Source organism: Amblyomma mixtum, chromosome 6, assembly GCF_055824585.1.
Source record: "Amblyomma mixtum isolate Tamu chromosome 6, ASM5582458v1, whole genome shotgun sequence".
NCBI classification, from domain to species: Eukaryota; Metazoa; Arthropoda; class Arachnida; order Ixodida; family Ixodidae; genus Amblyomma; species Amblyomma mixtum.
In genome coordinates, this window is record NC_143017.1 from 110012190 (window position 1) to 110156368 (window position 144179).

General features: G+C 48.4%; 1 protein-coding gene across 2 annotated transcripts; it reads left to right on the plus strand.

Annotated features, from left to right (window-relative positions):
* Window positions 1-6161: 6161 nt before the first annotated feature.
* On the plus strand, window positions 6162-98167 carry LOC149340019 (uncharacterized). 2 transcript variants are annotated; one of them, XM_089548761.1, is made up of 3 exons: window positions 6162-6603; window positions 78687-78722; window positions 96804-98167. In XM_089548761.1, exons 1-3 carry the CDS (start codon window positions 6210-6212, stop codon window positions 97136-97138), a joined length of 765 nt encoding a protein of 254 aa, XP_089404887.1. In that variant the 5' UTR covers window positions 6162-6209; the 3' UTR covers window positions 97139-98167. The 2 variants fall into 2 exon arrangements, with proteins under 2 accessions (XP_089404887.1, XP_089404888.1); XM_089548762.1 differs by lacking the exon at window positions 78687-78722.
* Window positions 98168-144179: the final 46012 nt, after the last annotated feature.

Consider the following 144179-nt stretch of genomic DNA (forward strand, 5'->3'; position numbering starts at 1 on the left):
ACGACCCGGAAACCAGATCCCAGTCGTCAGAGTGGAAGCATTCCACGTCACCAAGACTTAAGAAGGCCCGCCAATTGCTCAGCAATGTGAAAGTGATACTGACTGCTTTCTTTGACACCCTCTGTGTGGCAGACCACGAGTACGCACTCTACAGGGTCAAACAATGACCAAAGAGTACTACAGGGATGTCCTCCGTTGCCTACGTGATGCTGTGTGGCGCAAGAACCCGGAGCTGAGGTCAACAGGAAATTGGCGCACCCATCGCGCCAATGCTCCTGCACATTCCTCGCACTCGAATCAGATTTTTTGGTGAAAAACCAGACTCCTGTAGTTCAACAGACTCCTTACTGTCCTGATATGGCCCCTGCGATTTCTGGCTGGTTCCCAAAATCAAAAGGCCATTGAAAGGAGCGCGATTTCAGACAAGGAAGAACATTATGGCTGCAACGACAGCTGAGCTAAACTCCATTCCGAAAAGGGCCTTTTCGGAATACTTCCCACAATGGCAGCACCGCTGGGAGAAGTGTGTGGAGTCCCAAGTAGACTACTTTAAAGATGGCTAGGTTTGCAACGCTCCAGTTATGCAAGTTTTTTTTCAACGGCCAAAGGTCGGATACTTTTCTAACAGACCTCGTATAATGGAGATGATGATTCGTTGTCTGTATCAAAGTTCGTCCAGGTTATGGCCGCGTGTCCCGCCCTGAGTGGTTGCCAAATGTTCTCTCCATAACTCGCCTGGAGTCGTTCCCAAGCTCGAGATGGACCTCCCAAAAAAAGGGACAGACAGCCCATGTCAACCTCAAAAACGCTAATAAAAGTGATTTATACGGGGTACATCTTGCTAAACTATGGTAGCGCTATTTCCTTCACGTACCATTTTGAATGTCAGAGTATCTCACGCTGCTTTTGGACCTACAAACGAAGGTGTGTAAGTGCAGTGCCCAATCGCCTGTTCTACAACAAAGGAACTGTACCTTTTGTCGAACGCTGGGAGTACTACCAACAGTTCAAAAGAATAACGTGTCGTGCAAAAACACAATAGCACGAAAAGAATACCGCATGCGATTCCAACAGCACCGATATATACCAGGTGTCCCAGCTAAATGTAACCAAGCTTTTAAAAAACACGGGATGTCCTAGCCATCTGAAACCAAATGAGGGTTGTTTACAGTCGCATGACCTTGTCTGCAGTATTTTTTTCGTTCTTCAAGGTTCACTAATTAGATAAGCTTAATTAACTAACTTTTTAAGTATTGACTTGCGGAACAAAGTGTCAATGAAAAGTTGTAGATTGCTTTGAGAAACAGCTTACTGAGACATTTGCAGCAAAGTAATATTTACGTAAAGTAGTTTTTTCACCGGCTTTTAGCCATAACCCGCACAATAAGAAAAAGCTTCCACATGACAACTGTGCCACTTCAACGTTCCAAGACGCGCCTTAAAGAATAAAATCCGTTTTTTCTGAAGTCCTCTCCTCGATGAGACTTTGGGTGCACATTGGGGCAGAGAAGTGAGCGAGCAGCTGGTCACGTGACAACTTTCTTTTAAGGCCAATAAATGAAGCTACGTAAATCGTAACTTGACGGAAACAGCACTACTAGCGGTTTTTCGAGGTGATCTAAAACTTTTTCATTGACACTTTCTTTCTGAAGTCAATAATTAAAAAGTTAGCTAATTAAACTTAACTAATTAATTAACTTTGAAGAGCGAAAAAAAAACTCAAGACTAGGCCACGCGACTATAAACAACCCTGAGTTGGTTTCACTGGACTAGGACACTTCGCCTTTTTTAAAAGTTTGGTTACATTTAGCTGGGACACCCGGTATATATATACGAGGGCTTTTACTGCGCATGATGGAGAAAATGTAGACCAGTGACGCTGGGGGCGATGTCTGTGGTGTATTATATAGCAAGCGGCAGTGGCATCCAGCACGCTGAAAGTAATTGAAACGTGCTAAAGAGGATACACTCTGAAAAGCATTAGAGAGAAGCGAGCTGCTACAAAATGGCTCAAGGTATGTGTTCAAAATAAACAAAGCTGCCGTAAACCTCGACATATCCCGCCGTCCTATAATGGTCAAAATTTAAGGTTAGCAGGCGCAACGCGCTAAACGGTGACTGAAACTCGGTAAGTGGGTCGGCATTTCCTGTTCGCGACAGACTTCAGTTGAACTCACGTAAACAGTGCTTTCACGTGCCTATAGTTTTACCGCAGTGAACACCTTTCACACAATATAGCTCCCAGTGCTCTGAAGATGATTGATTTTATTAGAGATTACCTTTCAGCGCAGGTGGTCTTATAGTAATGTGACGAAGTCTCACGGTGCACTACAAGCATACTCATACCACCCCCCCCCCCACTCCCCCCCCCCCCCCCCCATGCGCCATGAGTGGAGATTTTTTTTTATATATAGAAGATCGTGAAACAATCTTCACCGCGCAGTCGGAGTACCCCGAGGGATGTTTTTTTTACCTTTACAGATCTTTATTTAAAAAAAAAAACAGTGAAAGATACATTGGTTAAAAACATGCATTCATGTGGATTTTACAGCACGGTGGACATTATACAGAGGACAGAACTCAATTGAATTGCGCTTCGTTAACTAAAAATAACTAATTAACTTTTTAATTCAGAGTTTTAGGGCCCAAGATTATATCACGAGATTGCAGGCCATAAAATTTGAAGGGGAGGCTTGTTTTTATATTTTCTGGATCGACATTATGGCCCGAAAAAGGGAGTCAAAAATGTGTATTTGAAAGTTCGTTGAGTTGGCTTTCCCGTGCTGCATATTTAAAAATGGCGTTGCCGCGTGCGGTATCGTCGTCGAAAACGCATTAAATTCCTCTACATCACAAAGTACACAAGCTACGTCTGTTGCTGCTACATTAGAAATGCAAGCGATGCCATTTCATCAGTGTGCTACAAGGGAAAGCCAACTTAACAAGCATTCAAAAGCGCAGTTTCCACATTGGATATTTGGAGCCACAATGTCCGCTCAGAACATGACGCCGGGTCTTGGCGCACCACCATCAACCTCTGGCGCTTATCTTAAAACCAACAACAACTCGAAGCTCTGTAGTGGGCAGTGCAAAAAGCGTGCATCGGGCAGTGCTTTAACAAGTCGCGTGACTATAAAAATAGGCGGTACCAAAAATCTACTAGCCGGTAATTTACATAACATTCACTTGGTTTCAATTCGGATGAATGCTCTGTATTTTTTTTAAAATCTTGATCCATTTCAGCGATAGGAAAGCCTGTATATGAATGATACGATGGCGTTTACTACTGTAAGCAGAAACTCAGTGTAAATGGAATACTGGTCGGTAGAAAAGGAGAACCGCGCTCTCACTCGTAAACGAACTTTCGAAGCCGCAAGACGGCAAAACTCTGAACATGCCTTTTCCTTGTAGTCTATAATAAAGGGAAACTTATATCTCGCAGTGCTGCTCAGAGGAAGCGGTGCATATCGCCATCACTTCACTTCCAGAATGGTGTGCGCCAGGATGCCTGTTCCGGAAGCCCAGCAGTAGATCATTCCCCAAAGGGATGGATTTTCTCCGCGATGTTCCTCGGAGCCTTCCCGTCATTGCGCAGCATGCAAGCCGCAGCAGCGCAGATCGCTTGAGGATCGATAGATTACCGATAACACCGGCACGGTGAGACATACCTTATAGAGAGGGCTGGAAAAAGAATGAAACATAGCAGATCCCTGCCCGCACCGCCTATTGGCACTACGGGCTATGTAGACAGACAGACAGTATAAGATGGAGATAACGAGGGGAACATTTTCTCGAGGCGACTTCATACCGTCGTGCAGTTAGGCAACGTGCCTTCAATGCAAAGTTTACTTTCGCTGAAGAAACACTTCCTGTGTGCACGCGTAGCAAAGGCGCTAGCCTCAGGTTGCACCGCGCATTAAAATAATGAAATGGGTATATAATTTGCAGTAACGTTACATGTTACATGCCGCATTGGAACGTTATGTTAATGTCAGAAATTAACTAATAACCTAATACGTTGTATCAAAAACCTTAGTTTAACATTCGGAGTAAACATTATGCAATGTCAGTGCACGTTAAAGAACCCCAGGTGGTCGAAATTTCCGGAGCCCTCCACTACGGCGTCTCTCATAGCCTGAGTCGCTTTGGGACGTTGAACCCCATAAACCAAACCTAAACATTATGCTGATGCCGTGTTTCGGAAGTATTACACTATCAAAAATTAACAAACCATTTTATACCTTGTATCTTAGGCGTTAATTTAACGTTCAAACTAAGCATTGGCCTTACATTGCGTTCTAAATTCGTTTTAATGTTTCTGTTCTAACTTACAGCACTTAGGAAATATATTAGCACTGTGTTCCAGAACTTTTCGCATTGTTCTTACACTAAAAGGATCTTCAGCTAGCTATACTTTGCAATTTGTCATGCACTGTGCCTGCCATAGATGGCATGTGCTCCCTCATTATTTTGCTAGAAAACTTTCCTTATCACACATCCACCACTGTCACTGATGGGACACCCTTTAATAAATGGCTATATTAGTTCGTCTCCATGGTATACCCGTTCGGAGGTGAGTGAGTTGAAAGTATTGGTTATAGTGTATTAGAACTCAAGTGAGGCCGTCGTTGTCAGTACTTGTAAAGCGTTGATTGAGCTGTGTACCTTCTCAACTGGCGGGACTGCATGTGCTCTCTCCATGCTGGTTTCGCATTTTAATGAAGTTTCCATCGATATTGTTAAAATGTTGGATTCAGGTAAGATTACGGTTATTCCAACGTTTATTCATAACGTTTCAAAAACGAGCGCTCGGCTACTGAGCCAGAGGACCCGGGTTCAGGACGGGCCGCGGAAGTCGATAAAGTGTTCTTCTCTGAAGACAGCTGGGTTTGGTGTGCCTGCCGAGCTTGCGCCGTCAGAAGCTGCCGCGGTGGCTGGAAAGTGTCGTGCATTTGAAGGTGAAATTAGGATAAGGTTGGTTAGTTTGGTTGGTTTATGGGGTTCAACGTCCCAAAGCGACTCAGGCTATGAGAGGCGCCGTAGTGAAGGGCTCCGGAAATTTCGACCACCTGGGGTTCTTTAATGTGCACTGACATCGCACAGTACACGGGCCTCTAGAATTTCTCCTCCAAAGAAATTCAACCGCTGCGGCCGGGATCGAACCCGCGTTTTTCGGGTCAGCAGCCGAGCACCATAACCACTGAGCCACCGCGGCGGCGAAATTAGGATAAGTCCTGCACAAAAATACGTATACTTATAAAGACATCGAGTAGCGAAGAGCTACGTAATTGCGCAAAATAGGAATTACCAGGCTCGTTCGAGCACACACATAACCCTGAAGCACCCTTGCGTCATTTGCAGCGGAAGCAGCACAACAACGGTGGAGGGGAGGAGAGTGGATAGGGTGGAGTCGTATGCACTGAAGCGTGCTCTAAGAGCACACCGCCGACCCTTGTCGCACGGGGGTCTGAAAATGACGTACGAGCTGGCTCCGGAATTAGCCTCCGCTAGGCCTCGCCGTCGGCTGAGCGGTGAAAGCAGGCAGCGCGACGCGGCCCTTTTTTCTCGGTGTTGCGAAAGCGGCGGCTTGATGCGCTCCTCGGGCGCTGCTTTCGAGGGGTCCCGAGCAGAAAAACTAACGAAAGCAGCTCGCTCCCCTTGCGCGATGCCTCGCGGCGGCGTCAAAGTGAGCAGGAATGCCGAGCGGAGGGATCCGCGCGGCCTGTGTCAACGGCGTGATCAATCCGCAAGGTCTCTATTATTATCTCCGGCTGGGCCTCCGTCCCGGCCGGAGCCGCTCTGGGACGCCTTGAGGGAACCGCGAATCACGGCGCAGCGGAGAGGGCGCTCTCTCGCCGCCGTGCCCACTAGTAGAGGGCGGACCCGCTTGCCAGAGTAGGCGTGGTCTCGACGTCGGTGGGCGGGGCAAGTGATGCTGCGTTAGTCGCGAAAAAGAAGAGCAGGCGCCGAGCAGCTTGTTTCGGAAACAATTTATCCAGAAAACAGGGAGCTGAAAGGGAAGCGGACGAGCAGGTAGGGGCCAGGGAGAGAGCGGGGAGTGCAGAAAAAAGAAGGAAGTGGCCACGTGTCCTCAGTGGGCGGGGCCTCGATGGTGGGCGTCTCTCAGGGGCGGTCGCGGCACTCGTGGCCGGGCTGGAGAGCGCAGTGGCGGCCGAGCGCGGCTGCTGTACGTGCTGCGGCGTGTCTGGATGCGCGCGCCCATGGCGCTGGACTTGGAGAAGCAGCGGGCTCCGAGCCCCGGCCGCCCGGGCTCGCCGGCTTCTTCGTCCGAGCGACGGCTCAAGGTGACGGCGGACGCGGCGGCGCAGCCACACCAGCAGCAGGGGGGTGCCGCCCAGCCTGCGCCGGCGGCCGGCTCGACGCCGCCGCTCAAGTTCTCCATCGAGCGCATCCTGTCGTCCGAGTTCGGACCGGCCAGCGGACGCAGCGCAGTCGCCAAGGAGCCGCCTCCGCCGTCGCGCAAGGAAGAGCGCGCCAAGACCGCCGCCGAACCCACGACGACGGCGTCGCCCCCCAACCAGCAAGGACTGATGTGGCCCGCGTGGGTCTACTGCACGCGCTACTCCGACCGGCCTTCCTCAGGTGAGCAGGCTCGATGCCCCGCATGTTCGCCAGATGCGAGTGAACACGGCTGCGCGAAACTGAAGTATCCACTGGTGAAAGAACACCTTTGTACAGGGAGCGACCGCCTGGGGGGCACTGCACTTCGCTCCGAAGGGTGCGCCTTTCTCAGCTTATACTATAGGCACTAAAAATCAAAGTTATCGAGATGTTTTGGACTAGTCAATTTGTCCGAGAGGCGAGAAAACGATGCGGTAACCTTCGTGAGCTACTACTTGCTCGTCCAGGCCGCGACGGCATTGGTGACCATAATGAGGCATCAACAGAAGGCAAGAAATGGCTTTTGCAGAAAAGAGCCCTTTTTCTTAGCAGCGCCGATTATTATACAGCGCTTCAGAGATTTCTTAGGGGAGCGTTCTTCGCGACTGACAATGGCACAAATCAAAACAGTGCAGCTAAAAAGAAAGATTCCATGATGTCTTCAGAAGGGCTTCTCAATAGCTGTGTCCTGCCCGTGATTAGCTGCTCCGGACAAAACTGTCTTTTCAAGACCAAGAATGCTTAAAATGGTCAGTTTAGTGTTTCCCCCTAGATCCTGCCCTCGCAAGTCGCAGTATAGAGCTGAGCCCTTCTTCCAACTTGTTGCCCTGTTCTTTTTCTTCATTGTACGGTGATGCTAAAATAGCCGAGATGATCGCTCCGTTGCTGGGCAGGCATGTGCGAACAGCGAGGCATTGACGAACGCTTCAATCCAGCTATAACTGCTCACAGGGCCCACCGTGCATGAAGTACTCGCTTTCATCTGCAGCATCAGTTCGTGCACGGAGCAAGCAGCGTCACTGCGTTGACTGTCGTTGAAATAGCGGAGCTTTCAACGGCAGCCTTTCGCGCCGACAGGTCACCCCATGACGTCAACAACCAGACCCGTCCGCTGTAAGGAGACCTGCCGAGAGATGCTCGCCCTTGGCGAGACGGCCGGGACACGGGCATGCATGCAGTCAACCGCCATCCACCGCGTGCTTAAAAGAAACCGCACAGCTTGACATACCGCGGCGCTGTACTCGGCATGAAAGCTCATGCTGAATAGGTCTCGCCCACGGAACCACCCAGTTTGCAAAACGCACCGCTGACTGTTACGCTGTGGTGGCCGCCGCTCTTCCCCTCGCTTGTCGCGCGCTGCCTGTTAGCGGAATGTGCGCTTTCTTATCTTATCTCGTCGGGACACGTCCGCACTTTGTACGCGTCACGGTACTCGAGCTTAAATGGACCCCACGGAGAGTAACGAAGAGGACTTGCACTCTCGCCACCGGAGATGAAAGAAGCAGCGCATGTGAAAGCACCGGCAGGAACACGAACTGCCCGCATTTTTGTCATCGCGATGCTGAGCGCAGCGCAGCTTCACTTCTATAAGTACGATTTGGTAGTGCATAGCGCCGTTGACGAAGGCGCGAGAACTGAGGCCGAATTCGAGAGGTTTGGTATAGCAGATCGACAGTTGCGAGCAGTGATTTAAAAAAAAGCGGCCAAGCGAGCGAGGAGTTATGAATTGAATGTTTGTTTGAATGTTTATTGTTTCACGGATTCTCTCCGTGTAGGGGGCAGATGTAAAGACAAAATGCCCGACAGAGCCTCTGCGCCCCCACAGTTCAAGGCAGCATGACGTATAATTCGCACACTTATTAGCCAAACATATCTAACACACAGCAGACAGCAACGAAAATTTCAATTATTCAGATCGCATGTCTTCAAAGCATAATTTTTTCTTGAATATGATAAATTTGATGATAAATATGATGTAAGTTTGATGTCTATAGAAGGAAGGCATGGACTATGAGGGACGCCGTAGTGGAGGGTTCGGGATTCATTTCCACCGTCTGGGGTTCTTTAACTCGTGCTGACATCGCACAGCACATTGATGCTTTTATATTTCGCTTGTATTGAAATGCGGCCACCGTTGTCGGGATTCGATCCCGAGACCTTGTGATCAATACCCGAACGCCAAAGCGCGGCGCGTGAGCGAGAAGGGCTTAGGAGGTTCAATATACAAGAAATGCCTCTTGGTGGAGAGGCACTGTTAGCCCCAGCGCCGATTCCATTTAGAAATGGTATGAGTATTCTTGTAGCGGCTTCTCGCAAACAACACTGCTATTCACCAAGTGCACTCAATGGACAAATTAGGCGCAGCAATGCGGCGGGGGCAGTGCGGCTCAATTTTTAACAGTGCACTCCCGAAAAGCTGCTTTACAAGCACTCACTGGTGAGGCGAGTTTCCCTCGGTGCCGAACATTCATTTTATACTTGCTCGCTCAGTATATATATTCTGGCGTAGTGCACAAGTGGTTCTGGCGTGTTCTCTTGTGGCAGTTTGCTTACGTATTCAAAAGCACTTCATCCTTAAAAGTAATCACAAAGAAAGTTTGACTGACGGTTGAACCTTTCAAAAATGCATCGGAAAGATCAGGCACATCTCACAGGAATAAGAAACGATAGAACGCGCGTGCTACAGTGGTCTTGCTTAGGTCGTTGTTCACGCGTAATGCTGCCAAGGCGCCTATACGGCGCCTCATACAAAAAAAAAAGCATGTATATAAATAATAATATCTAGCTGCTCACATGTTTATTGCCCCGAAAAGACAAAAGCCAGCAGATTCTCACATTTAGAATATTCGCTTTTGGATTTATTTGGGAGAAAAAGAAATGCGGAATGCAATTCTTTGTTTCGCTGTTCATGCATTTTTGTTACATTCTCCATGATCGCACTGATGAAAGTGGATTTTCGCTTGCTGCATGTTCTCCTGTAGGTATAGGCTTTGATTGCGCGCTCAACGGAGATCTGGGGCGTATACCATGGTACCCTGCACACGCCTACCCAGCGCTATACAACGCACTCGGTACCCATTGTTGGGATGTAAAAAAAAATCACACATTCTTAGTTGAAATTGCATGGCCCAAACAAATGCTTTAGCAGCTCATCCAAAACCGATAAAAAAGAAATAGCCACAATTTGTACAGAAAGAAGGTGAAACGACAGCGCAAGAGGGAACGCTCATAAAAATTTTCGTAATAAATTTCCTTTCCTCCGTATTCGTACAGCTGTTATTACATGAAACCTGCATGTCGCGGAGTGCTTTAATTCACAGAAGAAAATTTAGGGATAACGGCTGAAATCGTTCACCCCTCTTTCTATAGCCACTTCTTGGTTAGGGACCGAGAGGATTAAAAATCACGTATTTAATTTTGTACGGGGTATGGGAATAAATCATGGGATTACATTATATGCGTAGCATTTCATTCTCACGAATCACGAAAAGCTGGTTTTAAAGAGTTCATGATATTGGAACTGATCCGTTTTTTGAGCCCCAACGAAGAGCATGTAATTTTTCACGCTCCCTTCCTAACGAAGAGTTAAATTGTTTCTTTCAATAAACCAAGTTGCGTAAAACGGCAATAGTCTAAATCAGTTAGCTTCTACAGAATTTTGGTGCCGAAAATGCACCCCAGACCAGGACGAGTTTTCCTTGAACACTGCGAAGCACCTGCGAAAGCTTCTGTGTTATGTGGTGAGTAATTACTCCCTTAATTGACTTCCACTCGGGGAATTTCTTGAAATACATTGGGCTGACATACGCATATTTGGAGACTGAGGCGCAATACACGCCAACATATCTTCGCAAAGTGCCAATGAACAAATCAGCTTATCGAAGGAGCTGACATCGCGGGTATGTAGTGGCCGGGAAACGCCTGCTGCTTGCATCTCCATGCGCGTCGAGGCAGTCACACTGCTGCGTTTAGGTGAGTGTGCAAAAACAAAAACACACTTGCTTTCGCGTCGCTTTCCTTAGGTGTACGTGCACGATTCATGGTTAGTATGCCGTTGCAATGTGCCCATATCTGCGCGTCTCATCTGCCTTACTTCTGCCTCTTCTTGCAATATACGTAGTTCCTGTTAGGCATGTGTACAGGACGACGGCATTGTGGAGTGCAATTCGCGTCAGTCAGTTCAAATTAAACAACACGCAACTCCAATACACCTTGCACACTTCCCGCGTAAGCAGCAGAGATTTATTAGTTCTAACGTTGATGTACAGTCTTTGTCAAAAGTTTAGAGCCCAGTGGGTTCACTTTCAAGCTTTATATTGGGACTCCAGGAGTATTTATGGAAGTCCTACCTATTGCAGGAGGCAGTACCAGAAACCTTCTCATGTCCAGGAAATTTGGAGCGCTAGAGATCCATTAAGAACAACACAGTGTGGCTCAGAAGAAAACCCCCTGGGCTCTAAACTTTTGACAAAGGCTGTACGTAGTGCTCACTGCTCTCTGGGAGGAAAGAGCGTCGCTTCGCTAAAGGCGGCATATGCGCTGTGAGGGCCGTTGTACAGGGGAGGGCTCTGGATTAATTTAAACCACCTGGGGTCCTTTAACGTGCGCTGACATAGAGCACAGCACATGGGTGTCTTTTTTTGTTTGTTTTGCATTTCGCCTGCATCGAAATGCGGCCGCCGCGGCCGGGATTCGACCTTGGGACAAGGAGGCGCGAGCGCCAAAGCCACCGCGTCGGGTAGAGGCAAAACAATAAGCCGCGGAAAGCTAGAATCGTTACAGAATACGGCCTCGCTATGCAGCCTCGTTTAAACGGCGTGGAGGAACTGAATACGCGGTTTTCTAAGAGGCTGTTTACATTACATAACAACTGTGCATGCATACATGTATATACTGCATAGCAGTTGTCGTTTGATATATGACAGGACGCGATTCTGCCAGTGCGGCGACAGCTTTGAGGGCCGCGTCGAGGCAGCGCGGCGTTATAGTATCAGCCTTTGCCTCGCGTGGAGGATGCGCGAGATTTTTCGCGCTTTGCTTCGGTCGTTAGCGTGACTCATTTACCATTAGTGACACATAACTACCCTTGCACTGCATGCGGGAAGCAGAGCGCTAATAAATAATCGCGCAGCGTGATTGTTCATATTATATATACGCTCGCTATAATTGGAGCGCCGCTCGTGTGTCAGCGCGGTCCTTGCGCGAGTGTAAAATCGACTCGGCCGCGCGGCGATGACGTGAGACGAGCGAGCGGGGTCCATGAGCACACACACCGGCGGGCGAGGAGGGCCGCGTATATTTGATGACTGTGGACTCACACGCCCGGGAGGGTTATGAATCGATTGAGTGCACCTCCGTCCACAGCAAATACTCGCCTCATTCTCCCCGCGTATACAGTCCTCGCGTGCAAGCTTTTAGGGCTGTCCCCTTTTGTTTCCTCGTTTGCTTTTCGCCGGTGTGTGTAGAAATGGAGCGTGCGTTCTCCGGAGCACAGCAGTTGTGTATATCTTCGCCGTCTCCCCATTTCTGTCTACACGCGCACGCCCCCGTCGGTATCGCTGCAAAGTGGTCAAAGCAAGCCAATTAAAAGCACTTCGCAGTGATTCCCTGTTTACAAAGTTGATCCGGCTTTGTCAAGCTTCCCCGCACGGCAGCAAAGCTTACAGGGTGTTGTGTGCTTTTTTGCGCGGTATTGTGCTGTATTGTTTTCAGCTGTATTACATTGCGTTACATTGCAATGTACTGTATTGATTTCGATGACATAATAAACATGCGGTGACCATTTGGCAAGTGATAAGTTACACCAGAGCTGCTGGCTTTTGAAATATATTAGAGGGCCCTGCGTTTTTGTTCCTTTTTTTGTGTGCGTGTGGAATTAAGGGGTTGAAATTGGGCGATCTTTTTAAAACTCAAATTCGGGTACAAACTGGGTTGTTCAGAAAACAGTGTCATAACTGGGGGGTTTTTCTTGTCATATTTGGCAGAAAAAGAGAATTTCCTACGAGTGCTCGAATTTGTGCGGAACACGCAGTGCTGCATTTCTTGCTCATTATTTCCGCAAAAAAAAAAAGTGTACGGAAATGGCAGGACGATCTAAAAATCTTTAGAAAGCCAGGTAGCTTTTTCTTGTTCGTTACGATTATGTAATCGCGCGCATTGCCATCTTCGCCACCTCACACCCGCACCCGTGAAAGACACCTACCTCTACACACTGCGAAAACATTCATTCAACATCACAGCGACCACTTTAAACGCAAAAGAGCCAGCAAGGCGTCGTTAGCGTGGGAAGAGCTTGACGCATTGATGTCAACAAGATGTTCGCTCAGTATCCGACGTTTGGCCTTTAGCTTCTGAAACGGTCTTTTCGAATTTATACTCAAATTAAGGCGTGTTGTGAATAACAAGCATTAAAAGAGAGGTTTAAAATCGTCAGTTAACTGAAAGAACCCGACTGGAATAACCACAAGATTTCTAATAATTAAATGCGCGCTGTCCTCAGATTTGTACAATAGAAAACAGCGTTCGTTATAACTGAGGGAAATCTTCTGGTAAAAATCGAGTTTAGCCCGATTTTTTAAAGAAATTTACTCGGGGTCAAGAATTGGGTAAAAGCGGGCTTTACCCGGAAACGAGGGGACCTAATATGAAGTGCTCATGTGATATGTTCCAAGCATCTGTCGCTTAATTAAAAGGTGCACGCATCAACTGAACTCTCGACGTCGGGGTGGAGTAAATTAGTTTCCCGGTTTTATCCGTGACTTGCGGCAGATCTTGCTCTTATAAGGCGAGCACTATACAATATAAGCCACCGCGAACCGCGTGCATTGCGAAACTTCGTCAACGGTGTATGGCTTGTCCTGCAGCAGGCAGAATTAAATAACGCAAGCAATAGAAGGGGAGGGGGGGCTAACTGTGCTCAGATCTTTACTGGGCGCCACTCACTTGTTTGACCGGGAAAGACAAGCAGTCTCTGCAAAGGAAGAGAAATAAATTATAGTTCACAGAACCAGTGGGCAAACCAGAAAGTACGGCGAGCGTGTACATATCAAAGCACGCTTAAAACCTCAACGAGGCCGACGTCGTAGATTTACAAAGCAGCTGCTAAAGCGAGTTCCTTTCAAAGGAGAACTGATCATATTGACAACACACAGCTTATATCCATATCGTCAAATTATTGGCTCTTCTGCACTTATGCTGCATATATATATATATATAAGATCGGTCTTCCGATCGAAACGTCGAGTTTAATAAATATGTTTCCTTTAACGAAGCTTATACTTCGCTATATATATATATATATATATATATATATATCGAAGTATACGCTTAGTTAAAGGAAACATTTATTCGACTCGACTTTTCGATCGGAAGACCGATCTTCTTCAGGAGTGATTTTACTTTGTTAATGCATCCCCTTTTATAGGGGTGGGCACAGTACAGGTAAATGGGGATGCATTAAAAAGGGGATGCATTAACAAAGTAAAATCACTCCTGAAGAAGATCGGTCTTCCGATCGAAACGTCGAGTCGAATAAATATGTTTCCTTTAACGAAGCGTATACTTCGCTATATACTCTTGTAAGCAGTCAAGTACTTTATGATTTCGCAACCTATATATATATATATATATATATATATATATATATATATATATATATATATATATATATATATATATATATATATATATATATATATACTATATACCGCACTGTGGAAGGAATATGCTGTGTTTTGCGAACATGATTCGGAAACACGCCGCTAAGACCGCGGGTTGTCTAGTCGAAGTTGCTTTGTGTACAATTACATATTTTGCGCAAACTGACCAAACTTTAATTTACTCTTGCGTAAATCTGAATGGAGAGATCAAATAGAAAGTATTTTTCGGGTCAACAAGCAGAAAAATAAAGCTTCATTCTGGGGTGGCTCACCTTTTCACCGGACTTGCAGTTCAACGTGTGGCTGCATCATATTGTGTAATTCACGGTAGGACCACGAAATGAGACGCGTGGGATAACTCAGCATTTACTATGTTTTGCCAATTACGTAGCAGATACCGCGCGCTACCACAGTGAATTCCTATGATAGCAGGATATCCTGTCCTATTTTCTTTGTTTTCCTGTCACTGAAAGGCACAGGCGGATATCGCCGATTCGATTATTTCGAGGCGCTGGGCAATTGCGTGGCCACCATTTAGTCTATACACACGCGGCGACTAATAGGGCTGCAATCAGTTGCCTGAAAGAGTAATCACGCATTGTATACACAACTTCTTTGAGCGCTTGCATATGCGGCCGTGGGAGAACGACGCCCTTCATTTAAGCGATTACTGGGACGAGGAAGCTGAGGGCCATACTCCGCGCTGCAACCTGTTGCGTTGGTTACCAGGTGCTCGTATAGACCGATGTGAAGCAAAACCTCCAGCCTGGTGCGGGGAAACGATGCACAAGTATATCGCTCGCAAAGCGTACACTGTCATGCGAGTTTTGTAATGAGCATTACCATGCGACTAGATGACACTAAAATTCCAAAGTGCACAGTATTTCGCGAGGTTTGTACTTTTCCGCCCAGCCGACTCAGAGGCCGGGCACAGCTCGAGGCGAGACCAGATCGCAATAAGCGCGCGTCCATTTCTGCAGGGCTCGTCAGCGCGTCTTCGAAACCGCCGTGCAGACCTGATGGCTGCGCAAGACGCGCCGAGTCTTCGCTGCCGGCAAGAGCCGCGCGCGTGACATTCTTCGCGTGCCGAGCAGGAAAGTCGCACGAGGCACGTTAACGAGGGGAACGGCGTTCACTGAGAAATATGCGTCGGTTATGCGGACGATCCGATTCAGCCGCGTGCGCTTAACCAGCAGCCGATCGTTATACGGCGCAGATTTATGCGGCCGTCAACAGCTTTCTCGTCGCGGACTCCTTTTTCTTATTAGATTTTTTACTTAGAACTTATTCGGGCGCCAGCTGACCTCGGGCAGTAACGAGGAGCGTGACTGCAGGTATCGCCAGGCTTGCGCGAGGCCTGCTTTTCGCTTGCATGCATGTGTACTGTGCAGGCTTTTCTTTCTTTTTTTTTTAACGCGATAGCATTATAAGGGCTCCGTGCCGCAGAATGTCCGACGTCGTCGTCGGCGTCGTTGGCCGCGCATGAGAGAAAAATCCGCGAAAAATCTCCGCAGGAGCAACCTATGAGACAGGTGGGCCACCCGTAGGTCACGTGACCGTGTGGCGTCATCACAACCTGCCCACCGGATAGTGAGCAAACTGCCCGCCGTGGCAGGTGGCAGTTAGATTAATGTTTGTTCGCGAGAGGTTGCTCTACAAGAGCAACCTAGGTCGCACAAGCCGCACCGGTGGCGGCACCTGTCATCGCTGCAGGGCAGTGGCGCATCGCTTAACCGCTGCACCACTGCACCAGGAGTGGTATGAGGACTCCCACGGATCTGTGAATATGTAAAGTCGAGAATGACCAATTCCGTATATGTGGGTATTAAGCTTAAAGCGGAGCTTTCGTGTCCCCCCCAGCCTGTTCCATGCCGGCAATGTGCCTGTTTTCGGTCGATGGCGTGTAAATGCGAATGTTACACCTGACCTCTGCTGCTAGTACATATGTCAGTGTGCATACATATATAATTGACGAACATATAGCTGGGCGCCGTAGTGGGATTTTCTTGTATTAACGCAAAGTCATGCATTCTAAATTATCATTCAGGTCTCGGTTTCGTTACTTTCTTCGCGTTATGGGGCACACGCGATGCATATGCTCTCAGTGCCAAAGGCATCGCTTCGAATCTATATATCAATTAAACAAAAACCAGTCAGTGGTGACCTTATGCTATGCTGCACAATTAGTGGCCACGACAGGCTTACCACTGCGTAGGCTGTGTGAGGGACAACCAAAGGTAAAGATAACGTTGTGCGGCGGACGATACGTAGGCTGCGAAGATGAAATTTTCGATAGTACATAGCCGAAAATGTATGCATAACGACGTTCTGAGAATCGACGGCAGCAGATATGTCTAGACAGCGTCTAGAAGAACTATAAACAAAACATACAAGAATACAGATTTCACATAAACACATTTCGTTTTACATCCTTTCCATAGGAAATCTACGAATTGTATCCATTACGTTAAAACCTCGTTACCTCGATCAAAAGATTTTCCTAAGCAGACAGGGGCTAATTTCTTATGGAGACAAAATTTTGCTAAAGCTTGATTTGTTTTGTTAACTGAACCGGCAGGGCTGCATGCACTTAACGAATTTAAATCATTGTGGATGCTGTATATTTAGTTGCATTTCAGTGAGATCGTGTACTGGTATAATAGAACTCGAATGTCTATAGAGATCCCAACTTCGCCACGGCCTCCCTTCGAGGTCAGCAGTATCTCAAGAGATGAAAAAAAAAAAACACCCAAATATTGAAACTTGATGAAGATACAGCGCAGTGGCCGAGGGGTAACAGTTTTCATAAATGCATGCTGAGCACAAGGTATCAAGGTACACCTTGGAAAGAGAGACGTATACCGCCGTACACGTGTGCCGTTAACAGTGCGCTTTGGGAGCGTCAGAAAGAAACCTGGAGTCTTCGTACGCTCTTGAGCTGGGTTCCCAGGTCAGAGCCTTTGGATATGTGCTGGCGCCCCAGTCGTGTGAAGAGTAAATGAAACACGACTTCGTCGTCTAATTGCTTCAAGTCCTGAAAATTCCAAGGCGTATTTCCAAGCGCTGGAATGCAGACCCCATATTCTCATGCTTGTGCACGCATGTGCATCTAAAATTACACCAGATCGCACGTCAGAGTGCTTTCATTTCAAAGCCTGCAAGATCCGATTTCTGGTATAATATCACTTGCACTCAAATTATGCCAGCGGACATCGGAATCTCACCGCAGGGCACGTCCGCTTTTACTATTTGAACGGTATATACAGCGCAGCTCCACACTACGTCGCGCTGTTAATCGCAGTGAGCCACATATTGTTTAGGCTTTCCTTTAAGCCGTGACGAAATGTTTCTTTTATGTCAGCGTTTTCTTGTTGCTTTTCAGCAGAACATCAGCTACTTTGTAACCCTAGTGTGATTGTTTCGCTATGTTTAAATTTGTACCGGTTTCGCAACGCATGATACGTATGTATTATCTGCAACAAATGATACGCGAATAAAACAACTGAAACACGATCAGGAGGAAATGAGGAGACCTTAGCCGGGAGAAGCGCAAGCGCAGGTTTTCTTGCTCCCGTTTCATCTGTTGTTGATGGTACATTGTGAGATGCATATGCGAGCCGTGAGTAATCTTGGTGGGAACCTCACCAATAGCTGCATCGCAGGTGCCAGACAGCGTATTTCAACAAAATGAACCCAGAGTGGAGAGCCACTCAGAACCGACGAATGGGACATCGGCATATATAACTCTCGTGGCGTCACATGCACTATATATATACATTATCTGTAGCATATGCCAGCTGTAGGTATGCTGCATTATTCCGTAGAGTTTCACGCATAGAGGAGACTGTCGATGGAAACTGCCGTCAAATGTGTTCAAGTTTCACTCATGTATAGACCTTATGCGAAATGCACTGCCATCTAGCGGTCGCCGCGCGCGATCCGCCATGTTGGAGGATAGCCGCCGGATTCACAGCACGTACTGGTACACGCTCGTCGCGCGCGCTCGAGTTTCACCGCCCTCAGTATGCTCACATATTGCTCATTGCCTTGCTGTATGCAGAAGGGTCACAAAGAAGCCCAGGGAAAAAAAGGCAAGAGCGCATTTCTATTTTTGGACTGCGATCCCCGACATCCGCGGCACAAATGTTGCAGAACCGTCCCTACATGTCGAGACATCGCGCAACACATATCGTTATCGCCATGTAGCAAATGAAATCAGAAATAAAATTTGTAGGCACGAAGAAAATATCACACAAAAGTTGTTTTTCTGCTGCGATTGCCCGTGAAGTGCTGCGATTATCGGCCTCGCAAGAGAGTAATCGTGATCAGCTGTTCAGTGGTACGGGTCGCACTTTGTGAGAACCGTCGCTCCTAGCGTTATCCGCTGCAGCGGTTACACGCGTTAGTTTTTAGTGCGAATATTTGTTTCGCCGGAAACACTAGCAAGGGTCAAGTGCCCGTGGCACAGAACGTTTGCGCTCTGCAAGTCAGTCAATCGTTTCTGTTAGACCAGGGAAAGGTGCCTATTTTGTGGAGCGACGGCTTGTATATGCGTGTAGCGATTTCACTGAACCGGCCGGTTTCCACGAAACTGTGTGTTGTGTAAAGAAAAAAAAAAAAAAAGGAGGGCAGCCGCTAAAGCGGTACCATAGTTGCAAAGTAGCGGGAATGCATAAAGCGTGTAGAATCCTCCAAAAATATCAGTGCACAACTGCTTGCTCGTCGTGGTAAAACCATAGGCACTGCTGCATTCACGGGCTGCGTGTTTTTAACGGCGATAGTCCAAGAATGGTAAGCACTTGTGTAGTGGGGTCGTGCGACGACCCAGGGGTCTATATGCCCGGTAATAATAATAAAATGTTTCCTCTCTCGGTCTAGGGCACTAGGGCAAACTAGGGGCTCTAGAGCACTAGGGCAAACAAACAAATGCTGTATGAACTTTTCAAGGAAAATGAAAAGCGTCGCACACTACCAACATGAGCGTGAAGTTTACTATCGTTTGCTTTCGGCGCCGACACAACACACAGAAAACGCAACCACAACAACAGCAATTCAAGCAGCACGCCCGTCCGCAAAAAGTATGAAACAAAATAAAAACTGACTCAAACTAGACCGAAATGCGCACATTTTTAGCCGTAAACGAAAATTACACTTGCTTCGTACATTTCTTGGTGTTCAGCGTCGGCAAACTGACGTAGGACTCCGTGAAAAACTTGTAGCTCCGTACTCGGTGGCGTTCGGAAAGTGGTTTGGACGCGTAGTAATTGTCTGCGAAGTCACTTAGAAGCTTGGGCAGCAGAAACACGTAGACTGACCATTCAGTCATGTTTACAGGCTCAAGTGACAGTAAATAAGATTTTAGAGCCAGCACAGCAGTAAGGAAGCTGACACAGCAGAGGCGGACCGAGCATCTGTCATCCTCCAACATGGCGGATTTCCACTGGTTCTTCTTTTCTCCGATAGATGGCAGCAATTTCGCATAAGGTCTATACTTTCAAAGCTCCTGTGCGAAACGAAAGCAGGCAGAAAAGCTTGCCTTATTTGAAACAGGATGGCGTCTTTCACACATACACAAACGGAAAAGGGGCAAATAAATAAACGGTGCATAATAATGATCTCTAAATATTGTTATCGTGTGAGTAGTATTACGACTAAATTTAGGCTCATTGGCCTGCAGGTCAGGAACCGCAAAAGTTGTTAAAAATATTTTTTTTTTAACCAGCAGTAAACGGACGTGATGATTAAACACATGCACAGAACAGAATGCATATATCATCAGCGCAGTGACGAGAGCGCGCGTAAAATTCGGTTTGCAGTACACGCATGCTCGAAATCAACATATGCGTCAAGCGCCGGTGTCGTCTCATCATTCTATATACAGAGTCTTTAAAAATCCGCACCTCTTTCTCGACACCGGAGAAGTGAGTGTATTCCACATTCGGTCGTTTGTTCTGTAGGATAAGCGAAATAGGCTAAGCGAACGTGAGCGCACTTAGACTTATTCTAACCAGCCAATTAGATGATGACTGTATACCTCAGTCATTTTCAGAACAGTAAACTGTTGACAACAACGCAATTCCAGAGGTCGTCGCGGCAACAACTCGGAATTTCCTAACATAGTGCAGTGTAATAAGGGAGTAATTACTCATTGACGTCCACCCGAGCGCAGCCATACGGCTACAAAGGAAAGCTATACAGCTTTCTCAGAAACTTCGTAGTTAAAGAAAAATTCGTCCTGGTCCGGGGTTCGAACCCGGGACCACCGCTTCACCGGAGCAGTCGCTCTACCAACTGAGCTAACCGTGACGGTAAGCTCATGGTAGGGCGAGAGCGAATTGATCAATAACTCGAAGTGGGAACAGCGTTAAGCTCGCTCTCGCCATACCATAAGCTTGCCGTCACGGTTAGCTCAATTGGTAGAGCGACTGCTCCGGTGAAGTGGTGGTCCCGGGTTCGAACCCCGGACCAGGACGAATTTTTCTTTAACTACCAAGCTTCTGAGACAGCTGTATAGCTTTCCTTTGTAGCCGTATGGCTGCGCTCGGGTGGACGTCAATGAGTAATTACTCCCTTATTACAAAATCTACTCCACCTTGGGGGATTCCCCTAAACATTTGCTTAATAGTGCAGTGTACAGTGATCTTCGTTGTCGACATTACCAACATCGGAAATCAGCGAACGAAAAACAACAAAAACAAAACAATAGACTGTCGGGAAATGGGGAAACGGAACGACTCTCGCTTCCGCGGACAGCCGCTTGGCGAACATTCCCTCTCAGATCACCGCGCGGACCGTTGGACAGAACGGTCATCAAGGCTGGCTCCTTTGTATCCACACTGTGGCTCTGCCTCGCCCGCATCCCCGCCATGTGAACCCCGACCGTGACACGCGACCAGGCGAATTTGCTGCCCATTCCACACACTATTAATCGTATAATTGACACGACCGGGCGTCATGTACGGGAACGTCCCCCGAGAGGAGCGACCCTCTCTTTCTATGGACGCAGATTATGGCGACACTGTTGCTCTTCGGGGTTGCGTTCGCTTTGTTTCGCTTTTTTTGTATTTTCTTCGCTCTACCTCCCGATGCAGCTCGGCAGCCCTCTTCCCTACTGCAGATTTTCGCCGACGGACCGGCAAACACGGTCCCCTGTTTCTCACGCTCATCGGCACCGCTCACCGGGGGTGAATTAATAGCGGGCGCGATATGGTCGCTTCGCTTCTACAGCGGGCGGGGGAGTGCCTGTGCGGCGGCGATTACAGGCCGCCCCCGCCTTGGGTGCCCCCGACAGCGGCAGCACCCTCGTCGCGCCGGGGCACCCCTTGAGACGGCGCCCGCTGTTGTCCCTCGCCGGCGGGTGACTTTGCCGTGGCTTCCTTCCTTTTGTGCGACGCGCATTCCGTGCGGCCGCGGGTGGTGGCCGTTTAGCGGCCACTTGCGGTTAACGCGGCCCTCTTTTTCCCCGGAATCCTCGCTGCGGGCGACTCCACTGCGCGGAGGCGCCAATCGGCGAAAAAATCTCGACTCCCGGGAAGTGTCCGAGAGCCGCGGTCACGTCCCTACAAGCCGCGCTAACGGCCTGTTTACGACCGAGGGAGAGCTCGGCCCGTGGGAAGCTGCCTCCAGTGGTCGGAAGTGTGTACCGCTTAACACGGTGGCGCCAGTAGCGATGCGCATTTTTTTTTCGCGTAGCGTAGTGACACAGTGGGTATTATATTCCGTTACTCTGAACATCTTTATGTGTTGCGTGAAATGCCTCGGTGTATAACATCGCTGGGTCTTGCTGCATTTGCGAGCATGTACACGCAGAGGTGTATATGTACGACGGCATGCGTGGAAGCAGCTGTGCATGGCCCCTCACTACTTTCCCCTCACTGTTAATTGAACGGGGATGTCTGTAGAACAAAGCGATAATGGTGCCTCCATCCCAAGAAGGGGAAGGAGTTCGTCCCCAGAGGCAAGATGAGTACGGTTCTGCTGCTGTGCAGCTCAGCACCGTATGTGAACAAGTTGATGAAGACTGGCGATAAAGTGCACGCCGTGTGCTTCGCTTAATGTTACTTCGTAAGAAGCGTAGAACGACCGACATTACTTTGTGCTTTGAAAGAACCTTCATACTCGCGACTGATAAGCGTGGCTTCACCTTTCAACTATAACTGAACTATCTCTCTGAAGGGGAACCGCAGGGCATGTGCATGTATTCCTTCAACTTCCTTCAGCCGCTGGTTATCGGACGTGTTGCTGTCCCGGTGCATCGCTATAGAACTGACTCTGTTGAGGATGATCATTCTATATTGAATGCTGCCTAGTGCTTTATGAGACCGGTGGTTTTAATCGACCTTGTGACATCGTTAAGTATACACAGACATAATTTATTGTTTCGCATTGTTAACGATTTCTTTCTCGTGTATAGCCGTTTACAAAACAACCTGCTCGGCGGTTTAAACTTTCAAGACATGGTAGTTTAGAGAAATAAAACGATAAACTGTACTCTGCATCACGTGGAAAGCTTTATTTTGCCACACATGTCGTCTGCAGACGCGTCCTTTGACAATTATTTTCGTAATTCGAGCCCCCCGCCGAGAGATATACGACCGTCTCACTATGCTACAGGAACAGCTGCGAGCTCATGCATGCCACGTCCTTGATGGTGTTGCGTTTCGCAGCACTGCGCGGTGATGCACTTGTAACGTGTACGCAAATCTGATTGGGATTTATCTCAGGCATGAGCGAGACAACACATTTTGCCTCCCGTTTGCGACGCCGGGCCAGCCTCTCACGAGGATGCTTACTTGACTGTGCTGGCTGTGAACGGAGGTTCGGAAGAGATGGTTGTAAGGAAAAGAAAAGGCGCAGCAACTGTCGTACTCTTCGCGGACACTTCAACCGCATAAGCTATAAGCCTTTTTTTTTTCTTACAGAGGTTCGGCGGCTATACAGATATATACGTACCCAACTCCTCTCTAAATCGAAAGCCTCCAAGCGCACGTGCGTCAGTTTTATGTTATTGCGAAACCTGTTCGAACAGGTATATAGGGCTCTTCATGAATTCTCACGCGCTCCCGTCCCCGCTTGAAACGGAGCATTTTCTCTGCGCAATAGCCGAAAGCGCCCATTTGTACGCCGGGAAACGGAAAGCACGAGGGAGCCCCTTCCGGGCGAGTGGTGCTTAATTGAAACGTTGCCTGCATTGCCGAGTCGGCGATAATTCTCTCGGCGCCTTATTTACGACGCCCCGGGTGGCTCTCCGCGTACAGTCGGCCTGCGCGGGGATGTCCGGCGATAAGCCGACGCGAGGGGAGATAACCCTCGGGACGCCAGGTGCTCCAAATCACCGGCCGCCATGTTGTCGCCCTCCGCGATTTAGCCGTGTCGTCGATTATCCCCTCGGACGGCTGCCGCTGCTGCCACGAGAAGCTGCACGCAGCGATTCCCGCTTTTTCCTTGGCCAAGAGCAGACGACTGTGGGAGAGCTGAAAAGAGTGGTCCGCACGTTGTCAAATAAAGAGTGCCACTGAAGAACTATCGGCGCCACGAGCCAGTAGATATTCGCGTCTATCTTTCTCGTAAAGAGGTGCAGTTGTTCTTCGAAATGTCCGGAAGATGGATGAATGAATTTTTGTTCGCGTATTTGCAGCGTTCTCACCCTTTGTTACCTTTGTTTGGGAGAGTTAATGTTACGAGCTAATAACGATCTGGTAATACCCTCGCAATCTTTTTGGATGGCCGTGAATGCGTGTTGGAACGCTGGTTCGACTTAGCTGGTGTTATAGTGCGTACAATGCACAAGCAGAATATACATGGGCCACTGACGCCTGCAAAGGGAGCATCTGTGCTCGCCCTATTTGGCTGGATATACCTTGGGCATGTAGTACCGCTGAGGATATATAAAAGAGCCAATTTGTTGGCGTCTCGTATCGATAATATCATCTGTGGTGTATGGAGCATCTTGCATGGCAGCGGCTTGCTCCATCCAGCCTCAGAATCTGCATTTAGCTCACATTCTCACTCTTCACACGTGCGAAGCTTCTCAGCAAACAATAAATACATGCTTCTTAAAGCAAGTTCCATAGATGTTCTCGAAAGTTGAGATTTTCTCCGAAAATATAAAAAATAGCTTAACAGCGATAAGCTTAAGCTAAACCAGAATGAGCGAAGCACTTCACTCCTCTGCGATGTATCTGCGTATATTCAAGCGCCTCTATAGAACCCATGGAAAGCAGCGAATGTCTTACACTATTTATGTAGAAAAACGCCGCAGCCACCACCGTATATCCAGCGATTCTGGACAAAAGCATTTTTCAACGGGAAAAAGTTTATGAACGCAATTTTTTCATATATTGCAAGGCTTCACTATAACAACCAATATATCCGCAGATCTTCCGTGAGCAGTAATGCATTTTCTTGCTATTAACGTTTTTGCTTTCGTTAAAAACGTTCCAGGTTGGTTTTCTATGGCAGTGTTAACTGCTCGTTGCGAGCGATGGAAAAACTTTAAAAGATTTTGGTACGCATTGAAATAATGGTCCATTACTTTCAGTATTTAGATAACAGCACCTTATATTTTAATATTCAAAATTTTTGTTCATATATGCTGGACATGATAAACCGCAAACTCCTACTACGGCAGTAAATCGCCTTTGTGCAGTTCATCTTCAAAGAGGGAATCTTATGGAGTTTATATAAGAGCCACCACTTAAATGCCGCTAGGTGGCGGTAGTGGACAGGCGTCTATAAAATCGCTGGGTTAGCCGAGCTGTATATATACCGTTTTCCATACTGCCTTCCTTTCTTTCTCGCATGCTTGCTCGATGTATCGACGACCGCCTGTGGGCATCTGCGTTTCGAAGCCTTCTGCAGGAGAAGGAATGAGTGAGCTATAGAATGCCCCAACTCCAAGGAAGTAATGCGAACGTAACGAGAAGTACACAAGCCCACGGAGTTTACACTCAGTAAACAGTGATGACAGCTTTTAGTTTTGCACATTCATTTGCAGTCTGGGGAGAAGAAACTGCTTGACGGTGTGCATCGTTTTGCGATAAATCCACGTTAACTGCCTTTTGAAGCGAATTGGCGTAGGCACGGCACTTGTCCGTCTTAAACGCAACGAAGCTGCCTGGAATGTAATTTACAGTATATGCTGCTGCAACACCTTTAAAGAAGAGCGCATGTCATGTCATTCTAAATGAGAGCAGTAATTCTTCAGCAACCACGGGCCAAGTAATTCCGGTACCCTAGATTTCACCGACCCTTCGCTTTTGCTCAAAAACCTAGGCATATGGTATGCGTGCTTGGTATGTTTCAGCCAAAATGAGAACAGCTTTTGTAAAGATAACGTTGTCAGCAGAAGATCTATAAGCACCATGGTCACCATCCCGCTGAAGTCCATGCGAAATTCTGATGTATCAGAACGCTTCGCAGTAAAAGAAGCAAATCGTAAGCAACTGAAAGCTTAGAAAATAGAAAGAAATTGGAGTTTTTCTTTGTTTTTCCAAGCCGTCACAGTAGAATTAACATAAGCTCGAATGCACTTCAGTCGTGTCCAGACGGACCATGTGGCCGGAATATCTACCTGTAGATACCACAGCAGGAAACGACGCTTGAAGCGAGAAAGAGAATAAACTACTTGGTTTGGTTTGGTTTATGGGGTTTAACCTCCCCAAAACGACTCAGGCTATTAGGGACGCCGTAGTGAAGGGCTCCGGGAATTTCGACCACCTGGGAACGTTCTTTAACACCGCACAGTACATGAGTCTCTAGAATTTCGCCTCCATCGAAATTCGACCCCCGCGGCCGGGATCGCACCCACGTCTTTCGGGTCAGCAGCCGAGTGCCATAACCACTGAGCCACTGCGGCGGCTTAATTCAGCGCCCATTCTGACAGCTGCATACTGCCACATCAAGCGCATCTTGGTTGTGCATATAGTATAACTACAGGCGTGGAGAGCCCTCTCCCTCTCTCTTGCATAGAGGCCTATAGGTATAAAGTTTGGTGGACGGAGGACACTAGCTATAGCCTCTGTGGCATTAGAACTTTGGGAAAGTGGACGTTTGGTTGTTCAACTGCGTGATCTGTAGGTAGAGAGTGCGTCTGAATGCACGGAATAAGTGCAATATCGGAGAGTTCTCGGCATGGAAGGAGCCTGCGCAACGTTCGTTTCTTTTTCTGAGGCTGTAAAGCACCGGTTGTGCACCTGCCTATGCGACAATGGGGCTGAAATACTCAGGCCAAGAGTTAAACGTTGCCTTCGTGTTTAATAACAGCAACGTTGCTAACACACACCTGATTTCTATTGAGCAAGTCAATATAAACAGCGTCCTTTATTAGAATTTATTGAAAAAAAGAAGAGAGCCGCCCATAAGGTGGGTTTACGGTCATGTCTCTTGAGGAAAGGTTAGTCAGGAGGTCTTTACGTCAAATCCGATCTGTAATATTAGGCCTAGATTAAATATCGGGTGTTCCCTTTAAGGTATGCACGGTACTGCATCACACGAATATAAGCCCGCACAGTTGCTTTCAATGTGCCCCGCTGATGCCACAGAGGAGACGGAAGCGAGAAATGTGACCTAGCCTCATTCACCAGCCGCGCCTTCCTTTTTTCTTTGCGCGAGCGTACGGCAGCAGAGATTAAAGAGCGTGGTTTCGCTGCTCGCGCAAAAGCGGCGATGGAGCGCCTCGAGGGGCCGCTCATCGCGATGAGCGACGCGAGTCCGAAAGGCAACACGCCGCCGGGCAAGCTTCGCCGCGGGTGAAGTTGTCCGAGCAGCAGCCGCTGCTGGGAGCCGGTACATGCGTGTCCCGCGCGGCGCGTCCCGCATATCCGGCCGGCGACAGAGCGAGGAAGGAGTCTCTCCCGGCCGGCGTGTTGTCGGGGCGAGCGCGTATCTGGCTCGCATCGGCCGCCGCCGCCGCCGCCCGGGTGGTCCGGCCGTCAGGCGACGCACAAAGGACGGCGACGACAGCCGCCGCCGCAGCCACGACACCTGTGCCGCCGCCGCAGCGCGCGTACAAGCGACGCTGCGCCCTTCGGCCGGCGCTGCTCGGAAGCGCCTCGTGACGTGTGCACGGACCGGAGCACCGTCGGGTTGATTGGAAGTGGCAGGCAGCCCCCGTCTTTTGTTCGCCCCCGAATGCGTGAGCAGCGACAACCCGCGCGGCGCAGCGCGGAGCGAGAGGTCGCGCTGCAGGTAGCGCCGCTGAAGAGGCTGCATATACAGTTAGTGGGGCCACGGGAAATGCGAAAACGCCACCCCGTGGCGACATGACTGCTCACTGAAGGGAGTAATTAACGGCATTCCGATCGATTTTCCAAGTTCCAGATGCCGCATACAGACGCATAAGCGAGCAGTTTTGAACCCTTCCACTCGATGACCGAGGTTTGAAGCTCTGTCATCAAACCCTTTCTATACAGCTGAGTTCCCTCTTTCGCAGTGGCGGACGACCTCAATGCGTCTTCTGAATGATTGTAATAAAATTCTTGAACGGCGGAGATCTGACTCCAGTGCAGTATACGACCGCATTAACGCCCCAGTGCCGGAAGAAAACCTCCGCCATCGAGATTCGTGACGTAGCCATGCGGCTTGGGCGAACTATGTATAGGAGGAAGGAAGAGAATCTCTGCGCACCCTTCTTTTCCCACCAAGTCTATCACCACCACCCGGCTATACATTCTTCGGCGCATCCACACAAATAGACTCCTCAATCCTGCCTATTATATCCTTTTTTCATCCCTCCCCTGCGTGTCCCATTTCCCCGAATCTTTTGCTAATATAGAACATACCCTTTTGTTCTGCCTTGTTGTCGGTCAGCCGCCCACCATCCATGTCCGATACCATAACGTGATGGGCCTGACTAGCCTCTGACCAACTGAAGGTCTAGTTGGCGCAATAAATTTCTTTATCTCTCGTGGAAATCCCGCAGTCCTTTCCGTCCTTATTTGCTGTTCTTACAAAACTGTCAGTTCTTCGTACATTCTTCACTTTATCGAGCACTTTTCGTCTGTCCGCGAATCTATGATGGCTTGTAATAGACATTTAGCATAGTGCAATCGGCCACCGTGAACCGGTTCCTCGAAGCGCTATCTGAGCATGCGCAGATGGCTCCAAGGGGCACGTCTGCCACAGCAGCTCACTCATTCTTGGGCCGTGGGTTTGGAGACCGCGTGTGTGCGCGCGCTCCTTTGCTTCGTCGCGTGTCTCTTAGGGCGTCCTTTAATAGGGAACATGCTGGAACAAATCGCCTAAGCTGGTCCTCGGATTCATTATAGACTGTAAGATGACACGTGGTACTAAATATGAATTTGAAGCAGGTGAGCGACGAAATTTAGCTCACGGCCTCCGAGGCGTTTACGCATTTGGCGCAGAATCTGTGGAACAGAACACTGAGAGAGCGCTGTGGCCCCATTTGTCGCACCAGCCGCGTAAACAGCTCGGGGCCGCCACGGGATGCGGCCACGCTTGGACGTATTGCTCATAGCGGTATTTCTGAGAAGTTTTCGCGATGGCCTGTTTGCATAACCGTATTCAGTGAACTTTGGCCTTTCAGAAAGATTATGAAGCACATCGCGACGGCGGTGGCAAGCACCACGTCCACATGGCAAAGCAAATGGCTTGGGCAAGTGCACGGTATACCGAAAATACCGATGCTGTGGCTATTCTTGATTTAGACGGGCAAGAAATGTGTGATACACTAATTAAAGCCTTGCAATGAGCAAAATGTTGTAGCTCCGCGGAGTGACGTCTAGAAGATCTGGCACGATGCGCACTTCAAAAACTGTGAACATGAGGCGAATGCAAGAATGCAAAATAAGGCTCGCTGGTGACATATGAAACAAACATATTTTCAAAGTTTTTCAGCCTTCAATGCAAGTGCATATAGCTATTTCTTATATCTCACTTGCCAGAGTTTCATAGTTATGAGCGTTGGAACTTATATTCTGTAGCGGCGCCGCGACGCAGTGTACAGGTATTTAGATGTGAAGATAGAGATTTTCATCCCTTTTGCGTCAGAACCTGCTGATGAGCCGAACAGTTCAATAGGTTCAACCATTTACAACTTTGAATTACGCAGCCATGAAATGGATTTCGTATCGCAAGAAGTAACTTAGATTACGGGCCTTAATTACATGTCCCGGTATTCTTCTATATTTTTCCATTCCCGAAATACACTACCACGTACAGACGCTTGCTCTTGCGGCACTGAAATGCTAGCTCTTTTTGCACTATGCAGATCTTGAATACATTCCTGGCTGTGCCAAGGGCATAGAGCTTTGCGTTTCTGTTGGAATGCATATTTTTGACACAGTGTATATGTCCCACACTTCTGGCCTGCCAAGAATTATACGCACCAAGGCGGCGAGGTTTCTTAAAAGATGGCGCTGCATGCACTGTGGCTCTGGCTGGGCTGATCCAATGGTAATTATTTCTTCTGGCCCCAGATACCGAACAGACGCAGTGCAGCATGCCCATGTTTCTTTATTTGTGTGTGTGTGTGGGGGGGGGGGGGGGGGATGCGCACCCTGACAATTTTTCACCTGAGGAAAACCGTCGCCCACTTGAAAGTCGTTTATATGAAATAAGAATAGCCACAGTAGTACGTATACGTGTTGTGATTCTACCCCCCCTCCCCCTTGTGCATTCCTGTCATGGTCGTCTTCACTTGGGCCATTTCCAAAGGCAGTGCGGGGTTGTGCTACAGCAGTGCGTTCTCCGAGTACGCGCTCCCATACAATGCTTGCAAAGAACAGTGGCGCCCGACACGACGGACGGAGACCTATAGAGTCTAGACGACTCCTTTCTTCAAGTGTGGCGTCACTGCCACCCCGTTTTCTCGGCTTAAGCGGGTTTCCACAAGCCGTACCCAATGACATGGCAATGAACCTTGCACCCAAGAATGCACCACCACCAGGGAGACACCACGACGCCTGCCGCCACGCACCGTGACGAGGGGGCTGTCAATCTTCCGCGCCACTGCCTTTGTGGACGGCGCTCTGCCCGTATTCGCCTTCGGGCGCCCCCTTCGACCAAGACCTGGGACCCATGGCCGGCTTCCTGAAGGGTCATCAACTGCGCGTCCAACTGTGGGTGAGGAGGTGATCTGAGGAAAGGACACCTTCGGCAGTGACTCAGCCGAGGAAGACGCTGGAAAGGGGAGCCCCGTTAATGAGTGCCCGTTTTCGACGAAATGGATCCAAACGCGGTGCCTAAGACGGAGTCCCAGTGATTGGACGAAAACGGCGGGAAGTCAACTGGAGTGGCTATAAAAAGCGCTCGACACGTTCTTCGAGCAGCGATTCCCTCAGCGATTCCCTCAGCGATTTTCCTGAGGCTCTGCTCAGCTTTTACCTTGTTTGTAAATAATGTTGTAAATATGTTTTTCACGTATCTTGTAAATATGTGAATACAGTTTTTCCTCGTTTCCCCTTCTACTCCCCGTCTCCGGCCCACGTTCCTTTCCTGAATCGGCACAGCGGCGGTGTTCCTGGACCCGATGCCTGGTCAGACACACAGCTAGCCCGGCAAACATATCAGTAGTGGTTGTTTTATTAAAGGAAGGAAAGAGAAACGGCCATGGGCACCGCAGGTTACTGCCTCACTGAACAGTGGGCGCCTTAACTAGCCCGCGGCACCTCAGCGAAACTGGTCTTCACTCCTTTTAATTTCTGTCTCCCGCATTCAATTTCCCCTTTTTCAACAAATGCTTTATGGCACACTTCTCGAATAAGACAAAAAAAATAACGAGTCCGCGGCCGAGAATAGCCACAGCACCAGTATATTCACATAGAAAGTACCTTCGCATAGAAAGGTATACGAGTTGCGATCACTGCAGAGGTTTCCTTGCCTGCAAGCTTCTCGAAAGCGCATGCATTTTGGTGCAATGTAGTCAAAATTTGTTTGACCACAGCGCTGAGGGTAATCGCGTTTTCAAAATTCTAAAAACTTGTGTATATTACTTACCGTGGACTACACGGCTCGCAGTAATTAGGAAGCCTAACGGTAATAGTTAAAAAGTTAACCATTTATTATTAGTTAAACATCCCGCTAGTTAGCACGTCATAGCAGTATTCTGATGTACCACACCGCTGACTATGCTATGCCTGGAAAAAAAAAGCGCTCTTTAACTAGAAAGCATTAAAAAAAAAAAACTTAGAGTAACACCCTGTATAGTGGTCCTATCAAGTCAGACCAGCAGCGTCCGTTCTGTCGGCATGTGGTGTCGTCAGTGCTGTGCGAATGCTGCCTTCCGGTTTGCGCATGAACGGCGCTCTCTGTATCGTATGCATTTCCTAGGGATGTCGCTTTGGGGCTCTCATGGATGTGTAAGTCTTCTTCAGTCTGCTGCTATCTTTATTCGGTTCACGAACGTAACGCAGCAGCTTTTGTTCAAGGTGGCGAGCAGAAAACTATTGTTTTACAAGGCACAACCTACAAACCCTCCCGTAATTAAAGTCCCCATCTCACGGGGCGAACCACTCTCGTGTGGTGGGTGTTCAACCAAAGTGATCGTGAGCACTCTGCTCCCCGCTAAATACTTTCGTGTGTGTTGTTGAGTTCCGGTAATCCACCTGAGACCCGGTGTGTAATTCTGTCCCCAATTTTCATGGGACGCTTTGGATGTGATAATTAAGGTTCCAAAAGGTATCATTAAGATATATTTTGCTCAGTTTTGAACTTCTGGATGTACTTGTGACATTGCATAGGAGAAGTAGGAACCGTTTTTCGTTCCAATGTGTGCTTGCGTGTACTGGATGCACTGTCGCGAGTTCTCTTAAGTATAGTTACTGCATGGGACACACAGTTATCGCATAAATTTGTGCGGCAGGCGTAGCACAGGGATAGTTTAGCGAATCGCCCTTCCGATCTTTCCACTGGCAGCAGTAATGACCGACGGCTGCGCAATTCTGGCGACGCCCCCGGCACGGCCGCTGGGGCACACGTCAGCCACCACGGCAGCACGCGGCAGCAGTTACCGCTCCCGGCATTCGCGGCGCCGGGCGCGAACCCCTCCGACGTTTCGGGCTCCGCTGATTGGAGAGGTCCGCAGGGGAGCGCCGCAAACAATGCTTTCAGAGAAATTACGCGCCGTGTACACGGAGCAAAAGAAAAAAAAAGAGTAAGAGCCCATTGTGAACGAGGTGTGCCTCCACCTTGTAATGTGGTGCGCGGGAGTGGGCGCACATGCGAGCCCGCAGCGTCGCCGACGTAACCGTGGGCAACGACCGCCGATCGATTCCCCGGGAGCGATTAGGGTGTCCGAGGGGAGAGGGCGGAGGGCGCGGCGATCGCCATTGGTCCGGCGCGCGGGAGCCGATCTGAAGCTCGCGCTATACGGCAGCGCTTCAGCTGCAGTATGATGCACGTGAGCACGGTGTGAGCATGTCCGGGGGGAGAGGGGGGTGGCAGCATATGTGATCGCCCATTTTGCAAGATTCAGCGGGCCACCGCGCTTTTCTTCTCTTCCATGCATGCAACCCTGCACCAACTAATGTATATGAACTGCGAGAATGCATGGAACACCGAAAATGGGCCGTGAAGGTTCAGGAAGTAAGGGGATAGGAAGTAAACTAAGGGTGACTAGCACGACGCTCACACTTCGACAAGCTGAGCTACATTTCATGGTCAGATTAACAGTGGTTAGCCCGCCGAACGAAGCTCTTGAAACAGTGCATATCACATTCAGATCACGATAACAGCTCTTGTCGTCGTCGGAACGTTAGCAGCGTGCTGCTGCTATAGTCCCTTGTTCACTTTTAGCTAGAACTATGAGAAAACGTATCAAAACACGTTACTGGGAAGATATTAGTAAAATTATACCTGCACAAACGCGACAGACTCTAATCTCGTTGTGAATATCCTCTAGTTGGAATGTCACGTGTTCTCACGGCGCTCGAAATTGGAGTGATATATCTTAGCGATGGTCGTAGAATGCTTCTGAGTGAAATGAATTTGCTTCTATGACGGCGCAGTGCCTGGGGACCTGCATGTCGCCGAGCTACGCATTTTTTAATCGTTACGGATGACTGGAATGCGGTCTACTTTCGCAAGTGCATGAAAATAACTCTCCAGCCGGGATATAAAAAAAAATATGCACATGTGCGTTCGCCACCGTACAGGTGCCCAGAAAACAAGGACTTGCAACTCGAGGTATACATACGACGGGGAGAGGCCAACGGAAGCAAAGCTCCATGCATGGTGCCATATACCTACAGGACGATTTTTTCTGCCAATATTTTCAGATTCGTATTTTCCGAATAACAGCACGCGAAGTTGAAAATATCGCCGACAGTATGGAGTTTCCCGATTAGGTGTCCCTGTGTCGACATGAACAGCTATTTATTCACTGCGGTCCTGAAGCCTTTGAAGGAATTCTTCCCTCGTTTAGCGTCGCATAACAGCAGTGATATAAGTGTGTTGCGCGAAAAGGAAGAAAAAGAGACTTGCGAAAATTCAGTAGCAGTTACAAACTTCGCCTAACCTAAAATGATGAGTTTCCGTTGCCTGTATGCGGGTGCTTTGAGTGCCAAGGCTTACTATAGTATGCCTCAACCAGTGGCAATATTTATCCACGCTTGGATGATTTACCACTGCTGCGCGTCATCGTGTGTTGCTGCTTTTCAGACATGGAGGGTAAAAACACTACATAGGCGTACGTGTACCTGGCCCTGCGTGCTGTACTCCGCAGACATGAAGCAGGCGTGAAGGACTATTCAATAAGCAGACGTCGTCATAAGAAAAGCGCAGTTTTGCTTTCACAGTGCCTGTCCTTTTGCTACCTCACGTGCTGCTTTTCCTTCCCCGTTCGCACGCTAAATATTCACTCGGAGCCTTCGGTTAACCTCACTGTACACGTAAGTTCACTTCAATCAATCAATCAGTTTTTTCTGCACTGCAAAGGCACTTTACAGATTCAGGCCTGCCGAAGCCTCATTGGGCTTGTATGGCTTCCTTCTCTTTCTGCTGATAATGACTTCGTCGCCATTAATTACGTCTGCTCGGCTACATTTTGAAATGTATCGATGTCTGAAATGTATTCTTGTTTTCATTTCTTATCATTACATGTATGCAAACTTACAAATTAATGATGCGCAGCTCGGAATGAGGCAGCGCGCATTACTTTAAAGGGTCAGTCTACTCACCGAGATGAGTGTATAAATAATAGCATATTCTGGTAGTTGGCACCCTATAACATCAATAACGAGGGGTCTGCGCCCGGTTTAGGCAGGAATTTATATTTTATTTCGGCGTTAAAAGTCGCGTAAAAAACCATGGTGGCGACCCCAGGCGTTCATTTTGTTCAAGAAAGTGGTAGTCTTTTTTTGTAGAAGCATAAGTGAATATACTACGTACCATTTGTATGCCCCAATGTCAGAGAAACGCAAGTTTTTTTCTAGTAAACTGTAGAAGGCGTACCGCTCGCTTTTTCTGTAAATCACATGAATATTTATAGTTGCACGTACGCAAAACGCATGCACATTCCCACTTTTAGTTCAGCGTATGCTAGCAGAGACGCAAAAATAAACAGCCTATAGTGGCGCCATCTGGTCGTCAGGACGGGAACCATTGCTGTAAACAAACCGACTCTCCACTTAAGCCTAGGAGTGGCAGAATCGTCACTCTAATTATTAAAATAAAGCAAATTTATCTCTTATATGTTTTCTTATAGGCGAGATGAGACGAAGCGAAAGACAGGCGCCCCATTTATGGCCAGTGAACGCACTGAAAAAGGCAGCAACAACGAGAATTCAGTCCGAAGCGAGAGGTCCGGCTTCGACGGGCGCCGCCATGTTTGTCGCCGCGCGGCGGGAATCCAGATGGTTGCCAGATGAGACTACCATCTCATACAGATGTGTTCCCACATTAATAAATTCTATTTTAAAATGTTCTACCGCACTCCTTGGCACCACAGCTGGCTAAACGGTAATTTGAGTAAAGAGCTATGGGTTGCCGCAAAGAAAATATGGTCGATAAAATTCAGTAGACTGACCCTTTAAAATACCCCCCCCCCCCCCCCCCTTGCAATGTGGTGTGCGCTCTGAAGGTCACAAGCACTATGCCTTTAAAAGCTGCGCCTTGTGTATATGCGGACACGCTCTAGGTTTTTCCGCTTTCGTAGCGCAGTTCAGCCCACGTCATTCCCGCTGTTCTTTACCCCAGTAACGCCTTTCCAGCAGGAGAGGAGCAAAGCGGTCCGTAGGATTCGCGATTAGTGAAGAATGTGGAAGCTTCATTCGGATCGCATAAAGCTTCGTTGCTGAAATTCTGAAGTGAACTCTCGATCTTTATATTATAAAAATGCACATGGCAGTTGTTTAATGAACAGACTGAGACAAAGGTCACGCAGAGCGAGAGCGACAAAGCGTTTTTAATCGAATATCAAGTCGCACATTAGGATTCTGTGGAGCACAGGCCTAGAATTCAAATCGTGTTTACTTGGCCGTTTGGTGGATGTCTGTATAACACCACTTTACTGGTACGAGCTTAAGGCTGCCTAGCAAGCCAGTTAAGGTGTTTTCTAGTTGGAATTCCGCCTCGGGTCTGAGTACTCGCATGCGGGAGGTGCGGGGTTCGATCCCCAGTGCCGCAAGGTCCCAACTGGTGGCAAAGTCTGTACAAGCTTTCCCCTGGCCTGGTGTTCGGCTCTGGGGTGAAATGGTTGGAAATCGGTCTTTTGCCGCACCTTGAGTAGAAGAAAAAGGGTTTACCGCACAAGGCAGATTTCAAAAGACGGGTATATTTTCCATCGAGGGACCATGAACACATATCGAATCCTTCCAGGCTGCTGTTCGAAACAGGGTGGGTGCCTCCGAAGGACGCAGCGGGATTAACGGCGCCTTCCCCAGGTGTACCCCCTGACAGAACCGGTCGCCGTTCCGGGGGACGCACCCATCTTTCTTTTCCTGTTTGGTGTCCGGCGGCGCGCGGGTTTCAAACCAAGAACCTCCCGAGGCCGAGGCGGACGACCAAACTACTCGGCCACGGCTGAGCACCAAGCCGTTCTGCGAAACTGACCCGTCCATCTGGGCGGCCATCTTTTATCCTTCCCTCGATGGAAACATCGTGGCCCTTTTTTCTAGCATGCATTTCACACTCACTAGAAAAGCCGAACAATATAGGCGGCGTTGGGGATCCAGCGCAGCACTTCTCAAATGAGAGGCATACGCTCAAGGCTACCGCTTATGAGCACTGTTTCCACAATGCCGCAACGGAGAGGGCGTGTGTGCGCCTCTCACGATGAACCGCCTTTAGCAGGCTGCGAGGTAGTTTGAAACTGGGCTTGGGTAGTGAGGAGCTTTATGGGGTTTCTCCCGGGCGTACTTCTCTGAACAAAGCCGAGGGCCCGACCGGGGGACGCTTGTACCCACTAAACCAACCAAACCAAGCCAAACCATTTTTACCGGTGGGCGTCCAGCGGTAGGTTTAAACCAACCACCTCCCGTAGCTGAGACGGGCACCCAAACCACTTGGCCTAGTTTGTGGTATCAACTCGTGATTTTTGGTTTGATAATAAAGGCAACAAGGGAGTAATTACTCATTGAAATCCACCCAAGCGCAGCCATATGGCTACAAAGGAAAGCTATAGTTTCCCAGAAACTTCGCAGCTAAAGAAAAATTCGTCCTGCTCCGGGATTCGAACTTGGGACCACCGATTCACCAGAGCAGTCGCTCTACCAATTGAGCTAACCGAGACGGCAAGCTTATGTTAGAGCCAATTTGACCAATAATTAAGGTAACTTTGGGTGCCTGGGCGCTTAGTAACGAAACCAATACAAAGAGCCTGCTAAACACATGAAGGTACTCGCCACTACAATAAGCTATTACTTTTTCTACTTGTCTTAACAGAAAAAAAAAATATGAAAATGAAAGGTGAAATATGTGCGTCTTGCTGGCTTCAAGGAGAGCTAGACCGCAGCCGAATGCAAAGAAAAAAATTGCTGGTGGTTTAGCATTGCTAACAGTTAAAAAGTCGGAATGGCCGGGTGGGTCTGATCGTATGCTGGGCACTTCACGTCTTCGTCCACTCGTCCGGCGACACGTTGCCGGTTGGAGCAGCCACTCCAAACTCCTTGACAACAAAACTAGTTTATTGAAGACTGGAACAAAATACAAGTACTAAGAGAAAAGGCTGTTTAAAGAAAGGCTCTTTAAAAGAAGGGCCGTATATAAAAGCGGCCGAGACTGAGACTCGGCGCGCTCCCCTGCTCTTTGTTTGCAGCGGGTTTTAATACCTTCGATAATTGGGCGGAGCTTTATCAAAACTGCTCTCGCTCAATTTCAACTAATACTGCTGCGATGACACTGTACATACAGGTGGGCGGAGCCCAGTGCTCGCCAGAGCCCGACTCTAGAGGCGCCAGTAACGTCCACTGCTTAGCTAGACAGTCGGAGGTTTAAGAAGTCGCTGACCTTACTGACCCCCACCCACTAGACAGCTAATCCCTTTTCAATGGGACACGGTCGTCGGCTCCCTGCGGCCCCGACAGGGCTACTCCCCGTTTCCCGCGGCTTGGACAGCTTCCGAGGCGCGCGACGCGCTGTCACCATTCCTAACCCCTCCAGACGGACACGGTAGGAGGAAATTAGCTATTGGCGCCGTAGGCTTCCAGCTTAACACTAACCACGAAATATTGTGCGAAATCAGGTTTTCGCAGATGAACATCAACGCCACGTACCTGAAAGCGTGATTGAAAGCGCGTTTCCTTTCGTGACTTGCGCACAGATGGAAGTCGATGAAGACGAGGCGTGATCGGATGGAACGATAGCACAGTGCTCTCGGGCAGTGGCCAGCGAAGCTGTCCTGTTCGCGCCGCCTTTGGTTTGAATTCCAGACGCGGCAGTATTTTATTTTATTTCTCCAGGTTGCCCAATGCCACCCTCATTCAAAGTCTCGTTTATTTCTCGCCATTTCCCGCATCACGTGACCAACTTCAGATGCTTCACCGCACACCGTTATTTTACAGTTATGTGGCCAATAGTGCTATCGCACTGAAATGTGAGTGTAACGGTATTTCGGGGCACAATACAACTAATTCCATGTGGTTTAAAGTGGCAGTCTACTTTCCGCAGACGAGTATAAAAATATCGGGATATTCTGGCAGACCTCATCACACAGTGCAATAGTGAGGGCAGAATTCGCAGTTTAGGCAGGAATTTATATTTTAATCCGTCAAATAAACTCAGCGGATGGCAGTGCCACTCTGTGTTCTCTCGCTGCGGATAATATGGCAGACGCCTGGAGTGGAAATACTGCATTTCATGACTATGCCCCAACGTCATGCAGTTATTTTTGTCCATTCGCTCGTTCAATACATTATAGCTTATTTTATTATTTATTCTTGCTCTGATTTGTTTTCTAATATTTCCGAAAAGGAAATGGCACAGCCGACGCCGTCGCTATATTTGCACTGGCGCTGCCATAGGCAGCGCTACTGTCGGCGAGTGCTTGCTGACATCCGTGATAGACATAATCTGCTGTTTTGTTCACGGTACTTCTAAAATCACTTTAGTGTTCCCAACTCTATCTTCAATGAAGCCTGTGCATCTCGGTTATTGTCACGCTCATTACTTTGATTGCACGCCGATTATGCGACGCGGTAGTTGTCGTATCCATAAAGGACCTTACATGCCCACAGGGTTGCACAGTCACTGCACTGACTATATTTCGTGTTCCCGATGTCAGGGTTTGCTGACACCGCCTATGAGAAAACATGACTATCATGCGAAAAAAAAAAAGGTTTTAAATTGTCCTGCCATGAGTCTGGCGGCGCCACAGCCGAGGGTACTCGTTTATTTGAAAAGGCGTTTTCGACCGCCGCAAAAAATAATGTAGTCGATAAAACTGAATATATGGCTGCCCTATAAATCGATTCGGAGCCCTTCACCTTACCACAGCTCACTGTTCACGGAGCATTAAATAAATAGAAACTTTAACCGAACAAAATAGCCGTCCGTATCTCTGCAAACAAGCTTGGCCATTAGCTATTAGGTATTGGTATGGCTGAGCTATTGGCTACTGGACAATAGATCGTGCAATGCGCACTTATGAAATTCGCTGTGCTTGCTCTCCTCCACTGGCACTAACACGTCAGAAACCCTTTGATGTGCTATAGTACCTATATGAGTTCTGTCGACGCGCAGCGATGAGGTGTAGACGGCGCTCGTAACAGCACCCAAATCTCACGTAACACGTATCAGCGCGCGTGAGCAAAGACTCAACGCGTACCGTGCACAGGCATCGTAAGTGCCCGACGCAGTGCCAACAGGATCCGGGGCCGCCGAGCGCGCTCCGCGAGTCCGTGACAGCGGAATCCTCTCTGCCCCGAATACGCGAACGGACCCGGGGTCCGCGAATCCGCCACCGCTGCTAGAACACACTGAAACTGCAAGATAGAGAGAGAGAGAAAAAAGAGCTCCCGGATCGCAGCAGCAGCAGTAAGCGCTGGGAGCAGGGAAAAAAAAGCTGCGCAAGAGCTCGGCGCGCCGGAGCGAATAAATTTTCGCGCAAGGAGCGCCCATGTGTGAAGGCTCGCGCGTTCCTCGCCCTGCGTCATGTGCAAACAGCGGCCCCCGACGGGGAAAGAAAAAGAGCCGCCCACGTTGTCGACGCCGACAGCAGCAGAAGCAGCAGAGCTGGGGAGGCTGAGGGGGATCGGAGCCAGCCCTGCGTAGCGCACAAAAAAGACGCGCCCTACTGGTGCAAGAACAGGGCCGCCAAAGAATGCGACAATTTCGGGCCGGCGCGCGCGAGTTGAGTCAAAACGAATTCCTCGCCGGCCGGAATGCCATTTTTTTTCCACCGGGTCTCGTGGCGCTGTTCGGCCCCGAGGCGAGGGGACCGCGGCTCGATGAACTGCGGGCGCGTCGGCGCTGAATCATGGCGCGTTCAGCGCCACCGCCACCGAAAGGGCGAGCCCCCAGTCACACTTGTGTGTGCCCGCTGAGACAATGGCGCTCGAGCAGCATTCGCGCATATATGCACCGCGACCAGCCATGCGACGCGAGTCGAGGGGGCCGCTTAGGTCGGACTGTGCCTCGCGGCAAAGTGCGGGCACGACTGCGCGTCCGTTTGTTAATGTATGCCGGGAATAAAACCGCTCAATCACGCCGGCTTTTGCCCAAACTGTGGTGCGGAACACATTTGCGATCCTACCGCATACGGATGTGTCGGGGGCCTCCAGCCCGAGGCCTCTGCTGCAGGGTCACTTAACCCGATGCTCATCCAACGCCGACCTCCAAGTCTGCGGTGCATGCTGAGTACCGTGTCTGCCGGATTCGCAGCTTGCTGCGTTGGACCGTTACGAATGGCCGCCTGATTGTCGTTCTCGTATGGCACGCCGCAGAGAGAGATATATATGAATGCCCCAAAACCAGTTCCCAGGAAGGGCACGCAGGCAGAGCTCTTACTGTCGGAGACTTGCAACATATTCCCATTTCCCGGCATTTAGCAGAAACACGGAATTAAACCACCACCATTTCGAAATACCCGCGATAATGTCCTTTCTGGTGTGTGATGGACGTAGGTGTGCGCTTTATCGACAAGCAGGTTCGACAAACGAAGTGACGAAATTAAGATGCGAACATCGTGTGCTGTCCTGTTGCTCCCGTTAGTGCGTTATGAAGGAGCAGCAGTAGAGCCGTTTTACACTGATAAGAATCACGTATACCTATACATCCGTGTTCTGAAACTTTTACGCCCAGTATTAAAATGTTTTATGTCGTGGTGCAAAAACACTGCACAAAGCACGCAGTTGGTCACTCCGCCTCTCTTACTCAATGGAATCTGCGATATTGTCCCGCTGCGGTGTTGCGTCACGTTTATAATGCAGGAGAGCTTTTATGAATGGGGGCAATGTGCCGTAGCTCCTTTTCTTACGGTCCGCATAGGATGCAAATGCAGAACGGATTTGTAAGCCCGCATTCATATTCAAGGCTCTGGCGTCTCACCTTATCGTTTGCAGTGCGATCTTGTGAGCTATATGCTTGCCAGCAATAGGACAACCCATTGCAATTCAATGTTTGTGTTTCTCATTATTTTAACTCGACGCGCTTTACGCGATCGCGGCTTGTGGTAAGATCAATGCTCAAAACAGCTGGTAAGAACTTGTACACTCAGCAAGAAGAAGCTTGAGAGAAAGCCATTCTATGTCATCGTCGAGAGCAAGTATACAACAAGCATCAAATGCATGGCAGGAAAGGTGTAGCATATTTTAGGACGCCTTATAGACTATAGCCGGCTGTTGGCCACGTCCCTCCCTTCTGGACGTGCCGCACCGTTCAGTCGCTTCTCTTTCTTGCACATGGCGCTCAGCATCAGCGCTGCTTTCGCTGCTTGACGCTCTGCAGCGTCCGTTCGTCATTCGCGACGCTGGGGCCGTCTTGGCCGCTTTCTGACCTGCTTGTGCGCGTGGTTACATAAAGCTGCCGTTGGCGACATAGGAAATAATTTTTACCTCTTTGCACAATCGGCTCCCTTTCACGACCACGACTGCAACACTGCAGCAGCGCCGCAAGAACGAACAAATGAAGGATGGCCGCGACGGCGATTTAATGGCTAACAAGTGCTAACTGTAGATGTGACCCAGAGCCACATTCTTAGGAAGATTCTAACAAATACCCTTCTTACTCCCGCTGTATCTACATCAAATCCGTTCCGATCCCTCCTGCTTGAACTGCACCTAGCTCCTCCCCACCCGCCGCCCTCGAGCAAATTTCCTGGTGGCTCTCGATCTCCAGAGGGATTCGAACCAATGCCGGCGGCAATAAAGCAGCATCGTTTCCCGATGCTTCAGATCACTCGACCGTAGCCTTTTCTCTCTCTCTCTCTCTTCGATTATATTTATTTAACGAGTTAGTTCACAGCTGAACAGTAATTCAGTCTTATCTGCTGAGATCGCCGCAGTGTCTCCAGCTGTGTGGGTCGAGAAAGACAAATCACTTTATTAAACAAAGAAGTGCTCGGAATGGCCACGGCGCTTTTTAGCACCAAAGCCAGCTGGTGCTCTAGTTAAGCCGACGGTAGCCAGGCACAGGTGAGGCGGATTAGTAAGGGTGGATTGGGTGTTCCCCATCCTTTCCTAAGCTGCAGGCTTTTTACAGCTGTTGTTAACAAGCCGAGGACGCGTGAAGAGCGACTCACTGACTGCAACAACACGCCCGCGGAACCCTTATCGCTACATGTGCTTGCTGTTTTCTATAAATCCCACGTGTAATTACTTATTCTTATTTCTCACACAAGTCAAGACGACCTTGTTTGTCATTTCCTGCGACTTTACAGACCAGGACACGGATAAAAAGAGAAAAGGCAAATCTGAGTTCGAGCTTGAGGTTACACAGTTCTACTCGACAAACGTGTGGGAAGGATGTGGCACGGTGGCTGACTTTCAACAAAGTACGCGGTGCATGTTCTCTGTCCGTTATTTTCTGTCATATCTTTCGTCTGCTGTTGATCCGCAGTACCTTTTAGAAGAACCTCCTGAATTAGCATTCGGGGAGACGTCCCGCAGAGCTGCCATATGAAAGCGAAAAGTCGGTTCCACCAAAAAATTCATTGTGCTGTTACTTTTCTAAACTAAAGGTGAAAATGCAGAGGCAAACTATTCATAATCGAATAGAGAAAAAAAGTGCGCATTTACCTACGCTGTAATCGTTGCTTGAATGCAAATAGTGTGTTCCTTTTTACAAGATATATATGCATGCTGAGGGCAGTCCCCTCGTGCGGCGGTCGTTGACGCAATCCTTTGCAAAGGTATACGAACGATATTCAGTGTTAGCACATGGGTGTTCTAAATGGACGAGAACTATGAGGAATGAAGAGAGCAATGATGTAATGTGCGAAGTGTTCGACGCACAAAATAAATCAGGCGTGCGGAAGCAAGCACTCGTACACACACCAGCTACCCGAATCCTTCGCAGTGTCCCGTGCTCTACCCGCAGCTGCGGGCACTGCAAGCATGCAGGCGCGCCCCTAGCGGCTAATCGCTCGCGCGGGGCTGGCGATTCTCCGGGGCGCCCTTTCATAAAGAGAGCGGCGCTTTATTAAATTCTTCGCTGTCAGCCGGACCAGGCGGGGACAAGCGGCAATCTGGACCCCGATCGATGCCCGCGCGCTGCCTGCCGGGATTCTACACCTCACCCCGCCTTTTCCGCCAAGGTGCGGGGCTTCGCAGGCGCCGTGCACAAAAGCGCGCTGAGGAACGCGCTTGTCATCGCCTATACCTGCGGCGAACACCGCCCGTGGCCATAACGGCCGTCACTGAACATCGCCAATTAACTGATTGGCCCCGGACTCCCTGCTCCAGTGGCGCGCCTGCTGGCCTCAACTTGGCTGGTGTAGTATATAACTGGTTCGACGCCCTGCCGCTTTATGCGGCTTTGAACGAGTTTTACGCAGACGAGAGGGAGAGAGCTTCGGGAGAGGAGGCTTCCTGCGTCTGAGAGGCGGCTACACCGAGCCGCTTTCTGCGCATCCCTTGAACGGGGCTACGAGATCAAAAAAAAAAAAAAAGTTACTTGACATTGACACATAGCTTCAAGTTTTTCCACAGTTCCATAGAATCCGGTCTCTTGAAGATATGCAACTTCCGTGAAAGCGATTGCTTCGTTAAAATACGAACGTTAAAGAATGAGTGGTAATTGCCGAAAGGAGAATGCATGAGCATACGTGCCCTTGCTCGTCCGCATATCGCTTTTTCCCCCTGCAAGTGTTTCGGTGAGCAGATGAGCTCTGTGTGCACAATTGGTCCCGACAGGAATACCTGGTCGGCTGCTTACACGAGCGTCATGACAAGAAGGTGACACCTGCGATGGCTTGCCCTTGTTTGTTGATGGGTGTACGTTGACACCTTTGACAGAACCACTTTACAAAATGCGCGCTAATCAATCCTACTGGACGACAACCACAGTTAGGTTTGGTTTATGGGAATTTAACGTCCCAAAGCGTCTCACCGCACTGGTACTATCATCATCGCACTATCTGGCACTGGTGCCAACTATAGCCCACCGCCTCCGTCACGGACAGGTGATACCCCCGCCCCTCTCCAAGTGCCCATTCCCAGGCGGCCACAAATGACACATCGCAACATTGTCCTTGTCCATGTAGGAAATGGCGTGGCATTCCAACCAGCCCAGAAAAATTCCGTCACGGCTGCCGCCGGGAAATGAAAAAGTGAAGAGAGTCAGTCGCAAGCTCTCTGGGAAGGCGCCTGTGTGGACTAGAGCGAAGGTGTACTCTTATGTTCGCGTACTACTTGTAGAAGATTTGCACGGGGAAGATTGTCGTGTGCCGTGGGAGCGGCTGTCGAATGGAAAGTGTTACCGCGATTTTGACATTCCAGGTACATTACCAGCGATCCTCGTCTCTCCGTCTTCATCGTACGGCGTGGCATGCACAGCGCGGAGCGTTCCGTTCAGCGAACCCGTGTTTCCTCTTCCCAGCACGGGGGGCCACGAGAGCTCTTCAAACATTCGTCCATGACGGCATATCTGAGCGTGCGATGAGAGCTCGAAGCGGTGCGAAGAGCTGACTGAGACATCTTGCGCAGGAAATGAATTGCGAACAGCGAGCGGGGAGAGAGGCACGACGCTGCGTGGTAGACAGCCGAGACGCACACTCGAGCTCCACACAACACTACATACGCGCACGCGGAGAGCCCTTCGCGCGCTGACCGTGTTTGCACGGCCGGCACCAGGTCCGTCTCGGTGCTCGACGCGCGCGCGTCCCGTGTTGCTGCGCGCGCCGGAGAAGTTTGTGGCCGGCGATCCCCGCAGCGCCACTGCGCGCCGTGTTTGGGCGACGCAAACAGCGCTGTGCGGCGGCGGGGTTCGCGACGGGGGGCCGCCGCAGCACGGGGACGGTCCCCGCAGGTTGGACAAACAAGTGCTGCGTCGCCAGGCCGATTGAGACGTCCGGCCTACCGCAGCGCTCCCGGGACCACCAGCACTGGCCATCGACGGCTGGGTGACGCGCCGAGGACACTCGCGGGCATTCCACGGCTGGTTCGAACGCACGACTGGGACGGGCTCTCTAGGTGCATCGGCGACAGGACAGTGCGAAGTCACTGCTAGGGGGACTCGGTTCATGCGGTAAACCGCTGCTAGCGTTCCTCGCTCAGCTGTGGACTCTGTGAGATCTAGCTCTTTCGAACCCGCTCCACAGTGCACCTCTGAGCGCATATGGATCATGTCAAGCTGTTGCAGAAGTGGTATAGGGCGAGCCGCAGAGCGAAGCGACAAGTCTTCTTCAGCAGCCTCGCATCAGTATAGCAGAAAAAAAAGGTAGTGCCGCTTCACAGGGACAATCGGATATTATATATAGTAGGCGAGGTCCCTCCGCCGTTCATGCACGTTGTGGCATGCACTTTACAGTTTAAGTGTTAGCACTTTACAGTGCTAAATAACCAACCAGTGCCAACTAGCCAGTGTTTGGGAGCTGACTGTTGCAGTCTATTTTTTTTTACCCCATTAGATAGGCGCTTCTGAAGGCGCATGCAACGGCGGATTTACACAGACCGGTGGTCCATCGCGTCGTGTTGCGGCACTCAGCCATGGCGGCAAGGCACATGGCCGAGGACTTGAGATTATGGTGCGGCCTCATCGGCACGTAACACAGCCGCTCGTCCTTCGCCACAGCTCGGCCCGCTTGTTTCGGCCGCTGCTTCCGGCGGCCACAGGGGGCCGGTTTCCATGACAACCGCCCGGCTGGTCGCCGCACTAATGGACGCAATTAGCGGCAGCCCGTGTCGGCGTTGTTCGCCCCAGCGTCGTCACCGGCGGGCCGGAAAACGAGCGCCCAGACTCGGGCCCGCTTCGGCCGGGGGCACCTCGCTTATGTGCGCCATGCATCGCCCCCTTTCTCTCTCCCCCCTCCCCCTGCGTTCGTGTGTGGCTCGCCGCTCCTATTCGAAGCTCCCGGTCGCGACTGGAGCCCGCGGGGGCTTTGCGCGCACTCCGCATCTCATCGCAGCTTCCTTTAAAAGCAACATCGTTCGCGGCTGAGAGAGCCTCATTTTTATATTTACTTAGATGGGCATGTAAAGAAAAGTTGGAGCCTGGCTACTCGTTTTCGCGTAGGGGAAGAGAATAATGCACAACAAAACACAGCTACAACGCACAGTATAAACACAACTCAGAACACCATGTACAGAGGGCAAAACGCATGCCTAGAACAACCAAACTGTGTGTTCCGGAGCTCCCAAAGCCGCTGCGACCAAGAAAGCAAAAAATGACGATGAAATTCTACGAGTTTCACAGCCGATGTTTACATCCAGACCATTTTTAACCAAATCTTATGGCTAGTTATCGCGTGTTACGCCCGAAACACGCTCAGAGCGTGTTCTAGACATGCGTTTTGCCCTCTGTACATGTCAGAAATGCCAACAGCAAATAGAAAATTAACACTATAAGCAATGTGCAATCATGGTCACAGTAAAATCATAATCACAGAGCCTGTTTGCACTGTTGCGCGATATAACAGCCGGGACCATTGCTTACGCGCCAACTCAGCACCAGACTCAGTCTTGCAGAGTTCAAATAAGATTTTACAAATCGCCGCAACCGTTCTCGATTTACAAATCCTGGGGTGGATTGTACAGGTATAGCACGTAACCCCTAAATAATCGGTGCTGTCATCAATGAGTAGCTAACTGAGCTGTAGTAACGCAAATACTTCGTGCTATACTTATTTTCCTGCTGTTTCTGTAGACCGCTGTAATCACAAAAGTACCAACGTTACTTTACTGTGTCGCCTGTGACTTGGTGTAGCCTTCACCAACCATTACTCCTTCTTAATCGGAATGGCTGATAGCCCTGCATGTGCCATCTACGGTTATCACGAGACTATATATCCCACATTCTTTGTGACTGCCCTGCCTACAGCGTCGAAAGGCAGTCTCTCGGCCGTGCGGTGGAGCGTCTGAATCCACGCCCACTGACGGAAATGAAGATGTTCGGTCACTGGCCGCGCCGATCGTCGGCGGTGAAGGCCTCCAAGGCACTGCTCCGCTTCTTGCGAACTTCTGGTCTGCATGATAGGCTGTGACTTAACGAACGCTGGCTTTCCATGTGAATTCAATTTTCTGTTACTCTCGTTTCTCTTTCATTTTTGTATCCCCTGACCCCTTTCCCCCCGTGTAGGGTAGCAAACCGATTATTCTTCCGGTTAACCTCCTTGCCTTTCAGCCTCCTCCTCCTCCTCAACCGTGGTTGCTGCCATCAGCGCACCGTTTCCCTGTCACGTCGAAAGACATGCTTTGGGAGGTCAAAAACGACTATATAATGAACCCGACAAACGGTTGAGGCTTCCGGTCAGCATGCAGCTCGTGCTCCCTGCAGACTGGCCAAGCTACGAGTATCATGATAGGGAACCTCGCAACAGTTGCATTCTCTAGCTTTGTCCTCTGAGCACCATGCTGTTCTTGCTATAAGGGGGCCAGAGCATTGCCAACCTGCCCCTGATCATATGAAATGAATGATATGTGCCACCGTGGGAATTTCGTTAAAAGCGCCGACAGTGCCCACGTAAACGCCTCTGCAGCGTCTCGCCTGGCCAGACTTATATCCAAACGGCACTAGACTTCTTCCCCTGTCAAGAAGAAGAGACGTTTGTCAACTGCACTTTGTTTCGACACACGAGCACAGCAGGCGCCACTGCATCACCGATCCATCGTGGCGCGGTCACTCTCGTTGTTGGAGAGGCTACTCGCGTCTCGACTAATTCCTTCTGATCTCTAAGCCGGAAGCATAGTCGGTGCCGCCGTCGGCTTAACTTCCTGCATTTAAATTTTTTCCCTCTTTAATCTTGATGGCTTTTTCGAGGAGCTGCCTTTTTATTTTAACTTATTCTTCGTGCGTCCGTGGCTCTCAGTTCCTCAGGCAGCGCACTCAGCATTAGGACTGTCGGTGAGCATGAGCGACCGCGCACACCCGGCGCGCCCGCAGTCTCTTTAGGAACAGAGGTCTCAATTGAGCCAAACTCCTCTCATCACACTCGCCGCACTGACAAAACTTATGCTACGTGCACACGGGAGCGAAGCCGTCCGCTCGCCGTACGCTTCCACGCTCTTGTCTCATCAAGAATTGGATTTTTTTTGTCCGTCCATTGATTCGTGATGAGCGACATCTTCTCGGCATGTCCAGCAACATAACCCTCGCATAGAGGGTGTTCAAACTCTCACACCGGAGACACTTCGCGGGTTTCGAGCTCAGCCGGAAACACTGTTCGATCACATTTCTCTTTAGTGTGCCGCTTCTATTTCCATTTTTAATTATTTTTATGATATCAAAGTATTTAAAGATATTTGTGTCATCATTAATCGTCAGACGTTCGCTGCCATGGAAGATGGGTCGGTAAAGGAATTGATTGCTCACTGAATGTCGTTGTAGAATAAGACATTCACTCGCCAAAAAGTGGCTTTGAAGCCGTACGTTTCGGGACCCCTACGGGTGCCTCGTTCACAATGAGGATGGACGGAATGAACCGCTTCTTATATGCGCACTTGACAGCGCGGTGAGTGGGCGTTGTTATACGGGAGATTACCCTTCGTCCTGTTAATAACGTTCTTGGTGGTCTTGGTAGGTTGTTATGAACAGGACGAAGGGCAATCTCCCCGATAACTACGTCCACTCATTGCGCTGTCAAGTACGCATATAAGGAGCAGTCTATTCCGTCCATCCTCATGGTGAACGAGGGACCCCTAAGGGGCCCCGAAACACCATGCTTTTAAATCATTTTTTGGTCTGTTTTAATCTCCCACAGTATACGCAAGGGGAAAATTGACGGAACGCGGGGCTCCACGGGAATTTTACAATGCATTTAGCGCTACATGTGTAACGCTTGTTGTGGCTGTTTTCATTCGGAATGTTTAGCCGCCAGCGGAAGCAATTGCCCTTTATCAAGCATAGAATATGTCGAAAGTCAGGCGATGGCATTATCGCGTGTGAGAACCATATACACGTCTTCGCTACCACGACTGTACGGGTCCCACCAATATGAAAGGGAACAACCACTCTTACAAAAAAAGTTTTAGACAGTCTATAGAGTGTCTATAGACTTCTGTCTATAAAGTCTATAGATTGTCTATAGACAAATCCTAGAAAACAGTCTATAGGCAATACAAATGCCATGAACAGTCTATAGACAATCTATAGATTTATGGCCATACACTTTTAGTGCACTTTTGTCTATAGACAGTCTATAGACTATGAACAGACAAAAAGCAATATCTATAGGAAGCCAATAGAGTCAATAAGAAGTCTATAGACAGTCTATAGACTATGAACAGACAAAAAGCAATATCTATAGGAAGCCAATAGAGTCAATAAGAAGTCTATAGACTGTCTATAGACCATTTTTATAGGGGGGCAGTTTGCACAGAATGACAAATTGCGTGGTTACTTCGCTGCTAAAGCTGAACATGAATTTGGATATTATACGCAAAGAGGAAAACTAGTTATAAAGCAGGAAAAAGTTGCATATTTCGCGTGTAATTATGGAGTAATCATTAACTGAACGGCCGTCGCAGTTATTCAGCGGCATGGCGCTTCGGCGTCCCCATAGCCTGAGTCGTTTTGCATGGTACGGTGAACCCCCATAAACCATACACATTACCTGAATGCTTAAACTTGTTCCCTTTCATACTGAAGGGAGCCGCGCATGATGCGAAATGTGTCACAGGCATTCCTTTTGTAGCTGAAGTGGCTGATCTATATCGTGTCTTTTGGCAGGACCACTCATTCCAGGTGTATTAAGCTCAACGAATTCAAAGCAAAAGAAGGCCTATATACGCAATGCTGAGGGAGGTGGCACAATAGTTTTCATCCACTCGAAGTGAGAATTTATGCCTACATGAAAGCTCCCTGGGACGCATAGATGAAGCTGGGTGGAAATAAAAATAAATTTAAAAATGGTGAGTTTTACTCTTGAAGTGAACAATCAGTCGCTGAAGGAAACCCAGCGGCGCTGGGGTCCACGCCAGCTATATTTACTGCTCGTCACAGCCTGCACAGTGATGAACGTGCTCACTTTTCACAAAGGCGCACGTTTTCTGCTGCATGCTACAACGGAAGCGGCCGGAAAGGGGGAAGAAAACGGAAAATCAATGCCGCGCACTTCCGAAAGCGACCAATATATAGGAGTCTTGATCAGTGGCGCCCCCACAAGCGTTGTACAGTGTGTATAGCCGAAGAGTGAAAAAAAGAAGGAAAGGGAGAAAAATAAAAATAAGCAAATAAAAAACAGGTATAGAGTATGCAGCGAAAAACAGAACCTATCTTTATTAAGTAAGCCAATTTTTTTCCTTTTTCCCTCTGTCCCATACAGAGTTTCTGGACCCATACCACGAGAAGCTAATTATTGACGTAGACAGGGCTAAGTGGACGTCGTGGAAGGGGGAGCGAGTGAAGTTCTTTCGAAACAATGGCTGGAATGCTTTGGGATGCATGAACTGTCGTCGTTGTACTTCTGGTCAAGCCAAACACCTGAGACTACGGAAATCACATGTTTGAGTGACACGCTATAGTCAGCACTGCTTCGGTTCACCTCGGTTACAAGAAATGGTGGTTTCGACAGACCGGTACACGGTCGTTTTTACCGACGCGTTAAGGCACTCTGTGTTGTGCTTTTGTTTTTATGACTTGCTATCAATATGCGCATGCATATCATGGAATGCTCGTCGTTTTTCTGGCTCGGGGACTTCGGAAGCGTTTCCTAGAATATACACCTAATAGGTGTGCATGTTTCAAAACTGAACGAGTGCAGTGGTTCACTTCGTGTGTTGTCCCCTTTTCTGCACTGAATGCGTGTGAAGAAGAAGCAGACAGGGTGGTCGATTTTGAAATCGTATGCATTTTGACATAAGCCGCATTATGGTATAAGTCTCGCGATGTTGAATTGGCTAACGCCATGCGCACCGCCGACCATTAGCGAAAAAGCTCTTTTAAAAGCTACAGAAGACTTAACAGCAGTGTCGGTATTGCCGCCGCAGGCCGTTTTCACAAGCTGCGGCAATGTCGATTGCATTTCGTCGCTGATATCCGAAGCTAGACCACACCACCTGATACTTCCATGTTAGTGATCATCGAGTCTCCAACGCACAAGACACCGTCATCAGTGTCACGAGTTCGAATTGAGCAGCGAGGAAAATATTTTGTTTTTAGTTTCAAATTTCGCAACATTTAAAGCCGTATTTTGCTGCCGAGCAAAAGCTAACAGAGCCACAGTAAAGCCAAAGAATACATTTTAATGCGAGCGGCGTTGGAATTGATCTCAGTGTCCCCTCAAAACTCTGCTACCGCCTGCTGCAACAGCTGCAGCCCGGGAGTTGTACTCCAACACGGAGAATTCATTCTCTAAACCGAAGCGTTGGCTAGGGGGGCGCAAAGCCGGCTCTAATTCAATCCCCTCGCGTTGAGCCCGGCTCGTAGTCGGTCACCACCGCTGGCCGTCGTGTGACGCCCGAGGCACAAAGCGCGCGCCCCGCGCCCGCGGGACTACCGCTTCGCGGAGTCAAGTGGCGGCGGTGCAGTGCCGCGGTGAAGCCCACCCCGAAGGAGGGAGGGCGTCGGCGGTTCCCCACCGAGGCGCTGCTCTTTTCCGCGGGGCCGGAACAATGGCGGCATTCCTGGCCCGATGCTGCGCCAGATTAATTACACCGGGCGCGCACTGGAATGCCCCCCTGTGCACTCTGACGCCGCTGCTGCTGCTGCTGCTTCCGCCGCTGCTGTCCCGAGGAGAGCGCACGGAGCGTCTTCCGCCACGCTGGCGGGATTCTCCTGCTTGCGGGACGTGCCAGGGAGGCGCGAACGAGGGCTGCGCGCACGCGGCACTGCGCCAAGACAATCACGCTCGGAATGCCGGCCGACGAAAGTGGGCGGCGTCGCGCGTTATTGCCGGCTGCGGTAGCGCGAGTTTCGCGCCAAGGTTCGGCATTTGCACACGCGTCACAAGTTTGGTCGAGAGGTTTATCTCTTGCCCCAACTTCATCAAGCGTCTGAGAATTGCGGCGCGCCGTTTCGCTTACGTATCGCGAGGTTAATCGGATCGAAATATGCGCCCACTGTCTTCGTCGTTGCAGTCGCACAAGCGCAATGAGCGGCGATCAAGTGGAGTGCATTCTCAGTGGACTCCTGATGTCACTAAACATTTCTTAGACGGCGTTTGTCCTTCAGAGGTCCTCATCTCCATCATGAAGTTCCTTGACCGACCCTTCGCATTGTTTGAAGAGAGGCCCTTTCGCAATATCAGACGTTGTCGGCTACAGTATCACCATCGTTGATCGTCATTCACAGCGATGTCTGTGGCGACCGCACTGATGTCTTTCAATACTGAATTCTTCCAAAATAAAAAAAAGTTTCTAAGAACTGCTGATATTTGAAAGAATTCATAGCTTAAAAAATATGAGCGCAAGAACCTTCTACTACATACGACACCTGAGTCTTCGCGCCTTTTCGTGCGTATCCCTTGTTTTCCTTCTTCCAGCTGGCAGCACGCAGCCTGCTCACAATACATATTCTTAACCCATCAGTCTTATTTGGTACTCTTAGTGGAAGCGCGGCCACAATACTCAGCATTTGGCGCATCGGTTGCAGTGAAATATGGGAGTGAATGAATGATCGCTGTTTCCGGACATCTTTCATCATATAGCACGAAGCCTCGAATGGGAGAGCGCACTTGTTCATGATAGCTCCTCAGAGACCCGCTTGAAATATGACAGCCATCCGACACTTCCACGGTAGCAGTGGTCTCGCTGTTGCACTAACACTATCCATAAATCCCTCACACACGCAACAGATCTTGCTGTGGACGCGGGCAACCCTGAGCAGCTCCCTCGGCGACAGCTCGAGACAGTCGTGTCGACATCGGCTCCGAGCACGGGAGGCGCCGCCGAAGCCAAGCGACGCGGAGGCGCCCAGCGACGCGTGGATCGCAGCAAGGCGCCCACGCCAACGGCGTGTCGCACCAATGGTGCCTCCGCGCGGAGCCGTCGTCGCTTAATTGCTCGGCCGCCATTGTCCGGCTCCTTGATGGATAACAAATGGGACACTTTTGCGGAATGTTGCCGCGATAATTATCCGCGCTCCCGATGGCGAGGCCCGGAATGTGCGAATAATTAATCCCGGCTCCAAGTGGCGGGCCGCGGCGCAATTAGAGCGCGGGGGCGGCCGAGTAGGCTCCCTTCCCGCATTCCCGGCACGGCTCCCCCGTTGGCGATTTCCCTTCCGCGCATCCCCGGGCGTGCATGCGCGCGCCGGCAACAGGGCGGGGCCCCACCACACGCTCGGTTGTGGCCTAGCGCGGCTGTGCGCTCCGCTCTGCGGACGCAGAGGAGTTTGGGAGCAGCGGCAATATGTTCGCCAAGTACAAAAGGATAGTCTGGGCCATCCTGTGTCTCTATGCAGCTGTATTCGTAGCGAAAAGTAGTGCATTATGAAAGAATATAGAATGGACGGCCTGAGAGTACGACTCACATCCCCGTGCAGTGTAATTTGTGGATGCTATCCCGAGAGGCTTTACGTTGGCCCAACAGGGCTTGTGAAAGAAAGCTGCACTTAGTAGGAAAAGCGGTGCTTTTCAATGCTATGATTTTCTACTGTAACGCCAGTAAAATCCTTCAGTTGTATGTAAGTGTCGGTGTATACTATACAAGCTGCTGAAAAAGCATGCCCGTGGCGAGAGCAAGCTCGAACGCATCCTTTCTGAAATGGGTTAGTGTTACTTCATTTGCACTGAAGCAACCAATAGCACTATAGCCAGGTGCGTCCTCCACATTCTTTTAACTGGTGACATACCGTGATCTTAGAATTAGAAACTACTATGTGGCGCATCTTTTTAACTAATTGCCCAAAGAATGCATGCAATTCGGTAGCATCAAAGTGGTAAAAAAGATGCTAAAGAAATGATGCCTTCTTCTTTCATAAAATGCATTTTGTGTAAGACCCTAAAAATATTTTCTTGCTTTCATTCGAAAAGAAGATCATTCACCATCGCCGTAAAGTTTTGACACTAATGCATTTGTGTCCTTCCTGTTTTGATGGTTTGTATTGGGAAAGTGCCTGTTTCTTTTTCATCGGTTCCTGTTTATTGTTTGCTTTTGTTGCAAATGTAATCAAATCTTGCTTCACACCCGCGTTGAGTCTTGTTCTGATTATTTCTTTATGTAATACATGTTTGCCCGGTACGTACCCGCTGACCTGCCTATCCACCCACAAGCACTGTATGCTTAGGTGTGGAAGAAAATGTATACATTGAAATACTTGAAATACGCTTTTTCCTTGTATTGGAAAGAAACCGATAAACAAACAAACAAACAAACAAACAAACAAATGGCAATAAAGAATTATTATTATTACTACTACTAATGCAAGCTCCAAGTAAGGCAAGCTCCATGCCTTTCACGAGGTTTTAAATAAATTTTCTGGGGCATCACAGTGCATATAGAAGAGTTCACAGTTTACGTTTTGGTAAATGGGTTAAATGATCTCTGCTTACTGCAGAAGCCACCTGCATAGATTGTCATTTGCGCCTGAACGTGACATTCGTCACTGCACGACTTGAATTGAGGGGTTCATACGTCACGAAGGTTGGGGGCAAAGACGGGAAACGTCAAAAAGGAACGTATTTCATGCTCATTAATGTGATGCAGTTCTTAATATTGCTTACCTTTTAGCAGTACCATATAAAAATGCAGACAATTAATACGTCAAAAGCACATCTGCACTTCAGCGCTTCAGCCTCAGCGTGCATCGACGCGTTCGGTGGACCACATGCACTTTATAGGGCTACTAATGTTGTATGCTTGTGGTTCGACGTACACATGATGTGGTCCTTTGATAAAAGGCATATAGTTGTACAAAATGTTGACTTTGCATGTCAGGCGTGTTTACTTTTTTTGTTCCCCACAGCTTACTAGACTGCGCTTATTATTGTTCTGAGTTAGGTTATTTTTTTACATATTCACCTGTTTTGCGATAAGTTATAATCACTTTGTAATTTTGTTTTCTTTTTTTCCGTGGGCCCTCCAAGCAAGTGCAGCTCTTAAGTCTTTATTTCGCATCTTGACAACACTCTTGTTCTTCGATGTGCAACTCTATCTTATATACATGTCTCCTTGTTGGCTGCCTTCGTCTCCTGGATGTGTGCATTCAAGTTGCCAGCACATTTGCCTCCAAAACCTTGAGTAGATGTTCTTTGTAGGTTGATGGTAATTGAATCCAGTTTAAATCCATTTCACTGACTACTCGTGTGCTTAAGCTCTGAAGCACAGAGCACAGCCTTTGGCAGAAGTTAAGAACTTGATGCGCTGACTCGTGTAAGCCGCGTGGTGGGGCTCTTGCAGCATCCGTGGATGTCGTCTCGGAGCGGTTGGGCCTAGAGCTTCTCCCACCTTCAGGATGTTCGTAAGTATGCCGATGTATAAAGGGTTATATACACAGCGGTCCAGACTGACACCCCTTGGGCTCTTCTTTTTGAAAAAGGGCGCGAGGCGCATAAGCGGCCGACCGCAGGCTTGAAAGCCTCTATCGCAGCACGCAGACACGGGCAGGAAGCATTTTATATTTTAAAAAATTACTCGCAGCCTATCTCTTGAATCAGCCCATTGTGCCTTTGGCGGTGCTGGCAGGGAATTGTTATTTTTAGTTTTTATGCACCCACTCGACTGTTTCTCTCTTGTAATAAATCGGCGTGGAGAGGATTACAATAATTCGAAAATGTGGGCTCATGTGGCGAAGTTCGGGAGTTACGTTTTACTGCCGTTCTGTACGAGGGGTCCGCGTCTTAGGGAGTTATAAAAATTATAAACCCCACATACCATTTCCCATGAGATGTGGAGGGGTATGCGGGGTTTACAACGTCCCCAAACTGCACATATTAGCTATGAAAGAGGTGCCGTGGAAGGCTCCGGATTAATTTCGATCATCTGGGGTTTTTGACCGTCAAATGGCATCACAGCACACGAGCATTTTCGCATTTCGCCTCCGTCAATATGCGATCCTGCGTCCTTGGTCTCAGCAGCCGAACGACGTTGCCACTAAACCACCGCGCGGCAGCTATCTCATAGTGTGACGACTGCGTCGTCTTCGATGTCATGTCGCCTAGCGCCTTCGATAGCCGCGGGTACTGCCAGGGTGAAGTGTTTGTGTTGGTACTGCATCTGGGACATGATTGCATCGTTTTGATGTCTTCCTTTCCCGCCTACTGGTAATGTTGGAGAGTGCAAAGCCTGTTCTGTCCTCGCCCAGCGCTTATACGCTGCCGCGTATCGTGACTCGTGAACATGTGCGCAAGAGTGTGCGAGAACGAGGCAAAGACGACACAGGCGCTGCTATTGTCGACTAAATTTCATACACATAAGGACGCATTCATACACGGCCAACAAGCTCGCAGGGCACCTCGCTAACGCAGTTAGTCCCTCCGTGCCTCTTCGATGTTTGTGGCGCCGGCACCCGCGTGGCTTATGCGAGGGTGATGAGGCTGGTGTATTCGCGCTCATTGCGCAAATGCCAAGCTGCGACACGCAGGAGACGACACAGCCACCACATCTGCCATTCGGCACGCTGGTCGCTACACTGTTCCGGTTTGTGAGCGACCAAACGCACTCGCGCTGCTTTCGACGCAACGCTCACTCTAAACATAAAGGAATAAAAAGTATGTAAACTGACCTTTACCGCACTCCCTTTTATAAAATGGAGTCCGTTAGAGGACAGCTTAACCCTTTTTACTCTCATATAGGCGTATTCGTGGTTAGAGTGTACGCGCTACGCTGCAGATTGAATCGTACTTGAACAGCAAAAAACAAAAGAGACGAGATGGCCCCTCTACACTGAGCCGTCGGCAAACGGCTTAATCGTCCTCGTGCGAGGTGAATAGTGCCCCTCGTCGCGCACTTTGTCTCGATGGTGGGCGTGGGACCAAAGGTGCGCCGCTGTGCGCGGGACGAGCGGAAAAGTCGGTCGCAATCTCCGAGGTCCGACAGCGCGCGTGTGAGGGAGCTCATTTATATTTATTTCGCATGCCCTCTTTTTATCGCTGTGCGCAGCCTCTGCAGGCCGACTGCGCGGCGATAAACCGACGAGACGAAGCCCGCAGACGTCCGCGTATGACAGAAGGAGGGGAAAAAAATGGTTTGCTGAAGAGAAGCGAATATAATCGTTACATTATCAGCCCCTCGAAAGCCCCCGCTTCTTCGTCACGCCCGCTGGGTCCCGATCGCAGACTCCTCAGGGGCCCCTCTTTCGTGTGAGATCCTATCGGTAACTCGGGAATGCAGAAGAAAAGGAAGGGGGGGGGGGGCGGCGTTCGAGCGCACAGTCCACTCCTCGGCCGTGGATGTATACAAGGCGGCGGCCTCTGTTGTGCATTGAAACGTTCAAATCCACGCAAGCCAGAGTACGGGACGAGATGCCAGCTTCCTAACCGATTCGTAAGCCTTCGCTTGGTTAGCTAACAGAACGGGCCGGGTTGCACCCGGCAGTCGAACCCGCGACCTCGGCTGCCGCCCTTTGCGGCTGGAGAGCGATCTCGTCATTACCGGAGCCGTGCGCGCTATTAGCGAACAGCAGAGCGTGCTCGGCCGCTCGCTCCGTGGCGATCGCGTGGGCCGGGCGCGGTGGGCGTCATACATCACGCTGACAGAGCATCGCGCCTGGCTGCGGTGATACGGAGCGCCGCCGGGCCACGCGCCATTAATTCGGCGCCCCTTATCGGCTCCCAGCCGAGGGGCTCGCGCCCGGGCGACCGCTCATTCAGCGGGCGGGAACCCCGCCGCCGCCGCCGCAGGGCTCGCTCTTCCATCCCTCGGGCGTGTCGCGGAGGTTGCGCCGCTTATCGTCGGCGCTCAGTTTCGGCTCAGGTTCGGACCGGGATTGACGCCCGATTTTCCGGCCCTGGTTTTCAACGCTATACAAAGGCGACCACTTCGTGCCCCAACCTACGCGAGAAAACTGGGTGCGCACGTCTCTTCTTGGTCAACAATACAGACATTTCGCCTGCTGGAAACTAAACGGCGATCTCTATGCAGCTCAAAATTTTTCGGCCATCGAAAAGAAGTCTTTTGTGCTTCCTGCTTTCCGTGTTGCCGCGTGGCTAACGAGTTTGTCATAGTGGCACGTGTGGTTTCACATCCCAAAGTGACACATGGACTATGCTAGAGACGCCGTAGTGGAGGACTCCGGGTTAATTCCTGCCGCCAAGGTTTTTTCTTAATGTGAGCTAGCATCGAACACGGACTTGTTTTGAATTTCATCAGCCGAACTCCGTAACCAACAGACCTCCGAAGCGGGTAGAGTCGCTGAATGCATTACGTAGGGGCAGCCAAATATAGCGGAGAGGGACTGGCAACAGTGGGCCTGTTTCTTGGAATTTCGGAGCAAAATCTACACAGCATTTTCGGTTGCCGAAATGGCGGTGTTAGGGTCCCGGTGCTGAGTGACGTTTAAAGCTTGCCCACCGCGAGCGAAGCCTCGTCACCCGCGGCGCCGCAAGCGTTCGGACCGCAGGCGGCGCACGAAAGCGCAGGGAAGCGTCCTCCTCGTCGGCGGGCGAGGGGGCGACGGCGGCATGTCTCCCAGGGCGCTGCCGCTAGCGCTAACGAGGCGTCGGCCGCCGAGTCGCCGAACCGGCCCGGCAGCTTGGGTGGTCCTGCGCGCGCGACGAACAAAGCGCGATGGCTTCATCCGCCGCCGCCGCCGCGGCAAGGGTTCCGCCGCCGCCATCCTCGCCGCAGCATCGCCGTCCGCCGGCGATCGCCCCGCAGTGAAATGTATGAGCGGCCCGTCGGGAGCTGCTGCGGTCGCTCCGTGCTCGCATGGGCGTTCCAAAGCGACTGCCGCTTACTCAAAGGCGGTTCGAGCTACGTGCCATGAGTCTATATAACACCCCGTCGTCATGTTTATCAACGCTAGCCAGCGATCAGCTGAGCAGCTTGGGACCTCACGCAGACGCAAGGCATGCCGCGCGCATTCATAATCCGACAGAGACGCGGAGAGAGGGAGGACCAACGGGTACTCTCTATAGCGTGGCTCGCAATCTGATAACATTGTCGTTCTTGGGTTCCTCGTTTTCGTGGAAGACGAACGCTGCAGCGGCGAGGCGTGGAACGGGGCGTCGAGTTGTGTTCGAGAGCGCGCTTAGCATAAGGACGCGCCAGCCGGAAGCTTCGAGAAGGGGCTGCCGCGCTGTGCGGCGGGTGATTCATATAAGACGCCAGCGCCACCGGTGTGACGCACTGGGCATCCGGGGTCATTGCGCGCGCATTCCAGGGGAACGCTGCTCCGTCTGCACGGGGCGTGCTGGAGCTGCGGAGGAGTTTCTTAAAATTACCTACAGAGGGAAAGGATGCCCTGCGTATACCGCTGCAGTATCGGGAACAGTGAATGTCACATTTGGCTTGGTTAGTCCTATAGGGGCGCAAACCCTGATTCAGTAGTAACAATAGGGCTTTTCCGGAGGCAAAGCGCCTAGAAATGTTTTGTTACTTCATATATGTATCTAATAGCAATGATAATAAGCTAAGTTCACTGACTCGGAATGAACACGGTGTGCCGGCCAGATGTGCATAACTCACTGATGTCTGTCATGACTTCTCTTTGTATACACTGAAACAGTTAGCATTACCATACGCACGAATTCAGCGTATGTATCACGATTGCGCATGATAAAAAGAGCCAATAAGCTTCAGTAGCCAGCTGCGCTGCGAAACTCCGGAATTTTCTGGCTTTCACGAGGCGTCGGAGATGCATCTTATACGCTGCAACAACTCGCAGCTATTTTGGGAAACATCACGACGCCGCGGCTGCGTAAACCTGATCTCGCGAAGTGAGTGCAGGGATTGGACCAAGTGTCACGGGATCGACATTTTCTTCATATATTGTTCGTGCCGGCCATTTTTTGTTCTAGCATTGCAGTGGAAATTACCCAGCAACACTGTATACCTCATGGAGTTTTATACAGTCCCGAGCAGGCCACGAAGTATACGATTATGCAGTGAGTGAATAAGGACCTCGAGTTCCAGGCACATGTGAGGGCAAACAGAAGTCGACTGTTTTAATTTGTGCGCTGTGTTATATTCACAGGCGCCACTTTCAACGGAAGTGGACCTTTTATGAGCCGTACAAAGAAACAAAAAAGGAAATACAGCTGTTTTTAGACACCGGTTTTTATGCGCGAATGCCAGAAGCTAGCTACACTGCCATTCACTTCAAAATGGTAGCAACCAGACCTCCTCGGTGTAAACAGCACGAGTTTAACTTGACTAGGGGAAAGTTTTTAAATTGAATTTTCGCCGTCATTAATGCGCCTTCTGCTGCCGGACAGACGTCAACGTAGAGCCAGGGAATCCATTTTTACTGAGAACAATACATGCATGCGTGGCGTTGGGTTGTTTTATTCTTTCCAGGATGCGTGCTGGCAAACTCTTGATCTCAGTTCCTGTGCAAATGATCATGTGCGCCCACTAGCCGAGGCTATATCAGCTGGCTATACTTCAAATAAGCCTTCTCTGTCTTGGCCGTTTACAGGAGGTTGGGGCTTCCCGCCCAGTGTTCCTCCTTTCGCGCCATTTTTCGTCGGCGCGTCTCGCGATACAACAGCACGGAGCGGTCCTCAGTGTCCCCTTAGGAATAACGTAGTTTGGGAATAAATGGGTGTCCAGGTCAAGATGCACGGTGGAAGCATTGGGGGAGAAAGGTAAGGATAGCGAAAACCAATCTTTAACGATCGTGCCGCCGACATAAAGAGAAGGAAACGAGCGGAGACCAGCAAAACCGCACAAATTGAAATGGCGATCAGAGGCTTTCAGGAAATAGATCTTGGTTAAATGAGAAGAAGGCTCGCGGACACACGCAACAAGGAGACACGGTTCGGCGATGCCATACAATTTGGGAGCGTCATAATGAAGGCCCCAGGGGCGTCAAGTGCTTGCTTCCCCGCGCTGATTACGGTGAAGCAGGAACGGGTCGCGCTATTCCACCGTGAGCACGCGGTTAACAGAACTAACTAACGCAAAGCTGGGGTAAAGCTCTAAGGCGCTCGCACAGGCCTACGCGGCGGGATCGAGTCTCCCCTCGCGGCGCCCACGGCTGCTTCGAGGCCCCGCCGATTCTCGCGCCTCGGCCGCCGGGCAATCAAGCTTAACGGCGCGCGTCGGCGGATATGCGCGCTGCTCGACCACCGCGGCCCAATCTCGGAGACCGGTCGGCTTCGGCCGGCAGAACAGCGTCCCCGAGATACGCGCTCCCTCGACGGAGGGCCGGTCGCCTTTAATGGCCCCGCGCGTGAATTGCGGCGACGACGAGAGGGGGGGGGGAGGAATGTTGTTCTTCGTCCAACGCGGGGAGCTGGGCGGGGTACATGGCTTCCGCTATCCGGGAAACGCTGCAGGCGGTTCGTTACGGGCGCTGGAAGGACAGATTGGTTAGCGGAGAGCCCATACAACAGTTCATAAAAATAGCGGAGAAGCTCCTATCCAGGAAAAAAAGAAAGAAACAACAAACGAAAAACCTTGCCGAGTATGCTCTCGTACCTTGTACCAAATGCTTCATGATCGCAAAATCCCCGGTTGATGACACCTGCGCCCCGTGCCTGACATGGCATTCCGCAAAGGTATGTTTTAAAGGGAGGGGGGTTGTGGGAGGGGAACGCAGTGCACGATCGAAGCAGAGCACTTCCGAACGAAAGTTGTCAGGAGGCAACTGAAGAGATGGGGGGAGGGTGAGCACCGTACGTGTAAAGCCTGTTTCACATGGAAGCGAATATGCTAGCGAAATCTGTCGCCGCGACGGAAAAACCTGTTTTGAGTCGTCGCTGCGACGAGCGGCTAGGTTTCAACAAGTTGGAAATTTTCGCAGCGACGCGCCGCTCAATCGCTCAGTCGCTTGCATGTGAACCGGCCTTGACGCGAGAGGGGCAGGTGTGGGGCCGGACGCCTTGCACCATCACTAAGTCAGAGACGCGTTTTATTCGGTCACGAAATTCATCGTGTCGCAGTCGTCAGCACTTCGTTACCCATTGCGCGTCACAAATCCGTGTACTGATCTCGTTGAAATGCGGTGGTTTTTAGTAGATGGCAGAACCTTCGGCGCCAGCACTAAATGCACACCGAGGACAACTCGAATTATTTTTTGTTCTTAGCAAAAGCCGTTTATATGGCTTTTTCTGGTTGACGTTGATGCTTCTCCGGCAGTAAAAGAAGCATTTATTGAACAGAAAATGGGATTTAAAACTTTTCCCGTAACTCGATTCCTATTCGCGACGTCAAAACCGACACTGTGATCACCGTTTCAAAGCGAATGAAGTGTATCTTGTCGTCAGGAATCCGTGCGCTAATGACTGCCTTGACATGATAGTAGTTTGCTAGCGAAATCGGCGATGGTGGCGACTTCTGTATCACGTGCTTTATCTTTTCTATAGCTTATGAAAGCTCCTTTTTCACTGCAAGCATCCCTCTTGTCATTAGAACGCGATAGTCCATCGGTACAGGCCAACTTAAGTTTGTCGTCAGTGACCGTTTAATGACCCCAGCGACGAGCCCATTCAAGCTATCTCATGCGCAGCAGTTTCGGCAGCGGCCTTTTGTTGTACGTTGCACAACAGCGAGAGATATGTGCAGTTGCATATCGCATGTTGTCCCCAGAGTTCATGTCTACCATAACTTGAGCTGGGGCCGTTATATGTTACAGTATGTATACTCTTTGGATTTCCAAAACAAGATTTCAAGATTTCCTGCATGCGGTGACAAAAAGTGAACTATGGAGCAACACAGATGATTTCCCGCATTCGCCTGTGTTCCCTGCTATTCCCGCCTACTCTGCAGCAGTCTCATCCATAACGTCACAGAATCAGTGCATGCGGCGTCGCAATACAGAACTACCAGTCAGTGCAGAGCAGCGCGTGTTGATGCTGCATTTTGTCAGCTTTATCATATGAGTGAGGTCAAATTCCCGTTTCTTCACCGCGACATTTAGACGCAACTATAAATAAGGATAAAGGAAAAAGAATACGGTCACTGAGCAAGTCAAGAAATTTTTGACTTGGTCAGTGACCGTATTCTTTTTCCTTTAACTCAATGCCTGACCAGATGTATTTTCGTCGAACTATGATTATGTTATAGATAAGGATACTGAATGGAACTTGAGTACTGGTGATGTTTAGACGTCGCAAAGCTTCAACAGTCGCATCGGAAAGGGCAGGCATTCGGTGGCCGTTTTAGAGCTATACTTTGACATTTCGAAACAGGTGATCGTTTGCAGCCGTATACCGCGTCCAGACTTTCAAGTGTACCCTTGTATCTTCGTTTGCGATCCTATGCACAATGCATCTGGCGCGGCTTTTCACGTCTATGAATTATACTAAGCCCTATGGAGGCTCGCTAACTCCTTCAGTACAAAGCGCCTGTAAACCGCTCTTAGCAGTGTACCTGATAATATTGAAGCCTGCAGTTGTATTTTGTAACACATCTTTTCCCGAAGCATTCTTTTACCCTCCGTGACGTTATTTATTGGCCCTCCGGGGTGGCCCAGTGGGCATGCGTTCGGCGGCTGCAAACTAGTTTGGTTTTTTGGTTTGGTTTTTTGGGGTTTAACGTCCCAAAGCGACTCAGGCTATGAGGGACGCCGTAGTGAAGGGCTTCGGAAATTTCGACCACCTGGGGTTCTTTAACGTGCACTGACATCGCACAGCACACGGGCCTCTAGAATTTCGCCTCCATCGAAATTCGGCCGCCGCGGCCGGGATCGAACCCGCGTCTTTTGGGCCAGTAGCCGAGCACCCTAAATACTGAGCCACCACGGCGAGGCGCTGCAAACCAGTGGCGAAAGAGAGAATACGGAAATAACTGTCTCCAAATACTGTTGTTGCAAGATCATTATCTGTGCTACAAGCACTGGGAAATAGTATACACCTATTACTCGGACGGGCAGCTTCAGGTTCATGATGACATAACCGCTGAGAACGTCATGCCGGCTGCAGGCCCCGGTGTGTCGCGGAAGCCATCCACTGCGCGACGCCATAGTGCTAACGAAGAAAAAATATATATATAGGAGGGACCATAGTTTAAACAGCCGCTCTGGACATTACTTATTCCTGCTCATTGAATGCGCGCCCCTCCTGATGCGCTATTATGTGACGATTACGAGACCTCTGGAGCTTCATACCCTCGCCGTATAAGTAAGGTCGTTCTTCTCCAGCTCGGCCGCGGCGAGAATCGACTCGGGCAGCGCCCAGTCAGGCCCCGGTCTCCGTGATGAGAGGAGGGCGCCCCTGCCATTCGCCGTCTGCGCAGCCCAGACGCGTTAAGCGAGTCTTTTCTCTCCTTGGCGCCGAGCCAGAGGGCAGAACGACGTCTCGCGCGTAGGAGAGCGGTGGTGGAAAATCGAAGTGCGCGGGCCGCGATCGATGGGGGCAGCGCAGCGGCGAACACGACACGGCGCCGCGGCGGGAAGAGATAAGCGCCTTCAAGAGCTAGCTGCCCGTCGATCCCTGGGAGAGCTTCGATCCGCGACGAAGCCAAGACGGCCGCCGCCGGACTCACGGTTGCGCGAAGCAAGTGCCTTGCGACTGCAGGATTTTCGCATCGCCTCTTTTTATTTGCAGCGCCGCACCACAGAGGTCGTGGAAAACGATCTAAGAACGGAGAGCTGCGGCAGTTAAAGGGCAACTGCAGCACTTTTTTTGAGAATTTCGCGATATTCAAGGATTCAAATCTATATAGGCTGTAGGTAAAGCATGCCAAGAGTTTTGGACTAACATTTAAAATGGTGACGTAATCGACGATTGAATTTTGCGCTTCTCCTCAGTGCACGGACGGAGTGCAGGGAAACTCAGCGTGACGTCATGGAAGGTATAGTTTCAAATTACCGGTGTCGTCAGCCACACCCTGCCCTGACTCTCTCGACGCTGCCAAAGAACTCTGGACAGGGTTTGCCTTCGGTGGCGTTGGTTTTTTTCCATCGAAGTAGGCGCTTGTGCGTTGGAAATGTACCGACAGCTTCGATGACGTCATCACGCCCCCCCCCCCCCCCCCCCCCCTTTTCTCCACTTGGCGTTGTGCGCTGCGGAGAGGCTTGAAGGGCGTCCAGATTTTAATCAGCTATTGCTCCACTATTTCAAGTGCTAGCCCAAAAAGGCTCCGCATGCTTTATCAGCAAGTTTCACACATTTGAACCTCTTAAGCTCGTTGATTTCTAAAACAGACTCCTGCAGTGGGCAGCGGAAGTCAGAAGGACAAGACAACCAAAGCAGCCTGCAGACAAGCAGCCTATATGCGCTGCACTCAAGCATCTACTGTTTTAGGCAAGACCACTGCACCACTGGCGGCCAACAGCTCTCGTTCTGTCACCAACGCAGTATGGACTCTCATGAAAGCGCACTGCAGAAGAAAGCACCGATCGGTCTCTATTCGAACTTTCCCTGGAGCATAGAGCTATATGTAAGCCCCGTACGTTAAGGACGGGGTAGCCACAGTGCCTTGTTTGAATGTTCGCTGCCCCCTGGGATGTTAAACTTGAAAACGTAGCAGCGACGGGTGTGCGACGAATGCGGGGAAGGTTATGTGATAGCATAATGCATGTCCTCCAGAGATGACGGATTTTCAGGAAGCGTCTTTGCACCTTCCGACTCGTTTTTTTGTTAGCACGGTATTCGTGCCACCTAGAGCAGGCCCATGCATTCCGGATTTCTCATTGTTTATAGTGGTGGCCCCGTAACGCACAGGTGTATGCAGGTGCATGAACCTGAGATTCTGATTGAAAGTGTGGATATCAATGGGATTTTTTTTTTTTTTCAAGGAGCACAGGTGGTTTGGAGCAACGTGGAGTTTGCACGATAGGGTTTAAAAAAAAAATCGTTCCTTTCTTTCCGAGAATGATTAAGCGCTATTCTGCATAAGCTGAGCTCCCGTCTTGCCTCCAACGCGTTTGTTTTAAAAGAGCGCGCTCTCGAACACGATACACGAAGCCTCCGTAAAACTGAGGAATCTTGGTGCTGACATGCATTCATCGCAGTCCGCTCTTTCGCCGGACACCATCGTTTCTCACCGAGCTCCTTTTAGTTAGTGACCTGTTGACTTTAACACGGCTACAAGATTCTGGCAGGCAACCAACGGTCCCCATCACATACGACCTACGGTGCACATACATGCGCAGTCTGTCACAGCAAAGAACAGGGCTTCTGTAGGTGTCGGATACACTGCCTCAACAACGCGTAGCTCCACAACGACACACTTTCAGCGCATTTTCTCTGCGCGTACGGTTTCTTCGATTATCATTTTACATGTTACAGTTCCGTGCGAACGCAGAACGTGTTGACATCGTTCCACTCACTCTCTCTCTCTCGCACCCTCCCTCCCCCCCACTCACGCCCCCCGCCCCCACACAATACACACATACAATATTTGAAAGCTTTCGACAGGGGCTGCTTACATGCGTTGGCACATAGGACCGTCGCGTTCTGAGGAGAGAATTTCTATAGACGCAGCACATCCAGGTTTGAGTACACTATGACACCACTGTTGTCGCATTTTTACAGCTCACTTCGGTGCCGAATTAAACAATAAGTGGGCTCATTTACTACTAATCAAGGTGCCGTTGCAGTCGGCGCTGTTGAGCCAGCGAGTGCGTGGTGCACGTGTCTTCGCGCTGGCCACCGGGGGGGCGCGGCCGACGGCACGCGAGCGCGCGATCGACCGGGGGCTCGCGTGATCAAACAGTCGGCGGCCTCTTCCGCGCGAGCGAGCCCCGGAAAAAACTGGCGTGACGCCTACGGGCATTCACTTAACGTGGACATTACGATGCCGCTGGGCGCGTGCCACGGGCGCCTCTCAGAGCACGCCGGCGCTAACGACGCGTCGACGCGAGCGTCGTCTTCGCGGGATGCCCTACGGGTCACGTGAGACCTGGCGCGCCGTTCCATTTTGCGGGCGCGCTTCAGAAGGCTGCGCCACAGCGGCCTGAACGACTTTTCAGAGCGACAGCTGCACACGGGCGTTTCTCCGTGGTAAACTGCGCCACCGACGTGCCGCGACGATGCAGTGTATAGCCATCACTGTCGTTTCGTCGATCAGTACGTGGGCGCAAAAATTAGGGGGTCTTGGGCGCCAACGAAAACAGCTGCGGCCACTGCTGAAACGTAAACGAGTGCGTAACTGAAGCACTTGGCGTTCTGGCATCCTCTACTGCGTCTCTCGCAGGAAGTCCGGCGTCGCTTTTCTCATGTACGCGTCACGGATCATTTGCCCCTTGATCCAGCGAAGGCACTTTGTGTTGTTTGTCATAATACACTGAGTACCGCGGACAGTTAGGGCGCGTAGCTTGGAGGAAATCGGGTGTCGAAGATCCTCTTGACGGCATACGGGGTGCATTTACGACCTGTGGCAGAAAACAGCGTACAGGGAGCTTTTCCATTCGGAGATTATTATTCAGGCGCCGAGCATATATGCTTGCTCTCGTCGACCAGGAGACGCCGACAATACAGCACTTCAATAGATATCTGAGGGGTATATAAACACGGGGCGGGCGCCACAAACATTCCGATGTTGCATTTGCCCGTACTGTAAGCACCTGGAACTGAGGGTATCCATTCCTAAATGTTCATGCTCATTGCGGGGATGAGACGGGCAGCGGGATGTGCGAGCTCTGATCAGCCTATACTGTATACCACTGATGAAGCGACGCTAATGTATGGGAAGTTAAAGCTCGGGCTGTTTTTCTCAAAGGTTTGAGACATTTGAAGACGAGCGCCTCGTTTGGTTACAACTCTTGCATAGTATACACGCATCATTGCATTCTGAGCATTGGTAATTTTTCAGTCCTAAATCGAAGTAGTTTGAGGGCAGAAGAGAGCAAGGCATAGCGCCTCCGGTTGTCAAAAAGTGACGTCATAGAAGCTAGCCTATTCATTTGTGAGCCATCGGTGCATGGAGTCAAACTCTGCGGTGCGCCTGTGGCGAGGGGGCTCGTGAAATGGCAGACGGTCACTCCATGAGTTGAACTGAGGCGGACGATCGAGGATTGCAGACTGGTCTCGGCCAGTAAATCTATAGCAGCCGGCAGAAGTAAATTCTTGTCTGCTTCGCAACTGAAACGATTCCGGTGCGAATAAACAGTAATGGACAACGTAACTCGGTGCTTCTAGCTCGTAGTCTCTCGACATAAGTGCTACGATCGTTGAACCACTGCCATGAACTATTCCACCCACTGAGAGAGAAGGATGCGTTAAGAGCGGTTCCTTTCTTGATGGGACATGCGCTCGAGTCGTTAATACCTCCCATGCATGATCTACCTAAATGCGCTTATGTGGACCTTGGTTAAAGCTTTTATCAAGGACGGTATTTCAACGCGGTTATTTTACTGACTCAAGACAGAGGAGCGTGGCAGCATGTCGTGCGGCGCCAACTATATATAGCTATATGTAGTGAAGAGCAGCAGATTTGGACTAGTGCGAGGGGCCAATTTATGGGTCAATTTTGGAGGAGGCGGTTGAGGGGGTGCGTTCCCATCTGGGCCATGTATTTCTTCGATTTATTTGACCAAAAAATGTGCTTCGGCATGGTTTTTGTTATGTAAAATTTCTCGCCTGGGAGTTGTTGCTGCCCCTACATAAATCCACTCCTGCCTAGTGTCGTAATTACGTGCATGTCGGAGGTGCTTGTGAGGTCTGTATCTGCGGACGCAAGGTACTTGGACACTTATACCCGTGCCACACGGCCAGATTTAATGCCATTAAGTGCTTACTGCGTTAAGTTTTAATGGCATTCGTGCGGTGCCACATGCATAAATTTAATGGCATTAGCCTTACTGTCATTCGCGACCTACTGAGTTCACCACAACTCATTCGCCCGTGCAATGCGTACTCTCGCTGCCATTCCACACGCAGAAAAGCATGAGTAACAGCCTCCTAACCAGTAGCAAATGGTTAATTCGTAACTTTGTCAGATGAAGCTCTATAAATGCCAAGTTTTCGATGCGAAGAGCGCCATTTTAACCAACCTTTTTGACAGGTAATCTCGGCTTGTGTGTCGACATGCGAATTTATGGCTACTTTTTCGACTTCTAAAGCAAGAACAGCCGTCTAGAAAATCATTTTTACATTACATTTGAACAACATTCCCCATATATCGTGCTCATTAGCACTTTTTACATTCAGATGAAACTTTTCACTGCCTTGCAAGCGTTGTCGTCATCCTCACTTTCGATAACGGCATTAAATGTGGACGTGTAGCACCAACTCCGAAAATAATGGCATTAACAAACTTAAGGCCTTAAGCATTTACTGCCATTTCTTGTGCGCGTGTGGCACGGGTCCCGTCTAATACGGGACATTTGTGTGAGGAAGCTAACAAAACTGTTACTTTTCTTAAATTTTTTTTGAAAGAGTATATACACATCCTACAAAGTCTTTAGTCGAGATTTGGTGTTTCTTTTTTTCGTAGTGTCCATCAGGAGCTTGCGCACCACACGGAAGAACCGGTTTCCTCTCTCTTTTACTAAGGTCGAAATTTATACAACCGGCATTGCAAGAGCCATAAAACGGCTGCAAGAAAGGTAGCACCCCGAGTTAAAATAAGTTTATGGAGCCAGTTCAGTACCGTAGTGCACACAAAACGTCCGTCCATCAAGCCGCATAACACGACAAACTCTAGACACCGCAGGAAAATGAAGGCGCGTGCTCAGCACCCCGTTTTTCAAGAACTCAAGCCGCAGTTCTCGGGTGTCCTATACCGATATGCTAACCACATGGAAGTAGCCGTGTGGCGGAATTCGACACCAGCATGGACTGATTATAATCGTCCCCTTTCCCGAAGATGGCGCCGCAGCATCTCTCCTATGGATCTCTCAGCACCCCTCAATAACAACGCAGTCTTTAGGCGAGCGCGTCTTACAGCGGAATGCACTTTCGTCTCGTGCGTGTCTCAGATGATACATGCGAAAATGAAAGCAAGCTAAAGTGCACGGCAACCGAGACGAAACGGTCCAGACTTTGCCCGCCATTATTATTATTTTTATTTTCTCGCGAGTTCAAAATGATTTGGTGTGTTCAAGGCCAAGAGCAAAATTGTCTGACACACCTGAAAATCGGCAAAGGAAGAACCTCAAACCGATCTGGTGTCCACACCATTTCTATATATATATGGACGCGAAAACATACGCGCTGTACGATGTCGCCCCAGGTGGTAGAAAGCAATCCTCCACCCCTTCCACTACGGCGTCCGTCGTAGCCCACGTGCAGCTCTGCGATGTCAAACCCCACATACCATGCAATACCTAACATACCCACAGACGTGCACAGAGCTGTGTGTGTGTGTGTGTGTGTGGGGGGGGTCTTTCGTAATGGGCATGGGGAAGGGGGCGCAAATTTTGTCCCATATTCTTCCTGCTACCTAGAAGACATGAACAGGAGTTACCGTGAACTTAGCCCCCGTCCATGCCCCTCTTATTTGGAGACCTGTGCACGCCCATGAACATGCCCTAGCGTTCGCCTACTCCGCGCTTTGAGAGAAAGTGGAGAACGGGAAGAGCGGACAGGTGTCCCGGCGCCCTGGGAAAGTGCTTAAGCGTCCACTTCCGGCGGGATGTGCACTTTGAGCACGACGAATGCCTCGCAGTCGCCTCTGCTCCTGCGGGCGTTTGGCGGGGCCTCGAATTAGGCGCATACGCGTGTCGTCGGCCGGGCCAAGGCGTCAGGTCCGGCGGTTGCGGCGGCCGCCTCCATTGACGGAGTGGCGCGTAATCCGAGGTGGTCCCGAGGAAGCGCGCGGCTAATTGGGCGCACGGGTTGCGTTGTTGCGGCGGTGCGCGCCCGTCTCGCGCCGCCGCCGTGCATCGGCGAGAGCGGCTCGCGGAAACCGGCCGCGGCGACCTGGGTGGTCCGCCGTCCCGACGTCGCGTCCCGGCCGTAAAAAGAGACAGCTATTTATCGTGCGCCGCCGCCGCCGCTGCTCGGTTGTAATGCGCCGCGGCCTCCGGAATTGGAACGAGATTTCCGCCGCGGGAGGCGCGCGGGGACATCGCTCAGACTGCCGCGACGGCGCAGCAGTCCGGCCGCGGCCGCGTGCGCGAACTCCCCGCGCGCACCAACAAAGGTGCGGGACGAACCGCCGACCGGAACGGACGTCGTTCCGCGAACAGCGCGGTGGACCGAGGCTCGGACTCCGCTGAACGTCACCGCTGGGATAGGGTGCCTCGACGTTAGACCCACGACAACGACGCCCTTTTGTTTGCGGGCTCAGTTGTGTTTTCGGTGTCGCAGTATTCTTCCCGAATGGCGCATTTTCGGTTGTCTGGACCTTGACGCCGTCCAATACTGTAGTCAGGCATAGAGATCTTATTTGCCGTGGAAATTCAGAACATTCGTGTCTGTATATACCAGATGTCTATGCGATACTTGTGAAACAAAATGGCGTCTCCCGACGACCCAACAGTGATTGCCACCGACCTGAACAGAAGCGCTGGCATGGATTCGCCCCATATACCGCGGGCGCCCGCTGCATTCCCATTCCGTATACGTTTGCTTCGCACGCACCGAACCCTCTTTCGCCCGTACATATGTCGCCCGATACATTGCATCCGCTCGGCTTTATGAGGTCGTAAAGCTCAAGTAGCCCCCCGGGTAGATCCGCGGGGCGACCAATTCTCGAGAAGTACGCGCTAGCCAAAGCCCTCTTTTTTTCCCATCTGTGAGTGTCTCTCAGGCTTTTCTTCTGGCTTTTATGAGTACATAGTTCAAGTTCTTTTCGTTCATTTAAGCTTGTCCCTCGCTGCATAATCGCGATTTCACTCTTTTACTGTTTCTCGCTGCTGCAGGTCACTGTATAGAATCGACGCTTTCTATTTGTGCAGTGAGCGAACTTTTGATGATTCGCATGTCTTTCTCACTCACCTTATCTGTAGCTCTTTCGATAGCTCGCGGTTCATGGCAGGGAACTGAGCCAAGTTTTGTGGCCTTCGAGGCCTGCCGACAAGGCTACGTCAACGAATCCTCGAAAGGGCTTTAGCCTGGGTGGTCAAAAGAACGAGGAGGCTCTGTAGGACATGTTATGGGCTCTTCGTGAAGACTTCAAGAGCGCTGCTCAGATTAATGGCTACTCACTCTCAGGCCATGTGAATGTCGCTGGCCATTTGAGCACGACGCACTGGTACGAAAAGTTAATTGAGCTATACATCCGACGTACGAGCTAAAGAGCCCCACAGGACGAGCATGCCGATGTCATAAGAAGAAAAATAATGACCTCGTGGCCTCGGTGTTAGACGACAATAACAAAAACGCATTGGAGAGGACAGTCTCATGAATGACCTGTTTGCCTGCACAAAACAGAGTTCGGGCTGATCAGACCACTTTCACCGGGTTTAATGTTCGTTGACGCGCATTTCCCCACCTCAGAAATGCGCCTTCACTGAGGGCGCGTCGATTTCTGGCGCTCTCGGCGACGTCACTCACGACTTCGATTGAGAAACGCCGTTAGATAAAGTAGATAGAAGCAGTTTCTCCTACTGAACTTCGTCATTGCGACTTAGATAAGGGCATGGGTTAACTAGCTGGCCATGGTAATATAAAAAAAATGACCTGCGAGCACAGATGTCGTCACGTGTGGGGTCGAGGGTGTGTGAGGGGAGGGGAAAGTTGCTTCATATTCAGGATTTATTTATTCGCTTGTTTAACAGCATGAAACGTTAGAACATTAATGTTGTTTACTGCGTGCTGCTGTGATTGATTAGGTGTGGGTGTGGCTCTTGGCTCTTGTTGCCAGCTGTTCCTAATGAACTTATATTTACGCATACACACTACAACCATGAGGAAGTTTTCTAAGGCGTGCCACCGAGTGTCGCCACTCCAGCGCTTTTGGATCAGAGCTCTTAAGACATTATGACATGTTGGTCAAGTAGCTCTCGAAGAGAATGTGCGCGTCTCCGCAGATTTCACGTGCTTGAACCTTTCAGGTGTATGCATCGTATGCTGGCGCGAGTAGGAGAGAAAAACCAGCGTGAACACTTGCCGGCTTCGTGGAAATGTGCAGTGGATTAGAGCAATTTTAGATCTTGAAAATGGGCCAAACTGGCTTGCTTTGAATGTTGGCCGCGATGCATAGATACTCGCCCTGTGGCTCTAACATGTAGCAAAAAAGTGCGATTAACGCGCACAGTTAAAAAGACCACACGAGATGATTTACACCTTCTGTTATAATGCGTCCGCATCGTTGATGAATTCAATGCAACTTTCGGCCCACCCACGGCGCACAATACTCCCTATTTGTACTGAACGTTTGTACTAATTAGCCAAAGAAAGTATGTGTACCGAGGTAGCACAATATGTCATAATAAAGTTATTTATTTGTAATTAGTGCTGAAATAATGGCGTGTGCTTGTGACAATTTTAAGATAATGTTAAAATTTAGCACATTGTGCATTTGTCCTCTTCAGAACGTTCATACAATGGGTCAGATAGATCCATAGGTACTTAAGTTAGGAAAAAGAATATTGTCAAAATAATGTAACGGCATATAACGCATTTGTTATGTTCTAAACAAAGATGTAATGCTGTAGATAGAATTTTAAATTAAGATTAGAAACCAGCTTAGATACAATATGCAAATGTGACACGTATTATCTGTATTTATCATTGAGAATTAATGCTTAACGTTCAATAAGTGACGAATTATAACGGAAGTCGGGACAAAAGTTTTCATTAATATTTCAGTACGTTTCAGTGATGTTTACACAAGAGTAACTTATAACATTAGGAAAACGTTACTACAGTGTTAAATATATACTCCTCACCAACAGAAGTTTAATTTAGGCATCTGTTCCAAGCACTGTTCCAGAGCTCTATTTACAGTTTGTACAGTAATGATAAGCTTGAACCAACAAAACTTAGCAACGAAATCTCTGGGATCGTGCCAGCCGTACATTACATACATCAGGCACGTATCCAAGGGTGTGTGTGTGTGTGGGGGGGGGGGGGGGGGGGAGGTGCCAAGGGGGCCTCCACCAAAATCAACCTCACTCGCGCCCCTTCCATCTCCTCAATTCGCTTGGCAGTGCGTTTGAAGGGCAACCCCCCTTATCCCCCCCCCCTTCACCCGGGCCCTTCCCCCTTGAAATAAGAGTTAACGTTGCGCCCCTCTCGAAATGAAAAAAAAAAATACTACCCGCTACAGTCCTGACATGCATACAGCCGAAATCCTCTTAAAAAGCTTTGCTTATCAACAATTCACCCACCACAAACATTTCCGGCGACGCTGTTCATGGATGTAAGCATGAGCCCAGAGCGTCAATACACCAGTACATCAGGTGAGTGCATGGATGCTGCGTACCTTGTAATTGCGCTGTGTTGACACATTTGTAGTAGCTTGCTTCGTGCACAGCTGATGGAAGCTTCTAGTGCACGTGCGCACTCTATCAACTTATCGGTCTGGTCCTGCAACATTGTTAATTTGACATTAAGTTCAATTTCCTAGTGGATATTTCAATACTCTTAAAAAACATGTGTAATGTTTCAGAAACGCTCGAAGGAAATAACACTAAGAACATTATATTGGCGTTCTGTCCAAAAAAAGAAGTAACTTTATCATAACGTCTTAGCGCTACCTGCATGTATGAAATTTACGTATTTGACGTCTCCACATTTACGTACATCAAAAACGGTTGATTTTTATTAGACAATCCGGTGTATATAAGCGATGCTGGCAGGCATTCCGTTCGCATCCCGTCATTTCTGTGGATACCTTGATTTTTCTGCAAACGAATTGAAACAGGTCCGACATTTGCTACAGCGATAAATGGGTTACAGGGGACCTTCTTCGACCGGAAGCCTCAGACCTCAGACATACACAAGATATGTGGACTGTGGTTTTGCGTCAATGCGCCACCTGTGGTGGTCAGTGGGCCCGCTCGTGGAAGCAACGTCTGAAGGGCCATAAAAGGGGCGTTCAAAGAAAAGAAGTCACAAGAAGAAATGCAGAAAGTTGGGCGAGTTGGTAATACATGTTGAACTTAGAAAAGCGAAACACAAAGACAGGGACAACAAGAAGAAGAAGCACGCAGGACAAACGCTTGTCAAAAGCGTTTGTCCTGCGTGCTTCTTCTTCTTCTTGTCCCTGCCCTTGTATTGCGCTTTTCTAAGTTCAACACAAGAAGAAGAGGTGCTGGAACCTTTATGTGAAAAGAGACAAGACATTCGCGAACGCGCGATCTGCTGTTCAGGTTGAAAAGAGGAAGCGATGCTCGAAGAGGTAGAAGTGAAAGTCTGGGAAGCAGCGCTGTCCAGTTCGGACCCGGAAAACCAGCTTTGGCTGGTGAACCGGGCAAGAGTGGCGGCAAGAACCAATGGGCGCCTGGATTGAGTGCCCACCCACCCAACCAACCCCAGACTTATTTTGATCAACAAACGTTTTCAACAACAACAGCAACAAGCGGGCAATGAGCACACACATAGGAAGAACTGAAAACTGGAAGCGGCGTCCGAAAAGCGACAAGGCAGAATAGGTAGCCATCGCTGTTTCTTCTTCGTGTGATGGTATACCGCGGAAACTCTGGCATTTCTTCTCTGAGCTCTGTATTCGTCTCGCAGGAAAAAATTCAGGGGGGCACTTTGTTGACCTAAAGTGCGGTGAGGCGAAAGCGTTTAGTGCGGTGTTGCTGCTTGTGTCACTGATGTGTGGTTAAGATGTTAATTAAGTACACAATTGTTTGTGAATCTTAAATGCTGGAGACAGTGGAGGGCGTTTGAGAGGCATCCGTATGATTCGACGCCTTTCTGCAAACACTCTCCAGACCCATAGACAAGAACTACATAAGCTTTGGCAGGAAGTAACTAAGCCATTAGAACGCTCGGCTGCGGAACGGAAGGATGGTGGTTCGAATCCCACCGTGCACAAAGATTTTTTTCTGGTCTGACTAGAAAAAGCGTGACACCTCTGCTGACAACCTTCTGTCGACAACGATGAGGGATTAAAGGCTTTCGCCTTAACAGCACGGGAACTTAGGCTTTGTCTCAGGGTTTGCTTTACAGGACGTGACAGATTTACCGTTGCGATGCTCCGTTGCGACAACGGAGTGCTAAACTGGAGTGCTTTTCAGGCAAAAAGAAAGATATATCCATGGAGAAATTATAAGCGCTTCTCTGTGTATTGAAACATGTGAGACTAAATAAATAATAAATAAACAAAATATTGGAAAATAAACCGAATATAGTGAGTGATTTTCGCATGAAATAATATTTAAACTGGTTCTGCCGGATGACGTGAGATTTATTTGAGTGACATGAAGACGCTTGTCGGATTAAGTTCCGGTAATGACAGGAGACATGAATACTTGTCGAATGCAGTGCATATGTAGTTGCCTTTCCCGCCACATTTTTGAGAAGCCATGCAGGGAATGAATTGTGACGTTGCGCACACGATCCTCGACATCGTCAATGCTACGGGCTGCGCGACTAGGTATCGTTTTTGACGTTCCAGTAACTTTGTTGACCAACACAGTTCCCACTTCGAGTTATTGATCAATTCGCTCTCGTCCTACCATAAGCTTGCCGTCCTGGTTAGCTCAATTGGTAGAGCGACTGCTCCGGTGTAGCGGTGGTCCTGGGTTCGAACCCCGGACCAGGACGAATTTTTCTTTAACTATGAAGTTTCTGAGAAAGCTGTATAGCTTTCCTTTGTAGCCGTATGGCTGCGCTCGGGTGGATGCCAATGAGTAATTACTCCCTTATTCCAATAACTTTGTCCTAAGTTTTCTAAGCTGCTTTGACAGTTACGCCTTCAGTCATGTAAAGGCGCTGCTGGCCCAAAACGCAGACCGCCTCGGGGACCGCCGCAACGCCTAAACTTACAGACTATAACAGAAGCTGATTTGAAAGTGAGTTGGCGACGGTCTCGGTCTCGTATACAGTTGAGTGAAGCACCGTGAGCACATGCGAACAAACAGCGGAACAGCCAACAGGTCGGGCGCTGTTCGACTGTTGTTCACTTGAAAGAATGACACTTCGCAGAGAAAAACTGGAACCTGCGTTGGTTCTTCCATCGCGCCTGTCCTGTACGACATGTAACTTGCAGCTGTCGACTAGCGTATTGCAGAGCAACTACTGAGAACACATGATCCTTCTATATTTCCCATGTGTGGACGATTTCCTAATTGCACTGGACAGCACCCTTACAAATTTTTTTTAAACTATCTATAAACCTGACATAGAGTTTTGTATATAAATTCTGTGAACTTTCTATTGACAAACTATAGATTTGTGTGCATATACATTTAGTAGACTTTTGTCTATAGACAGTCTATAGGCATGAGAAGACAAAGGGAATTATCTCTAGGGAACCACACTGTTTATAAAAAGTTTAAAGAAAGTCTATAGACCACTGTTATAATGGCAGAGTCCGTCGACGGAGTCATTTCTGAGGCTCTCACGCTCTTGAGTTATAATCCGTAGGACTGAACTTCAGGTGGGAACCGCCGGAAGACAGCACGATGCAAAAAATTCAGCGCCTGTCTTGTTATTGTTCTCTGTTTGTCCTCGTCTATTTGCGCTGCCTCACTCAATCTTGTACTACCAAGTTCGACCCAAAATTCTAATTCACCCTATTATCTCTTCTCTCCCGCGCTAGCCTTGTTTTCCGCCGATTCATTCTGCGATAACTTTGCTACTCGACCATCGGTCGTAACTGCCTGTGACGTCATGACCCGTCGTTAGCAAGTAATAATTGCCGCCAGCTCTGGGATAAATTGGCTACCAGTGACACTATAAGGGAAACAATGGACTGGGAAGAGATGTACCGGGTATACACTAGCTAAAAGTAACCAAGACTTTAAAGAAGACGGAGTGCCCTAGCCGAGTGAAATTAACTGAGTGTGGTTGAGAGTCGCGTGTGTATAGTTTGCAGCATTTTTCTCGTTCTACAAACCTAATTTAGCAAAGACTATCTAGCTAACTTTTTAAATGTTGGCTTCAGGAACAGTATCTCAATTGAGAAGCTGTAGACTATCTTGAAAAACAGCTGGCTGAAATGTTAGTACCAAGGTACCATTTTACGCATCTTCATTTACCGCCTTTAATATAAAGCTAGCGAAATATGAAAACTGACCCGTGACAGCTGCCGGCCAGTGTCTCTCGCCCCAGCTAATGCACACGCAAGGCCCCGTCGAGGACAGCGATCTGGAGGAAAGTGTATTTTCTTCTGCAAGACGCGGTTTGGGCTGGTGAAATAGTGCCGCTGTGACGTAATTTTTGTTGCCTTTCTTTTAGGTCGATAAGAACGCTGAGTAAATGAAACCTTGGTGCAAACACTTCAGCCGGCTGTTCTCATTGTGATTTACAACTTCAGCGTGGGCCTTTTAAGCCTTACAGCAATATGTAAACAGTTAGCTAATTAGCCGTGACTAATTAATTGCACTTGCTGAATCAAAAAAAAAAATTATTTCTGACTTGGCCGTTCCTGCGACATTCAACAGCACTCAGTTGGTTTCACTCGCCAAGGGCGCTCCGTCTTATTTGAAACCTTGGTTATTTTTAGCTGGAACGATCGGTGAAGTCGCAGTGTATAGTGAGCGGCACGTGCTGTCAGTGGCAGTCAGGTGGAGAGGAGGAAATGTGCATGCGTCGCGCGGATTGCCTGAGCGCTTGTGCTGAGACGTGCCAATATTCCTCTGTTCTAGTGGTCCGCACAGAGGCCTCCACGTCGAACCAGAAAGGTATGAGAACTGCAATTGGCAAACGCGCTTATACGGGGTTCCGAGCTCGGCTGTGCTGCGCAGCTTTCCGCGCTCGAAACTGTCGCCCTGGAAAACTATTATTGCGAGGGCATCGCAGGGTAGGGACTATCGTATCCGCCGGCCATTGTAATGACAGTTCGACAACCCCGTTCCCTCTGTCACGTGAGTGGAGCATAATTTCACAAGGCAGCCCTTGCAAAGCCCGCTCTTAGCCATAGCATGCGACGATCGGTGTACAAAATGAACAAAATTTAGCATCAGCTACTCACATTCTGAAATTCTCCGTCTTCTCACATGAAGTAGACATTATTTTCTTGTGAAATCTCAAAATCTGGTGCGACGGGGCATGTGTTTCAGATTTGTGCGTGCACCTTTACGTACTCCCTGGTTTGAACAACAAGAAGGAAAGCGAAGTTCAACTTCGCCTATATGTATACGCACAAAGAAACTCGCAACGTGGCTATCATTTCAAAACGCGAAGTTCTGGTCTGCATGGCAGTTCGCTGCGTTCGCTCTGCACGAGGTATAACCTCGTGCACGTGTCCAGCACACGCGCGAGAAGCTGGTCAAGCATGTGGCGCAGTCGTCGCGTTCGAAACGAAGCTCCAACAGTTCAGCGGCCTCCCTCGTCGATTATTTCGACATCGCAACTTGCGGTCCTCGTTAGTATGTTGTCCCCTCAAAACAGTTCCTGGCATCTGAGCGCAAAGTTCTGTATACCCGGCTGCATGATAGGGACAGGGGGCGACGACCTGCATCATGGTCGAGAAGTGAGTCTTCACAGCCACGGCTTGTCTTGAATAAGGCATGCATATACATTCGCGAAGCACCTTCTGCCTAATCGATCTGTTTCCTCACAGGCTTGGCCAAATGTGCAAAGTGGCGATAAATTCTTGCCGAATTCTTTTTCGCTGTTCACACCGATCTGTGGTCTCGCGGCTTGCTCTGCAAGTCTTCGTGTTCGTGCATGAGTAGTGTGCTGACTTTGCAGCGACAGATATTAGATACCTTTAGCACAGCGGATATCTCGTATACACGTATACCGAATTACCGGTCGCCTGTGGTGATTATGCCACTGCGTTGTGTTACATTTATGTTGCGCTATGTCCCGCCTATGTTGTGTTCATGTCGCGTTTATTCCGCTGCACTCTCATTCGCGCTACGGGTGAGCTATATATAGACGCATACAACAACTTCACTTTTCAGCAGAAATCCGCTCGATCGCATTCAGGTAACCCAGCTGGCCAAACATGTTTAGTGGACAGAACTCTCCGTGAAGCCCATGGCCCGTGGACTCTTGGACAAGTAGGAGCCCGCCCTTGAGAACCTTCCTTTATTTTCTGCTGAAAAATGACGTTGTTCAGAGCACCACCAGGATAGCTGCACAGAATTCCTCCTCGACAAAAAAGTAGTTTGTTGTCGAAACTTCTTTTGTTACCGAAACTAGAAGCTAACACCAGAAAAAATTAAGTGCGCAAGAATATTGGTGCCTTGACTTGTTTTATATATATACAGCCAAATATTAAAAAGCGGACTTCATTTACTGTTGTGTTTGATGAGGCCATGGCCCACTGTTATCAACCGCTGTTTTTTTTTAGTTCCGTCCTATTATAGTAATGCTGAGAGTGTTGAAGCATACCTGAGTGCACCAGTAATGGGACGAGGTGTTGCATATATGCTGGGGGGGTAGAGGTGTTAGATCTGTCGCTTGGTCATGGTCATGGTTGGCAGCGCTTGCCGGGCCGGAGCCTCATCTTATGTAACAATAGGCTATTCATCACCAGCGGACGACGCCGACGACGGCATGATTTCACCGAATGTGCCATATACAGCTGTCGCTGTAAAATCACGCGCACCTGCGAGAAGACAGGCGCACGTGAAGTCGCCTATATAAGCACGTCCTCCTTGCATGCAAAGCAGGGAACGTGTAGCCTCACTTCAGATCGCGCTGGCATGACGGCCGGCTGCGCATAGCGTTCCCTCTTACAGATGCGACGGGAAAACTAGCGAACAGACTCCGCTGCTGCTCAAGCTTTACACTGACGTGTTCGAGAACGGGAAATAAAGAGGCGAGCCCGTCAAGACCTCAAATTCGTGCAGATGTCAAGACCTACCAGAAGGTATTTTGCAGCCGCTGACGTATACAGACGTGCGTACACGTGAAACAACCGTGGAAGTGGTCTAAAAGGACAGCGGGCAGCTTTGACCCTGGAGCTTCAACCCAGAATCCATCGTATCCACGATCACTGTACTGCTTGAAACACCGTAGAAGTACTATCGGCACTGTTTTTTTTTCTTTTAGGTACTGGACAGTAAACTCTCTTGAACTTTTCGTTAATTCGATGTGCAGAGCATCCCTATATATGTCAGTTCGAATGTTGTATAATATGTATATTGATTCCGGCAAATATCGTGCATGCACTGCGAACACTATCAAGCGGCGAACCGAATGCTGACTGACTGCTGTGTTTTATAGCGTTATTTTATTTAATGACAAAACTGGGCCTGCAGTTCTATTTCTGTTTGAACCGCGTCGAGAAACAATCGGGCGAATGAATAATGCATCTAAATCGCTGCCTATAAATCTCCAGTCAAAAGATGCCTGCTTCTGGAAGAGCACATGCTTCGTCTAGTGATTCTCATTCAGTTCACGTTTGCGGAGCTATACACCCTTTTCTGCTCGACCGGCGAGGAGCGCGCCAGTGCGACTGGAACAGTGTCCCTGGCGTTGTGGCACATCGTGGACTCCCCGAGGCGAGGTTCGAAGTAGGGCGAAACTTCTGCAGCTGATGGACGTTGGAAAACGAAAGACGTCTCTGCCGCTGTGAAATGGCTCCTTTGTTCGCATATTCTCCTTGTCTCGAGTGATTGCGGATATATCTGGGTGTCAGCTGCAGCAGCCTTTCAGCGCTCTCGAGTTGTCTGGCGAGCGGCGTTGATGAGCGCGAAAGCCAGACGTCCCGCGGGCCGGTCAAGCAGGCGCCTCTGCGACGACCGCGAGAGGCCGTCTCCCACCGAGCCAAATTTACGGCGCGTGCACGAGCTATAGCTGTATAGCGTCGGTCATGGCTCGCCGTGCATCTCTCCGGCTGTCGGGGTCCCCTCGGTCGAACAGGCAGTCCAGAGGGAGAACGGTGGACGCGAGCAGCTGGGCGCTTGGCCGTCTTCCTTGTATGTTCCTTTCGCTGGATTCGGTCACGCACACGTCGGCCTGCATGCGTCACCATCTTAAGTTCGAATGAACCGCAGTGATGACGTGCGGTTTGCGGCAGGCCGACTATGCCGCACGCGGGATATATGATGGATTCGAATCGTATACTGCCCGTAAGCCGGCGGTGTTGCCTTCAATGTGAGTCACTGTATATTATATCGGCCAGGACATTTGCACTCAAAAGATGTCGCCGCTCTGCTACGCCACAAACCCAGCCCACTTTGTTTTTGTTTCGATATGAGGCCACCCTAGACTAGCTGCCTCTGCCTACGAGTTCTCCATAATGCGAGCACAAGCTCGTTTCAGGTGACTACCAAAGCATATCGCGGCGCATCGTTCATGGGAAGCAATCGAGAATACCGTGCCTCGTGGATTGCGGAGCATCATGAGCGAGAAATCGTTGCCCGGCAGCAGCCTTGCTCACGGAAATCGTCCAGAAGGTGCGCGAGGAAAGGGAGATTACGTGCCCTCTTAAAAAAAAAAAAAAAAAGACCACAGACCGCAAACGCGTTTGCATCGATAGCCGCCAAAAGGTGCAAGAAGTGTTAGTAGCACAAGGATTTCATAAATGTTGACGAGCTAGGTCCCGAAGAAAGGATGCCAGGAAGGCCCCCTGCAATGGCCGGCGCGGGACAGACTGGGCAAGGAAGATAAGGAGAGACTTCAAATCGTATACACTCTGCAGAGTACTATACAGGGTGGTCTTCTCAACCCACAAATTCTTATTTTAAACACTGTGAGAGGTACGTTGCTCCGGTATGTGCAGGTAATGGTAGAGCATGCCGGGCATTATGTACGTGCTAGAGGTCCATAATTATACGATTAATTAACTGAAATTAATTAATCAACGTTTATTTTTAATTTTAGGGGGGAAGTTATTATGCGATATCGAGGGCAGTCAACATCGAAGGTGAGCCCTGTTTATATATTTTCTTAATAGACATTGTGGTTTGTGTTATCGAAAGTCAAAAATACGTATTTCAAAGCTCGTTGGGTTGGCTTTTCCGCATGAAATAGTTATGAAATGGCGCCGCTGCGCGTGCTAAGGACACCCAAATCAAAGTAATTCTCAAAGTAATACTCCTACATCATCAAAAACACAAATTACTTCCGTATTTTATGCATTACAAATGCGAGCGACAAAATTTCATAAATATACAATGCGTGAAAGCAAAATAAACGAGCTCTTAAATGCGTATCTTTGACTTTGAATAATTCGAACCAAATGCCTAGAAAGAAAATATAAAAATAGGGCTCACCTTAGATGTTGATGGCCTTCGATATTGTACAACAGCTTTGCACCCTAAGATTTAAAGTTTTTAAGGTGATTAATTTTATTTAATTAGTCGTATGATGATTGACCTCTATCACGTACATAGTGTCCGGCTTGCTGTAAAATTCTACTGCACAGAGCACAGCGGCATACCTCTCGCAGCTTTTAAAATTAAAATCTGTCAACGGTTAAAAAAAGTGACTCTGTATACGATCACATTGCTAATAAGTATACCGGATGTTTTGATTAGAGGGTCCAAAATTAAAAAAAAAAAGTTTTTTGGAGGTAAAGAGATTTTTGTTGCATAGTAATACCGGCGTTTGTGGACATCAAAAAACCGGCTAATCATATTAACTAGGGAAGTAATTAACTAAATTATAATATTTAACTTTTTAACTATTAGCGATAGGCACCTGGTTGAAATGAGATATTTGCAGCTGGTGGTTATTAATAGCCCTACCAGTTTTTAGAATTTCAAAAACGCGGATACCCGCGGCGCTATCGCTCGACAAAAATTTGGCTCTTTCAACTCTAGTTATCTGCACTGGAGGGGTTGCTTTGCCTGCATGCCTTTCGAAAGCACATATATTTCGGTACGATGTAGCCACAAACAGTTGAGCCACAGCGGCGAGAATAATCGCGTTTTCAAAATTCTAAAGACTGGCATGGCTGTTACTAACGGCCGGCTACAAATCTCTAACTTCAGTCAGGTGACTTTTGGTAATAGTTAAAATGTTAAATATTAGAGCTTAGTTAACCACTTTACTAGTTTGCATGATTCGCCGGTTTTCTGACGTCCGCCAACATCAGCATTACTATTCCGCAAATAGTTATTCTTCACTTCAAAAACCCTGTTTATAATATTTTGGATTTTCTAAATAAACACACCCGGCATATTACACAGACCCCCAAACCCACCAGAACACAAATCCTAATCTCTGCTTGTGCTTCAGTTGCCTCGTGTGAGTGAAAACGCGAGAACAAAAAGGAAGACCTTCGGTGTTGCGCCCTTCGCCCGACATGAAAATGCCATTTGAAGTCCACATAGGTCTGTATGTCTGGCCTCTTAAAGGGCAACTGCAGTGGTTTTACAAATCGACGAGCTTAAAGGAGTCGAATGTGCTAAAATTGCAGGTAAAACATGCCAAGTCCTTTCGGGCTAGCATTTGAAATCGAGAAGGCCATCAAACTTCTCCGCAGCGCACAGCTCGAAGTGGGGGGCGCATCATGACGTCATCGAAGGTACCAGTGCATTTCGAAAGCATAAACGCTTGCTTTCAAGGAAAAAAAATCCAGCGACCGAAGGCAAGGGCATCCGGGCATTGTTTGGCAGCACCCAACTTGGCATGGCAGGGTGTGGCTGGTGACAGCGTAAATTTGAAATCTTACCTTGCGTCAGGTCACACCGAACTTCTCCGCACTCCTCCGGTGCTGTGATGTGAAGCCTGAAATTTAATCGTCGATTACGCAACTCTTTTAAATGCTAGTGCAAAAACACTTTAATTGCTTTATCTGCAGCTTATATAGATTTGAAACCTTAAATAGCGTGGAATTCTCAAAAAGTGGTGCGGTTGCCCTTTAAGAACGGAGCAGTAAGCACCGAAAACTTCGAAGCATTTCTGTCCTACGTCTTCTGTTTTATAGCTATGAAATCAGCTTGTCTGAAAACTGCCTGCTGACTAAAAAGCATCCGTTGGGGGTCGCAGGGTACACTTCAGGGACACTTGATAAGGAAGCCTTGCGTTAAATAAGCATAGAAAGTAAATTTTTCGCAGTGCGTTTTCTCTTTGGAGTGGTGCGTTAAGATATACATGTATATAGCAAACGTGAGTTACCACGTGAAGAATTCCCCTGCGTTGAGTAAATAATTTGCAATCGAATTTCTTCTCCTCTGCTCAGCCTCGGTTCCAGTAGCCGAACGGTGATTGTAAAGTCACGAGTAGTTATGGGATCCCGTCAGGCATACAAAAAGACAGAAATTTAATCGTCGTTTTGTCGTTTTAAGTGGCTTCAGCCCTTACGCTAACCTGCTTTTGAAGCGGAATTATAGCGTGTGAACAAACAGCTATTATACTGAAGTTTTTATATGGCTCACGTGATCTTATATCTGTAATAGCGCAGCCACTGATCGAATGATGAAAAAGAAACCGAAACTGCTGAAGAGGAGTAATTCAGTTATACATTTTTTAGCAAGCGCAGGAGAATTTCACATGGTGATCCGTGTTCGCTAATGTCTCATACATCAAAACAGAAGCCGCGAATTTGGCATCTACTGCGTTAATTGAAAACCCGGTGACTGTTCGCCTCATTCGCTTAATATATGATGGGCATGCGTGTTTATTTATGTACAACTACTATAGGAAGCTGTGCCCAAGCGGAAGAGGGTTACATCGGATGTGGTAAGAATAAATTCATGAAGAAATTCACATTATAAGCAAAGGTTCGACAGCAGACGCTGGCAGACAGTTACATCCTTCAGTTACTTGATACATACGCATTGAGTCATTTATATCACGCGTACACTTATTTAGCCTCTACAAGGAGAAACGCCTCGGTAATATGCAATGTCAGTTTTATAATTGCCCATTTGATCACACACTTGACCTTAGATTTCCGGTTAATGTATCTTTTTTTTTTCCTTTCTTTCTTTCGCTCATGGCCATGGCACGCAAGAGGCAACAGCATATTAAGCGGCTGCCTGACGCGAGAAAAATAAACTAAGAAGAGCGCGATATGAATGATTAGCAATGAGCGCTGCGACGGCGTTCTTAGTGGGGTTACATAAGGCTTCCATTCGCAGCAAACGAATGGCTGCACCGCCTAAAATTAAGCGATAACAGGGCAAATTGCCATACAGTTGCGTTAAGGAACAAGGTTTATAAAGTTTATAAAGCATATTTTATACACCGGGCCTAGCTACAAGCAGTTTCTTGTATGCATTCACTGGTGCACGACCTCTTAATACTGCATAACAGACAGTTTTAGCGTAGCCGAACAGCCGTATATGGCAAATACGGTAACGCATTGCCGTTGCTACTGTTTCCAGTCTTACCTAGCCACATTTGCCGTATACGGTACAGCGGAGTCTGTAGTTACCGTGTTCACCTTACGGTGGGGCTAGAACACTCTAGCATGTACAGCCTGTGTCAAAAGTTTGGAGCCCAGGGGGTTTGCTTCTGAAGCACACTGTCTGGTGCGTAATGCATCTCCAGCTCTGTGAATTTGCTGAAGGTGAGCAGATTTCTGCTCCTGCCTCCTCCAATGGGTAGGACTACCACGAATGCTACAGGAGTCCCACTGCGAGGCTTAGAAGCAAACCTCCTGGGCTCTAAACTTTTGACAAAGACTGTACATCGCCGTGCAGCTTAAAAACCTCAGCAGCCTTCTGGATGACGTAACAGATTGCGCGGAATTACTTCTTTTTTTTTTTCATTTCTATCTTTCTAGTTGACTTCCCAAGCATAGATGGTGATGGTTATGTGTTAGCGAACCACATGAGTCTCTCGAAAGCATCACTGGACAGCGTACGAGAGTGTCTTTCGGTCCGTTGATGACACTGAGATGAAACATTTTTCGGTATCGCCCTACACAGGTATAAATATGCGCGGCGGTAGAATTAGTTTATTCTGCAGAGCATAATAATTTTGGTGGCGGCCCATGCATGTGTCTCTCGATTCTTGGTAAGTCTGCTGTTTCGAAGCACACATTGCCAGTTAATTTATTACGCTACGGTTGTAAAGTAAAAATCGAGCCGAGTGACCGTTTAAAATAAATACGTCTACATTGGCGGCTACGTCTGCTCAGAGTGCCACGGTGCCAAGCCAACTGTTTTGTTTTTCTAGCAGTTTCTCGTTTTTACGCCTTCTCAAACACCGTACACTGTAATTTATTTTTCACTCAATATTTCATGTAGAAGTAGACAATGAGGGGGGGGGGGGGGGGGGTGCATTGGGCTCGCCCTTTTGCGAATTCTCCCCGCACGCTCCTGCCCTCTTCGTCGACATTCAAAGAAGCAAAAAGAGGCATGAGAGGCAACCATAGCACGTCGCATTCACCACAGACCGAAAAAGTCGTCCCCCGCAGGGTATCCAACGCACAGATACGGAATGCCGCCCACATTGGCTCGCAATCTCCAGGAGAACAGTGAGGTGCTGTAGACGTGCTGCTATTAGTACAGTGTGGCTTTTCCAAAGCCCAGCAGGCATACGCTGAGAACATGAGCCAAGCCATAGCTGTCCCTGTGTACAGATTGAGATGTCTTCCTTGAAGGCCGGAAACCGCTGGCGACAAATATCGCTTTTGGAACTCGATCCTTTAAGCGATAACGGCCGTCCGATGACGTCGGCCGTGGTTTCCAGGAAGCTATCCGCTTATCTCCCTCTAGTCCCTCCACATACAGCGAGCGGGAGACGGCGTTCGTCGCCATGCGTTAAACAGCCATTCGTAGCCGCCGCCCGCAGTCGCCGTCGTCGGAATGGCCGGGCCAGCCGCAAACGCTCGCTTCCAGACGCCGCATCGGTCGACGTCGTCACACGCCGTCGCAAAAAAAGAAACAAAGGAAGGAGAGAAGGGGACAGCTCCGCTCGGCAAACAGCGGTCCGCCGGTGTGTCGCTTAAGTACACGGCGCAGGTGGCTACAAAAAAGAAGACTTCGGGAAGCGCCGCGAAATGGCTGTCGCGGACACGTCGGTCGCTTTTCCTTCTCGTTCGGCAATATTTACGACAGCGGCAGCAAGAGGAGCAACGTGAAAGGAGGGGAGCTCCTCAGTTCGGAAGTCCTGTCAAAACTCCGCCGGAGGGCACCGTGAGCGAGGCCTGCCCCCTCGCCCACTGGCTGGCTCGGCCCCTCGCTCCCCATTGGTTCTCGCTTTTCTTTAGTGGGCGGGGCCGAAGCTAGGCACCGCCCTCTCTCGGGCGACGGCGTGGAGAGGGTGGTGTTGGCGGACGACACCCCGAGGTGGCGAGCGGTGTGCGCCGACAGCTGGCGCCTTCGCGGCCTCGCCTTAGCGCAAAATAAAAGCGTGCGAAAAAGCGCATTTGTAATTCCATCGGCCTCACACGTCGCGGCTCCCGCTAGATTGAATTTGACTACGCCTTGTTTGCCGGGCGCTCAAAAGAGGGTTAAGCGTGTTATTGCTCCGCGATGTCTGTGCGCATTGAGAGAGTCGAGGGGCGAACAGCGCGGTTTTGCGCAGCTACCGGAAGTATGCCAGTTTTTACACCGCTTTAAAGAGATGAATGCAAACGAGAATTTTAAGGACTCGCAAGCAACTTTCGAATGGCGTAACCGCGTCGTTTTTCGAGTCGAATTATGGGAGGTCCCCCAGACAGTTTTCACTTTGGGACCTCCTACTGTACTAACTTTTTTATGAAACTTACAACTCATTTGTATGTCGTTTTAATAAACCTTCAAACCTTCAAACCTTCAAACCTCGGTAGATTGCGAAATAATCCAGATCCAACTAATAAATTCAGGTTCGGGTGGTGGGTTTTTGAATGAGCACTAGCTTGGCACGCTGCCTTTCCCCTATTTTCTCGGCTACAATAATCGGGCAAAAACAGCGGCATTGATCGCACTCAAGAAAGGACTTATCTCTTTTACACTATCATAATATATGTGAACGTTTAGAGGGGGCCTGAGGGGCTAATACTTTAGTTGCATTCCTGAAGTTTTCTCTTTTTTTTTTTTTGTCTCCTGGCAAAGCACACTTCTCTTTCCAGCTGCGTTGTGCTTCATACATCAGTGTCGACATCTGGCTAAGTGCCGTGGAGAAACGCTCAGCGTTGTTCTTTTCTCTTCGTGTTGTCACGATGTCAGCAATACGCGCGTGACGATATTTCACTCATGATGAAGGCAGAATGCGCAGCTTCACAGTCTGGTGGAGTCAAGCTGTGAACATATCGCAGATAGCAAAAGTGCAAATATTGTTTCATGCCTAGACGGCCGGGGTAAGAAATTGTTAGCATACATTTTTTATCTAGCAATATGCATTTTCTTGCGCCTGAGTTTTGTGTTATTGGACTTGATTTCGTGGTTGCATTTCAAACAGTTAATTACGTTAACCGCCATGGAAGTGCGAGCACCCTGTTTTGGCTTCTATTGAGGAAAAAAAAAAAAAGAAGCTGCAATGGTGACAGCGAATCTCTTCAATGTCGTGTGTATACAACAGTATGCAATGTTTGTTCTGAGCGTAGCCTTTCAGCCTACAAACAATTCACTTAATGCGCTTTTCAATGTTTGGCAAGCGTGAAAACTTATTACTCCCGCCTTGCCTCCCTTCCCCCCTCACATATTTTCAGAAAAGAAAAAAAAACGTTTTCATGCCACTTGAATTGGGTCGTTAATACTAAGGTTCAGCTATATATATATAGCTGCAGTGCGCGCGAATCGGGTCGTTAATACTAAGGTTCACTATATATATATATATATATATATATATAGCTGCAGTGCGCGCGAATCGAGTCAAGGGTACAAAGGAACCCCACGGGTGAATGCCAACAGTGTTGAGGCCCGGCATGTGAATATACTATATCTTTTTGAGTTGTTGAGCGGGACTTGCATGCGCGCCTCTGTTAGCCCTTGTGCAACTCGCGACCGTCCAGCATTCGCATACGGCGACGTCGTCCAGCGTGGTCTCCTTGGGCAGACACTGAAGCAACACACTTTTCTACCTTTTCTTTCTTTTATTTTTTCACGCGAGGCGTGCGTGGCAGCGGACGGCAATTGTTGGCGTATAGAGAGCAGTGGCCGCCCGGGATGGACTCACGAGAGCGTGCGTGACCGGAGGTTGCGTCATCCGCTCTGCTCGCTATCGCCAATCCTCTTCGCGGAGATGCGATCTCTCATCGCGTCGTTGTGACGAATGCGCCCCCCGCTGCGCGCAGGACGATTACATATATCGAGGCATCTGGGGAAGGTTTTGATGTATGTGTGCCCGTGCGGTGACTTATGGTGGTCGTTTTTGTGAGCGCCGATTCCGGTGCAACCACTGGCGCACTGGGCTTCGCGTCGAGAGAGGAGCTACAAATCAAGATGTCGTATACACCTTGGGATGCTTACATGCATGTTTCTGTGCGCTGCGTCGATGTCCCCGCTTTATCGAGTGGGCGCAACAGACATGCGCACAGAATCCAAACGCGCCAGGTTAATACAAATGGTGCTCATGCATGGCTTTCACTCCATGTGTATACCAAAACGCTGCTTGCAGTGTTCCTCGCGTATTAGCATCGGGCCCTTCTGGACGTGATTCCCTTGCAAGTGCATGTTCCTCGCTTAGGTAAAGTTGATGATGGTGCAGTGACGAAAATGACCGAGCAGCAACCCTGTGGGACTAGCGCACGACGACGAGGAAAAGGCAGAGAGTACATGTCTTCTTTCGGGGCACAGCTCGCTAGGTGCCCATCTATATGATCCCCTGCCATCTAACCCTGTAAATAAACCCCATGTTACAATTTGCGGCAGTTGTGGGGTACCTGAGCCCGCAACAGCAACCTTTAACTTCGTACCCGCAAGTTGCCAGCGACAGAGACCTTTTATGACCACGTCGGACAAAGTGCCAGCGGCCCCAGTGCCCGCCTTCGCCTGTAATGGGCCCATCCGCCAACGTGATGCACCCGTTTACAGCGGTAGCGATGATCAAGATACTGAAGACTGGATTGGGTTTTACGAGCGCGTGAGCACGCAGAACAAATGGGACGACGTACTCATACTCAACGTCATTTTCTAATTGACTCAAGTCGCCAAGCTTTGGTACACACACCGAAGTAGACCTGCATAACTGGACAGCATAACTGTTCACGGATGTGTTCGGTCGCCCAGCGGTACGCAAGCTTCGTGCCGAGCTCCGCTTCCACAAACGTGCACAGCAGCACGGAGAGGAATTTACGAGCTATTCCCAGGACACAGCTGACCTTTGTCGCCGTGCGAATGCGTCGTTGCCTGACAGCGAGAAAATTCGGCGCATCCTCAAGGGAATTGGCGAATGCGCATTGTAAATGCTGCTCGACAACTTCACGACTGTGGATTTTAATGGCGCGCAGGCAACTGGACAAAGAGCAACATGGCACAAGCGGTTCCGACCTGCACAAGATGGGGCAAAGACCCATTTTCAAAGTATTTCGCCCCAGGGAACCCCAGCAACAGGTCAGCGGAAAACTTCAGCCCATTAGAAAACAGGTGGTTACCTGTCAGCACTAGGGATCGAACTCCGCACCTTCCGCATATACGAGGTGGATTCCCGAATTATATGCTAAAACATATATATGCTGCCGTGGACAGCTTCACTGAGTTTGTTTTGTTTATCAGCGCATTGCTGTTTTGTATAGTATAGTTGGTAATATTGTTTGTTTCTCGGAACAAACTTTTTTGTTTAACCTCTGAGCGCATAACTAGAGGTCGTGCGGAGTATGTACACATGATCATACAGGTCAGTCATGCGCGAATTGGTAGAAACTTTTATTATCGTCGTAAAGTTACAGATTACAAAATCGTTCGCTTTGTGGCCATCAGACGGGCAAGGTGTAAAGTATACAGTATCACAATACAGTATCACATATTTTGCTCAACGAACGAGTATCTCATACTATTCAATTGCATTATTAACGTTTGTTGGCCACTGCGGTATTTCTTTTTGCAGACATTGTTTTTTGTTCTCCGATGTGTTTTCTTTATATATGTAAGACCACAACATAGGCGCCGGAAACGGATGTCAGTTCGACAAACACACTCCTCAGTGCCGCCGCGGTGCCTCTCAGTTTTTTGATAGTTACAAGCTTTCCATGCGCCTGACTGGCACTCGGCTTCCCTATAGAGTGAAATGCCTGGAACAAAGCGCCTCAGCAATTCATGGCGCCATGTCGATCGTCAAGCTGTACCACTGCGGCATTAAAATAAAAACATCGTCATCAATTCGACGACCTCCACTTGAGAGCTTGTTTCTCAAGCTTTATTAACTTTAATGACTGCTCGCATCCAATGCGTCTAGGAAGCAGGAATAAATGGGCTTATATGCTAAGTAAATTAATCGCATCCAATGAAATCAGAAACATATGAACGCGTATCTGTAAAGAAACTATGCTTGAGCGATTGTATACTACACGGAGTTAAAAAAGCCTTTTAAAGTGTAAATGTAACTACAAATTCTGTTATAGAATTAACTGTTTGCTCTGGTGCAGCCGCAAAAGTAGCTACTACAACGTTCCTTGCAATCTTGGCGTTCCATGGACCTTCGGCTTAATTCCTTAGTTGGTTGCTGCACCACTTCTCATTTTATCAGCCAATAAGAGCCTCAAGTTGCGCTAACTGCAGCAGTGTACGTGCATTCCGCCAGCAATTCCTTTATTTTTTTTTCCTTCAACCGAACCGAAGTATATGGGATATTCGGCGTAACAAAATGACCCGATGAACGAAATATCAAGTGTGAGAAAAAGAGGTGGAATATTTTATCAGAGCATACATATACGCTATATGCCGGCGATGGATGCAGTCTTTTTTTGAATACGCTTAACAAAGCTGAGATCCCAGAAAGGAAATGAATGTTTCACTCGGTTTCTTTCGGGCGATGCGCGAGCCGCGCTCTCTCAATTCTTTCGCGAAGCTCGCCGGCTCACGCGCACAGTTGGATGAAGAAAGATATCGGCCGAATTCTTCGAATACTTGTTCCTCGGTGGGAAATGATTGCAGCAATTACATGGGCACACCTTGCGCAGCACATTTCTTTCCAGAAAAGGCTCGCCGAGCGCGCGCCGATAGAAGCAAGGAGGTGTAGCGCCGACTAGGCGGACCAGTTCTCTCCGACGTTGTCGATAAACGTCAATCGCTCGGACGAAGCGCGTGTATAGGGGTGATATGCCAAGTAAAAATATACGGCTTGTGCGCTGGACTCCGCTTAAGTTGTCCGCGGGCTGCTCGGACGCGCTCAACAGAACGGCGATTCATTTCGGTGCCCGATGAGTAGTCTGTTGCCAATTTTCATGACCTATATAGATGAAGAGCCTCAGTCGAGCTGCGGCGGCTTTGAGGAGTGCTTCTGTGATCAGCATAGATAGGTAGGACCAAGCTTATTTTTCAATTGCACCAATGACTTGCGCTGCTTTGTCGATGGCTACCATCTCCTCTGAGGCAGTTGCTTTATTATTATTTTTTTTTTGCAGTAGTCCATATGAATAAAGGCTAGACAAGGAATAAATTGGTCTGAGATGCACGCGTCCGCAGTGCAGGCGGGATACACCGCGTGGACGTGACTTTCGAGATAATTTAAAATCAATATTTCTTTCGACAAGCGGGAAAATGCAGGAACCATGCACTATTTTTGTCAGCTGTGATGCATCAAAGGCAAGCAGCAGGCAGCGAATGCCATATGTCGCGCTTACAGTAAAAAGAAGCGCTTAAGTTGAGACAGTTCGACAGCCCAGTTGAATTCTAACTTTTAAACCTGCGTGCTTCATTGTAAATTGTTCCAGATATGTAATCCTGAGATCTAGAACGAGAAGAGTCTGCTTCTGCATGTTTCCGCGCGCTGTCTTGAAGAACTCGCCTTGTGTGCGCGGTTTTCTTGTTTGTTTGTTTGTTTGTTTGTTTGTTTTGTCTGTGACCAGGGGCTTCAAGCCTTTCAATGCAGCAGGAGACAAACTGTACAATATACGGAAATACTTTATCCCCACTTTATTCCATTTCTAACCCCCCCCCCCCCCCCCCCCACCTTCTGTTTGAATGGCTGATTCATGGTCGACAGCGCCGCGTGGCTGAATGAAGAGGCGGTGATCGAAAAGAAACCCAATGAAGCAGAAGTCGAACAGAATGGTGATTTACCTAGCAATCGATAACAAACCACCACGTGACCGTGCGCGTATGTCGTGATGAACGTTCCCCAGGTGCAGTTTTTCTAAAATAGTAATAATAATGATGTGTGAATTTCACGTTATAAATTTAAGTGAAAAACGCATCAATTCTCTTTTTGTGCTCTGAAGTCCATGCAGCGACCGTGTACTCATTGTCAAAATGTATAAGATTATAGAGGAGTCGAACGAGGCTGGTGGTCGTCCCTGAAATATTCAGGTGAGAGCGCCTGAGGGGGACTTGAACTTGTGAAGCAGAGTGAGGTCATCGAATTTAATTTTAGATCGAGGTGAAGTCGGTTTTTTATTTTTAGGTCAAACGTCCACGTCTGCTCGCCATGCCTAAAGGAGTGACTGCGAGTGTATGATAGCAAGAGAGGAACATGTGGGGGAAGTTCCATTGTTGGGAGCGTTTAACTGCACGAAGAGTAACCACTTCGACCCTTGCATGAGGCCGTGTCTCCCCTGAGACCCGGCTATTAAATGTGTCATCGATTTTCATGAAACAATATGATTATTCGGGTTCCAGATCATGATTAAGAGAATATCCTTTGCTGCGTTTCGAGCTTTTCTACGTGTGCTGGGAAACGTTTATTAATGATAAATTCATGAAATTTCCAAAACACTGGGGACAACTAGAGCAACTTCCTTGCTCAGTTGTGCGCTTGTGTGCGTTGGTTGCACAGCTACAAGTTCGAATAGGTTCTCAAAAGTGTTTTACCTGCGTGTTGAAATGCATGAATACGCTTGCATTTTCTTGGCCGCCACCGAAAATCTTGCTCGCATTAACACCCACAATTTTTAGAGCTCCCGAAGAGGAAGGGGAACAATATGAATTTGATCACACTGCTAGACTGCTGCCCGTGTCAGTTTTTAAATTGAAGTGCCCGACAAAAAGTTCTTTTTACGGCCCAAAATTCATTTCATAGCTGCTGCGCCTGTGGTTTCCCTGACCAATATGGACGAAGTTTTTCATTGCCAGGTTACGCATCCTGCATTCTGTAAGGAATGCTTTGCCAAGCAAGAGGAAACGAGTGCGTTTCCGTGCGAGCATGGGGGCGCTGTTGTGTTCACGGCGCATTTGTTGGTGGTCGCAGTTACACACGACGCCGTCTTGCTCTGCAACGTAGTCGGTGGGCTGATACCCCGCCACAAGGCGACCAGCGAGGCGGGGGCAGCCGCCCATGCGCCGGGTGGGGAGCCCGTGGGAAAGGCGCCCCGCTTATCGACGCGCGGCCAGGGTTGCGGCAAACGAGCCGATAATGGGGCGCCGATGCCCATTCGATGACGCCGGAGCGGCGGTCGGGGACGCGCGCCCGCGGTGCCTGACCGCTCGAGGGCGTGACGATCTCCCCGGCCGGGAGGTCGAGAGACTCGAGTTTACGGGTTCTCCTGCTGCACGTCAGCCGCAGTCTTTTCGCTGTCCGGATACGTGCGTTCAGCGGGTACAACGTATCACACTCCGACGAGACGACGGCATCGCAATCCTCTTAGGGCGACCGGCAATCGCCTATTCAGGGCGTTTCATCTAAGAATTTGCACAATCTTTACAATGAGGCTTTTCGAGTCAGCACTTTTTCGGCGTAGCATTGTCAGCGGTGTGGTGCATTTGAATACAGCTAAGACCTGCTAACTAGCAGTATGGCTAACCAATACTAAATAGTTCACATTTTAACTATTACTTAGTCTCCTTAATTACTGAGAAGCGTGCCGCCTGGCCGTAAGTAATATTCATATAAATTTTTAAAATTTCTAAAACGTGGTTGCCCTCGGCGCTGTGGGACAACAAATTATGGCTACATCACGCCAAAATACATGCGCTTTCGTGAAGCTTGCAGGCAAAGCAACCTCTCCAGTTCACGCAACTAGCGCTCTTTATGGTTGCGCTTCAGTGACATGCGCGCCATTGTGCGAGCGGCAGCGAAAACAGTTGAGAAGAGTGTGTTGTGCGCAGGATTGCTGCTTTCAATTGGTATTGTTTATATGGGTGCTTAAGAAAACCCCTGACGCCAAACTTTACAAAGGGCATATAGAGATAGCGAAGCATCATGTAAACCACTTGCTCTCTGGGCACACTTTGAGATTAAGACTGTACTTGAAAAAAAAAAAAAATACTTGGAGTACATTCGCCAAACTCTGGGTGCTACTACGTATACTGCTGCAGAAATGCATTCTTACCGATTGAGCTTGCGATGTTGGTGAAATATTACTGTGCCTTTCTTTTGCTCTTCTTCTTACGGAAAACCCTGCATCTAGGCTACTGTCTTCTTTTTCACTTCTTCTCTCTCAGAGGTGACCTGAATAGCATGGATAAGCATATGCGTTACTTATGCTCAACTATGTATGTAGCAGAATAGGTAGTATGTATGCGGTGCATATATGCAATACGGTGGCGATGTGTATACAGTGTATATACGGTATTAGCAACACTAGCGTTCTGTATATTGTTATTCAGGGGAGCTATGCAGTGCACGCGCAAAAAAAAAAAAAATCCGCGAAAATCTGGCGCATGCAGTTGATTTCTTCATTGAAATAGATACAGCTTCACCGTTTTGACATTTGTCTAGCGTGCAGTCTAGACACTCTCGGAGTGTACTCTTTATCAAAGCACTCGACATGAACTGTTGTTGCCCTGCCCTCTATAGAGTGTTGCCCTCTATGCGTGACCTGTGCACGACGCGTCGTTTCCGCATGTTATGAGTTAACTCAAGCGATGTTTACGTGTCTTGTGTCTGCGCAGGTCCCCGCTCGAGGCGCATGAAGAAGCGCGAGAAGAAGGAGGAGAAGCGGCCGCGCACCGCCTTCACGGCCGACCAGCTGGCGCGGCTCAAGCAGGAGTTCCAGGAGAACCGATACCTGACTGAGAAGCGCCGACAGGACCTGGCGCGGGAGCTGCGCCTCAACGAGTCGCAGATCAAGATTTGGTTCCAGAACAAGCGCGCCAAGATCAAGAAGGCGTCGGGCCAGCGGAACCCGCTTGCGCTGCAGCTCATGGCGCAGGGCCTGTACAACCACACCACCTCGTCGCAGCAGAGCAGCAACGCGGGCGACGACGACGACAACTCCTCCTCGTGACACTGAGCCGCCGCCGCCGCCGATGGGACCAACCGCTCGAGGATGCATCTCCGGCCGAGCACACGTTACGGGTTCCTCTGCAGAACGCAGGTGCGCCAACGGAAAGCAGGCTGAAAGGATCACAAACGAGGAAGACGCGGCGAATATCCGAGACTTCTGCTTGGTTAGATTTATCGACTATACGGCTGGCTCCGTGCAGGCAGACAGTTCTAACGCGGAATAAAAGGGCAGCGATTGCCACCGCCTGTACACAACACTGCAGGCAAGTCTTCACCGAGCAGTCCGCAAGGCTTGCAGAGTGATACCGAAGACATGACGATTGAACGCGTTGCACAGTTTGCGTGCAGACACGTGGAAAGACGCAGTGCGTGTGCCCTGAAGAACCACGACTGAAAGTGAAGAACAAGCTCCAAGTGTTGTATGGGTCTCAAAGCAATAATTTCGGCCACCTAAACACTGGTGCAATCAACTTTACCTATAGTCGGCCACATCGACCTGAACGAGGCTAAATCTTTTTTCACGGTGGTCTTTCGGGCACCAGATGCGTGTAGCCCCGAGGCTAGAGGAGTGCCGCTGAGCCCATCGCGCATGTTGGACACCGGCACGTGGAACCGCTGGCCCTGGTCTCTGCCAGGACAAGAGAACGCACCCGGAAATGGATGGCGGCTACGCAAGTCAGCCTCTATGGTGCGAAGGCCGCACCTTGGAGCGCGCCCTCTGGACACCGTCACAACTCTGCACAAGCAATAGGAAGTTGTGATTAGAGGCACCGCAGGTTATTATTATTTTTTTTTTCTGGAAACGGACGTACACGAACTCGACCACGTAGTACGTCGAAAGGGCACTTCCACTGCTTCCCCTGCCGTTAAAAGCGGATTGCAAGCTGCACACAGTGTTAACCGTACGCACTGCACCCTGGACAAACCCATTTTGCTGCGGGCTTCTCTGAACGAGCGCACCAGTGCGAGCCCAAAAACAGGATCAAGAGTGACAGCGCCGAGAGACAAGGCGAAGACGACCGCTGCGTTCGAGCTCATCTGGCTCATGCGAGGCCCCGTACCATACTCGCGCGGCGTTTCCGAGTGCAGTGCACGGCCGCGACTGTTCGCCGACCATGTGGAATTGTCCAAGGGCCGAGTGCATCCGAACGATGCAGTGGTGTGCTCGCCGGCGGCTCAGCTGAGTGTTTCTCGTGCGCTTGCTTCGTGTGCTGGACATGACTCGATGGACCAGTGCGCGGAGCGGTGGAACATCACTTCGCGGTGGCCCAATGACTGGCGCGTCAGTGCGCGTGTGCTGCATAGTCACCTGTACAGATACTCAAAAGACATGCTCGTGCTAATGACTGCCGCCGTGCCGGCGGCTACCCCCTCCCCCTCCCCCCTTCCTTTGTGTACATAGGTTGCCTGATTTCCCTTCTCACTGTTCAGTCCTCGCACTGGCGGCAAGGACACTGTCCTCTATCTCGCGAGCGCCCCTTATAGGAGAAAATACACGTCCTACACTTCTCACTGTTGTGTCTTGTATCCTTGGCCCACTCTTAGCGTTGTTTCGCTCTGTGCGGCCTTGCCCTCTCGGGCGTTGGCATGATGAAGTGTGGTGAACCAAGCCGAATTGTAATGAACCTAGACCAACTGCGGAATATCCGGAAATGCGCATCGTCTAACAATCTTAAGACAAAAGGAAGATGCATACAATTTTTTTTTTCAGGATGCACTGTGCATAGATAGCAATAAGATATTAGCGGCCCGTTTGTATCGAGGTGGTGACAACTGCCGTAGTTACTCCTAACGACTTCTTCAAATACATAATACAAATTTACTCAGTTCGCTAGCGTGCTCTCTTAAGTCTCCAACGCCGATTCCCCAATCTCGTCCTACTCATTTACACTTTTCTGAAACATAATTACACCGAGGCTGCTTTTAAACACTGAAGCATTCCGAATTTGTGTGATGGCCTCGTACAAGGGTTGGAGGACTCTGTATTGAAGAAGAATGCGCTCCGTGCCCTGCATGCAGAAGCGCCACCTTTCTTCTAAATGGCATCAAACTTTAGCAGATAACATTCGCCCTGTAAAACCATGCCTCGGCTCGAAAAGTATTGCGCTTCCATCTATGTAGAAAAATTAGTATTAGTGTTAGTAAAATTAGTAGTGAACCCTCATAAACCTTTAAAACTCTTTCGTTGTAAGGGCACTTCCTGTCTTTTCTTTTTTTTTTCTTGGCATCTGTATTCACTCGCGAGCCACTGATTTCCCTTGCCTCCACGTAGGATCGACGCAATACTGATATAAATGTCTGAAAACTTGCGCCATCCGTCGCTTCTCCTTCATTTACCCCATCTGCTTTTCACACTAAGCTCTGTTTTTTGCTGTGCTTAAAACGGTGACCATCCAATATTATTTTGGATCTCCTGGTTAGTACGTTAGTTCGCGAATCACTTCAGGTTCAATATAGTAACTCTATACTGAGCCTTTTTGTTTTGTGACAGATTTTCGTTCCACTTTTCTCAGTACTTCCTTTGAACTCTCACGTAACAGCTCCCGTCATTTACTCACCTACTGAGATATACTTGTGTGACTTACGTTAAACAGTTTGGAGATATCCACTGTTCAGCAACTGCATACATTTACAAATTATGTCATGTAATCGTGCTTACACGATTAGACTGCATAAACAAACACAACATACTTTCTCCAACTGAATCTAAATCCAAAAACCTTCGCATCCTATTCGGCAAATTTTGAAGGTCTTTATGTTTGTCTTTTGAAAGGAAAGGCATCATAGGCTTACGTCAATCCTCTTAGAACTGTTTCTAGTCTAATCGCTAATACGTAATTGAAAGTAGCCTATCTTGTCATTTTCTCTTCTGTCTTTCGACTCTTCGCACTGCTCGTTGAAATGGGGCCAATTTTTATTCAGTTAGCCCAAGTCACTATTTTTGGATAGATTAAAGTCCAATTAACAATTTTGTATATTATATTTAAAGTTTCTTTCGCATTTGTGTAGTTTTCATCAAATTCATTTCACGTAGAATTCATTAAAATAGTGGTAACACCATGTACTCTCCCAAATTTTAGCTTTAATCTTGACGTAAACATTCCAATCCTTCCCTAGTAACCGCCGCCGCGGTAGCTCAGTAGTTATGGCGCTCGGCTGCTGACCCGAAAAACGCGGGTTAGATCCCGGCCGCGGCGATCGAATTTCTATGAAGGAGAAATTCTAGAGGCCCGTGTGCTGTGCGATGTCAGTGCACGCTAAAGAACCCCAGGTGATCGATATTTCCGGAGCCCTCCACTACGGCGTCCCTCATAGCCTCAGTCGCTTTGGGACGTTAGACCCCATAAACCAAACCAAACGTTCCCAAGTAAGAGCTACGGTGTTCTCTTCATACATTTTCTTTGTTAAAAGCTAGGTTTCACTCGCCACGCCTTTCGCAAGACCTGTCATAGCACTGCCGCAGCAGAGAGCGACTTGGTTAATGTGCGCTTCTTTAATACCTATATATAAAAGCCTAATTTACACTGGCCGCTCTTCATCTTTATCACTTCCAATGGATTGAGCAACTCTAGACTAGCTGTATTCTAATCTACGACTTTGCCTTAGACCGTTCAGTGAAACCTTTTATACCACAACCACTTACTCTCAACACTGAAGTTGGTGCTGTATTGCTGGCTTCGTATTCTGTACCACACGGATGTATACAGTGATGGCAGGCAGGACTTCGTGCCTTTCTCTGTCTTTTTTCCATTGAATATCATGCTGTCTCTACTCTCCCTTCACCCAATTTGAATTCATATTTCGGCGTGTCGATTAGAGTGTATGAAGACTCGTTTTATTAAAAAGAGTACCAATAAGTACCGTACAGGCATGTGATCCAAACTTGCAGTTGCATGCATGGGGCCGTTTTTTCATTCTTTCTTAATCTAATAGGTCATTCTCGAAAGAACCTCAAAGTGTATATCAAGGCTCGTACTCTTGAGCAATCGAATTTTTCAAATGTGTTTGCCAGTTAGTCTGTAAAGAACTGCATGGGCGCTTCGTTCTTTAATAGGTTAAAGTGTAGCCGTTTTTGCATGTATACTCATGTGCGTACCTTACGTCGTTTTACGCTGCGTTGGTTTGGAATGTTTTCACAATTTCCTGGAAATCCTTTCACTGTTTCTTAGAATATCTGCAGACCACCAAACGCTAGCTACAGCCGTGAATTTTTCTTGACCCATTTTTCTCGGCAATACCTTGCTATTTTTTCCTTTGTATTCTTTCAAGTTCTCTAATATCAGCTCATGGTCTATTTTCTCCCCTCGCTTTCTATGCTTCTATGCTAGTTGAGTGAAGAACATGCATTCTCTTAGAGGCTGCTGAACGGTATCTTCCAATTGGAAGGAACTCAGCCCGTCTACATCAGTGCAGAATTTTGTACGAGAGCGTTTGCTTGGAGCGGGACAGTCCCGGTTATTATTGCTTTCGACGTTCTCCGAGTAGCTGTGTGTTTCTGATATCGTTTAGTGGAAATCTGCAATTAGAGTTGTGCTCACGAATATTCGTGGTCAGCGCTGGGAATTGGCTAATTTAATATACTAATCTATGTTCTGCTGGTCAGCACAACCCAGGTCGCCACGAAGCGGAATGATTCGCTAAATAAGCTGCTCAAGCAGCCAGTACAGAGGGCAAAATGCTTGTCTAGAACACGTTCTGGGCATGTTTCGGGCTGAACACGCGATATCTACAGATAACATTTCGTTAAAAATGGTCTGGATGTAACCATGTGCAGCTAAACTTATAGGATTTCGTTGTGATTATTTGACTTCCTGGTCGCAGCGGCTTTGAGAGGTGCGGAACAGACAGTTTGCTCGTTCTAGACATGCGGTTTGCCCTCTGTACACTTGCGAGATCAGCTTATATTGTCATCCGTTTTTGCCTCTGTTCCAAAATCACGGCTTGGTTGTTGTAATATACTGAAACGTTGTACATTCTTCTTTGCACTTCGGTAAAAGATATTCAAAGTTCTTGGCTTTGTGTGACAGACAAAAAAAAAACTATTCGAAGCCATGTAGGCTGCTCGGCAGCTGAGCACCACGGTAAGATGTTGGCCACTTGGCCACTTGCCAAGGTTGCACGAACTCTGCCTCATTGGAATATTTGGAAACTCTGTCTCATTCTGGAGCATCGGAAGGGAACGACAAGAGGGGGGCGAAACCGTAAGTATATATAAGCGGTGCAGGGGACTCGTTCCCAGCACTGTATACCGCTCTCTTGTCATGGTTGCCTTCGTCTTCACGCGGGCCAAGATCAAAAAGGTGTGAGTGACGTGAGTGACGCTACTGCGAAATCCACACTTCAATGTGGAGCGGTGCATTGAATTAAAAAAAAAGCATAAATTTCTCTATAAAGCACAAACCAAACTTCAGTATGTCGTTACTGGTAACCTGAAAACACTAATAAAAGAATAAAAAAAAACAAGAGCACGCTGAAGCAACGACAAAACTTAGAGGGAGGACGCGGTTGAGGAAATAGAAGGATTGCAGTATACCGTAAGCCACTAAACACGCAAGGTTGTCTGAAGTATTTTAGCCTCGCTGATCAAGCGAAGCACTATAACGGAGTTGCAAATCGTCAAGGTTACTTTGCCGAGAATCAAGAGGCCGTAAGCAGTATGTTTAACAGACAAACACCTGCTTATTGTTAGCGTGTGCTAACATCAAGCGATGGTCCGAGAATGGATCAGACTGTTAGATCCCGCACGGCTGAAAGAACAATCGTCAAAAATAAAAATGCGATCGTATACATAGCCTGTGCTGGACGTTGGAGTGAAGGTTTAACTTCGTTATATTTAGGATATATCAACGACATTGCTTTTGTAGCTGGAGCAGGGCGCAAAATGTGAACAACAAAAAAAGGTAAAACAATTATCGCTATTCATAAATTGCGTCTTTTCGACAAGTACACACTTCGTATACCAATGAATCTTAAATATTTCATGTTTTTACACGCTGAAAACTTTTCATAACAATTAGGGTAACCATATGGTAATTATACATAACTGCATCCTGCCTTGCAGCTTGTCAAAAGGGGGCCTGGTTTGAAAACGTCATCACCATGGAGATGGTAATGCACGTGGGGAAAAAGACCCCGACTGCAACCTGATTTTCGATGCGCACAGCTGCAAATTTCTGCTACTGTACACTTTAGCGACAAAGAAAAAAAACCTTAAAACGAATGAACCTGCGGCTGAACTCTATATATAGCCCACTAAAAAACAATAGCTTCGTGTTATCTAGCAGAACTGTTCATCGACCGGAAGATTGTACTCCATGTCATATTGTTGTATCGAATCATTCTTCAATGGCATGCAAAAGAACATGTTTGTGACAGAAGAGCGTGCACAACAACGACAGGTTGTCGAGGTTTGTCCAAACTTCTGCCCATCAAGTCCGTCCACGGAAAAGTAATTAAAGCTCAAGTACTCCGTTAATTTCCTTGTAAAGAGCTGTTTTTTCTTACATTTCTTAGTGAGTAGAGCTTATGTTTTGTCAGTTTTTAATGTTTTAGATGGAAACCATATGTCGCAAAACAGCAACATAAGGTCAGGGCGGTAAGCTACAGACTAGCTGATTGTTCATCATATTATAAGAAAGAGAATCCAGTTACCGTCGTGTCTTCTATTTCTTCCGTCGGGTCCGTCGGGTCGTGGGTCCGTCGGGTCTTGGGTCCATCGGGTCTTGGGTCCATCGGGTCTTGAGTCGTCGTGTAGTGTGGTCCGGGCGGGGGACGGGGCTGGGGTGAGCGTCGAGGTCGGTTCAGGTCGGGCGGGCTGGGGCACGGCCGTGCGGAGCTGACTAGGTACTCACGGCCGACGTCCACGGCAGGCCCAGGACGCCGAAGCTCCGTGACCAGGATGGCGATGAAGGGACCCCAGCACCTCACACCAAATGTTACGCGGCGGCCAGCCGAAGAATGAGACGTGGTGAACCATGGCTATGAGATGATTTAATGGCCGCTGGCCTAGCACGGGCGCTCCGTCCCGCGCCACTGCCAGCTTCGTCTTCGTCACAATATTATTCATTGCCACTTTTTAGAAGATACGTGGAGGTTCAAGTCCGTCAATTTCAACGACTTGAGGGACTGGGCCCGGCAGTCACGGCAAAGGCGACAAAGATGGCAGTAGGTGCATTAATTAAGGTTAACAAAAGGTTAAGGTTAACAAATTGAGTATCCAATTAACACTAGACTGAAAGGAAACATAATAAAAGATTACCAAATATTTGAAAGCACAACCCCATGCTAAACACGAATAGAATACAAAAAATAGTAATGAATTTAATAATAAATTTACCTCTGCTTATATTTTTCTAATAGTATAATAAAATATACGTTAACTAAATATAGCAGAAATAATAAATAAAGCAGTCGCAGAACGGCCTAACATTTACCAAAAACTTCCTAACATTTATTCGAATTTTTGTTTTTTACATAATTGCACCTTTTTCTCAGAGAAGGCCCGTAAGACAGCCCCTAAATTAGCAGTGTGGAAAGGTACAGAGGGCAAAACGCATGTCTAGAACACGCTCTGAGCATGTTTCGGGCGTAACACGCGATAACTAGCCATAAGATTTGGTTAAAAATGGTCTGGATGTCTATTAAACTCATAGAATTTCATCGTCATTTTTTGCTTCCTTGGTCGCAGCGGCTTTGGGAGCTCCGGAACACACAGTTTGGTTGTTCTAGGCATGCGTTTTGCCCTCTGTACATCTCTGATACAGAAGTTCAAATACAATTAAAGCCGAAAAAAAAGACATTTCTCGAATGTTTAGTTTTTAAATGCAGTGAATTCACCGTGTCAGTGAAAACACAGCAAAAATTCTACGAAGTTTAGTTTTATAGCAGGCCAACAATACTAAATCCACTTTTGTAAAATAAATGTGCCTTTCTGCACTCCTCATAGCCAACAATTCTCAACAAGGCACTTTTCAACAGGAAGTTGTTTATGAACACAGTTTTTCACATATCGTAAGATTGCACCTTAAAAATCAATATATCTTCAGATCTCCGCTAGGGGTGCTAGCAGTTATCCCCAAAATGTTTTCAATGCTGTCCTAACAATCTGGTGCAAGCGTAAAAGAAACAATAGAAGCAAGACTTCTCTATGCATCGGAAGATTAAACCATTCCCAATACGTTCACAGCCGCAACAATGTTTCACAGTTGCTTCACAATTAAAAGTGATTTCCAAGAAACTTACACTTGTTTTCAGCACTGTTTTGAATTATTTCTAAGAAAAACTCACAAATATGCAAAACAAAAATTAAGTGTGTAATTTTTCGGTATATCTTAACCCTCTAACTACTGCTTCTCAGAATTAAATGTGGTAACTTTCATTGACGCAGCTTTTATTACAACATCATACAGAGTATTTTACCATTACTATTAATGGTGGAGGTGGCGCAAAGTTAAAAGACTTAATAAGGACGGAAAACTGGGCAAGTCGTTGCGGATTCATAGCTAAGCCTCGCGAAAAATTAAATAAAAATTCACTTGATAGCCTGCGCCTGTGTCGTGCCTTCTCGCTCTCTATGTCCTTGCTTTTCGCGCGGATTAGGTATGAATTAGAAGACTTATTTCGTTTTCTGCATATTGGGGGAATTAAAACACGCACGTGCTTGCGCACACACACATACACAAAAGAAAACGCAGAAAGACGAGGGTACAAGCGCGAATACTGATTGATGGAAGGCAACAGAACATGTGCGTCAATCCAAAATGATGCAAGTAATCGAGTGTAGAAAGTGCAATTGTTGCTCGAATTAAAACTCGGCAGCTGCCGGACAAGAAGACAGACCTTGGTGGTACATTGCTCGCCCATATCTACTTCTAAAAGCTATAGTGTGCCAGAGCATCCCGGCTACTGCCTACCTCACCTAACAAAGGAACACGCCCACACAATTCGCAGTGGCCCGGAACGCGAACTGATTTTGATTGATACATCTTGTTCACATGCCCTATCATTTTTACAGCTGCCCCTCCAGCCGTTAAACCTATATATACAGGTTCTCGCGACACAGGGGGATGGATCCCTGACTATTCCAGCTGTGCAATTAGCGCCAAAGTGCTGAGCGCGTTTCCTTTCTATATATTTTTTGTCTTTTTCCCAACCACTGACTCTTGTGCACAAGCGGATAAAAGCTATAGCAGTAAGCCGAATACCTGTCACTTTGTACATGACCGCAACGTTGTCTCATACACTGCATACAAAGCTAGCGCTCTTTTTCCGATACCTACATCGGCGATCAAAAAGTAGCGCCTTCCTTGTAGTGGGCGCAAAATAATAAATGTTTTTCCTGCACGCCAATTACATGATACATGTGTCCTGATCTCAATTAAATGATCTCTTATTGCTGACGACGCGCTTTCGCTTTCTCGTTCCTGGGACGACTCGGCCCCCAAACAAGCCCTGAGTCACACGCTTCCCTTTATTTTTTCGTGCGGACTGCGTCCGTACCATTCACAGCATTATACCCTATGTATGAAAGAGCATAAATTGAGCGTGTCCTTAATTGGGAACATGAAGAAATACTTGGATCCCGTGTTGCCCCCACTTGCTTCTTTTTTGGGTTTTCTTTATGTTTCTGCGCCAGAGTTCAACGATTGCCACACGAACACACGGAGGGTAACCTGCTAATTGCCGCCGGACCACCTGACCGGAAGCCTCTTTTGCACAGTACGTCACAATAAGTTATCAGGAGCGCAGACTCAATAGCAAGGGCAGCGTTGGTCCTCTTCGCAGTCTTTCAATGAACCGCTTCGAAAGGCGGCAGCTCTTCCTGGCACTGCTGTTAAATCCACCAGGCATGATTTTTAGCTGTTGTTTAAACTTGGCGTACAATAATGACTTGGAGAACAATCAGCTCTGAGAAACATTCAGAATCAAATAGAGGATATCAATACATTAACCAGACCTCTGCTTTTATGCTCGGAAGCGAGTTTGAGATCTTGGTGCGGTTATGTTTAGCACATTCGACTCCTGATTACTTGCATATGCTATACTCGAATCAAGCTCGAGTTCTGCTGCCTATAATGAGCGAATGGGCCCATGCATAGCTTGCAGGAGTGCGTTTCTTTGCCTAGAGTATGAGTTGCAAAAGTATATTAATTGATTCGTCTTTTCTTTTTCGAGGCACAGAATTATCAAGGCTGCATATTGTAATATAAAATAACTGTTAATATTGACAACGTAGAGAAACCAGAATTTCAACTTAGTCGCGGATACGCGGAGACGTCGTGGTTTCACGTCCAGCATACAGCCCTTTACCATCAGCAAGTGAAAGAGCGAGTCTGTAAAGAATTAAACTATAAGGCCGTCAAATGCACTTCGTTATCTTTTTCCCGCAAGAAAAAAAAGAGACCTTGAATTGCCGCTTTCGGTTGAAATACAGATAAAGCTACATCAGTCATACCTCTGTTATGTACACCCAAGGCCTCCGAATTTTGGATGGGCTGCTGTGACCAAAAAAATGCTACTCTGGCTTTCTTTTTCTCGAAATGCGTTATACGGTTGCGGCTCTCATCCCTTCTAATAGTTAAAGAGAATATATTTCGAATTCTGTTTTTTTTTACATAAAAATGAATAATGCCGGCCACATTCTTTCTATTCAGCACAGAAAAAAAATGGATTTTGTGTGTACAGAGCTGATCCTGTATAAATTTCCTTCTGTATAAATTTGTTCATCTTATATTCTTTTTATTCCAACAAACTGACTCTGGTACTGAAACTTAAGTGCTGCACGCATAGTGCGGTATACAGCGCTTAAAGGGATACTGAGGCGGTTTTCGAATCAGCTAACCTTCTAGGGTTTTGAAGTAGTGTCATTGCTGATCACGTCTGTGAAATTATTTTTTCGATTTTGGCTAAAATAGTGGCGCAATCACCAATTAAAAACGCGATGTTCAAATTTCCCGCGCCCCGCGCGAGCGCAGGAGAGGGGAACAGCGGAGAGGGAAACCTCGTCCATGTCGGCCAGCGTGACGTCATGTTGAGGAGCCGGGGATGCTTCGGCGCACCCGAGCGCGCTTTCAGCGCGCGTTGTTTCTCGTGCTGCATGCGTTGTTCCTCGTACTGCGTGCGTTGCGACGTACACAACGTGTCAGCCGATCTTGAGAATCAGATTCAACAGGTACTACTCTGCGTTCGTGTCCACGAACAACTACGGCCGCGACTGTGTCGTCTTCCACTGTTTTCCGCAATACCACAAGCTCGCAGCACAACCGCTCGCTGCTGTGACGAAGAATTCAAGCCGACTAAAGCAAGCTTACTCTGCTCGAAACACTTTCGTAAGAGCGGCTACAGGCAGAGCTTGTCCTAGTGTGATCTCTGGAGATTTCTGTCGAAAAGGCGCGGCGGAACCATGACACAGTTCCATCGATTTCCTCGCGCATAAGAGGCGTGTCACCATTCCGAAGAAGCGCCTCTTTTAAAAGTAGAAACATGCTCACTTAGCCCCTGAAGAAACCTTATAGAGGCTTAAGCATATGTCGCTCTCCTCAGCTTAGGTGCGGCCAGACCACCTGAGACGTGCTCAGCAAGGCTTGGTTAGTGATTTTATACTCGGTTCGACGTGTCCAAGCAAGCAAGCAAGCAAACAGAGCAAAGCACAATAAAGCAAAGCAAGCAAGCATCGAAGCTCTTCATATGCGGCATCTCGTTTAATCCTAGCTAAGCAATTAATATGAAAGCGTTCGACGTTGATTTCGGATGCAAATTTATGAGAGAAATGAATGCCAACCGAGTTTTTGCAAAAAAAAACACCGCAACCTTACTCGGTTTCTTCATCAAGTTGTGGCAGCGGGCGAATTGCAGCTATAGCTTGGCTTTTAAACACACATATAGTTGGCAACTACTTCACTGAACCTAAACTGCAAATCTAGGAAGGGCGAACGTTTCCGAGGCAGCGATTAATATTTTCTGGCATCTGCTGAACGCGCCAGGAGTGAAGCGTATTTGTGCGCGTATTTGGCTTGGTTTCCAGCGCACCATGATTGCGTCACTATCTTGTGGTCACATGCCTCGCAGTGCTTGGCCACTGCGCTTCGCTAATTTTGACACCAACTTTGTGCTCCTTCATCGTTTCCTTGAAATACTTTCTTGCCCCAACCTGCAACGCCGGGTACTGAGAACAGGATTTACACAGTGCTTTGGGCCTTTTCTTTAGGATGACGCTCTTCCGGGCGAGCCAGGAGGCGTCCGGTGGTGGTAATTGACTTGAGTATTGTTCGCACCCCTTCCTTTCCGAGAATACGAGCCGATGTTGTGCTGGCACCTTTTACGCATGATCTGTATCGCGTCTTTGACTCTGGCGTATACTTGTGCTAGGCATAGAATTTTTTGCTTGTGTCTTTTTTGGTTTCAGGCGATACGTGGAATGAGCAAACTGTAGTATCCTTTACTTCGGTGGTCAGTAAAAAAAAAAATAGTCGCCGTATTCGCTTTTACAACGACACGGAAAGCTGCGATCTGCCCTCAACGCAGCGCCGGATCCGCATCGGCAGCTGCTCCAGTCCTCAAAGTGACGTCACGACCTCTCTTGACCAATCACGGGCGGCGGCGCGCCGCGCGGCGTGCCCCGCGGCACAGGCCGCATATTTCGGCTAAAAAAGGCAATTCGCGCTTGTTTTTGCCTTATTTGGATGCAATATTCCAGTATACAGCATGAAAAACTATAGGATGCCGCTGCCAGCCCGATTTTCAGAAAAAGTGCTTCAGTCTCCCTTTAAACATTTTTTCTTTTTTCTGCGGGAGCTAGAACATAATACACAACATAAAAAAACTAAACTTTAGCAAGAAGGACAGGGCAAAGAAAACGAATCTACTATACCTCGGAAAAAATATTACTGAGGAAAAAAAATTGAATGAACACAAATAAAGTTCAGAGGCATGTGCAAATAACCACGCGCACTCAATGGCGCTGGTTAGGTTCGATAATTTCAAGAATAGTTTGCTCAGACACTGATAGGTCACCCAGACGGCAGTGGCAGTGGTGTGCGTGGTATATATACATATGATTCCTTCGCAACCGCACTCACCGCAGGCAGGGCTATCAGCCATCTCAGTGGGACACCACAAAGTGAAATGCCAGACAAGATGAGTGAGGCCTGCCATTTGAGTGTCAAGCAAGTGTAAGAAGTAGGGGTGTGCGAATATTCGAAATTTTCGAATATATTTCAAATATTATATTTTTAGTATTCGTATTCGATTCGAAATTCAAGTATTCGTGTTCTTTGAATATTCGACTCGACGCGAATATTCGTATCTAGCCGAATATTCATTGTGAGCCCCGGCGTTCGTTTCGGTCCGCAAGCCCTATCGACTGAGACATAACAACATGGCGGCGCCCAGAGCAAAACGCATGGATGAAGGAAAATTTTTCCTTCGAATATTTCCAAGGGCCATGCCGTAGCTAACTGCGCTGGCGAGTTTTTTTTGTGACTATACCTGCGAAGTTCCAATAGTCAGAGCTTTGCACGAAGTACCTCGCAATACGTGCCAGGTCAGTGCCAAGTGAGAGGGCATTTTCTGTGGCTGGAGGAGTCGTTTCAGCTAGAAGGGAACTACTTCTGCCTGACCATGTGGAGCAGCTGGTTTTCCTTCACGACAACCTTTTATGTTCATCCCAGCAACGCGCTTTTCTGCTGATTGCAAGCTAGCCTTAATCAATGCTGTGTACTAGCCATCCTCTCTGATATTTCCATTCTTCTAAGAATAATGTTCGAGATTTTGATACTTTTTGTGCAGCCACACACACCTTTTGTGTTCATTTAATCATCGATAGTTGAACTGTGATGTTCTTGGGTGCTCAAATAAATGTTTTGTAGTGGTTAAATGCATCTGTCCTTGATTATTCGATATTCGATTCGATATTCGGAATCAAGTATTCGTATTCGATTCGTATTCGAAAAATTTGATATTCGCACACCCCTAGTAAGAAGACTAACAGCGCACTTTAACACGCATGTAACCAATTATATGAGACCGCTCGAGGCCCTGTTGATGTCCACGCCATCGCCTTGCGTGTTCGTGCGCTACCACGGTGCTCTCGACATAGCTCGTCCGGTCTTAAATATGAGTGGCAATTCGGTCAAGGTCAGGGTTTTCAGTCACTTTGTGTACTCCGCACTAAAGCTGCCATTTTTCGCAGTCAGCGGCCTCCTAGCAATGGCATGGTTGATGACATATAACTTTGCGCGCCTTCAAAAATGCGCATCAAAAATGACGGCTGCCTTCAATCGTTGCTTCGTAAAGCGCATCACTTCTTCCTTCTCCTACTCCGCTCTTGATGAGCCAGCTGCAGCGAGACTTCTAAAAGAAACCAGCGAGCCTCATCATACTCGACAGACGCAGTCTGGAGGAGCAAAAACGGAGAGAGACAATAGTGGAGGCCATATCTGCCATTCCATTCTCAGCTTGTCAGCTTCGTTAACTCATGCAGCGCTGCAGACACCGAACGAATCGATCCATCGAAAGGAGCACCATTCAATGCTGCAAGACCAAGCACACAGCAGAAGTTTTGGTGACAATGGTCGGAATGACAGAACGACCATCCTCTGCTGACGCTGTATACACACGATATACGCATGGAAGGAACAATTAGGCGAGTTGTCATCCCTGCATGCAATTCGCTCTCGCCATACCATATACGTACTATAGCCGCCCCGTTAGCTCAATTTATGGATCAACTGTTCCCGTTAGACGGTGGTCCTGTGTTGAAGCCCCGGACAACGACGAAGTTTTAACTTTCCTTTGTACACAATATCGGCTCACTGTAATCTGCAGTGTCAACATTGACAGAAAAACTCATTCATTGCTGCAGCTACCTCAGATAGATCGGATTGCGTTGGCCTATTCAGTAAATTTACTTGCCACTATACTTTCTTGAGGTCATTGTGTATCTGCGAAAAGAGCTCAATATAGTAATTTGATGTGGTGTTTTTGAGAGATTCATTCTGTTTTTTCCTATATTTTTGTACTCAGCAAAAATATCAGCGTTTTTATTCTAAATAAAATAGTTCCTTTTTTTTCTCATTCAGCGTTTTATTTATCCATGGTTTTTCTGAACGTTTTAGTTTTCGTGAAGCTCTTTCTCAACGTAAATGCTTCATCATTATATCCGAGAAAGTTTCTAATAGAGCTTTCATACGCCTCAGTCAGATCGGTCATCTTATATATAGAGAAGCATCGACAATCAGTGATTTGAGTTTATCCAACGATTTATCATTGATATCTCTTGTATTATATCTTCCAAAGTGAAATTTAGGACTATACAGTCTAATAGGAACAAAAGAAAAGAATAACAAATGGTCACTAATAGTCTGTCTCACACCAGGCATATTTTTAGGAGACAATAGATTTCTGTCACAAATAACTAATGAAGTTGAAGTAGTTGGAGTTACTCTTGTGGGTAACATTATGTTAGAACATGCATATGTACTGATGATATTATTTAGTTCCCATGCTTTATTAGCATCAGAAATTAGGTTTATGTTGACATCACCCATACGATCAAACGGACGCTTGGCGGAAGTTAGGAATGCCGTTAGATTGTCTAAATAAAAAAAAATCAATCTGCTACCATCAGGTGGTCTGTATACTTTAGCAGCCATAGTATGGGGCCATACTCTAATTATGAGTGGGAGTTTCTGTCTCTCTTTAGGATGCAGTGAACAACGTCAATGTCTTCTTGAGTGACTGGGCAGCCAACTTTCTCAGCAATGCTTTACACTATTGATAGGCAGTCCGCATCTCGTGGATGGTACGCCCTTATTTCTACATTTTTAATCCGGGAATATTGTTCTAGTCTCTATGAGTTAGATGATCGCTTTTGCGATCAAGGTCTATTTTCTACTTGAAGGGTCTTGCTGCCTCTTTACTTGCTAACATATGCGATTAAAAAGTTTGGGATTATTAATTAAGCAATTATTCGACCTTCTTTAACTAGTAGATTGGTTAAGTGATATTGAATAGTTAACTTTTTAAGTGTCACTGTTAGGGTTCTTAGTTATTGAGAGGCGTGTCGCCCGCCTTAAGTAATATCTATATTAGTTTCTACAATTTGGAAAATGTCGTCGCCCTCGGCGCTGTGGCCCAGTAAATTTTGTCTATTTCGATGAGTTACGTGCACTGGAGAGGCTGCTTTGCCTGCAAGCATCTCAAAAGCGCTCCTATTTTGGCGCGATGTAGCCAAAATTTGTTGGGTCACAGCACCGAGGGTCACTGCGTTTTCGAAATTCTAAGAACTGATATGAATATTAGTTATGGTGGGAAACACGCCTCTCAATAACTAAGGAGCCTAAGGCTAACATTTAAAAAGTTAACCAATCAAGTTTAGTTAAACAGTCTGCTAGTTAGCACGTTTTAGCTGTATTCTGATGTACTACACCACTGGCAATGCTATGCCGAGAGAAGCTCTCTACACTCAAAAAGCCTATTTTTACAAATTGTGTAAAGTATTGGACGAAACTCCCTGCAGAAAGTTAGCGAGCCATGGGGCTCCAACGTCAGCAAAAAAGCCACGGACAGAATTTCCGTAGGTGGATACACTTAGGCGAAATTGGTTACTTTTTAGAGCACCTGGTGACTAAAATTTGGGTTGACTCCTTGGCTACTTTTCGGCTACTTTCAACTTTCACTTAGGGTTGTTCGCTAGCAACAGTTTATTAGAGCCTGCCTACATGACGGCGACACACCATTTTTGTGCCTCGCAATTTCCGGCTGTTGTTTTCGTTACCGCCTTAGAGACACATGTGGCGTCTATATTTTTGCCTCTTTGTTATGCATGCAAAAAATTGTTCGTTGATGCGGACGCCATAAAACGTCGGATATGCTCGTGGTCTCAAATCTGAAAACTCAAGAAGGCACGCGAACATAATGCGTCTGCTACTTGGTATATCCGTTTGCGTCAGATGGTTTAATTTTCTATCTGCTATTTTGTTTTACTCTTGCGACATCTTCCATCATCCCTGCTTCCGCAAAAAACAGCTTCCTAGTGCTTATTCGGCGCATTGCCGATGGAACAGCCAAACGCAGGAACGAATGGAAATAGAGACAGGTCGAAACAGCCGTGTCATTTTCTTTGAATGTTCGTCCGTTTTGCGGGAGTCAGCAGTCCGACAATTACACTTTAGACGCCGATCCTGAGAGTGTACTTTAAGAAGTCCCCATAAAAATACCAGAACTTCAAAATAAGATTAAGCTGGATCAGCTTGTGACGATTCTATTCATGAAGTTTGGTCTGTGGCTCTAAGAAGGCGCCATCAGCCTTCGCCGTATACATACCGAACTACCGCGATAGATGAACCTATGTTCCTATTACATTATTAGTATTTATTCTACATGATTGAGAGTGCGGGCAGAGCTTGGTTTCAATATTTCACTGGCATATATACGTATTTGGCGTCAAAAATAAAGGGCATAATTACCTTTGGCTACTTGTAACTTCAGTTCTGCGTCTTTTAAGAGCAGCCAGAGGCGATCGTATAGCTACGGGTATCGTATGCCGATGCCAACATTTCCTCGTCTGGGTTGGAGTGTGTTGCTAGTAATGGCCTGAAGAAAATGGCAGCTGCTGAAGCAGTTTTGTAAGATATTAGTCAGGACGCGGGCTAAGCAGTGTAGTTATTAAAGCATACCCCAATGAGCTGCCATTTACAATCGGTTGGCAGCGGCCAAAATTATGTCGCTTTATGTGCATCGCTGTCACATGATAGCTAAGCTGTCACCTTGAAATTCTGACGAGAGGGATGGAAAACACGATTAACGCTGTCAACACGTCCAGCTATACCCGTTTTGCTACAACTAGAATAATGTGCGAATGATAGAAGAGCGCCTGGTGAGAATAATGCATGCATGTTGATACGCAGGTGATTCACTGTGCATGATGAAATGTGGCGCGAAGAAAACACGACAGACGCACTATACCGTCACCCTGCATTTCATCATGAACATCAACCAATTCCACCATGTTTCGGTTTCGCTTCACTGTGGACCTTACGTTAGTGTCGTGGCCTATGTATACTGTGCTCACAGCGTTATTGTTTATATAGCACGCCTTGTGACTCCATAGCCATGATTTGTAACGGGGTCACAATCACCCGGTGAGAGCACAGATGTGTTTCTTGCGCTAAACCACCGGTGCTAATTTCAATATTTAGTACGACCCTCCTCCTCCCCCGCAACTTTACTCAGGATGAAACACGTTCGAAAGCAGCAGAACTAAGTACGATTAAAATGTCACTTTGCAGCACAAAGTGGATAAACGAGTTACGGGCAGGAGAAACATACCAGGCTGTTATCTCGCACAGAATGCTCTCTGTTCCAAGATCAGGGAACACCACTGCACTTCCCTCGGTGTGATATCCTGTCCGCCCGTCTTCATGAGCTGCGTCGTCACCGAAAGAACCATCCGCACTGTGCTAAACGCACAGCACGTCACAACGTCAATTAATATGGACTACCCATCAAAGCAAAAAACCACCGGCCTGTGCTGTCTCACCAACGAACTTCGTTTAGTTATACTACTGAACGCTGCATATCTCATATCTCATAAGAGCATGAAAAAGAAACATTAAGTTATTTTTTCATGTTACTGCTTGCAATCCTGCTTTTGCTTTTCTTGAACTCAAAGACCTTACATTTCAACGAGGCGTGCTAAGCGCAACAGTGTAGCCAGAAAAAAAAAATAAAACGAGCAAAAACTTTTGATGCATGAGTATCGTGTGTCGTCATTCCGCTCTTCGGTGCTTCGAAAGCGCCAGGAAGTCAAGAACGCCGCGCAGTAACTCCTTCTCCCTTTGTCTCAGCAAAGCAGAAGGGAGGTGCTAACCACACAGCCCTCAAGCAATGGGCGCCACTCTAAACAGTGCCCGAAGTGGGGCGTTAAGCGGTCACGGACACGCGTTAGCCAGCGAACGCAGCGCAAACAGGAAGGCGCGCAGGCAGCCCTCGACTCGGCGGGTTTCCAAGCAGCGCCCGCGGTGGGCGGCTGTCTTCCAGGAGTTCACGCCGAGACGCTCGGGTGCTAATCAACGTGATAGCGCCTCGGGGCCCGCGGCGCATCTTCGCAGGGAACGCGCGTCTCTCGGACGTCTCTTTCATCGGAGGGGCGCCTTCTCTTGGCCAGCTGAAGAGGCCCTCGCCGTCCACGCAGAGAAGGGGGCGCCCTCTTCCCCCGCCGAGGCCTCCCATGCAGCGTGCCATCATCGGGAGGGCGCTTTCACCTGGCCTCCCCGCGTGCTCGCCGGCGGTGGCCACCCAGGGAGAGCGGCAGCGATGGGCGCGCGTGATTACCGGGGCACCCAGCGCTCTGTAATTACGCCGGCACTGCTGCCCCGAGCGCGGGCCGGCCCCCCGAGCACGCTCTGCGGGCCGGCCCACCGCCAGCTGGCTCCGACGGGGGTGCGCGCACGGACGCCGCCGCCGCCACCCACCGGTGCGGGGAGGGGGAACAATCAGCAGCGCTCCGCCGTCTCCGACCCGCAGTCGGCACACATAGCGGCAGGAAACCACCGGACAACACCGACACATGTGCGGCTGCTGCACGGCGCTCTTGGCTGGACGAGAAAATTGATAAGACGTCACCCGCTCGGGTGGCGTTGCTCGGCACAGAGGCGCACTCGAATTGAGTGAAACGAGAAGGCGATGTCGAAGCGTCGGCAGGGTCATCCATTGATGCTTTAATTTACAGAATCGTGCTGCAGGTGCGCGGTGCACAAAATACGAGCGCGTATTTCACTGTCTTCGTGCGGTATACATCAAGAAAAAAAACGGAGCTTGAGAGCGTCACGGTCTCTCTCTCTCCACCCACCCCGTCGCTCCCGCCCATCGGCAAAAAACAACTTTCGGAGAAGGCAGCAGCTCGCACGGAAATAAGCGAATACTGAGACGCAGGAGGGTGCCGCCCCGCGTGCTTCCATGCCCATTGTTTAAAATCGCCTCTAAGTATTTTTGTTAATTTTATTTAGGAACACGGCGAGGTAGGATAATAAGTGAACAGGGGCTCCCGCTATAGATAGCTTAGTTTGCAATGTGTTCCCAACTTCGCCTGTCTTGGCATCTCCTCACCCGTATATCAACAGTCTCGGCTGTGCAGTTTTAACCTTGGAAATTTGGAAGGTGGCCAGCGCATTAGGAGCTCAATATTTAGCCACTGCGACGTTTCAAAGTGCTTTTCGTGAAAGATGAACCTTGGGATCTCACTCCAAGAACAGTTTTCTACAATGCTGAAGGCACCCTTGATTAAAATTATCGCACAATGTCTTAATCGCGTGCGAACTACTGCAGTCTATTTTGGGTAACAACAACACAATAAAATAGAAAACGAAATGCCGACACTACAAAAAATACTACCTGAAACATCGTCAGCATCCCGTACTTGTTACGCACTCGAAATGCCTTCCTACACATAGTATGGAATATCATCGCAGCTCACCATATGTACGATTTCCGAATATTCAGCTCTTCCTATTCGTCTGCTCGCTTCTTTCGAGATTTATTGGTAGACACCGCGTCTCTTAAGCAAATAGGTCATTCAACATGCACACACGGTACCGATTTGTGGACTCTATACCCCGCTTCCGTGCTGCCTACAAATTGCAACCTTGGGCATAACCTCCCTCCTATACTAGACAGATATAAACTGACTGCCAGTTTCATGCTTTAACAGTTCGAACAATACTTTGTGGACATATATATTTTTCTGTGGCCTTGTACGTTCTACTATGTTTGTCTTGTGTAACTTAGTTTTTTCGTTTCATGCCTCGCGAACACCTGATTTAAAAAAATGACATCGCACTGGCGAATGTGTGCAGAGGTACAGATTATCTATGACAGATGTACCGCTGTCATCAGATGCATGTTTCAGCTGCGCATTTTTCTTTTTCTTTTTTTTATTCATTTGTTCTCGACTTTAAGGTAGGTCTGTTATAATGCAAGTCGTGCCTTTAACGCTTGCACCGAAAGCACGGCCGCAATACAAACTGGAGCTGGTCACTCTGATCATATTTCGCTTTAGAACACGGCTGCCGTTACCGTGATTAACCTAGTGTTGCGTGCGGGTTACTTGCATTTACAAATTTGGTTTTTGTTTGATTTTACGTACCAAAGCTATAATGCTGAGGTTATGAGGGACCATTGTGGAGGCTTCAGATAACTTAGACCACCTAAGGTATTTGTGACGAAACAGCGCAAAACACCGGGACAAGAGACAGCGCTTGTATCTTGACCCGGTGTTTTGCGCTGTTTCGTCACAAGTGAGTAACCAACATGCCCAAGCTGCTGTCCTGACCTAAGGTAGATTAACGTGCACTGACATCGCACAATACACGGGCCTATAGTATTTCAGCTGCTTTGAAATGCGACTGCCGTGGCCAGGATCGAACCTGCGTCTTGCGGGTCAGCAACCGACCACCACAACCATCGAGCCACCGCCGCGGCTGTATTCACAATGTGTTTTGTACATTTTTGCTCGTTTTTATTGAGAACTACACATATTATTTACTGTTAGAGGTGCTACCTTATGTTTCGTTTCATTGTGAGCTACGCACATTGTTGGTGTTTCTTAGGTGTGCTCTCTATATTAACTTTTATATTTGTGCTTTGTGAACTGCCCGCCAAAACTACAGATGTAAATCAGATATTTGGGCCTAGTCAATAAGTAGTAGTTAAACAGCTTTTTACCCAGGTAACCGTAACCGAATTCTATATATGTCTGCAAGAAATCAATTGAATTGGATTTAGATCCTGTCCCCCCCCCCCCCCCTCCACCCTTTTTTTTTTTTTAGTACGCATTGGCACACCAAGGGCTCGCTCTGTGCTTGATAGGCCTCCCTTCTTTACCCTGCTCTTCTTGGGTCCTGTTGTCGCGCGAGCGAAAAACTTGTAGGAAAAGCACGTACACACAACTGTGTACATACGAGCTCGCAGCTTTGGAGAGTGCGCTACAGCTAGCAGTGATTTCTTGTATTCAGGTGAATTTAGCACTGCTGATATGGCAAATAAAGGTTCTTTTTTATGTGAGACATTGAACGCAGTACATATTTCTCAGAAAAGTTACCTTGGCAGCGCGTTGTCTGCTATTTTCATGCGAACTTATCTTGCCATCAGTAATAATGTTCTTTTTATTGGGGGAGAGGGGGGGGGAGGTCGGCTGTTTTAGCGTCACGTGCATCTTCAAAATAAAGAGCGATTCCACGATTCATGAGGAGATTATTCTAGAAATCCCGGTATTTATAGCTTAAAATTTGCGACCAATATGAGACTTTGTACATAATTTATTAAATGCCCGGAGAAAAAAACCAAGGACGATTGAAAGCATGGTTAAGCCAAATGCGAATTACGTGCGCTAGCACTTCGGTTCTCACTACAGTTTCGGTTTCGGCTCAAGGCTCGGTTCTCAAGGTCAAGCAGGCTTCAAAAAGAAGTGAACTCGTGAATGCGGTCTTCTTAGTGCTCGCGAATTAAAACTGGAAGGGACTGTTAAGCTCGGCCTTAAAGGTATGGCACGATAGCATTTCTTGGAAAAAACAGCGCTAAGACAAAGGACAACGAAAAAGAGCACAACAGGACCGGCGCTGACTATCAACTGAAGGCTTTATTAGAAAACAACACGCAATATATATTCCATGGACAACCAAGAACGCATGGCAACACCAAAAGCTACAATGATACATCAATCACCTGGATCAAGATACTTCAGTTCACAGTCATGAACTGTTACAGTTCATGACTGTGAACTGTTACAGTTCATGATGAACTGTAACAGTTCGTAGTAAAATGGCAGTTTGGGCGAGTTGGTTAAGCATCTTGTAATAAAAACAGCGCAAGGACACAGGACGAGAACGGAGAGTAGACACACACGGCGCTGTGTGTCTACTCTCCGTTCTCGTCCTGTGTCCTTGCGCTGTTTTTATTACAAGATGCTTAACCAACTCGCCCAAACTGCCATTTTACTACGAACTGTTAAAGTTCATCATGAACTGTAACAGTTCACAGTCATGAACTGTAACAGTTCATGACTGTGAACTGAGGTATCTTGATCCAGGTGATTCATCTATCATTGTAGCTTTTGGTGTTGCCATGCGTTCTTGGTTGTCGATGGAGTATATATTGCGTGTTGTTTCTAATAAAGCCTTCAGTTGATAGTCAGCGCCGGTCCTGCTGTACTCTTTTTCGTTGTCCTTCGTCTTAGCGCTGTTTTTTCCAAGAAACGTGTACCAACTAGCTCAACTCTCCGTTTTATCGCGATAGCATTAATGGGTTAATGCCCATATATGCGAAATTGGCCATTCCATGCTTTACATTCACAGATCACTGAGAGTCCTCATACCACTCCAGGAGCAGTGGTGCAGAGGTTAAGCGATGAGACACTGACCTGCAGTGACAGGTGCTGCCACCGGTGGGGCTTGTGAGATCCAGGTTGCTCTCCCCGAGCAACCACCCGCGGCCAATCATTAATTCAACTGTCAAATGCCACGGTGGGCAGTTTGCTTGCAGGCCTTGATGACATCACGAGGTCACGTGACCCAGGTGGCCCACCGGCCACCTGGGGGACGACATAATAACCAGTGGCTAACCGGTGGGGCTAGACAGACAGTGGCGGATTCGGTGAGTGGGAAGTCCTAGCGCACCGAAATAGCCTGCATCTCTGGGCCCGCCCAACCTCTCTGCTGGTTACCGCTCTCACAGCATGTTTACGATGTTCTGCACGCTAAGCGGAGCTGAAAAATACGCGGAGTTCACTTATATGGCCTCAAAATTAGCCTTACTGTAATCAAGAATTCTTTTTGTTTTCTTCACATTTCTCAGCCGATATGCGTTAGTGTGGAAAGTTATGAGGCAAAGGTCGCTCATTCACTGCAAGTAAGGTATGTTGCGTTGTTAGAATTAGATCAAGGGTAAAGGAAACAGATATGGTTCTACTATAGTTTCTTTTACGAGCTCAGTAAAAGAGAACACAGAGCAAAAGTCGAGAAATTATTCAGCTGAAGTATATAAGGGATGAATGGTAACAGGGTCAGCGCCCTTGTACTATGCGATGTCAGTGCACGTTAAAGAACCCCAGGTGGTCGAAATTTCTGGAGCCCTTCACTACGGCGGCCCTCATTGCCTCAGTTGCTTCGGGACGTTAAACCTCAATAACCGATAAACCAACCATTATATTTGGAATATTAAAATCGCCAAGCAGAAACAAAGGCAATGAAGAGTAACGCGATGTAACGAGGTTTGTGTAATTAATTCACGAAGTTAGAAGAATGAGATGTGGAAGGATAACAATCGGCAGTTAATTTTCTGGTTTTTAAGAATGACGTTAGCCAAAATTACTCTAAGGAACTGGGAACGTGAAGCCATTTTGATTATGTTTTTAATACAATCCCAGAAAGGACCCTACTACCCTGCCTCCGTCGTTCGGTCGCATCAGTAGAAGAAAACCTGTGAGCTGTTGGGAATAATTGAAAATTGGAAAGTGGCTTTTCAGAAAGGATATAGCGCGGTATCTATCTCACATCTCGGTGGACACCTGAACCGCGCTGTAAGAGAAGGGATAAAGGAGGGAGTGAGAGAAGAAAGGAAGGAAGAGGTGCCGTAGTGGAGGTCTCCGGAATAATTTCGACTGCCTGGAGATCTGACATCGTGCAGTACACGGGCGTCTTTTGCGTTTCGCCTCCACCGAAACGTGGCCGCTGCGGTCAGGTCCAAACCGGGTACTCCGTCTCAGTAGACGAGCACCCTAACCACTGAGTCACCCAGGCGGGTTGGGAATAGTTCCCGATTGTTAATCTGCGTTTGCAGCCAGGCCTCAGTTAGTACAGTATTGTTGGAGTTACATATGAATGAACGGCAAAGGCTAAATCGTTACATTTATTACGGATGCTACGTATGTTACAAAACAGAACTGATATGCTTGAAGACGCGTTCCATTGCCCCTCATTTTTTTCTGTCTGTCGTGACGAGGTGACGTTGCCCCCTGTCGAGCATCTGTTTTTGTTGCGTGGATATTTTGATTATGATATGAGTCTAGGTTTTGTACGCGGACTGCTTCTAATTCACTGTTAGTCTATTGTACAGAGCGCAAGTGAAAAGTGAATGAATGTGGCAAACGTTTCACGACTTCAACAAGCTTGCTTATATCTTTTTCTTTAAATTTCCTTCGAGAGAAAGGGGCGCGTTTTTCTACTTCTGAATTTAGCTATGATATGACGACATTTAGAAGGAGAATCCATAGCAAGGCTATGCGGATGTCTTGTTGATAAGCCTAATAGGTTTTCGATGCCTGTTAGAGTTTCTTTCGCAGCCTTCTGTTTGCGCCAAGATTCACGTGAATCAGGAATTCCTCGCGAAAGCAGGTTTCCGCGTCGCGATCTGTCCAGAAGTTCGTCAGTACGAGATTTCAAAGTATCATAAGGCGTCATGAAGGCTTGTACAAAATTTCAACATGATGTCGCCTTTTGCAGAACTGGTCTAGCACGTTGGTTGTTTCCTGAAGAATATCCAACCTTTCTTGAATGTGGCCAATTTTGCTGTGAATGCTTCTAATCATTCGAAACCCCATGAGAACAAAATGTGTCGTCGGTCATAAAATTGGCAAACTGGCTGGAGGTAAGCGACTTCACGATACCGGATAATTCTCATTGGCTGGAGGGAAGTCACGTTACAAGACCGGAGGTATACGCCACCGGACCGGAAGTGACGTCACTTACATTAAAGGCATCAACAGCTTCTTATGATATCTGAGTGCCAGTACGCCAAGTAACTAGGTGTCTCTGTGAATTTTTTTTTGACTGCATGCCTTTTAGGTCTTTTCCAACAGCAACAAGCGTAAAAGAGCAAAGAATCAAGCTCCGCTTTATTTTTGTACATTGGATAGATCATACGTGCAAATCTTCAGGAGGCTGAACATGCCCTTTGTTTGGAAGGCTCATCCGGAAGACTCAAGATTTCATGCACAGACTCAGAACGAATTGTGGATCCCGGGCCTGTTGAAACGTCACCTACATCGAAGCTGACCTTAACTGACTCTCCAATGAAAGCAATGAAAATCTAAAATCTCTTTACTTGTGAAGGCCGCGTCACATGCTCAACCTCAACAGTGCTTAAATGTGATATCAAGTGAACTTATTGTGAACAGAAGCTTGTGCATGAGAACAGAAACGCAAATGTTTTCAAGCTTCTTTTAACTTTTGGACGCCGCATTATTCGACGTACGGTCAATATTTGAACGCATCAGAAGTTCTATGCATTTAAGTAATACATCATCGTTTTTTTCTTTTTAAGTTAAAACGAAGATTAAGATTATAGACTATTCCCACTTTCAGTTTGATGACAGGCAGGGGCGCGTGAGGACAGCGTGCTGAGGCTCTAACGCCTACCGCTAACATTTTTGAGACTATATCCTTGTACTCTGAGAAAATCGTAAACTGGAGAGGTTGCTTTGCCTGCAAGCTTCTCGAAAGCGCATGTATTTCGGCGCGATGTAGCCAAAACTTGTTGGGCCACAGCACGAGGGTAAGTGCATTTTCTAAATACTAAAAACAGATATTTATATTAGTTTCGGTGGGCTACACGCTTCTCAATAATTAGGGAGCCTAAAGGTAATAGTTAAAAAGTTAACTATTCAGTATTAGTTAACCACCCTGCTTGTTAGCACTTCTGAGCTTTATTCTGATGTACTACGCTGCTGTAATATGCTATATCGAAAAAAGCGCTCTTCTGAGTCAAAAAGCCTACATTTAAAAATTGTGTAAGATGTTAGGTGAAACACCTTGCATAAGTCCTTAGATTGGTACAAATAAAATGCAGATGGTGGATATCACTGCAAAACGAGTAATAAAAGTGGTTTCAGCACAACATCAATTTAACGATACTTAAATATTTCAGCAGCACAACAGCAGCTCAACAACACTGCAACGATATTTCGATGTTAGATGTCACGGATATTCAAGGAATGATCAATGAAAAAACAGCGGAATATCAACTCAACAAGAATCAATAAAATTTCAATGATAAAGCATGGTCCAATTTTCTCAAAATTTCAAGGTGGCCACAATATTTCCACAATGGCATTAAAACAAACTTTCAGTACGAAATCTCGAAACTAACAATACTTCATGAATGTTCAAAAAAAATTTTCGTAAGGGATATATAACGTATTATACTTCGTTTTGCGACTGACTTGTTCTCTGCTGGTGCTGTTATTATTCAAGAACTGCCAATGCTGCCTTATTGAATTCTGGACAGCGCTCAGAGCATGACTGCACACCAATGCCTGTCGTAGTGATCGTAATGTTTGATCTGACATTTCACGCGGAGTACAGTGTACTCGATGGTGCGGCTGATTCATAAAAGCCTCAGCCGTGAGTACGTGTGCTGAGATGCGTCGCAGACTTTGTGCGCGTGTCTATAATCAAGACCGTCTTTTAGAGACCGGCTTCTTCCGAACTCCGATTTCTAGAACTTTTACAAGGGTGCGACCCATCGGCAGCGGCGCGCATTCGCGAGTATTCCTTCATGTTTTTGTACCTTTAGATCTTTTCACTGTGTATACAGCTTGATTGATTGCACGTGCGTGCTGGACTGTGCTGGGCATGCGCAGTAGATGCCTGTATGAAATCCGTCAAACGGAACGCTGCTGGCACAGCATAATGTAAACATGGCAGCGCTCAAAGAGGCCAATGTAAAAATGTCTATACGCCCAGTGGTGAGTGCGCAAAAATCGCGCTAACAATGAAACTGGAGTACTCTAATTAGTGAGATGACCTTTATTTGTTGGTTCTCGCATGTAGGTTTATTAAATGTCGCCATTTCAGACATAACCTTGGTACCTCAGATAACGGCTAGAAAGGATTTTTGCGTGTTCATGTCAACAGAGTTGTAATCATGGTATATTCAAAGAGCCGCCAACGATTAAACGTAAATTTGCTACTTCTACTGTATTATGTGTAATACTATAATCCATGAAAACCTAGATAAAACACATCATGCAGGCTACAAATATTGTCCTCGCAAGAGTCACAGACACTTTTAGGTTTTGATAGGTCACTGCTATCTCTGATTCCATAAGGATCTGTGACATGCGCTGTATAGATATATTAGGGATTCTATTAGTATATTTATTGGTCTTTATCTGGCTGAAGTGTAAGATATTTCTGCGCGGTAATCATAAACCTGTCCTTTCCTTCCAGGACCGCCACAAGGGTTGAAAATATCTGGAAGTCCAATCAAGCAGGAGCCTGCAAGAACCCAGCACTGCCTGGCTCGAAATGTTCCCGCACTAATAACGTCACTTCAGAGCTTCACAGTTTCACTGCATCCTTAGCTCTTTGTTTTTTAATAAAAGTTTTACACAAACCATGTGTGTACAAGAAAGCAAAAGTTTTACACAAAATACCAGTTAGCGCAAAAAGGAAAGCTTGGTAAATAACATAAGAAAAGACAATAAATCAACAATTCCACAGTTTTTCGGACATGAAAACAGAAAATATGTTAAAAAACAAAAGCTGAAAAAAGAAAAAGAACGTTATAGAAAATTTCTAGCAGGCCAGCTGACAAAAGTTTTTGTATTTATCAGCAAAGTGTTTTTAGTGCAGCGACAAAGTCGTTATGCGTTTTAGTGAAGCCTGACGGTGTCCTGGTTTAGCGAACATAATATCATGGACCCTCCGGACAGAAAAAAAAAACACTATGCACTTAACAACACTGAGTAATATTTTAGATAGATATGTTCACATGGTGGGATACAGCAATACTGGCGAGGTTTCACCACAGGATGTCACTAAGCTAGTTCTGTGCGATTTTAAATGTGAAATTAAAATTAAAATCTTTGATTTATCCATATTATAATTCTAGATTCTTAAACAATGAGGAAAAGTCATTTAATTTCCACCGTCATCTCACGACACGGAATAATTTCGACCACCTGGAGATCTTTAACATGCACTGACGTCGCACAGCACACGGGCGCCTTTTGCGTTTCGCCTTCATCGAAACGCGGCCGCCGCGGTTGGGTTCGAGCCCGGGTACTCCGGGCATCCGAAAGTAAAAGATGCCCGTGTGCTGTGCGATGTCAATGCACGATAAAGATCCCCACGGGGTCTAAATTATTCCGGAGCCCTCCACTGCGGCACCTCTTTCTTCCTTTCTTCTTTCACTCCCTCTTTTATCCCTTCCCTTAGCGGTTCAGGTGTCCACCGAGATATATGAGACAGTTACTGCGTCATTTCCTTCCCTCAAAACCAATTTCCATTTGTTTCATTTTCTCACGGCGTGGGTGAGGTATTCAGCAATATTTACAGCCAATTTATTTGATGGTTTGGTTTATGGGGTTTAACGTCTCAAAGCGACTAATGCTATGAGAGACGCCGTAGTGGAGGGCTCCGGAAATTTCGACCACCTGGGGTTCTTTAACGTGCACTGACATCGCACAGTATGCGGGCCTCTAGAATTTCTCCTCCAAAGAAATTCAACCGCCGCGGCCGGGATCGAACCCGCGTCTTTCGGGTCAGCAGCCGAGCACCATAGCCACTGAGCCACCGCGGCGGCCAATTTATTTGACATACCATCGACCACCGAAGCTTATGGAGTGGGTTCATATAGCAAAACACAACTGACAAAAAGAAAGCGTGAAACTTTACCAACAGGAAGAAAAATATTGAAAATAGTAAGCACAAATCTATTCAGAAACAAGAATAAAAGCATAAGCAAACGATGTTTAAACTAAAAAATTACCGACGATTACGTTACTTCCTAATGCGAAATTTGAGCGCAGCAAATAAGCTGTTTCACCTTTTCGATAGTGAGTCAACCCCAGCTGCGGAGTTGGTTTCAGGGACAACGCCGCCGATGCCGACACAAACAATATAATACCCTCGCTTCCGCAGCGCTAAGAACCAGGTCTAGCCGTGGGAAGGTGGTCACGTATTCGTCGACGTGCCGGGGCCTACGTGAAATAACCGGCGCGTCGGCAACTGAGGAGCACCCTATCCGCCACACAAGAACAGGGGGGGGGGGGGGGGGACCCTTTCCTCCTCTTTCTGCATGGCGGCGACGGTGTTCTATGCAGTCACGTTATCTTGACTCTCTAGCGGCGTCAGCGGCATCCAGCGGTATCAGTCGGTCGCTGCTAGCGCTGGGGGGATGAAAGGGGGGCGGAGCTGGTTACGAGGCCGACGACAACGCCGACGACGACGCGAAACCCAGGAACGGACGCCAAAGAGCTGCGCTCTAAAAGAAACGCGCATGCTGCCTTCAGACGAACAGCTACATCGTTACAGATCAAGAATGCAGTCAAGGACCGACGGAAAACGGCAGGATCGACTATTGCTACAATATTCGCATGAAGGTGAATCCAGGCGTTCTATATGCGTGACGTGAATTAATAATAAAAAATGCTTGTGTGACTTCCTGACTTGAACTTTGTGCTGGCGATCGACACGTGAAGTAAGGATACGATGACCCTGATATGAAGTGGCTTTGTTAATGCTGATGACCTCAACATGAAACAGACAAATACGAGACAAATTTCTTCGAAGACAAAAATATCGTAGAAAGCCCAGACTTCATGTTAGTAAAGCTCGCTGTGCGGCTATAGTTTGAAACGAAAATCGTTATTCTCAACAAATTCTAAAGCTTTATGTAAAGCGACATTGTTAGAATCCCAGATTGATTCTGACTACGCTGATCTGGAGCGTACAAGAGATTTGCAAAGTGGTAGTTTAGTGAAATAGGAGCTCTACCGAACTTTCGTGGTAGTGTCCCATTGTGCGCTTACCATTAGCGATTTTAAGGTCAATATGAGGCTTCCAGGTTAATGTATATTATATCTGTACGACGAAATATCGATGCGACGAAACTGACTCAAGCTTAATATTATTTAATGTATAGTTGGGCGGGCATCCCGCTCATTGTGAAGTACTCATTGTTTGATTTTTTAGGATGGAGTTCCACTGACTACTTTCTGCGCCAGAGACGGGTTATGTAAGTCTAAGTGGAGGACTAGTCAGTCATTGTCATTGCTAATCTCACGGTAGACGAAGCAGATGTCGGCGTACAAGTAGGTGTATGTGAGATGATAAACGGTATACATGTATGCCAGTTGAATTCATTACCATCTATTAAAAAGTAGAGGGCACAAAACATAGCCCTGAAGTAGCCTGATGCTACGCTGATTAACGGAGAGCCCTTGCCGTTAAGCCTGACGTATTGCGAATGATTAGACACAAAAAATTTTTGGCCATGTTAATATTTCCAAATCCAGATTTAATGCAGAATGTTTAATGACCACGTGTGCATGGTTAACTTTTTCAGGAGCCTTACCGAAGGCAATAAAAATACTGTCTAGCTGAGAACTATCGCGTTTGATAGCATGCGTGCAACGAATGGGTGAAATGAAGGACCCGTGTTTCGCATGAACATAAGTAAAGATAACCATGTTAAAACACGTTAAATCTGTATGCGATTCTACAATAGTTACAGACGATCAATGCGATTCATGCGGTGGAGCATGCGTTAGCATATTGGAGCCAGCCTGCCCCTTCCGTCTCCTGTACACAGCTTCAGCTACTGGGTGACCCATTTGCGTCTTTGAATTTGCTTTCATCATTGGTTTACAGCATCGAGAAGTTTCTGGAGGTGCCTGGGTGGGTACTGTGTGAGTCTTCTGGAGGTTAGATGGAGATGGGTGACAATGTTTAGAGAGCGAAGGTCGGTATGTGGGTGGAGGGGGCACGATCATAGGTAGGAGATGCACCTCCCGCGCCTGTAGGGTGACCAGACGCCAGCGCCGGACACTCTTTGCAATAATGGGTGTTCTAATGCTGACACATTAAAAGTAAAAAAAAAATAGAATATAAGATGCGTTCTATTAATTTGCATGGAATGCTTGTTCACGAAATGGGTAGATAGCTCAAGGGTGACAGCTTGTTACTAGATTTACGCACAGTCCTCCATTCTCCCATTCCATGATCGAGAGATCGCTGAAAAAGTGTCGTGTCCGGTCGCTGTGTTGAATGCAGCGAAAGACGCACACGGTACTTTAAGACTTCGTTTATTTAAAGCCGATGAGGGTGCGACCAGCGTCGACCGAGGCAGGAGCCGAACTGGCCGCCCGAAGAAAGGAGGGAGCGGAGAAGCGTCCACGGGAGGGAGTGGCTTCCCAAAACAGGAGGAGGATGCGGGGGCCGCACCATGGGGGGGCATCTGGCGACAGCGTGCGACGAAGGGCAAGTGGTCGTTAGGAGGAGGATGCGAGTGGTCGTTAGGAGGAGGATGCGGGGGCGCACACACACAAAAGCAATAAGGGGACACAACACTTCCTTCCCCCTTAGAAAGTTGCCTGGTATCGTGCAGGGGGTCGGCGCTCACGCGTGGAGGCGCGCTGGCTTTGTGCGCTCGGGGGAGAAACACTTGTAGGCTGGCTGTTGTTCGCTGTGTCTCCTAGGTCTGTCCTGGGCGAAGTCTCTTCTTCCGGGAAGAGGTGCCAGGCTATGTGGGAAGATGGTGCACGTGCTCTCTCCGCTGGCGGACAGCTCTCAGACGGCGTCGTAAATCTACGCAGCTGGTTGAGATGTCGGCGTGCTACTGTGCCATGTATGTTGACGAGCCAAGAGCGCAGGCCTATGCGCCTGACAATTGTAGCTTCCTCCCAGCGTGGCTTTTTCAGAAACTGTCGGGCGAGGACGCGCTGCCCCTCATTAAGCGTGCCGCAGCGCGGAATTGCTTTTTCTTCCCGGAACGTCTCTGCCTTTGGCTCGGGGAGGATGGCTGTGAGCTGGGTTCGCATTTCACGCTCGAACATCATTTTCGAGGGGGTCTCGCCTGTTGTGCTCTGAACCGTCGTGTGCTGCTTGAAGAGAAAGCGCGCAAGGCGGCGCTGCAGCGAGCCTGTCTGATCTCTTTCAAGGGCGCGTTTTAGCTCGGCTACGTAGCGCTCGGCTTGTCCGTTTGTCGCTGGGTGGTAGGGGGCCGATGTAACTGATGAGATCCCGTTGTCGCGATAAAACTTGAGGATCTCCGCAGACACAAACGGTGTTCCGTTGTCCGACACTACCTTGCGCGGCAGGCCGAACGTTGCAAATAGTGATCGGAGGTTGTCAATGACTGCTGCCGAAGTCGTCTGTCCCATTTGCCTTATCTCAAGCCACTTTGTGTAGGCATCTACGACCACAAGGAAAGTGCAGCCCTCAATTGGTCCTGCAAAATCAATGTGCAGTGTGTGCCATGGTGTGTCTGGCTTTTCCCATTCTGGGACAGGAACTTTCGGCGGGGCGCTCCGGCTGCTCTGGCAAAGCTTGCATTCTCGCACCACTGTTTCGATGTCGTTGTCAATGCCAGGCCACCACATGTAGCTTCTGGCACACTTTTTCATTGCAACGATGCCCCGATGTCCGGCGTGGATGAGAGACATAGCTTGTGCGCGTAGTTCTCTCGGCATCACAACTCGGGACCCAAATATGATGCAGCCGCGATGGGTGCTCAACTCTGTAGCTCGCCTGCGGTAAGCGTCGAAGTTGTCCCCTTTGAGTTTATGCACGTTGCCTTGTTGAACAGCTGTGTAAACTAGCCGGAGAGCTGCGCACTTCTGCGTAGATGCTGCAACTGTGCCTGCTGTAAGCGGAGGTTCTGGCAGTGCTTCGAACATCAGAACGTCTCCTGGTGGAAATGGTTCGTCAACAGTTGCGTCTAGTGGCAGACGGCTTAGCGCATCGGCGTTTTGATGTTTACTCCCATTGCGGTAGACCAGAGCGTAGTCGTACGCTGAGAGTTTGATGCACCAACGTGTCATTCGCGGAGACAAAGTTGGTGGCATAGGCCTTTGTGGTCCCAGAATGCCCAATAGCGGTCGGTGATCGGTTATAAAGGTCACCTTCCGGCCGGCAATGTACTGGTGAAAATGTGTCGCCGCGTAGACGATGGCTAGCCCTTCTTTGTCAAGTTGCGCGTAGTTGCGTTCTGCTTGCGACAACGTACGTGAGGCGAAGGCGATGGGAGCTTCCCTTCCTTGCTCGTCAGTTTGCGATAGAACCGCGCCGACTCCGTACGGTGATGCGTCGCAAGCCAAAAGCAGAGGCTTCCTTTCGTCGTAGTGGCGGAGGACTGTACATCTTCGAATCAGGTCTTTCAGGGCATCGAATGACTGCTGATGGCGTGGCGACCATGTCCATGTCACATCTTTCCGAAGGAGTTGGTATAAGTCGTTGGCCACGGTAGCTCTTTGTTCCAAGAACCGGTCGTAGAACGTCAAGAGTCCGAGAAAAGCCTGTAGCTCCTGCTTGTTTGTTGGAGCTCGTGCTTCTGTGATCGCTCGCACTTTGTCCTCGGTAGGGTGAATGCCTTCCGCATCAATTCGGTGTCCCAGAAATTGCACCTCTGGCACCGCAAAACAGCACTTCGATTTGCTTATGCACAAATTAGCGTTTGCTAGCCTTTCGAGAACGAGCTCTAGGCGCACTGCATGCTCTTCAGTGGAAGTGCCACTGATGATGACATCGTCAAGGTAGACACAAACTCCTGGGATGCCCTGAAGCACTGTCTCCATGAATTTTTGAAATATGGCCGGGGCTGCAGCTACGCCAAAAGGCAGTCGCTTGACTTTGTACAAGCCTTTCAGTGTGTTAATTGCCAATAATTCAGCAGTTGACTCGCTCACCTTCAGCTGCTGATACGCCTGGGTGAGGTCCAATGTGCTGAAGACTCTTGCGCCACGTAGTACACTGAATACTTCTTCAGGTGTCGGTAGCGGGTAAGAGGACGCTTTAGTCGCAAGATTGACGGTGCTCCGGTAGTCTCCGCAGAGGCGTATGGTTCCGTTCTTCTTGCGAACTACGACAAGTGGTGTGGCCCATTCTGAATGCTGCGTGGGCTCGATGACACCTTGCTGCTCCAGTTTGTCCAACTCTTTTTCAACTGAATCTCGGAGAGCAAACGGCACCGGCCTGGCCTTCAGAAATTTGGGTTGCGCGTTGTCCAACAACTCCAGTGTGACCGGGGGCCCTTCGTTTCCTGGAATCTCTTCCGAGAATACTCTTTCGTATTTCTCTTGCAGTTGCTCAACCATGTTCTGGCTCGGCGTCTGGTGTATGCCGCATATCATCACGCCTAGTGGAGAAAACCAGTTTCTCCCTAGAAGGCTTGATCCTGTGCCCTTCACAACAAGCAGAGGTAGCGTATGGGTCTGGCCGTTGTAGTTAACCTGCACGTTGGCAGAGCCCAATAGTGGCAGATTCTGTCCTGACCACGTTCGCAGGTGCGTGTCGTCTTGTTGCAGGGCGGGTGCGTCAGATGGCCATGAAGTTCGGAACGTGTCCTCACTGATCAGAGTACAGGCTGCGCCGGAGTCCACCTCGAACTTAATCAGCTGGTGATGTACGCTTACTTCTGTAAAAATCTTCGGTCGCGTGCCGAGATTCATGGTGTTCAGGTCGTACAACACAGATGGTGTTGCTGATGTTGCTCCATGGAGATCAGATAGCGGCGTATTCTCTGAGGCGTTGACGCTGTGATTAGGCTGGGAAGGTGACTTTATCTTGGCAAGTCTCCGTTTCGTAATGCATGCTCTTTCGATATGCCCTCGCTTGTGGCAAAAATTACACGTGGCTGACTGGAATCGACATCCCTGGGGGTTGTGTTGGTCGTCACACCGCCAGCAGCGTTGTGCCTTTTTGACCGATTTTACAACAACAGAAGGCTTGCGCACCTGGTTGCTTGTCTGGTGTACCGGCTCGGTGTTCCGGCGAATCCCTCTCTGCTGGTGACCGGCGCTCTCCGCTCGAACGGCGATGTCGTAAGCTTTGCTGAATGTGAGGTCCTTCTCAGCGAACAGGCGCTGCTGCAGTGACTCGTCACTCAGTCCGCACACAAATCTGTCGCGTAACATCACGTCCAAGGGAAGCATGGTGGTGTTAGCAGAAGAAGCTGCGTCTCCCTCCTGCCCGGTAGCTGTTGTCGACAGCGTTCCAAAATTGCAGTCGGCAGCGAGCTTCTTGAGCGCGGCTACGTAGGCGCTCACAGTTTCTCCTCCCAGTTGATCTCGTCGTTGGAAGCGAGCCCGGCTGTAGACCTCGGATGGCCTTGGGTCGTAGTGCTTTTGCAGCGCTTTTACGATGTCGTCGTAAGACACTGCCGCTGGTGTGCTTGGCTGAATAAGGGCGCAGACAGTATCGTAGATCTGCTCCCCGCACAGCGTCAGCAGGTTGGCCCTCTTCAAGGCTGGGTCTGTGATGTTGTTAGCTTCAAAGTAGAACTGAAGGCGTCCAACCCACGATGACCACGATGAGCCGTTGAACTCTGGTATCTGATTGGGAAACCCTCGCGTAGCCATGGCTTGTCAATAGCGTTGCGTAGCGCGGGTCGAATCCACTTTCTCGTCGCCACTGTCGTGTCCTGTCGCTGTGTTGAATGCAGCGAAAGACGCACACGGTACTTTAAGACTTCGTTTATTTAAAGCCGATGAGGGTGCGACCAGCGTCGACCGAGGCAGGAGCCGAACTGGCCGCCCGAAGAAAGGAGGGAGCGGAGAAGCGTCCACGGGAGGGAGTGGCTTCCCAAAACAGGAGGAGGATGCGGGGGGCGCACCATGGGGGGGCATCTGGCGACAGCGTGCGACGAAGGGCAAGTGGTCGTTAGGAGGAGGATGCGAGTGGTCGTTAGGAGGAGGATGCGAGTGGTCGTTAGGAGGAGGATGCGGGGGCGCACACACACAAAAGCAATAAGGGGACACAACAAAAAGCTTAGCCAAGCAGAGAGATTAATCAGTTTTGGTCTTTAAGAAACTTGATCTCTATGTTACCGCAACCACAGGATGAAATTCGTGCACAATATGACACAATGACATGAGTGGACGACATGCATATTCAGCCGAATGGATAGGAGCACTGGAGCCATCGTTAAAACAATATCGCCCTTACAACTGAGGTTCACAAGGCTCTGAAATTGTTTTGGACTTTTTAGCACACGTTTGGCAGTTATGTTATAGAAGGAAAAAATTTTAGCTCCATAGGCTGTTTTCCTCTTCGCCGTGTCATATTGTTCTCCGCGCTCACTTGCATCCATCTTTGCATAATGAAACATCCTCCCCTTTTTATTAGCTCCCTCATAGCCTGAGTCGCTTTGGGACGTTAAACTCCAGAAACCAAACCAATCCTTTTTATTAACAAGGTGTTTTATGGCGTTAGTGTACCAAGGAACTTTTAGGTATGATCGGATGTATCTGGCAGGTACACGTGCGCGGTCAGGTCTTTAACTTTTTGAGAGAATAGGACCCAATTTTCTCGTATGCTTTGTTTAAGAGATGCGTACAGACAGCTTAATTGCCTTAAAGGCCGACATTACACAAGGGAGGGCGGCGCACAAAGATTTAGAATACACAAAAGACATTAAAACACGCAAAAAATAAGATAATGCGTGCATGAAATAAACACGTCATCGCAGGCATTCATGAGCTGCTCCTAAAACACTCGCAACCTCAGGAAGCGCTTCAGACTGCATGGGTGTTAAAATGGAAGGAGGAATATATATTCTCCGCTCTACAATCTAGCTCACAATCTAGCCGCCGCCACCCCACCCTGTGATCACGAGCGCAACATCATGCAAGCCGACCACGACGGGCTGTGCCCTTGGAAACAAAGAATTTGGACAGTGTGCTGACATAAGCAGCATTTATTGCCACAGAAACAATAAACACAGGCTAGCGACAGCCGAGATGTTACTCGGACGGGCCGCGCTAAAGAATCAAAAACGTCCGACAAACCCCCTAAGTTACAGGTGAATACTGGAAGTTGCGTTTACTAAAGCCAAGCGCTTTTGATTACTTCCGTGAAGATCGCGTCTAAGCGACAGGACAATTCGAATGATAAATGTACGCTTGAATAGTTTATGCTAGATACTAAATTACTTGCTGAAGATCATGTCTACATGAAGGTTCATTACAGGTTCGCCTAAAGTAGTTTAGGCTAGATACTAGATCCCGCCTGCATATTTACGCCACCCCCACCCCCACTCCCACTACCGGTGTTGTGAAAGCAAACAAGTTTGCACAGACATTTTTTTTTTTTTTGTCGCAAGGTCAGACAGCTAGAGGTGAATTCGGATTTGCCCAGGGCTGCAGGGATACTCTGCAGCTGGTTACGGTGGTTTCAAACCAACCACTTCCCGCAGCTTAGGTGGACACACAAGAAGCTAGGCCAGCTGTAGTCTCTCCCCCTCTCCCCGTTTCGTTCCCCATCTTCCAACGCCACCTCTAGGGGAGAAGGATTGCCCTCTCCCCACTTTGCCATCCGTTGCCTTTAGTTGCCTCCCATCAGCGCTTGCTCCCACACTCTCCTTCGTCCCTCTCCATCATTTCTCTTAAAAGTCATCATCATCATCATCATCATCAGCCAGAATACTACCACTGCAGGGCAAAGGCCTCTCCCATGTCTCTCCAATTAACCATGTCGTTTGCCAGTTGCGGCCACCGTATAACCGCAAGCTTCTTAATCTCATCCGAACACCTAACCTTCCGCCGCCCCATGCTACGCTTGTCTTCTCTTGGAATCCACTCCGTTACCTTTAAGGACCAGCGGTTATCTTGCCTTCGCATTACATGCCCTGCCCAAGCCCATTTCTTCCTCTTGATTTCGACTAGGATGTCATTAACCCGCGTTTGTTCCCTCGTCCACTCCGCCCGCTTCAGATCTCTTAACGTTACACCTATCATATTGTATTTTGTTTCAAGTGCCTGTGCCGTATTTTCATGCTTAAATCGCCCCCCCCCCCCCCCCTCCCGCCTGCCTGCCTACGTAATACCCTCGCACGAGGGCCCTTAGGGGTATTGCAAATAAATAAATAAATCATTTTTCTTTCCATAGCTCGCAGCGTTGTCCTTAACTTGAGCTGAACCCTCTTTGTTAGCCTCCACGTTTCTGCTCCATAGGTGAGTACCGATAAAATACAGCTGTTGTATACTTTTATTTTTTTTAAACTGCCATTCATGATCTCAGCGAACCTGTCATATGCGCTCCGCATCATTCTTATTCTTCTAGTTATTTACCTCTCATGATCCGGACCAGTGGTCACTACCCGCCCTAAGTACACATTTTCTCTTACTACTTACAGCACCTCGCTACCAATTGCGAACTGCTGTTCCCTTGCTAGGCTGATGAACAGTACTTTGGTATTCTGCATGTTAATTTTTAACCCCACTGTTCTGCTCTGCCTGTCTAATTCATTGATCATGCTTTGCAGTTCATGTTCTGAGTGCCTTAGCAAGGCAATGTCATCAGCGAATCGCAAATCCTAAATTGAAAATTTAAAAGTGGAAAGGGATATTTTCCTATCTTCGCTATGCCACCTGCCAACCGAGGCGAAGCCAACCGAGGTAGCTGGCAGGTGGCGCTTGGCACACCAACACCGACGACGCGCCGATGGTGCGCAGCTGAGGAACGAGCTAATAAGAGCTAACACCCTAAAACAGGCCCTTTCGAACTATTTTTTCCAGGTTGCTGTGTTGGTATAGCCCCCATCTGACCTTTGCCAAGTCCTCTTCTCAGAAACAATGGCTCGTAGAGGGCATTCCTGTTATGGATTTTTCCAGGGAAGGATGCATGCAGATGACTAGTTTCATTCTTCTCAGCTGTTTTGCCTAAAGCTTCCGGGTTCATGCTCTTGAGTAACTGAAGCGCTAGTCTTTTTTGCTTTTTTTGGCAAGAATTTTGTTGACTTGAAGTTCTTGAATATAGCGTCTGTGGAATTTTAAATTTGTCGCATGCATCAAAAGAGAGACGATGAAGCGCCCTTTTTGTCCGACTGGGTGATACTGAGGTCATTTTCTCTGAAGTTGTTCACTATTGCTTTTTTTTTTTTTTAAAGCAGGTTTTATCGCAGGCAGATGGCTTACAGAGCGGTGTATAGGCTGTTCACTACGTTGTCGATAGGTGGTTCCCGCTATTTTTCCGGAACACGCTCGCCCTCATCGCAACACGGCAACAAGGTGCAGAGCGTTTGAGTTGGAGGATGGGAAGCGAACTTGGGGCCTTCATGCCAAATCTGTTGTACGCCTACAGGTAGTGTGGCATCCTCAAGTACGATGATATAGAGTGTGTTCTTGCTCATAAGGGATCAGTTCAAAGACTGCCCCAGTTGTGCCGTTTTAGTTTCTATGCTTCCCGACCTTGCCCTATTAGCGGAGACCTACCTTTTACCGAAATGAACCAGCTAGCCTGCAAGAACGTTGTACTAAGGGATTATGTTCGACTCAGTTTACCGAGTAAGGAAACTAGAGGCATGTCATGGTTATGATGGAGTTCTGAAGTTCTGTCTCGACATTTATTTAATTCCCGCATAATCGTCAATATCACGCATAATCCTGCAATCTGCATTCTTTAATTCAAATCAAATCAAATCAAATCAAATCAGTTTTATTCAAACAGTTAGTAAAAAGAATACATGCGAATCATCTGGGCCCTTAGCCTTCTCGGCTAGACTTGGGCCCATGCAGGAAGTGCAAAAAATATTATAGCGAGACAACTCAGTATTATACAGCAGTTATGCGACAGTTATATACATTATTGCGATGGCGCAATAATGTATATAACGTTATTGCACTTTTCAGGATAGCCTTGCGATGACGACCAGAAAGCTTCACAAGCACATGTGGCTCCGAATTTTAGGTCTATATATCTTCTCTCCCGTGCCCTCTTTACCTGCACCTTCAGTTTCATGCTCTTTATTTGCATACAGCGCCCCAGGCAAGTAGGAAGCACTGTGTGCATGACCGTAAGGGCCGTCGACATCGGAGCTAAAAAAATCCGAAAAAAAAAGAAAAAAAAGCAACTCGAGCTGCGGTAAGCCACCGTTGTATCTGTATGATTTATGTCAGTACATTAAGACCACTCCAACGTTCTGTTCATGCTCTGTCTGATCAGGAATTATCCGCGAGACAAAATACCCTCGGCACTAGAAATCGTGCCGTATGAAGAAATGCCAAGAAAGAGTTGGCACCGGGGCGCGCCTGATTAACGGAGATAAAGCCCGCGCACTGAGGCAGGCAGCGCAGCGCAGAGGCATGCGGGGCTTGCGACATCAGGCTCGGCTGTCGCGCGCGCAGCCGGGACCCCCCCACCCCCGGTTTGTGCAAGCGCGAAAAATGATCGGCCTCATCGCTGTCACGAGGCGCTCAACGGCGACTCTCGAGACACGCTTCGGCGTCTGGACGCTCGAGCCAGCGTCTTCCGCTTGGCGCGACTCGCAGCCCCGACACGGAGTCCACAGCGCGGGTTCCGCGGACCACCCGCGCGGGGATGCGACACCGCGTCGAGCCCATTAGCAGCGTCGGCCGCATCAATCACGCGCGCTTTTCCGGTCGGCCCGGACGGACGGCGCGGCCGCACGATGAAGACGCGTCGAGACGCCTTTCGGCGCTTCGCTTGCAGCGCCTTCTGGTAGCCGGGCCATCTCTGCGATGGAGAACGCCCATGTATCTAGTAACCACGGCTGTGGCGCTGAACCCTGTTGCATGATGGAGCCCACCCGGGTAGAATTACGCATATCCTAATGCGTTATCTGCGTAGTGTGCGAAAGCTTGAGTTTATATATGAGATCAGATCTTGCTTGAATAAAACAAGTTCTTGGGCAAGTTAATTATAGTTCTGCTTCACAGAATTGTGAAGCAACATGACGGCGGGACACAGGATAGCGGTGAACTTTACATTTATTTGTAAAAATGGTCGAACCATTACATAAGACACTCGTGTGTCACCCTTTTCTTGGTCTTCGAGTTGCTATGCGGTGAAGAGCGTCTGTCGTCACTGTTGTTATTTAGGACTTCGTAACCGCGGGCGGTGCATGAGCGGATGATGGAGGCAGTGGAATGTTTGTGCCGACAAGAAACCCACCTGATGCTCTGACGCGTATCTGACGCGTACCCGGTGGTCTCAGGTTCGAACGCCGGACAAGGACGAATTTTTCTTCAACTGCGAGGTTCCTGAGAAAGTTGTATAGCTTTCCTTTGCGGCCGTATAGCTGCGCTTGGGTGGATGCCAATGCAATGCTACGGTGGATGCCAATTACTTCCTTATTATTGCGAAAGCAATACTGCTCACAGTTTGAGCCCTTCAGCGTAGCACGGCGGTGGACACGTTTGACCTTTAGCGCGACCTTAGACGTGACGTCATACTAGCTGCGAAAAACCAGGGCCCCAGCTCGGCTCGTAAGTGTAGAGCGGCGGTAGACACGGCGGGCGGTGAGCCTCTCGCTTCTCCCGCTAGAGGCGCTGCGGTAGGAGTGACGTCACACCATCTGTGAAAGAAAAGGGCCCCAGCTCGGCTTGCTTTCGCAATTTCCGGGCTTAACCAAGCTAAGCCTCTGCCAATTTTTACAAACCTACTCCACCTTAGGGGTTTTCCCTAAACATTTGAGCAACTATGTTTCCACTTCGAGTTATTGATCAATTGGCTCACGCCCTACCATAACCTCGCCGCCCCGGTTAGCTAAGTTGGTAGAACGATTGCTCCGGTGAGGCGGTGGTCTCGAGTTCGAACCTTGAACCAGGACGAATTTTTCTTTAACTGCGAGGTTTCTGAGAAAGCTTTATAGCTTTCCTTTGTAGCCGTATGGCTGCGCTCGGGCGGATGCCATCGAGTAATTACTCCTTCATTATAAGCATCTGGACTACTAGTTTCCCTTTAAACATGACTTACGCAGAATTCCTCACAGTCTGTCAATCAGCAAGTTTGCCTTTGCTGATTGATTCACGTACATGGTATTATCAGGCAGTCGCTTTCCTTTCCTACCACATCAAAAAGTGAGAAGCAAAAACGGCTATCCATAAACCGGGCGCTTGTCATGTGCTTAGAAATCCGCCAGGCCACCGATTTTCTCCACTGAAGGCTTCACCATATCTGGCACGCTGCTACGCCACTGCATTTCGGGTGCATGCTGCATGGCTGAGCACCGCTCTCTGGGGCGCGCTGAGCCACCGTCAGCGCTTGGTGGCGTGGGACGCGGGCCATGAAATGGGCACGCCGGCTGAACATATACATTGTTTGGACAGCAACCAATCAAAAGGAAGACTGCCTGTTTGCGCGGCTTCGCGTTCCGCTCAAGCGGAACTCCGCGCATCCATTGCCTTCCGAGTCGAGTCCTGTTCATCACGCAACTCCAAACAAGGCACGCCGCGTTTGTTAACAATGCTTGCGTGAGTAGCATGAAAACGAAAACTCAACTGATCTTCCCGTCGAAAAAACGCGTACTTACTCTTAGAATTGGCAATATCGACATATAATTAGAGACAAAGATTACCCATTTCAAGCTGCAATGGTTCCACTGACTGCATTTGGTGACGCTGCTGCAAGTGAACTTACCCCGCCGTGGTGGCTCAGAGGTTATGGTGCTCGGCTGCTGACCCGAAAGACGCTGGTTCGATCCCGGCCGTGGCGATAGAATTTCGATGGAGGCGAAATTCTAGAGGCACGTGCACTGTGCGATGTCAGTGCACGTTAAAGAACCCCAGGTGGTCGAAATTTCCGGAGACCTTCACTATGGCGTCCCTCATAGCCTGAATCGCTTTGGGACGTTAAACCCCAATAAACCAAACTAAACCAGCCATTGAACTTACTGTTTTACGATGATGGTCTGGGTTCAAGAAAGAAGATTAATTTGCGGCAGGTGCTGCATTATAAGTATTACATTTTAGACGAAAAGCAGCGCATCAAGCTTTCGCGTTGAAAAGTCGGTTATATACTTCAGTCCTGTGTCATGGCTGGGCTCGCCGAAGCGAAGCATGGACGTTTCAAGAGATTAGCAGTGAACGAAATGCTTTATTACGCATGGGTACATATATACCGCACTCGGTACGTAAGCGGACAAGTGCGTTATCGCGTACCCGACAGAGGCACGCTCCTGCGCCAATGGCTGGTGCGCATGCATGCGCCGCAGAATGCATATAAGATACAGTCCACACTAAAGCACCTTTCGTGTGCATTTCAATGCCACGTGATGCGCAAGCACATCATTAGGTGCCGTATTTGGTTTGGTTTATTAGGGTCTAACGTCCCAAAGCGGCTGAGTCTATGACGGACGCCGTAGTGAAGGGCTCATGAAATTTCGACCAGCTGGGGTTCTTTAACGTGCACTGACATCGCAAAGCACATGGGCCTCTAGAATTTCGCCTCCATCGAAATTCGGCAGCCGTGGCCGTGATCGAACCCGCGTCTTTCGGGTAAGCAGCCGAGCGCCGTAACCACTGAGCCACCGCGGCGGGGCATTAGGTGCCGTATAACATACCGAATAGCATATCTTATACCACCACTCAGTGCACCGTGTATACTACGGAACATTGAGCTCCGTTCACAGGGAACGAAGATACGACAGCCATGCCACGTCGTAAATTATGCGACCCGCTCATGCCAACATGGGGCAATGGTCAGGACGGGGCTTATTTCTGGCGCAGGTATCAACGCGACAGCGCGGTGGAAAACCCGGAGTTTTTAGATGTTGTGACAGGAAAATCCTGATAAGGCGAGAGAACCGTGAACTCGAGCCTCTGTCCCTTGGGTCACGTGCCAGGCATGCTACCTCTACACCACCAAGGAACGCTATCGCGTAACACTCTTAAGGTGAACTTAAATTCTCTCCCCTCTCCCCCCTCCCCCCCCCCCAACCCTCTCCCATTTTTTCCCCATGGCACAGAATATAATCAACCCATATACAGAGAGCGTTCATTGATTACGAGAAAGCATTTGACTCACAGGAAACCTCAGCAGTCATATAGGCATTGCGCAATCAGGATGTAGAATAGTCATGTGAAAATACTGGAAGATATCTGTAATGACTGCACAGCTACCGTACAGTTCTCCATAAAGTCAGCAATAAAATTCCTATAAGAAAGGGTGTCAGGCAGGGAGACACGATTTCGCCAATGCTATTCACCGCCTGTTTACAGGTGGTATTCCCGAGGCCCGAATTCGGAATAGTTGCGAATAAGACTCAATGAAGAATATCTAAGTGATTTGCGATTCGCTAATGACATTGCCTTGCTGAGTCACTCAGGAGATGAGCTGCAAAGCATGATCAATGAGTTAGAAAGGCACAGCAGAACTGTAGGTCTTAAAATTAACATGCAGAAAGCCAAAGTATTGTTCAACAGTCTCGCAAGAGAACATCAGTTCACATCTAGACAATGAAAGCGCTCAAAAGGACAAGGACAACATAAAAGGAAAGACATACAAAGCGCTTACCGCCTTCCTTATCGGAATGAAGAAGACATAAATTGTCGCGCTTTAGGAATTTCGAAACGTTTCTAGGGAAAGCTAGACGCCTCGTTTGCGAACACTTCTTGAAAGCGTCGACACCCTGAGACACGCAGCTCCCTTACTCACACATAGGTGCAAGTTTCGATACCGTTCGGACCATGGCCAACAGTTCCGGTTTTGAGTTCTTTTGCTCAATGGCGAACTTGGGCCCCATCTGAAGCGTCCGACGCACATCTTCGGGAAGTGTTACCTCCCCAAACGTGCGGACCTGGTTGAACGGCGTGGAATGTCGGGGAGGGACCATCTGTCGAAGCCTCGGCAGGATTGTGCTCCACAAAAACTCGGAGGATTGGTCAAGCAAAGTCAAGCCAGAAGCTGACCGACACACCTTGGAGAGTGCGTGGACGCTGTCCTGTTCTGTTCATTAGGGCGGCCATGCACAGACGTATCTCGGACCCTACATTGTAAAAAAAAAAGAATATGTAGTTTACCTAAAAAATTTGAGGTAATTTGTTGCAGTGCACTTTTCATAAGTAGAAGTCTCAAAACGGACTCCCTGAAAAAAAAAAAAACAGAAAATTAGTAAAACAGACAAGATGGCCTAAATTACAGATTATTCCGTTTAACCTCTCTCAGACCCTTTTCCTGTACGTATAAGTTGTATTGAAGAGATGCTGCTTGTCGCCATTGGCTTAGACGAAACGCTACAGCAGCAGTGCGTCGTCCTACATGACCACACTGGCATCCATGCTCTTGCAATGGTGCGCTTTTGGGAACTTCAACACAAAACGGGAAATAGTACAGAACACGAACTTCGCATACGAGGTCTGTTAGAAAAGTATCCGACTTTATTTATTTATTTTTTTTTTTTTTTGCGAACACCTGATGGATTTGAAACAAGCACGCTTGCACCAGCCTACCTTGAACCTTCGTGCGCATGCACAATTTTTTTCTCGCCTGCCGATAGCCTCAGTCACTGGTACGCAGCGTTTGAGTGAGGCAGTGCGCAGTGCTCTCGTCGGTTTTTTATTGCAAGGAAAATCGCGGAGCGACAGGAGCAGCGCTACTGCATCAAATTTTGCAAGAAACTAGGCGACAGCCATGTGGAAACCATTCGGAATATTCAGACGGCTTTCGGTGACAATGCTATGAGCAGCACACAGATTAAGCAGTGGTACAATTGGTTTAAAGACGGCCGCACATCGATGCAGAGAGAGCCACGCTCCGGTCGGCCATCAACATGCCGAAATGACCAGGTCATTGCCGAAGTGAACGCTGTGGTGATGCGGGACTGTCGTGTGACTATCCGAGAAATTGCGGAAGAGGTGGACATCACCAATTTTTCTGCACATTTCATTGTCACCGAAGATTAGGCGATAGAGAGAGATGCGCGAAATTCGTGCCGAAGCTGCTCACGGTGGAGCAAAAGCAGCTTCGTGTTGAAGTCTCACAGGATATGTTGGATTCCATAAACAGTAACCCTGACTTCATCAACACCATAATCGCTGGTGACGAGTCTTGGGTGTACAGGCACGACCCGGAAAACAAATCCCAGTCGCCACAATGGAAGCATTCCACGTCACCAAGGCCAAAGAAGGCCCGCCAAGTGCGCAGCAATGTGAAAGTGATGCTGGCTGCTTTCTTTGACTTCCTCTGTGTGGCACACCACGCGTACGCACCCCACAGGGTCAAACAATGACCAAAGAGTACTACAGGGATGTCCTCCGTCGCCTGCGTGGTGCTGTGCACTCTTAGAAAAAAGGGGGGAATAGGGGGCGAGAG

Excerpts from the sequence above, each read along its gene's own strand:
- LOC149340019 (XM_089548761.1), top strand. The coding sequence starts at position 6,210 with ATGCGCGCGCCCATGGCGCTGGACTTGGAGAAGCAGCGGGCTCCGAGC. Across the intron at positions 6,604-78,686 it reads CTCCGACCGGCCTTCCTCAG|TGGTCCGCACAGAGGCCTCC; the intron begins GTGAGCAGGCTC and ends CCTCTGTTCTAG. Across the intron at positions 78,723-96,803 it reads CTCCACGTCGAACCAGAAAG|GTCCCCGCTCGAGGCGCATG; the intron begins GTATGAGAACTG and ends GTGTCTGCGCAG.